This window comes from Mesoplodon densirostris, chromosome 16 (assembly GCF_025265405.1).
Source record: "Mesoplodon densirostris isolate mMesDen1 chromosome 16, mMesDen1 primary haplotype, whole genome shotgun sequence".
NCBI lineage: Eukaryota > Metazoa > Chordata > Mammalia > Artiodactyla > Ziphiidae > Mesoplodon > Mesoplodon densirostris.
Window position 1 is genome coordinate 48,576,507 of NC_082676.1, and position 122,575 is coordinate 48,699,081.

Genomic DNA, 122,575 nt, shown 5'->3' on the forward strand with positions numbered 1-122,575 from the left:
CAACAGCTGAAGGACATTGGGTTGTTTTCAGTTTTGGTTAATGTGAACAGATCTTCTATAAACATTTGTATACAGGTTTTTGTGTGAATATAAGATTTCATTTCTCTTGGGTAAATATATAGGAGTGGGATTTCTGGGTCCTATGGTAAGTATATGTTTAACTTTATAAGAACAGCCAAACTGTTTTCCAAAGTGGCTCCACCATTTTGCATTTCAATGTATGACAATTCCAGTTGCTCCACATCCTTGCCAATACTCACCATTGTCTGTATTTTTAATTTCAAGTGGTCCAATAGGTGTACCTCAGTAGTATCTCATTTGCATAAATCATATATTTGATCATGTTCCTCCCCTGCTTAAAACTGTCTTCAACTCCCCATTGCTTTTGGATGAAGCCCTAATTTGTTAGCATGACTTGGAAGAGCTAGTTGCAGGGTCCCTGCTGACTTCTGAGCCCAGCTGTTGCCATCCTGTTGCCCTCTTTGCATTTCATGCTCTAGCCACGTTGCACTATTTTCCATAACCTCGATGCTCCTCACTTTTGCATCTCTCTGTATGCAATCATCTCTTCCTAGAACATTCCCCCCTCTTCTTTTATGTGGTCAATTTCTACTTATTCTCCTGTCTTTAACTTAGAGGTTACTCCAGATGTCACTGACCAGTTCTCTCCACTCCTAATCTCAGTCCTAACTTCATTTCCCCCTCCTACTCAGTTTCACCACCTGCAACCTGATGCACCCCATTCTAGCTGTTTCCAACTGTGGTAGATTTCAAAATCAGCCACCATACTTTGCAGCCATCAAGGGATGGAGTTTTTCTCAGATCCCTTGAATACTTACATATAAGGTAAGTATACTATGCCCGTTTTATAAGGAAACTGAGCACAAGATCACATAGTTTGTAAATAATATAGCTGTGCTCAAACCCAGGAGTTCTGGCTCTAGATCCTGAAGTTCTTACCACCATGCTGGGGAATCTGGCTGCCATGGACATGCCCATCTGTAGCTTTGCTTGCCCTGGACTCCTTTCTCACTGGCAACATCACCTTCCTTCTTTAGGGGAACTCCTCCTACTTCCATTCCAACAATATGGTCTTTAATGGGCATTGCCAACCGTGACCTGCCCTGTTCCTTTGGCTACAGACCTGAGCCAGGAAAATCAGAACCCTCCTTGCAGTTTTCTGAATTAAAACTATGGGAAGTGGAGTGAAGCTGAGGAGATATGAACTTGGCAACCACTGATTGCCACGCTTTCAGCTTCATGGAGAAAACAAGTATGAAAAAGAGAAAGTACCACGCACCCAACAGGGAGGTGTGTGTGTGTGGTGGGGATGTGAGGGTCAGTGGGCAGATTGTGTGCTACACAGGAGCAGGGAGTATCTGAGTTCCCAGTTTTATTGTCAGTGAAGGCAGCTGCTTCCTCATCTTCCCAAGATTTAGTTACCTTGGTCAATAAATTCCCCACTTTGCCTCAGTTAGTTGAAACTAGGTCACATGAAACAATTTAAAGAACCCTCACAACACACAAGCCTTGGAGGAATTAATAGAGGAGAAGGATTAAGGCATTAGGTAAAACCAGCCCCTTTGAGCTCAGGGGTAGAGTTGAGGGAGGGTCTGTTGATGACACAGGTGAGGGTGTAGCCTTGGGCCCCCATCTAAAATGAAAGTCCTCAGTCAAAACCTCAACTGGATTACAAAGGCATTTAGGACTTGGGGGAGAAATGAAAATGTATTCTTCTATATCAGAGGGAAAAAAAGTGTCTAAGAGGTTGTGAATAATTCAGATTTAATTACTAGGAAAATGCCTTCTTTTTTTTTTTTTTTTTTTTTTAATTCCTTCTCCTGTCTGATGCTTAGGCAGCAGGTTTAGGAGGTATTTTTGTTCCAGAAATTCTCCTTGAGAACTAGTGAGCCAAGTCCTCAGCTTTCTTCTTGTTGTGTGTGAAAGCCGGGGTGTTTGGATGTGGGCAGGAAGGAGCTGCAGGTATCCTGTAGCTCTTCTTACTGAATGCTGCCTGGCATGGTACCCACTCTGGGGGTCCCACTCCAATGCCTGGGACCTCTGAGCTTGTGGCTTATAAACTAGACGGTACAGGTGTGAAATTCTCCCAGCCGTGCACATGGGTGCCGTTACGATTCTGTGGTATTTCATCTCAGACACAGCCTCATCACTGCTCAGCAATCCTATTACACACCTACTGCCGTCAATTTCAAACCTCACTGCTCACTTGGAGCCCTCAATACTCTCTATTCCACGCCCACTCTCCCCTCCTCTCCAGAAGATGAATTTTAAAAATAACAGCTTTATTGAGATTTAATTCATATGCCATAAAATTCACCCCTTTAGAGTTTACAATTCAATGATTTTTAGTATATTCACAAAGTTGTACAACCATCACCACTATCTAATTTTAGAATATTTTTATAACTCCAAAAAGAAGCCCCATACCCATTAACAATTACTCCCCATTGCCCTCCTCCCCACAACCCCTGGCAACCACTAATCTACCTTCTATATCTACTGTCGCAATAGGATTGCCTAATCTGGACATTTCATGTAAATGGAATCATTTAATATGTGGTCTTTGTGTGTAGCTTCTTTCACTAGCCTGATGTTTTCAAGGTTCATTCGTGCTGTAGCTTGTATCAGTACTTCATTCCTTCTCATGAGTGAATAATATTCCTTTGTATGAATACATATTTGGCTTTTCCATTCATCAGTTGATGGACATTTGGGTTGTTTCCAATTTGGGGCTATTATGAATAATGCTGCTATGCATATTTGTGTACAAGTTTTTGTGTGGACATACTTCCAACTCTTCTGGGTGTATTTCTAAGAGTACCCTTGCTAAGTTGTATGGTAACTCAAAGTGGTAACTTCGCTAAATCATATGATAACTTTTGAGAAACTACCAGACTATTTTCCAAAGTGGCTTCACCATTTTACAATCCTATCAGCAATGTATAAGGGTTCCAGTTTCTCCACATTGTTGCTAACATTTGTGATTGTCTGTCTTTTATATTTTAGTCATCCTAGCACGTGTGAAGTGGTATCTCACTGTGGGTTTGATTTGCAAAACCTAATGATTAATCTTTTCCTATCGAACTTACACACTTTGTCCATTGTAAAATTAGGTTTTTAAAAATTATTATTAAATTGTAATAATTCTTTATATAATCTGGATACAAGTCCCTTATTATATATATGATTTCCAAATATTTTCTCCCAGTCTGAGGGTTGTCTTTTTGTTTTTTGTCCTTTGAAGCACAAAATTTTAAACTTTGATGATGTCCAATTTATTTATTTTTTTCTTATCACTTTTGCTTTTAGTGTCATATATCTAAGAAACCACTGCCTAATCCAAGGTCTTGAAGATTTACTCCAGTGTTTTCTTTTGGAGGTTTTATAGTTTTATCTCTTATATTTAGGTATGATTCATCTTGAGTTTATTTTTGTATGTGGTGTGAGGTAGGGTCCAACTTTGTTCTTTTGCATGTGGAAATCCAGTTGTCCCAATATCATTTGTTGAAAGACTTCTTTCCTCATTGAATTGTCTTGGCAACCTTGTTGAAAATCAGTTGACTACAAATGTAAGGGTTTATCTCTAGTCTCTCAATTCTATTCCATTCATCTGTTCACCCTCTTGATAGCACCACACTGTCTTCATAGTGTAACTGTAGTAGGTTTGAAATCAGGAGGTACAAATCTTCCAACTTTGTTCTTCTTTTTCAAGATTGTTTTGGCTATTCTGAGTTCCTTGAATTTCTATATGAATTTTAAGGTCAGCCTGTCAATTTCTGCAAAAAGGTTGCTGAGATTTTATAGGGATTGTGCTGAATCTATAGATCAGTTTGGGGACTATTGCCATCTTAACAATATTAAGTCTTCTGATCCATGAATGTAGGATGTCTTTCCTTTTCTTTAGGTCTTCTTTAATTCTTTCAACAACGTTCTGCAATGTACAAGTCTTGTACTTCTTTTGTTGAATTTATTTCTAAGTACTTTATTCTTGTTGAGGCTATTATAAGGAGAATGACTTCTTAATTTCATTTTGTATTGTTCATTACTACTGTATAGAAATACAATTAATTTTTGTATATTACTCTTATATTGTACAATGTTGATGTATCTGTTTGTTAGTTCTAGTAGTTTTTGTTTGTGTGTGTGTGTATGTGTGTGTGTATTCCTACGAATTTTCTATGTTTTCTGCAAATAAAAATAGTTGCACTTCCTTTCCAGTCTGGGTTCCTTTTATTTTTCTCTTGTCTAATTGCCTTAGCAGAAGAGTTTTGGAATGATTGAATATAGTTCTAGTGTGGTTCATGGACTTTGAAATCAGTCAGATATGGTTATGAATTCTAGCTCCACCACTCCACTCACTTTCTGTGTGATTGTAGGCTGGTATCTTGACTTCTTTGAACCTTGATATATTTTTTAAAATTTTTATTAGAGCATAGTTGGTTTACAATGTTGTGTTAGTTTCAGGTGTACAGGAAAGTGAATCAGTTATACATATATCATATATCCACTCTTTTTTAGATTCTTTTCCCATATAGTCCATTACAGAGTATTGAGTAGAGTTCCCTGTGCTATAAGGTAGGTCCTTATTAGTTATCTATTTTATATATAGCAGAGTGTATATGTTAATCCCAATCTCCCAATTTATCCCTCCCCCACCTCCCCTCACCCTCAGTAGCCATAAGTGTGTTTTCTACATCTGTAACTCTATTTCTATTTTGTAGGTAAGTTCGTTGTACCCTTTTCTAGATTCCACATATGAGTGATATCATATGATATTTGTCTTTGTCTGACTTACTTCACTCAGTATAACAATCTCTATGTCCATCCATGTTGCTGAAAATGACATTATTTTGTTCTTTTTTATGGCTAAGTAAAGAGCCTTGATATTTTACCTGTAAACCCAACTTGCAAGGTTTTTAAAAATGTATTTTTTTTTTTTTTTTTTTTTTTTTGCGGTACGCGGGCCTCTCACTGTTGTGGCCTCTCCCGTTGCGGAGCACAGGCTCTGGACGCGTAGGCTCAGCAGCCATGGCCCATGGGCCCAGCCGCTCCGCAGCATGTGGGATCCTCCCGGACCGGGGCATGAACCCGTGTCCCCTGCATCGGCAGGCGGACTCTCCACCACTGCGCCACCAGGGAAGCCCCTAAAAATGTATTTTTTAAAAAAATTATTTATTTATTTGGCTGTGTCAAGTCTTAGTTGCAGCATGTGAGATCTTCGTTTTGGCTCACGGGCTCTCTAGTTGTGGTGTGCATGCTCTAGAGTGTGCAGGCTCAGTAGTTGTGGTGCACGGTTTAGTTGTCTGGCAGCATGTGAGATCTTAGCCCCCCGACCAGGGATCGAACCTGTGTCCCCGGCATTGGAAGGCAGATTCTTAACCACTGGACCACCTGGGAAGTTCCTAAAAATATATTTTTTAATTAAAACATTATATATATATGTGTGTATATATAATAAAATGTACAGGTCTTAACTGTTCAGTTTGATGAATTTTGACTATTATATACATTTGTGTAACAACATCTGAAAATAAGAAATGAAGCATTTCCATCACCCCAGAAAGCTCACTTGTACCCCCTTCTAGTCAATCTATTTCTTCCATCATCATAGATTCGTTTAGCCTGTTTCATGTAAGTACAACCATATAGTATGTTCTTTTTTGTGACTACCTTCTTTTACTCAGCATAATGTTTCTGAGATTCATCCATGCTGTTATGGGTATCAATGGTTTACTTCTTTATATTGTTGAGTAATATTCCATCGTGTGGACATACTACAATTTGTAATACATCCTCCACTTGATGGACATTTGGAATTGTTCCCAGTTTGGGACACTATTATGAATCAGGTTGCTATGAACAACTGTGTGCATGCCTTTTAATAGATATATGTTTTCATTTGTCTTGGGTAAATACCTAGGCACGGAATTGCTAGGTCATACAGTAGATGTATCTTTAACTTTATAAGACGCTTCCAAATAATTCAAAATGGTTGTACCACTCTGCATTCTCACAGCAATGTATGAGAATTCCAGTTGCTCCATATTCTTGTTGACATCTGATTTTAACCATTCTAATAGGTTTGAAGTGGTATCTTGCCGTGGTTTTCATTGGCATTGCCCTCATGGCTAAAGATGCTGAGCAACATTTCACGTGCTTGTTGGTTAATGTATATTTCCTTTTGTGAATTTTGTTCATGGCTTTTGCTCACTTAAAAAAAATTTAGTTGTTTGATTTTTATTGTTAATTCATAGGTGTTTAAAATATATTTTGGATACTCTTCCCGTGATATATGCACTATGGTTTTCCCCAGTCTGTGTATGTAGGTTCGTTTTGAGATTCAAATGAGGAATGATATGTTAAGGACAGTGATTGGCACATAGTAATTATTCAAAATAAAAAGAACAGAGGCTACCAGGGTATGATCTCCCTCAATTTTCTGACCATCTACCCTGAAACTCAGCTGCATCTCTACCCATCCTTAGCATTTTCTCCCTTGTTTTAGAGGAAGAGAAGAATTTCTCAACCTAATCCACCTCAGCAGAGATCTTGCTATATGAATTATGCCCTCCTATAACTTTTACATCTTTATCCTGTACTCATACATATTCAAAAATCTAAAGTTTCTTCCTTTAAAAATAAAAACAGGTGGGAGGAAGATAAGGAACAATGATCTTACGTGACCTTTTTCTTCTTTCTGGAAATTTTTAGGATTTTCTCTTTATTCTTGATGTTTTGCATCCACGTATGAGACTTTCAAAATTCATCTAACTTCTCAGTGTTCTTACCTGGTTAGCTTCTCACAGGCCTGGCGTCGTTGTTCTATCTCCCCAGTTAATCACCTTGACAAGTACTCCTGGGCCTGTCCTTCCTTCCTGTATCCCTTGACTCTGAGCTTGGAGCCCCTCTCCATACATTCCTACCTTCTCTGGAGATTCTCCTGCAAATTTTGGGGTGATGGTTCCTTCTAGTTTTGTTTATCTGTAGTGTGTATGTTGTCTGCTTCCCAGCTTCAGCTTTGACTTAAAATTTCTGACCATCTGATGACACTTTATTGCTTTCCCATGCCTTTGTGAGTTTGTTTCATGGGTTTGGGGGTAACAGAGATATAGGGGCTTATATTCAGTTCGTCATAATAGCCAATCTCCAAAGGAAATTTCTAACATGCTACTTATATGTTGAGTACGGAGCATGGTATTGGCTTATTGTAGGCAGTCAGCAAGTTATTTGCAGAATGAATCAAGGGACAGGTGTGTGGGAGAGAAGCTTCCAGACACTGTAAAGCCCACTAGCCTCCCACTCCTGACCTCCATATATAGTGTTCAGGAATATGTACTGTAGAAATAGATGGACTAGTTAGGGGACTCTGAGCAAGTTATTTTGCCTCTCTAGGCCTCTCATTCCTCATTCATAAAATGGAGATGGTAATAATTCCTACCCTGTGGGATTGCCATGAGGATTAATGCAGCAATGCACATAAAGTGCTTAGAATGGCATCTGGTGCATATTAATCAATAAGGATTGAGTTTCTTTTAAATTAACAATGAAATATTTCAGGTTCGAAAACATTTCTGAGTCACGTGGTCTATGTTACTTGCACTTTTACCAGCAGCCTCCCTTCCCCGAATCTGTGTCCTCATTCACCTTCACCTTCCTCTGCTTTACACCCATCCCACGCCCCCAGCATCTATGTGCAGTCTCTCCTTTCCAAGCAACCCAGAAGCTTGTCACACAGTCTTCCCTTTAATGGCCCTTAGTAAAAACCCTTAACCAAGCCTGTCATCACTGTCAGTGGGAGGTGAGTAAACCATTAGCATTCCTTACTTAATGGACCAGTATTTCTTTTGGGGGTGCCAGTACCAATAAAGAGATGGAAATAAAATTTTAATCTTGTTTCCTGATGGACATAGTACAATGTGTGGTAAAACACCTTCTCTTCAAGGCACCACACAGGTGAGTTTGAGAACACCTTTGTCTGGGGTGTCATCAGAGCAGTGACATAGAGGTAATCATCTTAGAAGTCAGACTTTAGAAATACAAATGCTTCCTGGGCTCAAAGAGTGGCCATATGGATCCATCTGGGCTAGGTTGAAAGGCATGAAGGTATGATTCTAGAGAAAGTGTTGGATAAAAAGGAACACAGGGGATGCATCTCTGACAATTAAGACAGCACCACATACCAAGAGATGCTTAGAAATATAGAGGATGTATTTCTGGTTGGATAAAAAAAAAGCTCTCATTCATTTGGTGACTGTTTATTGAGCACCTACTACATGCCAGTCACTCTTCTAAATGCCAGGGTTACAACAGGAAAGAAAACAGACCCAAATCTCTTCCCTCACGTTACTTACATTCCTGTTTAAGTGTAACGGGGGACCACGAGGCCAGAGGTAAAGGAAAGTTTGGTTGGCAGATTGGAGACTTTTTGAGATGATTGATGAGCGTGATTAGAATTCTTTGAGGTAGAAATGCAGGGACAGATGAAAGACCTTGGACCTCTGATCTTGTGGGAAGAGGAGTTTAGAAATTCCGCGAGCTCATTCTCAGGGAACATGTGGGGAGGGGCCTGGGCAGGTCTGTGGAGGGCTGAGAGACAGCAAGAGGACTTGTTAGCTGGTTTGGTGATTGGAAGTGGTTCTGGAAGGAGACACGATAAAGCGTTGGTGGGAGGGCGTGATGTGAACTCACAAGCAAACTTGCCTTGCTGGGGTGCTGATGGTGAGAGGAATCCAGGGCTTTGGGAATGAGAAAGACATGGAATAATGTATTGGTTATGGGCATGTGCCTTGAGTCGGGGTCTGCCACCTGCTGTGTACATGACCTTGGAAAGTTTTCTACTTTCTCCTTCAGTGAAGACCTTAGTTTCTTCATCTTTAATGGGAATAATGCTGTAGTTTGTTGTGTGGATTTAGCAGGCTAATGCGTATATATATATGTATATTAATATATGCCTGGCATTATTATCCTCTTTGTAAAGTTGTGTTTCCACGGGCTGATTCATAGCCACGTCTGGAGGGTGACTGGAGGAAACATGTCTCTTTTTCCTGAGACCACCACAACCATCGTGCAGGGGTGAGGGGCTCAGCCATCTAGGGTTACTCTCTCTGGGTCTACTCCAGCCGGGAAGGGGCTCCTGGCTGCCTCTCAGCATCCTTGCACTTTGAGGCTTCTTTTCACTTTGTTTTAAAATATTTCCCGAAGCTCTAATTGCTACACTTCCTCAAATGTTTTTAATACAGGCAATCAGCAACTACTGCAATTAGGAGGACCTAATTACCATCGGCATTCTTTCTCTTCCCTCAGAAACCACCATTGGAACAGTCACAAATAAACCTTAATGAAGACCAAAGATCTTTCTTCAGTCTAAAGCCATTTGTAATCATGATCTGTTATTGTCAGAGCCAGCAGGCAGAGGAGTCCTTAGAAGGACTGTTGCATATTCAGCAGTGGCAGCAGCCAACGGCAGCAGCAGAGAGAGATGTGCTGGGGCCTGGGAGGAGGTGAGCAGGCAGGCGTGGGGCTGGGGGTCTGTGGTCCAGGCCTGAATGGGTTGGCACTCAGTCTATTGCTGTGCTTTCACTGAACCTTAAGAATAAGGTTTGAGGGACTTCCCTGGTGGTCCAGTGGTTAGGACTTCGCCTTCCAATGCAGGAGGTGCAGGTTCGATCCCTGGTCAGGGAGCTAAGATCCCACATGCCTCGCAGCCAGACTACCAAAACATAAAACAGAAGCGATATTGTAACAAATTCAATAAAGACTTGAAAACGGTCCACATCCAAAAAATCTTTAAAAAGAATAAGGTTTAACTATACTCCAATTAAAAAAAAAAGGGAAAAAAAAAGAATAAGGTTTGATTAATTTAAAAAATATATACATATAGTCCCTGTGTAATCACGTCCCAGCTCAAGATATAGAACATTTCCAACATCCTGGAAGGCTCCCTCCTGCCCTTCTGTGGTGTGTCCATCAGGGTAAAATCAGAAAAGCAGAACCATGATGAATGTTAGGTTATCAGGGATTAAAAGAAGTTGACCGTACCCAACTGTGGGAGGAACTGGGAAATTAAAAGTTAAAAAAAAAGGGCAGGCCTCCCTGGTGGCGCAAGTGGTTGAGAGTCCGCCTGCCGATGCAGGGGATACGGGTTCGTGCCCCGGTCTGGGAGGATCCCATATGCCACGGAGCGGCTGGGCCCGTGAGCCATGGCCGCTGAGCCTGCGCGTCCGGAGCCTGCGCGTCCGGAGCCTGTGCTCCGCAACGGGGGAGGCCACAACAGTGAGAGGCCCGCATACCGCAAAAAAAAAAAAAAAAAAAAAAAAAGGGCATAGAGGGATCAGAAAAGGTGCTCACTTGAAGAAAGGACACAGGTGAATGAGTCAGAGATTGTCAGGAAGCCTGGCAGCGGGCTATGTCCAGCTGTAAGAGTGAGACCACAGAGGAGCTGGTGTAGAAACCCACGGGAAGCTGTTGGTTCTTTAGCTGCTGCGTCTGTGCATTTGCAGTGAAGCATCCCGTGGTGATTGTGTCACTGTGGGTCAGCAGAGCCAGCATTCAGCAGAAGGGCTGAAGACGGCGTGCAGAGAGCAGAGCCAGGGCAAACTGGAACCTAGTAGCCTCTGTTTCTCACCGCCGTGAACATTCAATGGGGGCTGCTTCACTCTGGGCAGCTCTAACCTGGAACCACTCAGGGAAGGTGATTCTGGGAAGCATGGACCCCTGTACAACCAGGCTAATAGAATAATCTGGCACAATGGAGAAATGTTCACATCCACTAAGTGGCTGGTGAGGTTGTGTCCTCCAGCTGTGAGGTTGCAGGGCTTTTGAGGGAGAGTCTGTATATTCCAGCTGCATGACACCAAGAACGGTACCTTCCCCAGAGCTGGTGAGGGGAGGAGGTCTCTGGCCCTCTTCCTTCCTGTCCCCATCTCTCTCCAACAGAAGGCAATGCTGATGGAGTGGGGTCAGATTCTTGGACAGTGGTCAAGGTCACTGTGCTTTAATGTGTGGGTGTGGCCTATGTCTGTAGGGTTAAGAATAGTGGTTCTCAACCTTGGCTGCCCAGTGGAATCATCTGGGGAGCTTTACAAAATGCTGATGCCTGGGCCACCCCCAGAGAGTCTGGAGTGCAGCCTGGGCCACCCCCAGAGAGTCTGGAGTGCAGCCTGGGCATTGGGATTTTTCAAAGCTCCCCAGATGATTCCACTGGGCAGCCAAGGTTGGGAATCACTGGAGAGGCAAGACCTGCAGCTTGGTAGGCTGGTTCTTCTCTTTTCAGTGCCTTTCTTCTTTCCCATGCAACAGAAAGGTTAAATGCCTCTGAGGCTGGCTTCCTGGGGGTAGGTCTCCTTTGCCTTCATTGCTTTGCCTAAATGATTAGATTTGAAACACAGTGGAGTGAGACACTCTCCTTAGGCATTAAGGCCAAGTCGCCGACTTTAGTCCAGTAGACCAGATTCCTGCATGGGCCAAAATGCTCCCCCCTTCTCCCTACGATTGTAAGGGTTCTCCACAGGGTCAGAGAAAATCTATCTGAGTGTAGGTCCACTTATCTGGGTCAGAATTCTCAAAGCAGGCTGTGTATAAAATGCTCTGGTGTAATGTACAACATGTCACTATGGTTAACAATACTGTATTGTCTATTTGAAAGTTGCTAAGAGAAAAGATCTTAAAAGTTCTTAAACACATACACACGTTACCGAGTCCAAATACGTACTGCTCGCTGTGTGACAGGCCAATAAATTGAGAGTCGAGTTGTTGGGACAAGGAATAGCAACTTTATTCAGAAAGCCATCAGGCTGAGAAGGTGGTGGACTAGTGTCCCAAAGAACCATATTGCCTGAGTTAGAATTCAGGCTTCTTTTATACTAAAAGGGGAGGGAGTAAAGTCAAACTTTTCCTGGTTCGAGTCACCTTCCAGATGGGATGTGCTAATTTCTTCCTTCCTGTAGTTGTTCACAGGTGGGCCTGGTCAGGATGTTTCCTGTGAGGTAAACAAAGGTATTTTAGCATAATGCTCATTATCTGGGATGCAGGGTTCCCAGAGATGGGCCACTATGTAAATTGCCCATAGCTTGTGGGCAACAAGTTAGTGATTAACTTGTAATAGTATACAAAGGTTATTCCCTATTACACAGTTGTAACTGTATGAGGTGTTGGTGAAAAATTAATCTGTCGATCTAAGAAAGAAATGGAAAATTTTATTCAAGCCAAATTGAGGATAATAACCTGGGAACAGCATTGCAGAAAGCTCTGTTCTGCCTGTTAGAGGTCAAAGCACGGTTATATAAGTTTTTTGAGACAGAGGGCTGTACATTAAATGACGTATTATTGACAATTTACACAATCCAGATCTAAGTGTCTTGTGACCCCTTACAAGATTGAGAAGGAACGTTATCTTTTTTTTTAAATTAGTTTCTGCTTTATAACAAACTGAATCAGTCATACATATACATCTGTTCCCACATCCCTTCCCTCTTGCATCTCCCTCCCTCCCACCCTCCCTATCCCACCCCTCCAGGCGGTCACAAAGCACCGAGCTGATCTCCCTGTGCTATGCGGCTGCTTCCCACTAGCTATCTACCTTACGTTTGGTAGTGTATATATGTCCATGCCTCTCTTTCGCTTTGTCACAGCTTACCCAGGAACGTTATCTTTTAAGGAGTTATCTTGTTGGTGCTAGGAGAATGCTGGTCTTTATTGTTGAGCAGGTATTTCTGCTGGTGGGAAGGTCTGATTAATGCATAATGCAGATACACAATGCTCAGTAAGGGGGAGAGAGGAGGCCAAAGGGCAGAGAACATTTTTTATGTTTAAATTTTTCTTGTCTTGCCATAAAATATGAATTTTATTTCACAAGGTGATGGATGTGTTAATTAACCTTATTGTGGTAATCATTTTGCAACATATACATATATCAAATCATTACATTGTAAGCCTTAAACTTATACAATATATATGTCAATTATATCCCAATAAAGCTGGGAAAATGATCCCTATGAGACTCTTAAAACACCCCCTTGTCTGGGCCCCCCTCAAAGCCAATTGAATCAGACTCTCAGGGAAGGAGGGTCCTGGCTTAGGTAGTTTGTATTTTATAAAGTTTTGCTTATTTTATAAAAATTTGTACTGAGCTATAGTATATTACAGGAGATTACACATATCTTAAGATTTCAGGAGAATGAAATTTTACATAAGTCTATACCCATGTACCAACATCCTGATGAAGCTATAGAACTTTCCAGCCCCTCCAGAAAACTCCTTCATGTCTCTCCGAGGCAGTAACTCCTCCCATCTCCCCATGATAGGGTACTTCTGTCACTTGAGATTCATTTTGCCTGTTCTTGAACTTCACAGATAGAAATGGGGCCAGGCAGCATGTGGTCTTTTGGATCTTAGCTTCTTTCCCTAAGCACAGTGTCCGTGAGATTCATCCACGTTATGGGAGTCAGCAGTTATTCATTCCACCAGCTGAATGTGCCACAATGTATGCATCCATTCTATTTCTGATAGAAATGTGGTTGTTTTCAATTTTTGGCTATCATAACGAACCTCCTATAAACCTTTTTTATGTGTCTTTTGGTGTACACACACTTGTCAGTGCACTCATCTTTCTTAGGCATATAATTAGAAGTGGAATTGTTGGGATATAGGGCAAATGTATGTTTAGAGTTTCTATATAGGGAATAGGATTTTTTCTTTTTTTCTTTTTTAAGCTCCTAAGGTAGTTCTAATGTTTAGCCAGCATTGAGAATAACCGATCTGGAGGGTAAGTAGAGGCACAAGTAGAGGCACTTTCCATAAACGTGTGGCTTCACTGTAATAAAACCCAAGTCAAAAGAGGGATTGCTGTGCCTTTAACATAATAAGGCCTGATTTGTTATTTCTCAAGGGATAAGGTCAAGGTCAATTCTTTTCTTAAAATTAATTAATTAATTAATTAATTAATTTTTGGCGGCATTGGGTCTTCGTTGCTGCACGTGGGCTTTCTTTAATTGCGGCCAGTGGGGGCTACTCTTCATTGTGGTGCACGGGCTTCTCATGGCGGTGGCTTCTCTTGTCATGGAGCACAGGCTCTAGGCATGCGGGCTCCAGTACTTGTGGCACATGGGCTCATTAGTTGTGGTTCCTGGGCTCTAGAGCGCAGGCTCAGTAGTTGTGGCACATGGGCTTAGTTGCTCCGCGTCATGTGGGATCTTCTGGACCAGGGCTTGAACCCTTGTCCCCTGCATTAGCAGGCGGATTCTTAATCACTGCACCACTAGGGAAGTCCAAGGTCAATTCTTAAGAGACAAACACATTTTTCAGGTAGCCTAAATAGGAGTGGTTTACAAAAGGGAAATTAACCTCACATCTGATTTCAATTACCTTAGGAGATAGCAAGCCATTGCCTAGGGTGGAAATACCTGCTGCCCCCATCTTTCCCTGCACCCCTCATCCATGGGACCAGGACTCTTACTTCTCACCACCTGGAAAAACTAGAAGAAAGTATCAAAGCTCACTCTTTCCACCAGCATACGGAGCCGGGGAGAAATCTCTTCATATTCAGGAGGCACTTGAGATGGCACATTTTGTAACACATGAGACCAGCCTGGGTCTCATGGGGCTTTATTATTATGGGGTGGGGGTAAGCTATGCTTGAAGAAGGGGCATGTGGTATATTGGACAGACTCCAGGAGGAGAAGGAAAATAATACTATATAATATTATAGCTAATAACTAATATAATTACAATTAATATAAATATAATTAGTATATAATAATACATAATATAATGATAAAATAAAGGGAGTATTAGTGGACAAAGGAGAGGAATGCTTTCTTGAGACTTAAGCATTTGTGCTTGGACTGAGAAAACATACATCTGTTCTCCCCTCCCAGTCTGGTTTCCACATTAGTTGTTTATCTCCCACTGGCAAGTGAAAGACTTGGTTTCTATCCTGTTGGAAGGGCACAGAGAGGGTGAAACCTATGGAGTAAATTCCCTGCCAGGCAACTGAAATCCTAACACACCCAAGGCTGTCTCTGAAGAGAACTCAGCTTTGGTGTATGTGGCAGATACCATGCCAGAAATTAGGGTCATTTTCTCTGCCCTAGTGGGAGAGGAAACAGAAGGTCATGCTATCACTCTTGGGCCTTTGTATTGTGATGCTCTGGGCCCCTCTGGAGGAAATCAAGTTCTATTCTCTGGGAAGTGGAAGTAATCACAGTCTTTAAGGAGAAGCTTCCAGGTGACTGGGGACCTTCTAGGAATAATCCAGGTACCTTTAAAGGGTGAATTGCCCCATTTTCCTGGAAGAGTGAAAGAGGAGCTCTTAAGGGCTCAAAGGAGGTAAACAACTCTTGGGTAAATCCCTGGGATGGATAAAAACACAGAACTTCCTGGGTGCCTGGTAACTTGGGGGATGGATTGAGGGGACTCTAAGTGGAAGATCTCCCTTGGAACTGTCACTGCTCGAAGGGCTGCCTTGACTTTGAATTGTGACAGCTGAGGTCGGTAATGGACAGCAATGTGGGCTGTCAAGGAAGGGTGTCAACAATGGGTAGGTGGTACACCAGGACATGGATGTTGTCTGTCCCCTAATCTTCTCCTATTTTCCCTCCCACTCTGAAGCCTGCTAATGTCACCAAATGTCCTTTCCTTAAAATTTGCTATCCCTCTGTTAGGGAACCATTCATTGACTGAAACTACCTGGCCCTGGCCAGGCAGGATAATAACCACTTGCATGAGTTGTCTCACAACAGGAGGTCCCAATAAGGAACATGGAACTGACAAGCTACTGTCAGCCAAAAGAATTCGGGGGGAGGGTCCAAAAGGAGGGAGGGAGATGCCAGGCCATAATATGTCCTGCCCACCTCCCAGAAACCCTCGCACTGGAAACTTGACTGACTGAGAGAGCCACGTGCCATCAGGAAAGGCCTTAAATCGGACCAAATATGGGTGCAGGTGATGCTGAAACTTGGCCTCTGTGCACCAGTGCTGAATCAAATCTCAGAGACAGAGTTTTGGGTGAAGTAGAAAACAATAGCTTTATTGCTTTGCCAGGCAAAGGGGGACACAGCTTTATTGCTTTGCCAGGCAAAGGGGGACACAGCTAATACCCTCAAAACTGTATGGCCCAAACCAGGGGGATTTGGTGAGGAGTTTTATAGCAGTGGTTCAAGGGCAGGGCTGCTGATAAGGATCTGGGTGTGTGCAGGGCCTACAATCCTTTAATCCGGCCTCAGGTGGTCTCCTGATGAGCTTCTGTTGTTCTCAGGGTTATCGAAATGTGACCTTCTCTCTGGGATGAAGAATGCTTCATTAGGTAGTTAAATCTTCCATTTGTTGGGGGATTTATTTATTTATTTATTTATTTATTTATTTATTTACTAGTTATTGGCTGCACTGCACAACATGTGGGATCTTAGTTCCCAGACCAGGGACTGAACCCATGCCCCCTGCATTGGAAGTACAGAGTCCTAAGCACTGGACTGCCTGAGAAGTCCCTGTTGGGGATTTTAATTCTGCAGAAGAGCTCAAAGATACTGTTATATATGTTCCTTGAGGGGGAACCAGGACCCTGCCCCAAGGCTGCACTATTGTTTCCTGACTGTTCCTCCCTTGTCTCTACATCTCCACCCTTCCCTGATTAGCAACTGTTTGAAACTGCCCTTTGGAACTCAGGGAAGGTCATGGAGGCTGAAGCCTATTTCCTACAAACAAGAAATGGGGGGGCTTCCCTGGTGGTGCAGTGGTTGGGAGTCTGCCTGCCAATGCAGGGGACATAGGTTCGAGCCCTGGTCTGGGAAGATCCCACATGCCGCGGAGCAGCTAGCCCCATGAGCCACAATTACTGAGCCTGCGCGTCTGGAGCCTGTGCTCTGCAACAAGAGAGGCCGCGATAATGAGAGGCCCGCGCACCGCGATGAGGAGTGGCCCCCACTTGCCGCAACTAGAGAAAGCCCTCGCACAGAAACAAAGACCCAACACAGCCATAAATAAATAAAAATAAATAAATAAATAAAGTAAAAGAAAAAGAAAAAAAGAAAAAGAAATGGGGGACACAGAAAGACTTCCATGCCCAGGAGCCCCATAGGGTCCTGCTCAGTTTCACAGGTAAGATGATTGTCCAGAGACAACCTAGAAAGCTAGCCCCACCACCATAAACCCTGAGACTACAAGCCACATGGCAGAGAGGTTCTCCTGGGTTCCTGTATCCTACTGCTCTCTGCCCGGGGAACCCCATCCTAATAAAGTCTTTTGCTTTGTCAGTACATATGTTTCCTCTGACAATTCATTTCCAAGTGTTAGACAAGAGCCCACTCTCAGGCCCTGGAAGGGGTCCACCTTCTGGTAACACCTCTACTGTCCTCTGCTCTCTTCTGCTGATGGGAGGGATGAGCTCTGATCTCCATTTCTCCTGGTTTCTCCACATGGAGAGAAAAAAGAGTGCTGGTCCCATGGAGGAAGGGTGCAAGGGTAGAGGGGATATTTTCCAATTCCACTGTGCCTTTGAAACGGAGCAGGACCCTGTGGTGCCCTCCTGGGTATATATCCTTTCAGTGTTCCCCCATTTCTTGTTTGTAGGAAATAGGCTTCATTCAGCTTCCTTGACCTTCCCTGAGTTCCAAAAGGGCAGATTCAAACAGTTGCTTATCCGGGAAGGGAGGGAATGCAGAAACTAAGGAGGAGAAGTCAAGAACAGTAGTGCAGGGGCTTCCCTGGTGGTCCAGTGGTTAAGAGTCTGTGCTTCCACTGCAGGGGATATGGGTTTGATCCCTGGTCAGAGAACTAAGATTCCTGCATCCCACATGGCAAGGCCAAAAATAAAATCAAAAAAAAAAAAAAAATGTAGGGTCATGGTTCCTCCTCAAAGAATATACATAACAAAATACCTTTGAGTTCTGCAGGAACTAAGCCCCCACCTAGGTGGAGGATGGTGACTTCAGGCTGAGCACAAGATTCCTGGAACACCACCCTGTTACCTCGTCACCAACCAATCAGAAGAAAGTCTGTACACAGTGAAGGATGTTGAAGACTGTCCCACTCCCCAAATGATTCTCCTTTTAAAAGCTTTCATGGGCTTCCCTGGTGGCGCAGTGGCTGAGAGTCTGCCTGCCGATGCAGGGGACACGGGTTCGTGCCCCGGTCCAGGAGGATCCCACATGCCACGGAGCGGCTAGGCCCGTGAGCCATGGGAGCTGAGCCTGCACGTCTGGAGCCTGTGCTCCGCAACGGGAGAGGCCACAACAGTGAGAGGCCTGTGTACCACAAAAAAAAAAAAGCTTTCATGGTTGAGCAGAATCTTTGGAAATGGTTTTTGGACACAAGTCTACCTTCTCCCTAGGTTGCCATCCTCCTGAAAAAAGCAACTTTCCTTTCCAACCAACACTCAATACTCAAGTATTGGCTTTTGAACGGTGCCCTGAGTTCAGTAACACTTTGCTTTCTCCTCCTAAAGTAACTGAAATCAGAGAATGGATTCCTAGCGAAGATCCCCTCCCTCCCATTTAGTAGCCCTCACAAGACTATATAGGGGAAACCTACAAAAAAAGAAGAGAGGTATGGGCTCATGCCAGTTTTGAGTTATTTTGTAGAAATATAAGACTGATGACTGTACTGACTCCTGCCCAATTTTGTGAAATATTTAAAATCTAATAGAGTGAATACCAACATCATTACTGGGGAATATGAAAGTGTTAAAGTATCGGAGCCCTGATGCTACACAGGCCTAATATTAATCATGAGGAAGCTTAATATTTGAACAGAATTGGAATGGACTGGGCTGCTTTAGAAGCCTTCCTTTGTGTTCAAAGAGGACATTATCTTCTGAGGGATGGAATGGCCTCCATTTGCATAATGTCTTTCCCTTTGTTCCTTCTGTTGTCCCAACTAATTGCTTTAGAATATCCGACCTCTGCTATTTCCCCTATCTTTCTTACCAATAATGATTTCCTCTTCCCTCTTGATATGTAAAATGTAGGTAAGCTGGGACACTTCAAAGCACAAGACTTCTTGTGAATCTCCTACAGCTGGGATGGCAATATGGACACATTGACCACGGGGTGCCTGAGGGTGGCTCAGGCTTGGGAACTAGAAGCCAGCTCCCTGGGGCTCCCTGCTAAAAGGAAGTGTCTTGGGAATTCCCTCGTGGTCCAGCGGTTAAGACTCAGGCTTAACTGAGTTCAGTCCCTGGTTGCGGAACTAAGATCCCACAAGCCGCGCGGTGTGGCCAAAAAGTTAAAAAAATTAAAAAAAAATAATAGAAGGAAGTGTCTCGTTACGTGATGGGAGAGGGTAGGTTTGAAGAAAACATTATCAGATTTATGTTGTAGAAGTTCCCCTTCTTGAGAGGTATTTGGAGTGGAGATTGCCAGTGTGAAATAAAATTCATATTTTAGGGCAAGACAAGAAAAATTTAAACATGAGAAGTTTTCTCTGCCCTTTGGCCTCCTCTCTCCCCCTACTGTGTGTTGTGTACCTACATTATGCACTGAGCAAACCTCCCCCATTGGCAGAAACACCTGCTCGACCCTAAGGAGCCACATTCTCATAGCACCAACAAGACAAGTCCTTAAAAGATAACATTCCTTGTGGATTTTATAAGGAGCCATAATGATGCTTACATCTGGATTGTGTAAACTGTCAATAATATGTCATTTAATGTACAGCATTTTGTCTCAAAAAACTTACATAACTGTGCCTTGACTTTCAATGGGCAGAACAGTTCTTGGAGATTTCTAGGATGCTCTTCCCAGGTTATAATCCTCAATTTGGCGTGAATAAAATTTTCCATTTCTTTCTTAGATCAACTGATTAATCTTTTGTCGATACCAGCTTCCTTGTGGTTAATAAAATTGGTTAAGTTTCTGTGACTCAGCTGTTTTCCCTTCTCAAAATTGTCCTGGGACCTTAAGAGGCAAAGATACCAGGACTGGGGATGGAGGTGCGGAGGGCTAATGATGAAATAAAATTCATGTTTTATGGCAAGATGAGAAAAATTTAAACATAAAATGTTTCTTTGCCCATTTGGGCTTCCTCCCTCCTGTTTGGTGTGTATTGTGCATCTGCATTAACCAGACCTCCTTAGCAGATCACATTCCTTCTTAATTTCATCAAGGGTCACAACTCCTTAGGAGATAACCTTTCTTAGCCTTGTAAGGGGCCATGATGACCCAAGACCCACTACTTGCTTTGTATTATACGTGTAGAACTAGATTGCATAAACCGTCAATAATACATCATTTAATGTACAGCGATCCCTTTGTCTCAAAAAATTATATGACTGAGCTTGGATCCTCAGTTTGGCTGGAATACAATGTTCCATTTCTTTCTAGATTGACTGATTGATTTTTCATCAACAGTAGTATTGGTAATTATCTAACAAGTTCTCACTTATTAAGCACTGACTATGAGCTGGTCATGTGTTAAGTGCTACACAAGCATTTGCCTGTTTAGTCCTTACTGTAGCCAGTAAGGTGGATTCTATTGTGATTCACATTTTGCAGTATAGGGGAGGAAAATACTTTTCCTCTACCCTATTCGATTGAGTGGATGGGGCTATGCAAATTAAACCGACAAAATACAGGTAACAGAAGAAGAGGCTGTCAAGGAGGAATACATTTTTCTCTTCCCTTCTAGGTTCTTCTGGCTGGTCTAAGAATTAAACTGACATGAGACAGATTAATAGGAGAAAACCAAACAAAGGGACAGACCCAGGAAAACTGAGTAATTTACTCAAATGACTGAAACCCTCACCTTAAATACAATCTTCAGTTTAAGACAGAAGAGGATGTTAGGGGTGGGGATCTTGGCCTTCAAAGGTAAGGAAGCCAATTCACATGGAGATGGAGAAGCAAAAGTTTGGTAAATAAATGTTTGCTGGTCCAGGCAGAGGCAGTGGGACACAGATGAATTTTAACAGATGTTGTTATGTTCCTCCCTGTCTACACACCTAAGGTCTTACTATACTTATCTATGGTGATAGCTCCCTTCCTAGAACAGGTCCTCTATCTACATTCTTTAGGCAGCTAAGGGGTAGGTCAAAGCTTCTTCCTGAGTCTTCTGTTTCGTACAAATAATCAACCTAGGGAATTCCCCTGCAATCCAGTGGTCAGGACTCTGAGCTTTCACTGTTGAGGGCCTGAGCACAATCCCTGGTTGGGGAACTAAGATCCCACAAGCTGCATGGTGCAACAAAAAAACCAAAAAACAAAAAACTAATAATTAATCATTAATCCTCATGCTGAAGAGACACATTTTGGGGTGGCAAATTTTGCTCCCTACAAGACATACAAATTTTATTTGATGTTAATATTTTATTTTTTTTACATGTACAAGGGAATCTCGCAGAAAGGAAGTAAAAACTCAAAGAGGTAGTTCGGTCTGAGAGTTTATATACCATTTTAACAAAGTGCAATACATTTGTAGAGAGGCGACAAGACAAAGGAAAAAGGTTTGGGCTTCTAGGGGCAGTAGATCGTGGGAAGGTAAATATATGGGGGGAAACAATGAAAGATAAGGGTTATTTCAGTTCATTTTCTTTATGCAAATTCAAGTTGGTGCCATCACCAGTGACAAGAGTTGGTTCCTCTTCCTGGTACAGGATCTAGGAGGGGGAAAGGGAATTTCCCTTTCCTCCCTCTTACCTTCACAAAGGGAAATTTATGCCTTGCCTTTAGGCAGAAAGGGGGAGGATAAAGAGCTTTCCCTGCATCTGCTGTTTCTTGATTGCCTTCAGCTCAAAATAATCCTTATGCCAAAGTGGCATATTTCGAGATGGTACATCCTGATTCCCTTCAGCAGCTGAGTAAACTGAAGCATGGAAAGCAACTTGCCTAAAGTCACAGAGCTTGAACTTGAACTGGGTCTGCTTTAAAGATAGGGAAGGCGGGGCCAGGGTAGCAGACAGAACTCCACCTGGCAAGGTGGTCATGGTCATTGTCAGGGAGGGGGAAATTTATCCCTCTCCCCTTCTTGAGTTCTTGTGGCTGGACTAAAAAAATGGACACAAAGATGAACAGGAGAAAAAGAAACAAATTTTAATTTATGTGCACAAATTAAAGAGGCCTGGTAGAAATGGGATCTAAGAAGTGGCCAAAGCAAGCAGCTTTTATACTTTGTAGACAAAGAAATGATAAACGTATGAGGAATTGACAGAACAAAGAAAATTAGGCTTTGGGTTCTTAATTAGTGAAGAATCTAAACAGAGTTTGAGCTTGGGGTAGCAAATTAAAGAAGTAACAATGTTTGTTTAGACAGTTTTCTTGCCCCAATTCCCTTTCTCTGATGTAAGGGTGTCCTTTTATCTCCAGATGCAGGGAGTGAATTTTCACATGGGAAATTTAATGATTGATTGATTTGCTTTGACTTGGGGATTCTCTGCTCTCTTCTTTCTTTTTTTAAAAAGTTTTTATTTCTTTATTTTTATTGAAGTATAGTTGATTTACAACGTTGTGTTAGTTTCAGGTGTACAGCAAAGTGATTCAGCTATACATACATATATATCTTTTTTTTTTCAGATTCTTTTCCCTTTTAGGTTATTACAAAATATTGAGTATAGTTCCCTGAGCTATACAGTAGTAGGTCCTTGTTGGTCATCTATTTTATATATAGTAATGTGTATCACATGGGAAATTTATTTTCTGCTTCCAGAGAGACACAGAGGAGGGTCAAACTGTCCTTACATCAGCTGTTTCTTAACTTTAATTCAAAAAAAATCAATATACGATTGAGGCCTATTTGGGGAGACAGCCTGCCCTGGGCCCCAACATCATGTGGTTCAAAATTTGTGCTCTTTAGCCTTCAAGACACCCACCACAGGGGAAGAAACTGCTAGACCTCTAAGGAGGTAAGTGGTAGCAGGAGACAGAAAGAACCAGGGAGTTGAGGACAAACCCAGAAACTTCCACCAGGGAGGCTGGGGAGTCAGGACAAAGGGGTCAGAGACCAGAAATGAGTCATCACAGAAGTGGGGAATAAACCCTAACACTAATGTCTTTTAACAAGGTGGTGGAAGAGGAGGGGAGGCAGGAGTGGGAAAATACTGAGGGGAAGACTGTAAAGAGATGGCAAGGCATTGGTTTATGTGATTGTGGGGCAGGCTGGGCAAATCTAAGCTCTGTAGCACACGCTGTTAGGAAGGGCGGCTTGGAAACTGTTGGGCAGGAAGTGGTGCTACTGCCCACAGGCAGAATTTCTTCTTCTTTTTTTTTGGCTACGCCATGTGGCTTGTGGGATCTTAGTTCCCCAATCAGGGATTGAACCCCGTGAACCTGGGCCCTGGCAGTGAAAGCGCTGAGTCCTAACCACTGAACCGCCAGGGAATTCCCCAGAATTTCTTCTTTAGGGAAGCAGAACCATTCTACTCTTAAGGCCTTTCAACTGATTGCATCAGGTCACCCAGATTATTGAGAACAATTCCTTTTACTTAACGTCTACTGTAGATGTTAATCACATATGCAAAATTCCTTCACAGCAACACCTAGATGAGTGTTTGACGGGACTACTAGGATATTGTTACTGAAAGCTCAGATCTCTGTGCACCAGTGCTGAATCGAATCTCAGAGACAGAGTTTTGGGTGAAGTAGAAAAGGATAGTTTTATTACGTTGCCAGCCTTGAAAGACTGTGTGTCCCAACTCCAGAGGCTTTGATGAAGGGTTTTATAACAATGGTTCAAGGGTGGGGTTGCTGACCAGATTAGGGTGTGTGCAGGGTCTCAGGTGGTCTCTCCTAATCTTGATGAGCTTCTCTGGTCCCTTTAATCTTGCCTCAGGCGGTTTCTTGGCTGCTTCTCCCTTGATTAGCAACTGTTGGAATCTGCCCTTTGGAACTCAGGGCAGGTCATGGAGGCTGGAGTCTTGCCTACAAGAAATGGAAGACAAAAAAGGCCTTCTATGCCCGGGAGCCCCACAGGGCCTCGGTTTCAATATTCACATAAAACTGACCATCACAGTGCTCAATAAACACTGGCTGAATTAATCAGTAATAATAAGCCAATATTTATCGAGTAGTTAATAGATGCCAGACACTGTTCTGAGAACTTTGTATGTATTAATTTGTTTACTCTTCCCAATAAATTTACAAGGTCAGTGTCCAGCATTAGTGCTGTTTAGCAATCAATATTTCCTCTTCTCCTTTCTCTGGGCACGTGATAGGTTTTCACTTTGCCATCCCCTTTAAATTCAGTATAGCCACGTGACTTGTTTTGATCAATGAATTATGAGCAGGAATGATTTCTATCATTTCCAGGTAGAAATGTTTATGAGCCAGTTTATTGCTTCTTTCTTTTCTCCTTGTCATGTTGACCAGGAATGTCCAGATGGTGGGCCCTCTACCAGCTTGGGCCCCCCAAAGTGGGCAACATGAGTGAAATCCTAGCTGACCACATTGGACACATAGCATGTATTTTAAGCCACTGATATTTGGGGGTTATTTGTTTCCACCTTATAACCCAATTTATCCTGATTATCTCCCTTTACAGATGAGGAAACTGAGGCATGGAGAGATTAAGTAACTTGTCCAAAGTCACACAAATAAAAATGGTGGAGCCAGGATTCAAACTCAACCATCTATTAGTCCTTGCTGTCTAGAACCCTACAACATCTCAGACTGATGCCAAAAACTCAGCCTCTGTGCACTGGTGCCAAATCGAATCTTAGAGACACAGTTTTGGGTGAAGTAGAAAAGAATAGCTTTATTTCTTTGCCAGGCAAAGGGGGACACAGTAGGCTCATGCCCTGAAAAACTGTGTGTCCCAACCCAGGAGGATCTGGTGAGGAGTTTTATAGCAATGGTTCAAGGGTGGGGTTGCTGATAAGGATTAGGGTGTGTGGGGGGCCTGCACTCCTTTAATCTGGCCTCGGGTGGTCTTGTCTGGAATGAAGAATGCTAACATCTTCCATTTGTTGGGGGTTTTAGTTCTGTAAAGACCTCAAAGATATTGTTATGTGTATCCCTTAAGGGGGAACCAGGACCCTGCCCCAAGGCTGCACTATTGTTTCTTGGCTGCTCCTCCCTTGTCTCTGCATCCCCTCCCTTCCCTGATTAGCAGCTATTCGAATCTGCCCTTTGGAACTGAGGGAAGGTCATGGAGATTGGAGTCTGTTCCCTACAAACAAGGAACGGGGGACACAGAAAGGCTTGGTCATGCTAGGTTTCAAGACTGCCATCTTTTCTAAGGCTTAGTTCTTCAGCTTTCCATTGAGAGTGGCTTTTAATCCCTCCTTCCCCCACCCCAAACCTTTGGTAATGTCTGGAGACATTTTTGGTTGTCACAACTTGGGGGGGGGCAGGGCAGTTGTGCTACTGGCATCTGGTGGGTAGAAGCCAGGGCTGCTGCTAAACATCCTACCATGCACAGGACAGCTCCACAGCAAAGAGTTATCCAACCCCCAATGTCAGTCACACCGCTGTTGAGAAGCTCTGACTTACACGAAATTCCTCTGGTAACCAAAGTTAGCTTCTTTTGCTTGTCACTGGAGACCTGGTTGGGTTGTTATGAGTTAGTTAATTAATTAATTGAAAACAGCAGGGTGTCAGTGCTGGGCCTGGTCTTCGTTGACATTTGCCTGACTGATCTGGAGGAGTAACTGGTGAGAGCGCCGCATGTGCCCATGACACTTAGCTATGCCAGGGAGTGAAATGCCAAGCCGCTGGCGATACATCGCAGGAAGAGCTCACCAGGCTGCGTGAGTGGGCAGAGCAGTTGCCAAGGACAAGCTTCAGTGTGGGCATCTGCAAGGTGCTGTGTTTGGCAAAAAATAATCCAGGCTATACTTAGAGGTTGGAAGAGGATGGAACAGGATAGAAGATGAATAGAAATGGAAAGAATTCCAGAGAGTGGTTCCCAAGCCTGATTTTAAGACCTACCTGAGCTCCAGCTAACGACACTGATGCCGAGGCCCTTGCCCTGGATGTACTTGATGAGAGGTCTGGGCACTACTATCGGATCAACTTTTTATCTTCTGCAGGAATATAGACCCTGTTTCCCCAGATTTTCTGATTTTCAAGAGAAGCCCAAAATCCTGGCTTTTATATGTAAGTTCCCATCCCGTCCCCCCTTTCTGGTAACTTTTTTGATATAACGTCAAGCCTATAGAAAAAATGTCAAGAATGAAAAAAGAGCTCCTTCCCATACCCTTTATCCAGATTCACCAGTTGCTATCTCTTTGTCCCATTTGCTTTATCACTCTAAGTTCCCAATTTTTATAAACAACCTATGTATCAAGCTAAACAATAATGTGAATGGACTTTTTGTTCCTTAAACTGTCATTGGTGACTTCTGAAGCTCAGGCTCCCTTCTGACGAATTAAGTAAGAATCTCTGCTGGGGCATCTGGACATTTATATTTAATAAAATCTCCTCCAGATGGTGCTAATGTGCATCCAGGGCTGAGAACCACTGGTCTGGGTCCCTCATGGTAATTTTATTCCCCTTATTGGTGACTGGCTTAATGGTAGACATGGAGCCTAATTCTGGCCAAAGAGCATAAGGGGAAAATCTAATGGAGTAACTTCTAAGAAAGGTTTCTTCCCTCTTACATACACACAAGAGGGACTTCCTTGGTGGTCCAGTGGTAAAGAATCCACCTTCCAATGCAGGGGATGTGGGTTTGATCCCTGGTTGGGGAACTAAGATCCCACATGCCGTGGGGCAACTAAGCCTACGTGCGCCAAAACTACTGAGCTTGCGTGGCTCAATGAGAGAGCCCGCATGCTGCAAACTACAGAGCCCACGTACTCTGGAGCCTGCGAACCACAACTACAGAGCCCATGTGCCCTGGCACCGGGCGCCACAACTAGAGAGAGAAAATCCACACGCCACAACTAGAGAGAAGCCTGAGCACCACAATGAAGAGCCCACACACCACAACAAAAAAGATCCTGCATGCCTCAACGAAGATCCTGTGTGCCGCAACTAAGACCCAACGCAGCCAAGAAAATAAATTAAAAAAAAAAAAAAAGACACACAGGAAAGAGGCAGCTTTTGTGCTGGATATTGCATCTGGATATGATGGGATATTTAATCTTGGTATGATGGATACTGGCCCAAGGATGGAAGTGTGGAAGTATGGAAAGACTTTGGGTCCTTGGATTTATCTTTGAGCTGCTGAATTAACTAACCTGTGAGCCCCTTTATCTTGAGATTTCTTTTTACAGAGGAAACATTTTTTCATACTTAAATTGAATGGCAGAGATGACTAGTCACTTGCCAAATATCAATGAATATCTCATATTATGTAGAGATATTACTAGGAAGCAACTCTTCAGCCATGGATGATGTTTTCAGCATCACTTCCCCTGGAATCTAGATGGAACCATGTGACTGCTCTTACTAATGGAATGAATGGGTTACTTCTGGGTCAAGGTAATTAAGTTTAGGTGCATGATCCTTCCCTTCCTCATCACCACCCCTCACCTGTCCTCCTACCCCCATCTACCAAGGTGGATGATAGCAGGACCACCCTGAAACCACAGGATGGCAGAACTACAAGATAGAAGCAGCTTGGTTCCCTGAGTTACAGCTTGGAGCAGAGCCATCCAGGAGTGTTACTCAGCCAGAAACACCTACATTGGACTCTGTGTGAGCAAGAAATAAAGGTTTATTCGGTTAAGCCCCAGAAATTGGGGGGTTTGCTATGATAGCTTAATTTACCTGATAAATACAATCTAGTTAAGTTAGAATTGGGTGTTACTTTCAGACAAAAGGTTCTTACTTAAAGCGGGAAAGAAGGACCCATGAAATCCAGACCACCATCTTAAAACTGTTTTTTGTTTCTTTGGGATTTTTTATATTTACAAAGAGGGAATCAGCGTTCCACAAATTTAATCTAACCTCCAGGAGTTGCTTGCTTTCAGCCTAGTAGCTTGGCCTTGCCATTGCCTTTATGGTAGCTTCCATTCTAGGCTGATGATTTACTAGCCCTCAGACACTGCCACTTGGTTTCTGGTCCCTGGTTCTTTCTCAGTCTTGGCTCTTTCTGAACTGAACTGGCTTTGAGGTTCTGATCTCCCTTCTGTAAACATCCTGACTAAATACCATTCTGGTCCAGCTGTCCTGCTGTCCCTAAGAGGGACTCTCAGCTGCTCCCATATGGCTGGGCGTTCCCCAGTTCTGGAAGCTTCAGAGGTTCTAGTCAATGTTCATTTGGTAACTAGGAACAGAGACTCACTCAGGCTTGCTCAAGGCAAGGGGAGATTGTTGAAGGAATTCGGAAAAAGTCTCCCAGAGATCTGAGGACTACACCTGCAATACAGCTGGGCCTGGAGGAAATGGGACAGGGAAGCTATTAGAACCGAAGGAAACCACTCTCTTCCTCTCTTTGTGATATTTGCTTTCTCCTAAATAGTACTTAATGCATTCTCCTTCTCTCTTTCCTTCCTTTGGATAGCTGAGCACTTACCAGATGAGTAGCTAGAACGAGACAGTCAAGTACACCGCTCTCACAGAACTTATCTCCTAGTAAGTAAACAAACAAGCAAAAGATAAAATATTACACCCTTCCGAGCTATCAAGAGAATAAGTATGGACTATACTAAAGAATAACAGGGGATTTGCTTTTGAGAGTTGGTAAATGAAGAGGTGACTTGTCAGCTCAGACCCGAAGAATGAGAAGGGGACAGCCACATAAAGAGAAGAGAATTCAGGCAGTGGGAACAGCAGGTGCAAAGGCCCTGAGGCAGAAATGTGTTTGGCTGGATCAAGGAACTGAAAAGGGAGGACATGTGACTGAAGTGTAGGCCACGAGATAAAAGGTGGCATGAAACAAAGATAGATAGGTTAGTATGGTTTTTTTTTAATTTAATTTTTTGGCCTAGCCACATGGCATATGGGATCTCAGTTCCCTGACCAGGGATTGAACCCATGCCCTTGGCAGTGAAAGTGCAGTGTCCTAACCACTGGACTGCCAGGGAATTCCCATTAGTATAGTCTTTATAATGCAAGACACTGGAGACCAGGGCAAAATTTGCATTTTATTTAAGTATAATGGGAAGGCTTTGCAGGGTTGTCTTCTCATGACTAAACAGTTTTTTATTTTTTTTAAATAACTTCAACTTTCATTTGGCCTATTGTTGCTGCCCGAGTCCCAAGGCTTCCTTATATCTTTTCTGTTTTGCTCCCTCTAGCCAACTAGCAACCTATTTCTGTGTCTCTTAGTTAAAATTCCCAGCAGAGATCATCTGATTGTCTCAGTTTACCTTTTTTTTCTCAGTTTACCCCTTTAAGTCAAGTTGCAAGTCCCAGGCCACTGGCCACACTATGAATGGGTTGGCTAGCCTTAGATGAGGTGCAATCTATGATCTAATCAGCTGTGCCTAGGGACAAGGTCATGTCCAATTCATGATCATGTCCACCTACCAGAGACTGTGGATAAAGCAGGCAATGTGCAAGCTCTTAAAGAAGTACTTCTAAAGATAATATTTATGAAACTAGTATTTCACTGGGTGCCTAACATATAAAATTTCTGAAAATACATATTAGATTGTCTCTAATGTATCCCTAATTAAAACTCTTAAATGGCTTCTGAATGTACTTAGGATCAAAATTCAAGATCTTTAACATGCCTGTAATTTGACATCCTCTGGATCCAGCTTTTCTTTTAGTCTCATCTGATGCTACTCTTCCTGTATGTGCTCCAGCTTTACTGACTTTTTTGGAGGAGGGGTCTTTCCAGTCTCAGGGCCTTTGCACACGCTGGGGTTTTTTCTCCCTCCATGTGTCCATCTTTTATTTGGATAATGTTACCTCTACCTTTAGGTATAACTGTAAATGCCAACTCCTGTTCCTTGACTCTCCATCAAAATTAGAGCCCTCTGTTTACATGCCTGTGTACTTTTTACTCTCTACCTTCCCTTTATGACACAGATCACAATTGTAAATGATGTTGATTTGTGTGTTTACTTGTTTAGGACTTTAGTACTTGTTTAGTACTGGACTGGGACTTCCATGAGGGCAGTGGTCATATCTGTGGGGATTATGGTTGTTTCTGACACATAGTAGGTACTCAGTAATAAGTGCTAGATGAATGAATGAATGAATGAGTGAGTGAGTGAATGAATGAATGCCACGAAGTGAGAGATTATGTGGCCCGAGAAATCACTACAGACTTCATGGAAGGGATGAGGCTTAATCTTGGCCTTGAAGAATGGAGAATTTGGAGAATTTGGAGAGGACAAGGGAAAACATTGCAGGCAGGGATAATACTCATTGACAAAGCTAGAGAATTGGGAATAAGTATGTGGACACTGGCTTGATTAGAGCAGGAGAGTGTCAACACAATCTGGAAAACAAGGGGGAAAGGGCCCAGGAGGAAAAACGTGAATCTGTGAACAGTATTAAATAATAATAGCTAACATTTATATGGTGATTATTGTGTTTCAAGTACAGTTCCAAATGCTTTATGAAAATAAGCTCATTGAATCCTCACCACAAACCTATGGAGTGAGGACTATTTTTGTGTCGATTTTACAGCTGGGGAAGTTGAGGCACAGGGAGATTATCTTGTGAAAGTTCTCATGGCTGATAAATGCAGAGTTGGGATTCAAATCTGGGCAATGCAGCTGCAGAGTTTACTTGCTTGAATGTTATGCCCTCTAGAAAGGTAGAGAAGAACTTGGCAAAAGATCAGCTCTTGGGGCTGCAGAATAGAGAAGTATAAAAGAGAAACCCCAAGGTTCTGGTCTTGAGATTGGCCGTAGGATGCTGCTGGTCCAGAAATGAGTGGGCTGGGAAAGGGAGCTGCATTGTGGGGAGAAAGAGGTTGGGAACTCGGCGATGGAGCAAGAGATTTGAGAAGTGTGACCAGAGATGATTAGTGAGTGGCTATTGCGTAGGCTTTGGAATTAGGTTGGAGTACCTGCTTTGCTTTCTCTTTGCAAGTTTCAACATCTATCCAATGGGTTAACAATAGTACCTACCTCGAATTTTAGGATTAATGAGACAAAATAAGAGAAGTTCCTGGCACATTGCTTGGCACACACAGTGGGAGCCTAGTGAATGTGAATACTCTTCACAGGGGTTTGAATGGCCAGGATTGCCCGGGGTCCTGGCTGTGAACCACGAGTGTTGATATGAATATTTATTTGATGTCAGCCAGCTGGGTCCAGCTGATCAGTCTTCAAGCAAAGGCACTCTGACAGCCCATGCACCAAAACCTTGCAGGGAGCAGACCTAGAGGTACGGGGGTCCTTCCAGGCGTCGGGTGCCTGCTTTCCTCCTCCTGCTCTCTGGCCTTTGCAGAAGGCTCCATACTGGGTCTCCAGAGCAGACACCCAGCTAGTTAAGCCCCTGGGGCCTTTCTCCCCATCCCCGATCATCTCCCCAGATGCCTTGTTTTTGACAAACTCATAGTTCCCAGAGCTGCAGGTCGCTGCTTCAGAGTATTCATCACCTATTTACTCCATCTCCCAGATCCTTCCCTCTCCAAGGGTGCCTGGAGCCACTTTTCCCAAAGTGTGGGGTGAGATAACTTGATGTGACACACAGCTGCAATATTAGAGAGAAGTATTAGTGAGAAGGTTTTCCCCTTTCTGGTTCTCCTGATTAAGCCAAAGCAAGCATCTTCTCTGGTGCCAGAGTATCTTAACTAATCTTTCTAACATTTTGGTTATATCCTTTTTACAAAGAGCAGGCAGCTGGCCTTCGTCTTAGAACAGGCAGCAGCTAGAGTATGGTGTGATTGTGTTGTTTTTACTGTATTTATTTTCCCAGTTACCATTTGCTTACGGCAAGCAATTCCAGTTTTCTTTTTTTACAGTAGTGGTATAAAGTTCACTTTCAAGATGTATTTATTGAAGTAAAAAATGAGTCAATTTAAAGAGAAACATCAAATAAATAATGGTTAATGTGGTATGTGGATGTGAAACACTTCACAACGGTTGAACTCAGATGACTGAGATTTGGGAAATGCTGGCAGAGGGAGGAAATCAGTCAAATTAGGAAGCAGAGGCTTGCCTCTAAACGCTGGCTCTGTTCATCAGCCCCTAAGATACTCTTCTTGAGCCTCTATTTCCTCACCTGCCAAAATGCGGATGATAATTCCTACTACATGTGGGGTTGTCTTAAGGATTCAATGAGGTAATTTGATGTATGGGTGTAATTTGCATACAATGACTCTCAAGTGTCAAACAAAACAAATTGTTACTAGTCTGCGCTTCACGAGGGTGTGAGGGTAGGCACGTGACTGGCTTCCCAGGACTTCGAGGTTGTAGCAGGGATGAAGTGTGGGCAATCACATACCCTCTCTGGCCTCAGTTTCCTCCTTGGTAAAATGGGGATATTTCTAGAGGATTAAATGGTACAATATGTGTAAGGTTGTAGAACACAACCAGGTACCAACAGTGTCAGGTAAGCATGAGCTCCTATGACCATAACTCTGCCCCCTTGAGTGACTGAACCCAGAAGTGGGAAGCTCCTTGGAGATGTGACAAGCTGGCATGTGCCACAAGCACCCCAGGAGTCACTGTGGGCAGAGGTGACATCCATTTCTCATGCTTTTATTTATTTATTTATTCATTCATTCATTCATTTTTGGCTGTGTTGGGTCTTCGTTGCTGTGCGCGGGCTTTCTCTATTTGCAACGAGCAGGGGCTAGTCTTTGTTGCAGTGCGCGGGCTTCTCATTGTCATGGCTTCTCTTGTTGTGGAGCACGGGCTCTAGGCACGCAGGCTTCAGTAGTTGTGGCTTGCGGGCTCTGGAGCTCAGGCTCAGTAGTTGTGGTACATGGGCTTAGTTGCTCTGCAGCATGTGGGATCTTCCCAGTCCAGGGCACAAACCTGTGTCCCTTGCATTGGCAGGCAGATTCTTAACCACTGTGCCACCAGGGAAGCCCTTCTCATACTTTCTGATATCAATTTTTCAAAATATTCCAATGTCCTTACACTTTCTACCCCCCTGCCCCCATGCCTCTCAGAGCCTGTGCAAAGTACACCCTTCCCCCCAGAAAAGAATAGCTCCCATTTGGCTTCTATCTTCCTGCTATCATGCTTGCTGGGGACTGAATGGGGTCCCTCCCCACCATCCAAATTCACTTATCGAAGCCCTAACCCTTGATGTGGCGATATTTGGAGATGGGCCCTTTGGGAGGTAATTAGGTTAGATGAGGTCATGAGGGTGGGGCCCTCGTGATGGAGTTAGCGGCTCTGCCAAGTGAGGACACAGTGAGAAGGCAGCTGTCTGCAAGCCAGGAAGAGAGCCCTTGCCAAGAACCAAATCTGCTGGCACCCTGATCTTAAACTTCCCAGCCTCCAGAACTGTGAGAAATAAATGTCTATTGTTTAAGCCACCCTGATCTATAGTATTTGTTATGGCAGCCCAAACTCAGATAATGCTCACTCTACCCAGAATTCATCCAAAAATTAAAAAATATACATACTGATTATTTGCAGTGTGCTTATCATTTTACACATGAAGTTTTATTTAAGCCTCACAACTCTGTGGAGGAGAATACTGTACCATGCTCCATTTTACAGATGAGGAGACTGAGGTTTGAAGGTCAGGTGGGTTTTCCCAAGGTCCTAGAGCTTCTGGGTCCCAGAGCCAGATTTTTGAACACATGCTTGCCCCCAGTAGCTTACCGGGATTTAGGTGAGAGACACACAGGCTCTGACATTGGTAGGAACACCTTGCTGGCCTCAAGAGGTAAAGGAGGATCCTTCCTAGTGGCTAGAGTGTGGATGAGCAAAGCTCAGCTTCCAACACATACATGAGGCAGTTTGAGGGCAGGGCAAATGAATTTGTAAATTTGTGCAGGAATTACCCAGAAGAAACAAAGCACCCCAGCTCGGTTGGTTCCGACAAGGCAAAACCTTTAATATGTGAGTGCTTATTACAGTAGCTGCTTCAGGGCTCTGACATCTTTGATTTCTGGCCATGTTTTTCTAACACAGAAAGGTGAATGCCTCCCTCAGGGCCACCTGGGCTGTTGGTGTCCTGAGGATTTGGAGTGGACAATGGGGACAACTATGCACAAGTCTGGGGATTCGGAGATCCCCCCCACCCCCACCCCCCAGCCACCACCTGTGACTTTGAGTAAAGTCCTCTTCCAAGGAGGGAAGAATGTGGAGGTCCTTCCAGTAAAGAAGGAAGAAAGGAAAACATCTGGCACAGATACACAGAGAGAGACGTCATGGGATTGGCTTGAAAAGTCGGGGAGGGACAGAGGGTTAGGACCTGGAGGGAGAGGGGTGAACTGGGGGAGAGGGCTGAGTCCATTTGGTTTCAGTCTTTGTAAAAAGTAATACCATCACGAGGACCATGCCATGCAACCTCAGAGACACCTCTGTCCACTTCCCACCGGGCTGTGCTGGCGTGGAGGGCAGAGGGCAGAAGTCAGTTCAGACGGGCGTGGTGCGCCTGTTGGCCGGATTATTATGCAACGACTCCTTGAACTCTTTGGGCGTGGAATTGTGGAACTGTAGAAAAGCATGGTCCCGGTCGGAGTTGAGGAGGGTCCCCATGGTGATCTTTGAGGGGTCCCGGGAGAGGGTGAACATTGAGATGTCAGTGGAAGGGATGGTGTGGAAGCCTTTGCTGATGGGGGACAGGTCTCGGGATCTGGGCTCTGTGGAGCGGGAACTTGACCGCCTCCGGAATCTATACCTGTAGGGTGGAAGGCGAGCAAAGGTAGATTTCTTCAGGAGCTCCGAGTGGGATTTGGCACGTAACTGCTGATGTTTTTCTATATAGATGTGCACAGCGACTACTCCTACAATTTCCGCGATGATGAAAGAGAAGGCTCCGAAATAAAAGGACCAGCCATAGGAGTAACTCTTTTTGGAGTCACGCTGCCCGGGGTCTCCAGCATTGGCTGATATATAAACTATGATGCCGATGATGTTGCTTAACCCTAAGAGAAGGGGAAAGAAAAATACATCCTTTATAAACTGCAGAGGTAACTGTCACTTTTAGGCTGGAAATATCTATTTTAAAAAATGTGGAGTCAACAGGGAGAGAGGAGAATGGATTTATGGCCAGGAAATCCAGCTGCTGAGCTCTTCTTGCAGGGTCTGTCTCTTGGGAAATGAAGAATTCTGCCGCTCCATTCTGGGTGGGAAGCGTTCAGCTAAAGAATTCACCTTACTCTTTCCGCAAGTGCAGTAGAATTCAGAATGCACGTACTTTCCCTTAGAAGCAGTTCATTCCCTCAAAGCTTTATCTTCAGCAATAAGTCCTGATGACGGTAAAATGAACCAGATGCAGATCCCTGCCCTTGAGATCCTTACCATTAGCAGAAGAAACTGACATGAAAATGCAACTATAGCAGAATATAGTAAGGGTTCTTCCAGAGACACATATGAAATTGTTCAGGAGCAAAGAGAGAAAGAGAGAATGAGAGAATGATTAAACCCCCTTGTTCTGAAGACAAGGTGACATTTAAGCTGGGTCCTGAACATCAGGAGATGAAAGGTGATTGACAACGGAGTTGAGAGTGACTTATTAGTAGGGTTGTAGCTTGGATGAAGGGGAGGTTGATGGTATCTTGAGCTAAAATAAGAGGCAGCAGAGAGAATAGGCTTAGAGAAGAGGAGGTGGGTTGGAAGTGCTTACTGAGAGTCGGAATGTGGTTGCTGAGTGGACATATATGGGTCTGGAGCTGCAGTTTGGGGAACGAATGGGGAAGGTGCAGTAGCTAAGTCTTTTTTTTTTTTTTTTTTTTGCGGTACGTGGGCCTCTCACTGTTGTGGCCCTTCCCGTTGTGGAGCACAGGCTCTGGACGCGCAGGCTCAGCAGCCATGGCTCACGGGCCCAGGCGCTCCACGGCATGTGGGATCTTCCCGGACCGGGGCACGAACCCGCGTCCCCTGCATCAGCAGGCGGACTCTCAACCACTGCGCCACCAGGGGAGCCCATAAGTCTTTTTATCTGCACAGGATATGATAATGCTTTAGATTATCTGTTGTTCAAGCATCAAGAATTGGGCAACATGAAGCTGTTGTCCCCAGTAGACAAGGTCTGCCGACTGAGTCCCCATGTGCCAACAGAATAGCCCTGGAAAGAGCTGACTAGTCACTTGGAGAGAAATTGATTCTCCAGGGAGTAGTAAGAAGAAACAATAGAAACTGAGGGCCTGGGGGGTTGCCTTCAGTGACTACTTCTCTCACATTATTGCTCCAAAGGTAGAATGTCTCTTTGTGTCCTTTGCTTTAAGGGTCTCATCCAGGCCTTGTTACCAATAATGACTCAGGGAGGTTGGTACATCACCTGAAGTCTCCTTGCCTCCAAATCCGGGCCACCTGTAGGGTGGTTCTGAATGGAAGCTGTTCCTCATTATAGTTCCCAGTACCAGTTGGTAAATAACCATTTCCAATGGCCTCCTGAGTATCCTCTCCATTCCTTGAATGCCCCATACTCTTCCTGGGGGTCCCCAAGATCTCCCTGGAGTCCAGCAACCAAAGGGTTAATGCTTGGCATAGCAAGGGCCACCCCCACTCTGCTCCAGTGCTATCGTTCTGATTGGCTGGTGTTCATGCATTAAGGGGAATTCATATTTTGAATACTATCTCTGGCCATATTCCATCTAGGACTTACCCCTTAGAGGGCAGGGCCAAGGTCTGTTTCTTCCCTGTCTCCTCTTGGCCTTCCCCAGCGCAGGCCCTCAGCAGGTAGGTAGCGAGTTCTAATCACTGAGCTATTTCTTAATATGGGGGTTGACGCAGCCAGCCCTGTGTTAGGCTGCAGGAAACCACAGGATGAAAAACGGCTCCTCTTTCTAGAGTGTCAATTTGGCTTGAAGATGAGTAGGGAAGACACATTCTTTTATATTAAAATGAACATGAATATAATGAGGAGAGAGCAGAATTCACATGAATTTTTAAGTATAAATGGGAGACAGTCTTCAAAGACATTTCAGCTCATGGAAGGTGGCTTCTGGTGATGCCCCCTGACTTCCCAGGGCCCCATTTTCGCTCTCCTCTGCCCACAGGTAAATTTTGGTGGCAAAGTTTGAGAAGCCCTGAAAGGAAGTCTTGCTGGGAAAAAACAAAAGAAGCTCAAGGAGAGGCTCGGATGTCAGCCCAGGTTAAAGGAAGCGGCAAGCCAAGTGAGTTGCCACTTATTTCTAGGGCACTGGTGATGTGCCAGGCACTGTGCAAAGTCTTTATATGCATGATCTCAATTAATCATTGCAACAGGCCTGCTTAAAAAAAAAAACACCCCTCTTTTACAGATGAGGAAACTGGGACACAGAGAAAATAAATAACTTTCCAAGTCAACACAGCTGGGAAATGGCAGAGGTGGGATTTGAACCCAGGACTGTCTCTTGGCCATGGTTGGATTTAGATTTCAGTAAAAAAGCTTGGGAAGAACTAGATGTAAGTGGGTAATCACTTTCTCCCAACCATTAGACGGTAAGCTCCCTAAGGGCAGACCTAGGCTAGGTTTGTTCATTACTATGGCCTCCTCTCCTTGCCCAGAGCCTGACCCAAACAAGAGCACTGTACATATTTGTTGAATTGCATCAGCATGAGAATTAAATGGCACAATGTGTATAGTAGCAGTTATTATGCATCCAGCAGTTACTGCGGGCTAGATGCAGTTCTAGGCTCTTTCCATATACCCTCTATTTAATTCTCTGAACAGCCTTAAATGGTAGAGCCATTATTATCCCCATTTTTCAGATGAGGAAACTGGGGCACAGAGTGGTTAAGAGACTTGCCCGAGGTTACCCAGCTGGGAAGTGGTGGAGCCATGATTTGCACCAGGCAGCCTGGCTTCAGAGCCCATGGTCTTGAGCATAATGCCCAGTGCCTGGCACATAGTAGGTACTCAATAAAGGGTTGTTGACTGCTTGCCTGAAACCACAGAACCTTAGAATAACTGAGCAAAAAAGAGACTTAGGGAGTGCTGAATCCTCCCAAATTTTCACTTTGTAGATGGAGAAACTGAGGCTCTTCAGGGTCCTCAGGGAGACCAGTGGCGGGGGATAGCTAGGATGAGACCCGCAGCTTCTGGCTTCCCCTCAGGGCTTTGCTGCTGCTTCCCCTCATGTTCCCCGGTTCCCATGTGTCTAATCTACCTGCCATCTCTCACAACACCCCTTGTGAGAAGAAGGTTGCTGGTGACACACTCTCCCTCAACAATCCCCTTGGGGGACAAAATAACGATCTTCTGTTTAGGAAACCCTCATATCAGCACAACCCAGCATCCTCTGGGTCAGTCAGAGCCCAGGAGGTCTGGAGGGGGCCACCAGCAACTAGAACGTGTCTCAAAGCACCACAGGTCCCTGGGTTTACCAGCTGTTACCATCTGTCCACACAGAGCATCACCTTTGGGCTAATCTTATTCTCCTGACAAAATGGCGGCTTTCCCCCTGGTCTGTTGCTTGAGTTGGTTCCCAGAGACTATTTTATAGGGTTGTTGGAAGGAGGTTGAACATAAAAATCACAATATTATTTTCTAGCATTGGAAAAGCAACACAGTATAGTTCTGAAGTTGGAAGCCCAGCATCCCGGCCTCCTCCGAGATCTTGCTCAAGTTTCCTCCCTACTGTTTTCCCTTCTGTGGAATGGGAAAGGTAGATGGCATCCAGCTCTACAGTGAGACGCCCACGTACCACAAAAAAAAAAAAAAAAAAAAAAAAAAAAATCACACTGAACCCATCTCTCAGGTCACACATTATACACACCATATATGCCCCCTGCCCACTATGTGCAGACATATACATGCACACTCTTTTTTTTTTTTTTTTTTTTTGCGGTATGCGGGCCTCTCACTGTTGTGGCCTCTCCCGTTGCGGAGCACAGGCTCCGGACGCGCAGGCTCAGCGGCCATGGCTCACGGGCCTAGCTGCTCCACGGCATGTGGGACCTTCCCGGACCAGGGCACAAACCCGTGTCCCCTGCATCGGCAGGCGGACTCTCAACCACTGCGCCACCAGGGAAGCCCATGCACACTCTTATTAGTCATTCTCTGCCTCTCTAAGCTGACCTTCTCATCATCTCCCCTCTGTGCATTCTCAGCTAGAATGTCAGCATCTTTGGTTCTAATTAAAGTCTTTGGTTCTCATTCTTTTTTTTTTTTTTTTTTTTTGGTTCTCATTCTTAACACACAAGTTGAACATTTTCTTGTTCCTTCCCTGGAGGGAACCCTGAATAGCATTGCTTTGTCCTGGTGGCCCTGCCTTGGGTTTGGTGTCTGTGATGCTCTCAGGGCTGAGACCAGATGCTCACCTGCAGAGACAAAAAAGATGCCCGCGCTGAGGATGACATTGTGTCTGCTGCGGTGGAACTCGCTGGCTGCCACGCAGAGTCCGCCAAAGAAGAGCAGCGTGACACTGAGGATGGGGAAGACGCTGGACGCCCTCACAGCCCCTGTGGAGAGAAAGAGAGAGGGTTCTCCCTGCACCCAGTCAGCCCCGGGATCCCCCCCTCCACGGGCATGGGGGTGCCTGGTTGGAGGACAGCCCCTGAGCAGGAGGACAGAGCCTGCATCTAACATGGGTGCGAGACCAGTTCGGTCGCTCAGGGCCCTGTGCTTGAGGTTAATGCTCTTTAGTCACCATCCTGAAATTCTTAATAGCCTTATCTTGAATGTGTGTTTTATAAGTAAGTGTGATGGGTCAATGGAGCATGTGCCCTGGGCTTGGAGCCTCTACTCATGTGGCATCCCACTCCCCATCACCTCCACACCTCCCGTTCTTCTTGGGATGAGTCCTCAGCTGCTCACTCCCCTGCCCCAACCAGAGACCACTGCCACCCTTGGCTTGTGGTGGGGGCCTGGGCATGGACGCTGGGAGAACCAGGGTTCTCTGAAAGCCCTAGGCACCTGCGAGGGTAGGCACTCACCCCTTGAGTGTTCCCGTGCCGGAGGGAGTGTGACATTTCATAGCAAATAAAAGACACCATGACAGATGGAGAGATGGCAGAAGAAAGGAGATAGCTTTTTTTGCCTGCGTTTTGAACCAGGAGCCCAGGATTTTCATTTTGCACTGGCCCCTGCAAATCATATAGCCGACAGGGCATCCTGGGACTCCCATTAGATCACAAGCTGTTCACCGACACGCAGAGTCTGCCCCAGTACACACCTACATTTGCATAGTACTGAGTCTGGTAATGCCCATTTGATACCCATTTAGTCACTGAATAAACAAATGAAGTTAGTTATTCATTCAACCATATTTTCGGGCACCTACCGAATGCCAGGCACTGTGCTGTGTCCTGGGGTACTGGTGGAAATGTTTAACCACCCCAAGGGTCAAATGCTGCCCTTCTAAGGGGAGGAAGGGGACGCTGGCTGAGGGCTGGAGCAGCAGCGTCCTAGAGACCCATGTGTTAACTCTTCAGCTGCTGGATCACAGAGAGGCCCTAAGGCTCTGGGGTGGAGGGACCTTCAGGTGGGGATCCCAGTATTTACCCAGCCAGTATAAGAGTATTTCCTGGAACACCTGGGCCAGAATATCAGTTGGATAAATTCCGTGTCCATTGAGGTACGAAAGAGCTAAGGTCCTGCCCTTATGGAGCTTACATTCTAATAGAGATGACGAGCAGGACCCGCTACCTAATTTGCAGGGCCCTGTGCAGAATGAAAATGCAAGGCCTCTTATTCCAAAAGTATTAAGAATTTCAAGATGGCATGGTAACTAGACTTATCATGGTGATCATTTTGAAATGTAGAGAGGTGCCAAATCACTATGTTGTGTAATGGAAACCAACATAGTGTTGTACATCAGATATACATCAAAAACAAACAAACAGACTCATAGAAAAAGAGATCAGATTTGTGGTTACCAGAGGTGGGGCTGGGGGGAGGGGGAATTAGAGGAAGGTGGTCAAAAGGCACCAACTTCCAGTTCTAAGATGAATAAGTACTAGGGATATAATGTACAACATGATAAATATAATTAACACAGCTGGATGTTATATATGAAAATTAAGAGAGTAAATCCTGAGTCCTCATCACAAGGAAACACATTTTTTTCTATATCTTTAATTTTGTATCTATGTGAGGTGATGGATGTTCACTAAACTTACTGTGGTATCATTTCATGATGTATGGACGTCAAACCATTATGCTGTACACCTTAAACTTATACAGTGCTGTATGTCACTTATATATCAATAAAACTGGAAGAAAAAATAAAATAAAGGGTGACCGTCAAAAGCAAATTAAAAAAAGAAGAAGAAGAAGAATTTTAAGCTAGTGAGAGCAGAGCATGGAGCCAGGTGTGGGGCTCTTGAAGGATGGTAAGAACCCAGGCCTGAGCTGACTGTGCCTTGGACTGGGGTGGCAGACAGGTGGGGAGAGGTGTCGGACTCAGGATAGATCCTGAAGGTAAAGCCAACAGAATTGGGGGTGGGATGTGAGAGAAAGCGTTGTTGAGCACCATGCCTGGTGCTTAGCCGCTGAGCCGGCAGTGGCATCTTTAAAGTCCCGGCACGCGTGCAGGAGGAGCAGTGGGGCAGCAGGCAGGTGGTTGGTTCATCTTTGGCGTGGAAGTTCAAAGCTCAGTGTGCAGAACTTTATGTCCCTGCATTTATTGTGTGTTTTCCTGTGGGTTCAGCCGCAGCCCTTCCTATTGCTACTGCGTGGCGGTGCTCACGCTCTGAATGCAGAGGACTGGGTTTTCACAGCACCAGGACTGTTTCTGTTTGTTTGTTTGTTTTTCATTTTTATTTATTTATTTATATATATATATTTTTGGCTGCATTGGGTCTTCGTTGCTGTGCGCGGGGTTTCTCTGGTTATGGTGAGCGGGGGCTACTCTTCCTCGCGGTGCGTGGGCTTCTCACTGCAGTGGCTTCTCTTGTTGTGGAGCACAGGCTCTAGGCACGCGGGCTCAGTAGTTGTGGCACGTGGGCTCAGTAGTTGTGGCGCACGGGCTTAGTTGCTCTGCGGCATGTAGGATCTTCCCGGACCAGGGCTCGAACCCGTGTCCTCTGCATTGGCAGGTGGATTCTTAACCACTGCGCCACCAGGGAAGTTCTGTTTGTTTTTATGGGAAAAGTTTTCTGCAAGTTTGGTAGCTGACTTAGCCTATGGGGATTGCCTGGGAGGGCCAATGGAGAACGGGGGTGAGGGGTCGATGAAAGCAGACAGGGGTGAGGTTCTCTTCATGAGGAGAAGAAAATGAAAGAGTTCTAGCTTTTGCTTAAGGATGGCCACCCCAAGTCCCCCACTATTGGGGCTGGGCAGACCAGGGCCCCAGTAACTGTCCCTGCTGCAATGGGGAAGTTTTGGAAGGGGCTTCAAACTGCCTAGAAACCTTGATGGGAGAAGTGAGGCGTAGGGGGAGGGATTCTGGCTGCCCTGACCCCTGGGAGCATGACTAAATCAGTCCCCATCCTAGCTTCAGGCCAGTCAGTCACAGTCCTGGCCCAGGCCCGGCTTGCTCTGTGCTTCCCTGCTCCCACACAGACTTGTAGGAGGGAGAGCTGGCCCCCTGGTTCATTTAGCCCCCAGGTCAAGGGGGGGATCCCTGGGAAGTAGGCACTGGGATCTTGGGTGGCCATAGCTTATTTATAACTTCTAAATATTTACACATATGACTTACGGGTTTCCATGTGAACCTTGGCCCTGGGACCCACAAATATTAGGGGTGGGCCTGTCCCCAGTGATGTCAAGCGTGCGCAAATCTTTAAAGCGATCATTTGCATTGTGTACTTGATAGGAATTTCTCGAATATTCAATGTGATGAGTTCAATTGATTAAAGGAGAGCCCCTTTAAAAATTTTTTTTAGTTTCAAAGTATGATTAAAGTATGATTATGCCCGAAGGAGATGATTGGAACATTGGAAGCTACTGAACTGTGTTGGTTGTGTATATTTGAAATGTGTGGCTATGAGATATGGGAATGTGATTGTTTCCCATGTGGTGCAGGAACCACTTGGCAACCAACTGGTGGCCAATCCCACCTCTACCCCACAAGTGAGATAAGAGCAGTTTCTATAAACTGAGGCTACAGGTGTCGGTCTTACACAGGACATGCTCTGCTGCCATTTTCTCCTAACTCAGTTTACCCTGGATTGGTTCTTTTTTTTTTTCCGGCTGTGCCACGGGGCTTGTGGGATCTTAGTTCCCCGACCAGGGATCGAACCCGGGCCCCCTGCAGTGGGACAACCAGGAAAGTCCCTGATTAAACCTTCTGCTGTAGGTTTAAGCTGCAGCCTCCCTAACCACACATGAGAAGGAGGAAATAGCAGAATAATCAATGTGCAGAATCCCACCCCACCAGGGTGTGGTCGCAACAGGAACTGGCAGCACCTGTGCTGGATGGGCCCGGAGACCCATGCAGGAACGTGACCCTGGCGCCACGTGACTGGCTCGGGGATTCCAAAGTTCCCGGCAGGAAATTCGTGTGCTCAGGAAGGTCCCGCCTTAATTTGGTTCTGTGGCTGATGGTGAGGACCTCCACCTTCCCAGAGGGGAGAAATATATTTTGTCGGAAAAGCGATGGATCTCTTGGAAGAAATTAAAATCAGTTTTGTAAGTTGTGAAATAGAGGTCACAGTTCTGTTTAGTCCCCAACAGGGCAAACATCAAAATAGGAAAGAAAAACAAAAACTACAGTCACTCTGGTAAAACCCCACTGGAGATGACTTTAAAATAATCTTCAAAAGGAGGTCCAAGTAATCTACCCCAAACTTTGGTCAAGCTACCTCTCTAAATGTGGCCTCTATTCCCACATCAAATCCTTTTAAGCTGCTCATATACGTTCTAGTTGGCATTTGGGTAAATCCTAGTAGATGGATATGGACTGAAAAAAGAGAAATAATATGTTTATGTTTTAAAAATTAGCTTAGTAATGACTTTCTTTCAAATTGACCCCTCGCACCACTTCCATTGTTATGCGATTAAAGGCTCATATATAGACCCACTGCCCATCTGTAGACTAGCAAGCATAAGTAGAGCTAACAATGATTTTCATTGTAAAAACACTCTTCTTGAGCTACGAGTTACAAGCATAACCCGAATAGCAAAATTTCTTGAAGTTTTTATGTATAACAGCAGTTTTTAAAAATGTTACATTTAACACTAATAGTAAATTAGTCAATGCCTTAGAACTTTTCTTTTGAGTGAACTTGACACACCTCCCTGTTGAAGAAATTCTATCTAAATGACATTAAATCCCCAATCCTCTCTGTGCCTGGATGAATGTCAGGCCTCTGGCTGCCACTGGGCCTTGACCATTGCTCATCCCATGCCCCAGAAAAGAGCCAACACGTATGGTTTCGTGAGTACATGTTGGCCCCAGGCGGAGCGTAATGTGCATCAGCTTATTTAATTTTCATGACCCTGTCAGATGGATGACATTATCATCTTTATTGCCGACTATGAAGAAAGGGGAGAGATGAGAGGTAAAGCAGCTTGGCCCAGGTCCAGCCCAGCTAGTAGGGCGTCACCGGAGTAAAAGCCCGAGTCAACCGGGATCCAGAGCCCTTGCTCTAAGCCAGCACACTGTTGCCTCCTACGTGCTACGTTTGTGACAGTAACATGTCATATCCGGGTTACTGACCTTGGGACAATCTAGGGGGAGACACTAGTCCTGCCCCAATGAGATTGAAACTGAAGACGGGTGAACCTTGGTTTGCTTTTATTCTCCCAGGCCTTGCCTCTTAGGACCTCGCCCATTAGCACCTCACCCATTAGCACTTAGCCCATTAGCACCTCAAATCAGCCCTCTGGGGAAGGTGAAAACTTGTATTCAAGTTGAAGAAAATCCTTAGATTTCCTCCTAAGCAGACTAAAAAGAACTTTTCAGTTTTGACACAGCTCCCGTTTTTTTTTTTTTTCCCCTATTTCTATTTCATTGAAATGAAAGAGATTCAGATGTCAGAACCACCTGAATGTCTCTGTCTAGTAGCAAAGATTTTCCTGAAGCTTCTTTGCACGTATCCATTTCTGGGGCTGGGTATTGGGGAGCCTCAAACTCAGAGGCAGCTGGACAACCTCAGGGCAGCCCTCCTCGCCCACCCCTCCCCGGGAGGACCCACGAAGGGGGAACTTACGCAGGAGATACTCAGCCGTGTCCTGTTCGTAGTCAGCATCTTCGGGGAAGTGATCAATTTTCTTGCACACGCCTCGGAAAGCCCCTGCGGAAACAAACGTGGCCCTGAGCTGGCGGGGGAGGGGTGGAAAGAGCCCCTGGGGCCCAGCCTGCATCCTCACCCCCACAGTGAAGATGCTTTATGGTTGTTGCAGGCTCTGCCTCGGTTGGCCCCTCAGCATCTTTCTTAGGGCACAAAAAGGAGATCGGTAGAGGAAAAAAATAAAGATAAAGCCGAAGATGGAAACTTTCTGCTTCCTAGATTTTGCATGATGTTGGGATCTATTTAGAAGGGCAAAGAGCTATGAAGCATAAGGATTCATCAAGAGAACTATCTTGTCTTACCTTTTTCTTTTTTTCCCAATTAGTGAGGGGAAAGAGGAAAAGGAAGCAGAATATATATATACACACATATATTCATATATACTTATATATATATATATATATATATATATATATATATAAATTTATCTTCCCGTTTTGCAGATGAGGAAGCTTGAGGCAGCTGGCCATAAGAATTTTGCTTGAAGTCATACGGGTAAATAGTAGAGCCAAAATTCCAATCAAGGTCTGCTGACTCCTCGGTGTGGATTCCAGGTATGGATTCTGGAGTAACCCACTCTCCCTGATTGGATAACGCTCATATCTGACACAGGACCGCCCCCTTCCTCACTCCCCTCGCCCAGGACCACAGCTTGCTGTGCTCTGTGCCTTCAGGGGGCACAGAATTGTGCAGGTGCACCCTGGGGAAACTGTCAGCATTTTCTTTCCTTTTCTTTCTTTGACATCAACCTGACTTAACTTGTTGTGGGTGTTTGATAATCGCTGTGGTGTTTGTTAACTAGCCAATTAACCAATCTCTGGGGCAGCTAATGGCTCTGCCAGTTCTCATAAATGAGAAACAATTTCAGAACCTCTCACCACAACGCAGCATGAAATTATGCCTCATTGTTCTTGTCTCTGCCGGCAGAGCCGGCCTGGAGGTGAGGGGCAAGGTGGTGTCGTGGACAGTGGACAAGGTTTATGTTCACACATAGCTGGGCTTATATTTCAGAGCAGTTACTGTAAGAATTAAATAAGGCCATATATGAAGATGAGATAATTTTCACAAAGCTCTAGGCACTTCATGATAATGGCCAGCACTTTTTAAGTGCTTCTAGTGGGCTAGGCACAGAGCTGAAACCTACATTCTTCTCTCATTTACTCTCATCCACTGCCTTAGGAGGTAGGGACTATTCACACTGATATTTGATGATAAGACAACACAGGATCACAGAGGAAAGAGAGTTGTCATAGCTGGTGAAGGGAAGAATCAATATTTGAATGGGCTTTACCATTACAATATGAAGGTAGCCGTTATTATTATGCCTATTATTAACTCATAATAATGAGTACCATGTATTTTTTAAAATTTATTTTATTGAAGCATAGTTGATTTACAATGTTGTGTTAGTTTCTGCTGTACAGCAACATGATTCAGTTATACATATATATACATAATTTTTCATATTCTTTTCTATTATGGTTTATTACAGGATATTGAATATAGTTCCCTGTGCTATACACTAGGACCTTGTTGTTTATTCATTCTGTATATAATAGTTTGCATCTGCTAATCCCAAACTCCCATTCCATCCCTCCCATACTGCCACCCCCCCACCCTTGGCAACCACAAGTCTGTTCTGTGAGTCTGTTTCTGTTTTGTGGAAGTTCACTTATGTCATATTTTAGATTCCATATATAAGTGATATTATATGGTGTTTGTCTTTCTCTTTCTGACTTACTTCGCTTAGTATGATAATCTCTAGGTTCATCCATGTTGCTGAAAATGGCATTATTTCATTCTTTTTTATGGCTGAGTAATATTCCATTGTGTGTGTGTGTGTGTGTGTGTGTGTGTGTGTGTGTGTGTATCACGTCCTCTTCATCCATTCATCTGTCAGTGGACATTTAGGTTGCTTCCATGTCTTAAAGAGTGCCATGTATTTAACACATACTATAAATAGCCTCCAAACCAGAGGCATTTCACAATAAATGCAATGTGATATGAGCCCATCCTCTTGGTTCTGATTCTCTGCTTACCAGGCAAAGAATGGACTCAGAACCAAGAGGGCGGGGTCTTGGAGAGAAGGCTTGAAGACTCAAGGAAATTCTTGGAAGAAAAACAAACTCAGAATTCCTTCCCTGATATTGAAAGAAGGCCTTCATTTTTCTTGTTTGGATTTTAGACTTTCATTCACAGATTCCTGTTTGCTTTTAAGCCCCATTGCCTTCCAGCTGGCTGGGTAACAAATCAGAATAAGTCACACACATGAAGCACTTACCATCTACCACGTGCCATTCTAAACACTTTACATGTTTTATCCTCTCTAGCTCTCAAGACAGCCTGGGGAGGTACCTGGTATTATGAGCCCTATTTTACAGATGAGGAAATCTGAAGTAAGTGATTTCCGCAAGGACACAGCTATAAGTGGCACACTCAAGGGTAAATCTTCCAGACTCCAAAGCCAAGTTCATAGCCACTACTGTGAATTGCACTCTCTTCAACACATTTTAGAGTTGTAAGCAAAATCCTTTGCCAGATGGCTTTATGATAATTTCACGGTCCATCCACTGCTATGAATGGGACCAGTTGGTTTTTCCATCCACTGTGCTTTTTCCATGATGTGCATCAGGGGCCACAGAGCAGGACAAGGATGGTGGTTGTGGGACCACCTATCATTAGCTGTTTTACATTCTCCACAAAAGATTTCATAGGAAGGAAATGTTTAGCTAAAGATTAAATGTGAAAGCTACTGAAACAGACCAGTCAGAACCACGTGGGGATAAGGAACTACACACATGCTCACATCTGCTTGTGAAATGGGCCTTACCTAAGGTGGCTTAAGGCAGCCTGAAACTAGGATGTGGAGCCAGCAAACACCAGTAGCTCCTGGAGAAACAGTCACGTATTTTAAATGGTCTAAAGTGTCCCACCACCTCTTTTATATAACCCACAAGCTAAGGCTGGTTTTTGCCTATGCAGATGATTAGAAAAAAATCAAAAGAAGAATACTGTTTCATGACAAGTAAAAAAATAGATGAAATTCAACTTTCAGTGTCTATAAATAAAATTGTATTGAAACACAACCATGCCCATTTGTTTATGGTTTTCATGCCAAATGGCAGAGCTGAGTAGTTGTGGCAGAGACGGCAAAGCCAAAAATATTGACTCTCTGGCTAAGGAAAATTTTGCTGATCACTGTCCTGGAGATTTCTGTCCTGGGAAGTAGCACACACTCTGGGAGTGCAAAAGTGGAAAGCAAACAGGAATTTGGGCCTTTTGGGACTGGAGGACGTACTCCAAGCTGGTGATTCTAAAGCAGATAATGCTCATCTATGGCAAATCTGGACTGCAGAATGGTTTGTTTGGTGTATTTGTTTGTTTTGTTCTGTTTTTTTACTTGTAGTATTTTATTGTATTTTAAAAAAATGAAATATGCTGCTGCAATTTAAAATTCAGGATATGTCACATGAATGCTGATTTGCAGCTTCTCTTGAAAAATGGGGCTCTCTGTCCCACATTTCCATGGGAAAACAATCCCTAGCAGCTGGGCATCAGCAACACCCCCTTTGGACTGGGTGCCAGCTCTCTAGTTGGCCAAAGTTCCCCCCACCTCCCCAGGCCCTATGTCACTTGAGGAACCTATGGCAAATTACCTCTCCAAACCTCAGTTTCTTCTTCTCCAGGATAAAGATAATAACAATAATAACTTCATGTGGTTGTCATCATAATTAATTGAAGCTGTAATAGTAGTTACAGCACCTGGTGCTGTACTCAGCATTTTCCACAGAACTCTGTTAAAATCAGGTAATGACGTAAGGCACTTAGTACAGTTCCTGGCATGTGGTAAGAACTCAATAAATTATAGCTATTCCTACCATTGGTTTTGGTAGGTATTTTAGGACCAGAAGAGACACATTGGTGCCATGGTGAGATTTTAAAAAGCAATATAAAAGGAAAGGGAGGGCTTCCCTGGTGGCACAGTGGTTGAGAGTCCGCCTGCCGATGCAGGGGACACGGGTTCGTGCCCCGGTCCGGGAAGATCCCACATGCCGCAGAGCGGCTGGGCCCGTGAGCCGTGGCCGCTGAGCCTGCGTGTCCGGAGCCTGTGCTCCACAACGGGAGAGGCCACAACAGTGAGGGGCCCGCATACCGCAAAAAAAAAAAAACCCCCAAAAAAAGGAAAGGGAATCAAGAAGTTCCCTGAGGAAGACTCCACACTGAAAATGAAGCTGCTGGCACAAGTCATACACTCATCAAAAAGTGAACTTGGCCATTCATATAAGTAGCATATTGCCAGCTCCCAGAAATAACCAGTATTTAGCATTTCTGTATGTTTCCTTCCAGGCTCCCCTCACACCCCCTACTGCTCCCCCTACCCCCAGGCTTTCACACACAAATTGTTTTATAAAATCAGGATCTTGCTGGTCTTCTTTTCACTTACATTTTCTCATCAATATTTCCCCACATCAGTAAATCTAAGAAAAAAAGGATGGGATTGGACTTGCCCATGAACTGCAGAGGCTGGAGCCAAAAGAGATGCTGAAAACAGGTACCCTGCAAGGATGAAGTCAGGATACAAAGATAAGCACTGTCCTAGCAGAGTTTAGGCTAAGGCACTGGGACAGAGAGAGGCAGAAACCAGGAACGTGGTAAACCAGGAGAAGGATCAGTGGTGGTTGGTCTGGGGGACAGATCCAGTGGTGACAGGTGAGAGGTGATGGGAACCCAGAGGAGAGCATGTAGAAGAGCTAGGCTGTGAGAATCCACAGACTCCAGGATCCCAGGAAGAGGTTTGGAACGGCAGATAGAGCCAGGAGAGATTTCCCGAAGTGTTGAAGTGTAATTACAGAGACTGGCTATGGGGTGACAACAAGCCTCATCCTGGGCAGAGAAGATTGTGCTAATGGTTCTTCTCTGGCTCAGACAATAGAAGGATACTTCCTTCCTATGAGGAAGGCGCCTCCTTTAAACCAAAAATCCTTCTCAAAGGTCAAACCCTAGAAATAGTCCCATTACAATCAAGAATGAGATATGAATGCCCACAATTGCCTCTATTATGTACCATGATTCTATAAGCTCCAGTGCAAGAAGAAATAAAACGGAATTAAGAGTTATATGCAATAGAAAAAAAATAGGGTAAAATTATCATTTTTCCAGGTGATAGAATAGTCTATTTGGGAAGCTGGAGGCAATTTGCTAGGAAAAAAATAGTAGAATGAATGAAAGAACTCAAGAAGTTGGCTTCTTCTAAGACATTAAACCATACAATAAAGCTGTAATAATTAAGTCATTGTGGCACTGACATTTAAAAGGAACATATATTAGGACATTTTTTCAAAGAAGAGAAATATTACAAAGAAAATAAGAAGCAGTCCATTATCCCGTATTCAGAGAATCCCTGTTAAATTAAAAGAATATATGTATGTAGTTAGAAAATTCAAACAGTATATACAGAATGGCACAAGATTAAAGTAAAAGTACTTCCCTCATCACCAAAAATTCTCTCACTTGATAACTTTGTAGAGTGATTTTTGTTAACTGAATGTTGAATGAAATCATGTCTAAGCTGAGATCTGAAGGTTAATTAAAAGTTAATCAGAGTAAGGGAGGTGTGTGCCTTCAGGCAGAGTGGAATAGTGTGTGAGGTGATGAGGGAGTGAGTGAGGTGATGGGAGTGAGTGAGTCCCCATCTGGGGGGTGGGGGTAATAGTTCAGGGCTTTCAGAGGATCCGTGGTGGTTGGTCTGGGGGACAGATCCGGTGGTCACTGGTGACAGGTGATAATGTGATGGGTACCTGGGGTAGGGCAGATATGAGAACTGGGCTGTGAAGATCGATTGATTCAAACTTTTTCTCCTCCTTCCTTCCTTCCTCCCTCCCCTCCCCTCCCCCCTCCCCTCCCCTCCCCTTCCTTCCTTCCTTCCTTCCTTCCTTCCTTCCAGCCTTACCCCAAATTTGTCAAACACCCACAGTGTACCAGAGTTGTTTTAAGTCCTAGGAATTTGACTAGTGGCCAAGATAGAGAAGATTCAGGTCCTCAGAATTTACATTCTCACTGGAAAAGAGAGTCTATAAAGTCAATAAAAGAACAAGATAACTGTGCTCTGAAGGAAGCCCACAAGATGATGTGATGGTGACTGTGCATTGGGTGGGGGAGATGGTGGGCAATTTGGGGCAGGGTGGTTCGAGGGGACAGGTGAGCTCAGACATGATAAAAAGAGTCAGTTGTGTGAAGAGCCAGGGAAAGAGCTTTGTAGGCCAAGGGCACTGCAAGCACACAGGCTCTGGAGTTGGGAATGAGCTTGGTTAGTTTGGGGGACAGAAGAGAGGCCAGTGGGTGGAAGAGGGCCTATGATGGCGGCGTTACCGGGTCCCTCAGCTGCACTTCTAGCTGTCCCTTCAGGACTGAGGTCTCTGGAATGTCTAGGAGGTTGGGTTGCACAAGGACCAATGTCAACTCCATCTCTTCCTTAGGATCAGTGTAACCTAAAGGACTTATGTGGTCCTGAGTGGCTTCCAGACATGCAAGGGAGGCAGCCAGGGTGGGGAGGGAGCCCCTAAAATGGGACATTTTTGTTTTTAACTGTTAAGGCCCTTGTCCCATATCTCCAGGGAAAGTGGTGCTTCCACATCCCTGGGCTCAGTCTCCATCCTGAGTATTTCCTTTCAGATCCGAGTACTGCAGGCACCCAGCCTGATCCTGGGAAATGGCCATCAATGGTCACGAAGTAGGGATTAGGCTGTTTTGCTGTGAATTTTTACAAACAAGTCAGATTCTTGCAATCTGGAGAAACAGAGCCTGCCCCCTCTTCAGCATGTACATATTTGACCTGGAGAGAGGTCGTGTGGTGCAGTGTAGGAGCAAAGCTTGGAGCCCTCAGGCCTGAGTTCGAATCTCTATTCCACCACTTACTAACTCACTAATTGGGCGACCCTGGGTGAGTTATTTATTCCCTTGAGTCTTTGTCTCCTCATCTGTTAAAATATCAATAATCTGCAGATGTTAGGATTTCTCAAAGAAGTAAGTACATTATCTGCACTTTGTTTAGATGTACTCTGGGCCAGGCATTGGGTTAAGGGATCTCTGGGTACTGCTTACCACCCCATGGAGCAGGCACTCTTACTGGTCATAGGCTGGGGTGAGGCGTATGGATTCTGGAGCCAGACTGCCTGCATGTGAGTGCCAGCTGTGCCAGGTATTAGCTACAAGTTACTTAACTTATGTGGGTCTCAGTTTCCTCATCTGTAAACGGAGAATACTAACGGTATCTAGCTCGTGGGTTTTTTTGTTTGTTTGTTTGTTTGTTTGCTGTACGCGGGCCTCTCACTGTTGTGGCCTCTCCCGTTGTGGAGCACAGGCTCCGGACGCGCAGGCTCAGCGGCCATGGCTCACGGGCCCAGCCGCTCCGCGGCACGTGGGATCTTCCCGGACCGGGGCACGAACCCGCGTCCCCTGCATCGGCAGGCGGACTCTCAACCACTGCGCCACCTGGGAAACCCTGTGGGGTTTAATGAGGATTAGAAGAGTTAATATTTGTCAAGTGCTTTAGAGAGATGGTAAGTATTGTGCGTGTGTGCTAATTCAGTCAATCCATTTCTAGATGGGGAAACTGAGGCCTAAAACCAAGGTCTGTCTAACTAAGCTCAGAGCCTGAGATCTTAGCAAAATCCCCTAAGTGGCACTAACACAGTGCTGGGCACCAAGAAGAGGGTTAACAAGGGACAGCTCTTAATGTTATTTGCGAACTCTGTTTCGAGCGTGGGGGGAGAGGAAGCCAGGGGGAAGCGGCAGATCGTGTCTCCTCCCTGCCACCCTCACATGGACATATCTACACATGGGTAGACCTGTGTGTGTGTGCGTGCGTGTGTGTGCGCGCGCGCGTGTGTGCATGCGCGCGCATGTGTGTGTGTGTGCGCATGCGTGTGTGTGTGCGTGTGCACCCATACAGGGCTGGGCCAGGCAGGCAGCCTGAGGAGCTGGCCCACCCCAGCAGGACTAGGCCTAGACCACCTGCTGTACCAAGTTTGGGCAAGGGCCAGACAGAGCTTTTCTGGGTCAGCTAAAGACAGCTCTGCCTTTAGGAGTTTGGGCCTCAAGTCAGGAAATACTAGACCCAGAGCAGAAAGACCTGGGGAAATGAGAGAGTCATCCACAGCCCAACCTTTTCAAGTTTGCGGTCCTGAAGGGAGACCCTGAATGGGGAGCAGCTGTCCCCAGGATGTCCCTCCTCGGATGGGAGGCGGTCCCATTGGCAGAGCCTCTCAGTGGTCTTCAGGAGGAGCCCCATCCGCCTCCCATGGACAGTGAGAAGCCCACATTGATGGTCCTGGGCACAATTGGGTGGCTGTGGTACCACCCAACCTGACAAAGGGTTACTTCTGAGCAGACTCTGGACCGTTACCACGTGCTCAGAATGAGGGTGGATCCTCCTAGCCAGCCCACCGAGCCCAGCGTCAGTGCCCAGAACCTGGTCCAGCCCAGAAACACAGCTAAACCAGTGCCCAGAGCTTGGCCGCATCTCAGCCACGAGTCCAGCTGAAATGCCAGGCCCCTGAAATCCAGCTCAGAATCAAAACAAAGGCTCACTGGAGACCAGGGCTCTGGGTCCAGCGATACAGGTCGTTTAAGTCCCCATTGTGATGAATCCGCCTTGAGAAATCAGGAAAGAAGAACAAACATCAAGTTTGTCTGTGCCCCGGACGTACTTGTGTTAAGAAAGCAAAAGTCACCACCTGACTGTAAGAATGTTTGGTTTCCTGGTGTTAAAGCAGTGTTAAATATCCTCTTTATTACAGAGCATAAGTTACCTTAAAACGGTGGTTCTCAACATGGGCTGCAAATGGGAATTACGCGGGCTGGGGACACAGTAAGAAAATACCGATGCTCTGTTCTATCCCTGGAGATTCTTACTAATTAGTCAGGGCATCTGGAGTTTGCAGAGCTCCCCAGATGAATCTAACTGTTCAGCTAAGGTTGAGACCCACAGCCTTTAGGGGAGTTCACTCATAAATAGGGACCATTATTTCACAGGAAATAATAAAGTTCAAAGATGTACTTCCAGCTTTATCTTGAAAATGAAAAGATCATTTATGAGAATATGTTTATTTTGTCTTATCTTTTCTTACTATGCACTAGGGTGAACGAAAAAGTAAGTTATGTGGATTTTTGGTGGGAAGGGGCATCCTTTGTCTGATAAAATCACATGAGGGTCCAGTATGAAATCTTTCACTTTCCCAGCTGGATTATAAAGTCTGACTTTCAGAGCAGGATCATAAAGTGGGTCATTTCTGCAAAAAATATTTGAGCATGTCATCATTTTCTCAAGGGCTTCTCTTAATCCTTTAACATTCAAATCACTGGATGCGCCTATCACGTCATCCCTCTTGTCGGTTTGCTCTTCTCCCACTGTTAACCAGTGCCCCTCTGCCAAGCTCTCGGCCGCCCACGGCTGGCATGTCACACCACGCCAGCAGATCTTCAGTGCCCCTCACATCCATCTCATGAAGTCCTGTGTATTTTGCGAGATACGCAATCTCACCTTGCAATCATTTTTGCCTCCTGTTTGCATTGCATGGTCACATGCTGACAAGAGCTGGCAATCAGAGAGAGGCTGCCCGGCAAAGACTGTGAATTGTAGGGTATTAAACGGGGGTGGGGTGGGGTTGGAGGTGTGTTTGGGTAGAGACTGGCTTTATAAATGGTCAGGTGATGAATCACATATGCACATTAAGATGGAGTTTGCTGGCTTGTCTGTGCAGCCGCGCACGTGCAGGGATTTGGATAATGAATTCACGGATAATGAGGACCCTGAACTACACTTGGTCTCTCTGAGCAAGATGAAGCACTTGGGGGTACAGCAATTACGGCCCACGGCTCCTAATAAGAGCACCACTGGAGTGAGTGAGCTAAGGAGAAATAAACATCCTCTTCTGAGGTGCCTGAACTGCTGTCAGTGCACATCCTGAATTCAGTCTTGTTCCACAGATGTCTACTGAGGTACCTGCTTTGCATTAAGCAGTGTCCTGGGCACGTCGGATTCATCAGTGAATGAAACAGTGTAGGTTCCGGATCTCAAGGCTATTACATGCTAGTGGGGGAGAGTCCGAGAGTGAACAAATAAATGAACAAAACAAAGGTTTCTGTAAAAAGGAAGAGGTAATTGCAAATAGTGATAAATGCCATGAAAATAATAAACCCCAGAGAGAGAGAGTGACCTGGGGGCAGTGGGGGAAAATTGTGAGGTTGGGTGGACAGGGAAGGCCTCTCTGAGAAGGTGACCCGAGTGACAAGATGAAGCCACTCAAGGGAAGATTTGAGGGAAGAACTTTCTAGGAAGAGGGCATCACAAGTGCAAAGGCCCCAGGGAAAGATAATACTTAGTGTGTTTCTGGAACCAAGGGGAGTGCAGGGAGCAGAGTGAGTGAGGGGGAGGCAGGATAAGACCAGTTCCACGAAGGAGCCAGATGATGGAGTCCCTTCCAGGCCAGGGCTGGAAGCTGGAGAGGCGTGTGGTCCATGCTTTTGGAGGGCTTTACACATGTGAGAAACACAATCTGATTTATAGCTTTAGAAGATCTCTTAGAAGATGGCAGGGGCTTGCAGAGGAGCAGGAAGGGAAGAGCATCTTCAGAGGAATCACTGAAAGCCATCCTGAACCTTCTGAAGAAGTAACTGCGGAGGAATGGCGGTCCAGCCAGAGTCCAGCCACATCCACCCAGAGAGAGCTGCTCCGTCGAGAGAGTGTCCTGCCTTAGAACCAAGCGCAGGAAGTGGAGCTCAGAGCAGGGCACTGTGGGTGCTACCTGTCCTTCTCTGCACCCAGTTCTAGGCCTGATTTATTTCTGAAGAGCCTGGTGTTGGGCATTTTGCTTCATCAGCCCCTCTGCTTGGTTTGGGGTAAAATCTTTCCCTGGTCCTTAATTATTTGGTTGATTGCAGGCCCAACTGGAACACCAGCCTAGCCCAAAACCTAGGTCCTAGCCGGTCCTGGATCACAGAGCCGAGAGCCCGGCCCATCCTAGCCGAGACGGCAGTTCTATCCAGTTCTGTGTTCTAGATCCCCTTTGCAGCCTGGCACCCAGCCTGGCACCTGGAACTTCACAGGCGCTGCTGTAGGATTAACCAGCTACGCAGAATAAGCCACATGTTTGGGGTACCAGGAAAGCAGGGGTACAGAGAGAGAGAGAAAAAAAATGAGAATTGGAAATTAATTGATATTTGACTTTTACAAAAGAGCATTAAAATAGCACAGAAAAAACTCCAGAAGTGTGTTGATCTTTCTTATTTAATAGCTTAGTATTATTATTTTAGTATCGGATTATCTATGAGGGTGGGGTGGCCACCATAATCATTTTAGTGCTTCTAAAAATCATCTTAATCCTGCCTCGGCAAGCATTGGCAGGAATCGAGAGCCCATCCATTTCCAGACCACACAGGTAGCTGTGGCCATGGCAGAGGCTCTGGGGAGAAGGCTGAGGCCCCTTCATCTCTGCTGCTTGTAAGTGGTGACATTTTTCCTCCAGAGGTGCCTGGAAATGTTGGACCCACCTGCATAAGAATCACCTGGGCTCTTAGGGAAAAAAGCACATTTCTCGGCCCCCTAGGTGACTTAGTGATTTAGGGAGAGTCTGAGAAACTGCTTTTTAGCAAGCTCCTCCAGGATTCTGATGAGCACCGGAGTTTGAGAGCCACATTCTGCAGCCAGATGGATGCGTGGTCATTGTCACACACACGGATGACTCGGCCTCTGTGGGTATGTGAGACCTTGGCTGGGGAACAGGTCCAGACAGGGTTTTGGAGGGTTTGTGGAGAGCGATTCCCTCTTAGAAGATTGAGGTTGAGGCCATACAAGACTTTTTCTCAACGAATGAGCATCACACAGTCCTGAGTCCCTGCCCCCGGCTGTGAGCTCAGAGCAGCCCATTCTTTGGACTTGGCCTTCACATTCCCAGGCGCTAGAAGTTCCCAAAGGCAGCGCCACACATGGTCACAGAGACACACTGACAGACCTGAGGGACATTCATTGTGTGACTTGGAATCTACTCCTCATTACTGGACCCCTTCATTTGTTCTTTAACTGCTGTAAGCAGCATGTAAATGGCACACTTACAGTATAACAGGTGGAGGCATGGGGTTCAAAAGGTTATTGTTGTTTTTTTTTTTTTAATTTTTTGCGGTACGCGGGCCTCTCACTGTTGTGGCCTCTCCCGTTGCGGAGCACAGGCTCTGGACATGCAGGCTCAGCGGCCATGGCTCACGGGCCCAGCCACTCCGCGGCATGTGGGATCTTCCCGGACCGGGGCATGAACCCATGTCCCCTGCATCGGCAGGCGGACTCTCAACCACTGCGCCACCAGGGAAGCCCTTATTGTTATTTTTTAATAGACTTGACTTTTAAGAGCAGTTTTAGGTTCACAGCAAAATTGAGGGGATGGTCCAGAGATTTCCCATATCCTCCTCCCCTAACACATGCATAGCCTCCCCCGTTATCTGCCTCCCCACCAGAGTGGTACCTTTGTTACAACTGATGAACTTACATTGATACATGGTTATCACTCAGATCCATAGTTTACATTACGGTTCATTCTTGGTGTTGTATATTCCATGGGTTTGGACAAACGTGTAACAATATGTATCCATCATGATAGTATCACACAGAGTAGTTTCACTGCCTTAAAAAAATCCTCTGTGCTTCACCTATTCATCCATCCCTCCACTGAACCCCTGGCAATCACTGTTCCTTCTACTGTCTCCGTAGTTTTGCCTTTCCCAGAATGTCATATAGTTGGAATCACACAGTATGTGGCCTTTTGAGATTAGCTTCTTTCACTTAGTAAAACGCATTTAGGATTCCTCCATGTCTTTTCATGGCTTCATAGCTCATTTTTTTAGCACTGAATAATATTCCATTGGATGTGCTACAGTTTATTTATCCACTCACCTACTGAAGGACATCTTGGCTGCTTCCAGATCTTGGCAATTGTGAATATAGTTGCTATAAATATCCATGTGTAGGCTGTTGTGTAGATATAAATACCAAGGAGTATTTGGGTAAATACCAAGGTGTGTGATCCAGAGTACAGTGAGAGGGAGGGGTGTGAGTAGGACAAGGTGGGACGGGAGAGGTGAGAGGAGGTCAGATGGGCTTTACTTTGAGGGCCTGGTTTTATTCCAAGTACAGCACAGGTACACATATACCAAAGCATCCTCCAAAGTGGCTGTTCCATTTTGCATTCCCACCAGAAATGCATGAGAGTTCCTGCTGCTTCACATCCTCGCCAGCATTTGGTGTTGTCAGCATTCTGGATTTTGGCCATTCTAATAGGTACTTGTAGTATCTCATCGTTTTAATTTGAATTTGCCTGAAGACATGTGATGTGGAGCATATTTTCATATGCTTATTTGCCATCCATATATCTTCTTTGATGACATGTCTGTTTTGGTCTTTGGCCCATTTTAAAATCAGGTTCTTTGTTTTCTTATTGTTGGTTTTTAAGAGTTCTTTATATATTTTGGGTAACAGCCCTTTATCACATGTATCTTTGGCAGATATTTTCTCCCAGCCTGTGGCTTATCTTCTCATTTTCTTGACATCGTCTTTAAAAAGGTGGTTTTTTCAACCCTACTTTGGCACTTTCTTCATTAAAAAAATAATCCAGAAAAGTTTTGTTTTTTGTAAAGTGGCATCTTTTAAATCGTGAGGGACCTGGGCTCAGTTTCCGCCCCCCTGCAATCTCTGTGAACGTGTTGCAGGATCAAACCCACAAACCTGGAGTCTATGTTGAAACTGTCCATATAGAAAGCCACACTTTCGACATTTTGTGCCATTCTGACTCCACTAACCTGAGAAGGGGGAGAGAGAGTCTCCTGCATCTGTTTCCAGCTCCCTTGGACTGCTCATTTCAACCTTCACTGGGCAGCTCTGCCCAGCACAAACAGATTTGCTCCCAAGCAAATCCATCCTGGGCCCTGACATTTATCCAGCATCTTTAACTCTTTTCTATTCATTAAGCATGGGTGGTGGCCATGGCAACCATTAACTGCACCTGACATCCAGGAATAGTTCTGGCGTTTCGAGCAAACACCATCCTGGGATTTAGTTCTGCAAGGTACAGAGCCTGACTGCCTCCCTGTAACCTGTGCGGACGTCATAGTTTCTCCCCTGAATCTAAGGTGCCCTCCAGACCTCTTGCCTGTCTGGGCAGGAGAAAGAATGTGGGGCCTCTTCCTCCAAATCCCCCATTCTCACTGCCCACTCACGCACTAGAGTCCTTTTGAGCTGCAGTATGATGGGGGTGAGGCAGGGGGCATCTCTAGGTGGGATGAGTCTAAGGGCAGGTGTGTGTGTGTGTGTGTGTCTGTGTGTGTGTGAGAGAGAGAGAGAGAGAGAGAGAGAGATGGGGTAGGGATGCCCCCACCTACCCCCAGGGGAGCATCTGGAGTTATCAGAGGTGGATACAAATATATTTTAGGAAAGCAGAGAAGGTAAATGGGCCTGGTGCCCAAGTGTGGATATGACTGTTTGCCTGTGTGCTGGCGAGTGTGTGTGTTTTGGGGTGTGGTATATGTGTACCTGTGCTGTACTTGGAATAAAACCAGGCCCTTAGAGTAAAACCCATCTGACCTCCTCTCATCTCTCCCGTCCCACCTTGTCCTACTCACACCCCTCCCTCTCACTATACTCTGGATCAGCTATTCTCAAACTTTAATATGGGAACCTTGTAAAAATGTGGATTTGAAACCCGCAGGTCTGGGAAAGGGGCTGAGATTCTGCCTCTTCTGGGATTTCTAACCAGCTCCTAGGTGGTGCAGATGCTGCTGGTCTGTGAACCACACTTTGAGTAGCCAGGTCTGGCCCAGGGGCTCTCATTCCTGGCTGACCCCAGATCACCCAGAAGCTCTTAAATAGTACTGGTGCCTACATTGACAGACGAATGGATAAAGAAGATGTGGCACATATATACAATGGAATATTACTTAGCCATAAAAAGGAATGAAATTGAGTTATTTGCAGTGAGGTGAATGAACCTAGAGTCTGTCATACAAAGTGAAGTAAGTCAGAAAGAGAAAACCAAATACTGTATGCTAATGCACATATATGGAATCTAAAAAAATGGTACTGATGAACCTAGTGGTAGGTCAGGAATAAAGACGCAGATGTAGAGAACGGACTTGAGGACACGGTGTGGGGGGGTGCGGGGGGGAAGGGAAGCTGGGATGAAGTGAGAGAGTAGCACTGACATATATACACTACCAAGTGTAAAACGGATGGCTAGTGGGAAGCAGCCGCATAGCACAGGGAGATCAGCTCGGTGCTTTGTGACCACCTAGAGGTGTGGGATAGGGAGTGTGGGAGAGAAATGCAAGAGGGAGGGGATATGGGGATATATGTATACTTATAGCTGATTCACTTTGTTATACAGCAGAAACTAACATAACCTTGTAAAGCAATTATACTCCAATAAAGATATTTTAAAAAATAGTACTGGTGCCTAGACCCCAATGCAGACCAGCGGAATCAGAATTTCTGGATGTGAGGCTCAGTCTTTTTAGCTCCCCCAGGTGATTCTACTGTGCAGGAGATTGAGGAACACAGCTTTTTGCCTGGACCACTCTCTCCCGGCCCTTCACGGAGCTGTCTTGTCCTTAGCGTTTAGACCTCCACCTGCCTTGAACACTTTCAGTCACTTCCTTCACAAAGCTTATGATTATATGTGAGTGTGCTTGTTATCTTGTTTATATTTATTGCCTTGTTTAATTTCTGACTTCTTCACTAGAATATAAGCACCACTGTGTCTCAAGCATCTTCTACAAGGCCTGGTACGTAGTAGGTGATTCATAAGTATTTATCGAATGTCTGTTTGTCGTGTGTTGTATCTGAGGGAATTTTAGACAAGGTGGCTTTCTGTTGGATAAGGACAAAAGTCCTATGCAGTCCTCTGTGATCTGGACCTTGCCCATTGCCAGATTCTTCTCCCCACACTCCTCTTGCACTGGCTTTGTTTTTCTCACCTGCCTCAGGACATTTGAATCTATACTCTCTCTGCCTCATACATGCTTCTCTATCCATTCCCCATTTGATTAATTCCTACTTTTCCTTAAGATCTTACCATCCACACATCCTCAGGCTGATGCCATCTAATTATTTGCTCTCACAGCACCCCATGCTTTTCTTTTGGGGGACATATTATAAATAATTAATTATGGGTTTAATTATATGTCTGTTTATTCTATGCTACTATAAATTCCAAGAATGCATCTCCTTCTTTTTATTTATTTATTTATTTATTTGTTTGTTTATTACTTTTGGCTACATTGGGTCTTCGTTGCCGCAGGCAGGCTTTCTCTAGCTGCAGCGAGCCGGGGCTGCTCTTCATTGTGGTGCGTGGGCTTCTCATTGCAGTGGCTTCTCTTGTTGTGGAACATGGGCTCTAGGTGCGTGGGCTTCAGTAGTTGTGGTGCACGGACTCAGTAGTTGTGGCTCGCGGGCTCTAGAGCGCAAGCTTAGTAGTTGTGGTGCACGGGCTTAGCTGCTCCGCGGCATGTGGGATCTTCCCGAACCAGGGTTCGAACCCATGTCCCCTGCATTGGCAGGCAGATTCTTAATCACTGCGCAACCGGGGAAGCCCCATCCACCTCCTTGTTTACTGCTGTCTTCCCAGTGCCTGGCGCACAGTAGGTCATTAAATAAACAAATAAGTAAATGAAGGGATGAGTATTAAGTATCTCCTCCAAGTCTGAAGTCTTCTCTAAGCTTCTTGTGTTAGCATCTCTTCACTGCCTGAGACCCTCTTATCCCAGAGCCTTTCGGAACCTGAGCCCTTGAATTGCCCACTTTCCTTTTCCCTCTTCCTAAGTCTGTGGCTTTTTCTCTTTTAGGTCCTCAAGCCAAGCCCACTCCTTAAATACATGCATCTCTCTCCAAGGGGGATGCTGAAGCTCACAGCACATCCACTGCACCCCCTTCAGCTGACAGTGCTGTCCCCTGGTTGTGGCCAGCCAGCCTCAGGCCTGGAGCCTACAGTCAGCTGTCACTAGCTAGGCTGGTTCAGGATCCATGGCAGCGGGGAGAGATCATGGTGTGTCTCTCTGGTGATCAGGGAGGCTGAGGTCACTGATCAGTCCCAGCACTCTGGAGGGGACATCTGTTCTACCTGCCTGAGGTTTGTCCATTTTCCTATCTTCTGATATCAGCACCCTGATTCCATTGTAGGAACTCATTTCTCCCTCTCTTCAGTCCATCTATCGGGGTTGCGGGGGGAGAAGGGTGATGCCATTATTAGCTTAGAGGCGGACATGTGATGACCAATCAAAATTCTAAATTGGCCTGGCTGTTGTGGTTGGCTAAAGGGGGAGCCCATGACCTAGATGTGACCAGTCAACACATTCCACCTCCCTGATCAGAGTGATTGGCTCAGGGAAGGGCAAGTGACCAAGCTGGTCTATTGAGGATAGTCCTGGAGCCTTGGCTAAAACTGTTAAGGAAGGAAAATGTTCCTTCCCACTGTGTTGCTAAGGTAGTAAGCTGGAACTGGAGCTTGGCAAGGACCCCTCTTGGAGAGGGCAAGCCTGAGGGTGAAACTGAGATGAAAACCTATTGCTGAGAGGGGTTGACGGTCTGAATCTTGATGACATCATTTGAACCCCTGGATCCAACCATGCCTGAATTAGGTAAACCCTTGGGTGTTTCAGTTACATAAGCCAGTAGCTCCTCAGTCTGCTTATGATTATTGGAGATGGGTTTCTGTCATTTGCAATCAAGAGTGTTCACAAATATAAGATCACCTTCTTGGAACAGTAGTCTCTACTATACATTAATATATTTAAAATCCTGTTATTTGTCAATCCCAGTTCTAAGCACTTTTGGGTTTTTTTGTTTTGGGGGCTTTTTTTTTTTGCAGTACGTGGGCCCCTCACTGTTGTGGCCTCTCCTGTTGCAGAGCACAGGCTCCGGACACGCAGGCTCAGCGGCCATGGCTCACGGGCCCAGCCGCTCCGCGGCATGTGGGATATTCCCGGACCGGGGCACGAACCCGTGTCCCCTGCATCGGCAGGCGGACTCTCAACCACTGCGCCACCAGGGAAGCCCAATGATGGTGCCTTTAATGAAGCAGTTAGGTCAGGAGGTGGGAGAAGCTTTTGGCTGATTCTGTATTTTGAAGGCAGAGCTGACAAGATTTGGATGTTGGATGTCGGGGGAGAAAAGAGGCATCAAGGTGTCTAAGTTTTTGGCCTGTCCGAACAGGGTAAGTCGTGGTGCCAGGAAACGAGATGGGAAAACTGGACAAGGAGCAGGTTTCAGAAGGAAATTAAGAAACTAAATTCACTCTCAGAAAAATACAGTTGTATTCATGCAGACTTGGGTTTGTGGGCTGAGATCTGTATTCATTAGAAATACAAGCAAAGAAGTTGGAAGAAGTTGTGTTGGAATCGAGCTCCCCCACTTCCTGTGTGACCTTGGGCCTGAACTTCATTTTTCTATAAGTGAGGACACTAGTATGTTTCTAAAAGGCTTTACTGTTGTTGTTTGTCTTGGGGGGAATTCAGTAAAATAATGTATATAAAGCATCCAGCAAGGTGCCGGACACATACTGGGTGCTAAATAAAAGTCGGTTTTAGCTTTCTTCCCTTTGCCTTTCTAGGTAGAGGTCAGGTCTCTGTTTGTGGGTTGATATTTATCAATAACAACCTTGTGGAGGTGACGATCTTGACCCACACTCAGTATCAACTGCTTTACATAAACATGGAGTCAGAGTGACCTGGGATGGCATCCTGACTCTGCCACTTCCTAGCTGTTCATCCTTGGGCAAGTTATCCCACCTCTCTGAGCTTTAGTTTCCATAGTTTAAAGTGGGTATAATAATGTCCTCCTCAGAGGGCTGCTATGAATATTAAAGGGACTATGTAAGAGCCAAAAAGTTTGGAAATATCTTAGATGACTCTCAAGATGGGAAGGGTTGGATTCATTGAGGTGTAGTCATACTATGGACAACCAGGCAGCCTTTGCTCTGACTATATGGGTTGATCAGGAAAGATGTCCATAACGGATGCATTTTTTTAAAGTAGCAGTTTAATATGGAAGGTGTCATCTCATTTTTGTAAGGCAAAAAATAAGTGTAAGTGGATTATAAGGCAGTTTATCTGAAGAGTGGCTCTAGGAGTTGAGCAGTGCACCACCTGAGCAACTGTATATAGGTTATTTTGTGGATTGATAGCTAAATATGTACCTACTGATTTAGACATAGAATAGTCATGGATATAGACCTGGACATAGATTGTCTCACTAAGGATAGTAAAAGACTGAGAAGGTTACTTTCAACAGCGGTTACGTCTGTGGGGTAGGGAGGGACAGAATTTGAGTGGCAGAATGGGGGGACAACTTTTGCTTCTTACTCTATTTCTTAAAGTGGATTGAGTTTTACATTTTTGGTTCCATTTCCCTATATTTTTCAGATTAAACACACTCCAAAAAACAGAGGTTGTATGTAAGAAAATGTTTAGCTGATCACTGTCTGGGGCTTGTGTGTTCAATAAAAATGGCAACCAAAGGGGAAAAAGAGGCAATCGAGAGTGTGTTTGATGAGGAGGGGCAGGTCTGAAAGCTAAAAGAAACTGTGGCCATGAAGCTCACAGCTTGTCTTGGCAGTTTCTGGCAGATACCCAAGAGTGACCAGGGCTCCTTCGAGGTGCTAATGAGGTCATAGAGCTGTTCTCAGGAGCTGGCTGGGCTTGTTTTTCCGGGGATTTGGAGACAGTGGCTCCTTTTTCTCACCTAGCTAAGGAGTGATGCTGATGTGAGAGCTTAAGTCCTAGTAGGAGAGTGGGAGCCATCAGCAGGGCATGGGGTGACTGTGGGGGTGGATACATCTGAGTTCCAGGCCATTCTGCCCTCCTCCTCCAGCCAGTCTGGCTTCCAGTTCAGGTCCCACCATCACACTAGCTGTGTAACTTTGGCAAGTGAATTAACCACTTGAGGCCTCAGTTTCCTTATCTGGAAAATGGATATAATCATAGTCCTTAACTCTGAGGGTTGTCATGAGGATTAAATGAGATCACATAGGGGAAAGTATGTCACATGGTGAAATACTCATGAACCCCCAGCTAGAATTCGCATGAGTATTATTTCCAAGGTTTGCAATCTGTTTTCCAAAATTCTGAAATCCAAAAAGCTCCGAAAAAAAAAAAGAAAAGTTCCTTGTTATTTATTTGGGAACAAAGCTGTGAGGTCATGACATGGATTCAGCTGATGGCAAAACCTGACCTGAGCTGACTTGAGAAGGTATCCATGGTCTTTATGGATCTCGCCTGTTGGAACTATTTTGAAGTTTTGCTGCAGAGTGATTAATGCATCTGATAGCAGGGTGCTGCCCAGAGGCGTTAAGCCACCTACGGTAAATGTACCCTAGTCCCTTTCTAAAATCCTAAACATTCTGATTCCTAAAATGCATCTGAGTACAGGTCTGTGGGTACAGCTACAGCAAAACACGTGTTCCCCAGCCTTCATGCCTTTCTCTGTATATTTATACCAGCTTTTAGTATTTGTCTGATAGGTCTCTTTAAATCAACTCGCTTTTTAAAAACCCAAATTTATTTAAAAGGAGACTTTATAACTTGACTGTAAATGAAAGCTAGTATCACTGGCCATAAATAGAAGGCCACTTAGAAAATAAACACAATAAAAACAGAGTGATGTTGGGGCTTCCCAGGTGGCGCAGTGGTTGTGAGTCTGCCTGCCGATGCAGGGGACACGGGTCCGTGCCCCGGTCTGGGAAGGTCCCACATGCCGCGGAGCGCCTAGGCCCATGAGCCATGGCCGCTGAACCTGTGCTCCGCAACGGGAGAGGCCGCAACAGTGAGAGGCCTGCGTACCGCAAACAAACAAACAAAAAACAACAAACAAACAGAGTGATGTTATTAAATTCCAGCTAGACACTGTGAATTGAAAAGTAAATAGCTTTCTCCACATGTGGTGAGATGTTATTTAATACCATATCGGGATTCCAGGCATTAGCCATGGTAGGTGCCCCCTGAGGCATGGGGGCATGGGAGCTTCTGCTATGGGAGCTTCTGCTGGTGTGCTATAATGTAGCCCCCAGGTAGAAGGAAGGGGCTAGGTAACCTCCCTTCCATCTGGGTTGGGTGGCACTGATTTTCAATGCTTCAAGGAACAGCATTAACAGGGGCCCTTCATGTGATTACAGCAGCCAAAATTTGCCCAAAGCCACCCTACCCCACCTGTAATAGGCAATTTCCTCCTGATCTATAAGGCCTGTGTTGCTGAGACTTTGTGTTGAAGGGGCCACCGTATAATAACCAGTGGGTAGCAAGCCTAGAAGCTGGTGCCAGGCAGGTAGCTGGTGGTATTCATTCATTTGTCCATAAAAGGATCTACGGAGGGCCTACTATGTGCTAAGCACCACACCTGGCTCCAGGGAGGCAGAGGAACATTAGATTATCAAAATCTCTGCCCCTGTGGATGTGGGAGAGAGAGAGAGAAGGAAAAAGCTCGTTACTGCGGGTGTTGGCGGGGGCGTGCTGTGAAGGAAATCATCCAGGTGCCGGGACAGCCAGTCACAGTGGGAGGAGAGGGAAGCCTCCGGAAGGGGCATCTGAGCTGAGGCTGGATGCTGAACATGGACCAGCCACACCCAGAGCAAGAGGAGAGAATCCTCCCTTGGGGCGACCAGCAAGTGCAAAGGCCCAGAGGCTGGAACCCTTGAGGGCAGCGCTTCCCAAACTTCAGGGGTGCAGAATCCCCTGCAGGGCTTGTTAAAATGCAGATTCCCTAGAAATCCTGATTCAGCAAGTCTGGGGTGGGTCCAAGGTTCTGCATTTCTAACAAGCTCCCAGGAGATGCTGATGCTGCTAGTGTGGGGTCTTTCTATTCTGCATGCCCCACCCCGTCCCCACTTACAGTGCCCTTTGAGGGAAGCTCCTCACCTTCTTACAGCCACTGGTTTCATCTACAAGCACAGATCCCCCTGCCCAGGGTGGTGGGGTGTGCGGGCTCTCCAGGCATCCAAATCTGGACTGCAGACCAGGCTGTGTGCTCTCCAGCCCTCATTTTGCCAGGAGCCAGCCCTTGGCCCGAGTGGAAACAATGAGACTCGTTTTCTCCAGAACTGTGGCTCCGGGCTCCACGGTAGCCCTGCCTGGGCCCCAGGGTTCACGCATCCCTGTGAGCAGTGGCTCTTCCAAGTTCTCCCTGGGGCCCCTGGAGCAGGCTGAGAAACACACCCATCCCCTCCACTCTGTCCACCTCACCTCCCACCATCGGTTTCTGCTACGATGCATTGGTGGAATCTAACAGCCTCAGTGACAGCCAGCCTGGCAGCATAACTCAGTGGTTAAGAGCTCAGACTCAGGCATAGCCAAGCCCAAGTTGAAACCTGTCCCTGCCCCTTCTTGCCCGTGCAGCCTTGTTCAAATTTCTCAGCACCTCCAAGCTGCAGTTTCCTTAACTGGAAAGTTGTAATGGCCAATTAAATGAGATAATATAAATAAAGCATGTAGCATGTCCCTGGGACATAGGCTATGTGGGCAATTAAGAGGATGATGGTTACTCTGCAGCTGGAGGGGTCACTTGTGGGATCCTTTCATTCTTGTTCCTTCATTCATTCCCTAGTTTCAGAAGCTGGTCCTACTTGTTGTGTGATGTCTGTGTCCTAGGTACTATACAAGGCATTTCCCCTGTTATGTTACTACTATGTTATTACTTGTGCATTTTTATCCATATTTCACTGGTGAGAACACGACAGGTCAGGGAAGATAAGGAATGCCTGATGAGCCAGCCAAGTAGCCAAGCTGGAATTTGAACCCAGGTCTGTTTCCACTCCCCATGGGGCTACCATACCAGAACCTTGTGGGGGGATGCCAAACTGTCCCTCACCCACAGGAGCCAAAGGCAGACTAAGCACAGCCTGGAGCGAGTTGGGGGGGCTACAGGACTGCTGGGGGTGGGGTGAAGTCTTGGGTATCTCAGCCGGGCTGCTGGGAGGAGGTCTAGGAAGATGGCCAGAGCAGAACAAAACCACAGATGGGTCAATCCGTTGTCACCGCAGCGAGCAACATGGCTGCCTGCTCTGTGCTGGCTCTGTGGGGATGCAGGGAAGCAGGCCAGGACCTTCCCACAGGAGCTGTGTCTCACTGGGGCACAAGAGCACAGACTCGCAAAGAGGGAATCCAGCTGGAATGAGTGCTCGGTGTTCAGAGGAGCTCCCAGAGTGCTGGGCATTCGGGCAGGGGCTTGAAGAAAGGCCGAGACTGGGCCTCAGCTGGGGTGCTGATGGGGGAAGCCTGGGGCATGTGTCGGGGGGAGCACAGCCCAGACAAACAGGAGGGGCTCCTGCCAGGGATTGGAAAGGAAGACGGCGACTGCTCTTGATGCCATGCAGGGTCGATAAAATCCAAAGGGTCCCTGAGATCCTCCAAGGTATTGCTCTAGCCTGGCTCCTGGGCTGTGTGGCTTTGGGCGAGTTACACTCTCTGAACCTCCGTTTCCTCCTCTGTAAGACAGGGATAATAACCATACAACCTCCCTAGGATTAGATGAGACACTCCTGTGAGGCACATAGCACGCTGTCTGGGTCATAGTAGTTGCTCAATAAATGTTGTCGATCCGATGATACTGCTGATGGTGAGGGTGGTGATCAGAAGAGGAAGAAGTGAAGTGGCGGGTGTGTTCTGACAGCTGAAGAACCACACCTGAGAAGCCCACATGTCCCTTCCTTGGATTCGAAGACCTTTCTCTTGGGATGGCTGGGAAAGATACAAAGGTGGGTGAATCTTGGCCAAAGATACAAAGCGAGTTGGCAGTCTGACAATGTGGCCTGGCCCTAGATAAGCATTCAATGAATACCTGTTGAATAATAGAGTTCCAAAAATAATTCTGTGAGGTGTGGAGGAGAGGCCGGGGATGCTGAGTGAGGGAAGCACCAGCATGAGCAGGGCAGGGGTGGGGGGCTGTTTTAGAAGCTCCCAGATGGAGCCATCTCCTTAGGATCTTTAGGTGGGCAAGGCCACTCCCATGTTCTGGGAGCTTCCCTAAGAAAGCCGGCAGAGAATAAAAATAGCCCGCTCAAACCCACAGCTTCCTTATACAGCCTTGCAAATCTCTGATTTCTCGATCATTTAATGCTCAGACCACACGGCTCCTATTTTCCACTCCATTCCTACCTGGATTTCCTGATTGTGGGGGGCTTCTGGATGGCGTGAAGATGAGGGAGGTTGGGTGGGGGGATGCAGGAGGGGAAGGAAAAGGAGGAGGGGGAGAGAAGGGGAGGGGAAGTCCTTGGAAAATTTGCCGGTTTTCAGAATGAAGCTGCCACAGGGTGCTGGGGAGTCAGTGGGAACACAGAGACATATATAAATGTCCATACTGTGAGGACCGGGGCGGCCTGTACAGGCACAACATTTTTTTTTTTTCCTGCGGTACGCGGGCCTCTCACTGCTGTGGCCTCTGCCGTTGCGGAGCACAGGCTCCGGACGTGCAGGCTCAGCGGCCATGGCTCACGGGCCCAGCCGCTCCGTGGCATGTGGGATCTTCCCGGACCGGGGCACGAACCCGTGTCCCCTGCATCGGCAGGCGGACTCTCAACCACTGTGCCACTAGGGAAGCCCCAGGCAGAATATTTTGATGGCTAATAAATCCTGAGAAAAGAACTGGGCTTTGGCTCACACCAAGGAAGAGTCTGTTCTCTAGATTCATCCATGAGGGCAGGGCTTCCTACCTTTTCCACATCATGGTGCCCTGGGGCAAAAGGTCAAGGCCACTCACAGCCCTGAGGCATCAAGGTTCAGCCAGGGCCACTGGGCTGCCCTGAGGGCCGAGGGGATCCAGGCCAGGGCCAGCTTCAGGAGTGGAGGAATGGAACGGTCTCACAGTGTCCCATGCTCAGAAGAGTCCTATGCTTGGTTGAATGCTCTGCTCTTACTGTCTTGAAATTCTTAACATTTTTGGAAAAATGAAAAAAATTTTCATTTTGCACTGGTTCCATTAAATTAAGGATCTACTCCTGTTCTACACACCGGTAACCCAAGGCACATCTGGAGAGGAGCTCTGTTTTAAGGCATTGAGACATGCTAGATATACCTTTTTGGCCAGTTTCATCTTTTTTAAACTAATCCTGAAAGGTGTAGAAAAATGAAAGTTTTTTAAAAAATAGATGTGCTAGAGAACAAAAGGAAACAAAAAACCCTCTTAGTGTGGTATTATGAGCTTTGACTCTGGAGCCAGAGTGCCTGGGTTCAAAGCCAGATCCTGACAGTTCAAGCTGTGTAACCTTGGGCAAGGTTGCTTAACTTCTCTGAGTCTCATTTTTCTCATCTATAAATTAGAGATAATAACAGGATTTATCTCAAAAGGGAACCCTCCTACATTGTTGGTAGGAATGTAAGTTGGTACAGCCACTATGGAAAACAGTATGGAGGTTCCTCAGAAAACTAAAAATAGAATTACCATATGATCCAGCAATCCCACTCCTGGGCATCTATCCAGACAAAAATCAAATTCAAAAAGATACGTGCACCCCTATGTCCATAGCAGCACTATTCACAATAGCCAAGACATGGAAGCAACCTAAATGTCCATCAACAGATGAATGGATAAAGAAGAGGTGGATACACAATGGAATACTACTCAGCCATAAAAAGAATGAAATAATGCCATTTACAGCAACATGGATGCAACCAGAGATTATCATACTAAGTGAAGTAAGTCAGAAAGAGAAAGACAAATACCATATTATATCACTTATATGTGGAATCTAAAATATGACACAACTTAACGTATCTACAAAACAGAGACAGAGTCATAGACATAGAAAACAGATTTGTGGTTGCCAAGGGGGAGGGGGTGTGGGGGAGGGATGGAGTGGGAGGTTGGGATTTGCAGATGTAAGCTATTATATACAGAATGGATAAACAACAAAGTCCTTCTGTATATCACAGATGACTATATTCAATATCTAATGATAGGGACTTCCCTGGTGGTCCAGTGGTTAAGAATCTGCCTTCCAATGCAAGGGACACAGGTTCGATCCCTGGACGGGGAACTAAGATCCCACATGCTGCAGGACAACTAAGCCCGCACGCTGCGACTACTGAGCCTGCACGCTCTGGAGCCTGCATGCCACAACTAGAGAGAAGCCCGTGTGCCACAACGAAGAGCCCATGCACCACAATGAAAGATCCCTCATGCCACAATTAAGACCCAATGCAGCCAAATAAATAAATAAATATTTTTTAAAAAATCCAATGATAAACCATAACAGAAAAGAATATTAAAAAAGAATGGATGAATATGTATAACTGAATCACTTTGCTGTACATCAGAAATTAACACAACATTGTAAATCAACTGTATTTCAATTAAAAAATAGGATTTATCTCAGAGGGTAATGATGAGAAATAAATGAGTTCATATAAAGTTCTTAGAATAGCCAATGTTTTAGCTACTATTATTTTTAAAAAGACAAAACGTTATACACACTGTGATTGCTATTTATTCAGGGCTTACTGGGTGCTAGAAGCATACTTTCATTCAATCCTCACTACAACACCGTAAGATACATATTATTATTATCACCCAAGTTTTTACAGATGAGAAAACTGAGGCACAGAGAAGGTAAGTGACTTGTGCAAGGAAACATTGCTAACAAGTGGCAGAGCTGGGCTTTGAACCAGTCTAGCTCTGGACTTGTACGCTGTACTCTTTGTTACACAACTCACCTAAGCTGGGGCAGCACATAGATTGTTTTGATGGGAGGGAAGAGACACTGAGCTGGGTTCACACTCCGATCCGTCTTAGACCTGCAGCCTCCCAGCCAGGGGGTTGTGTTTCATCGTGTAAACCATATTTTCCTACTGCCTAATACAGTCCAGCCCAGCCATCAATGTTTATCTCCCTATTCCTTCTTGTTGACTTTGATTTCATATTTAGAGCAGATTGGTTGAAGGCTGACTTTAACATTTTTCCAAATCAACCCCCAAATATGTCAGTCCAGGGACAGACATGATGAGTGATCATCTTGGTCTGTGGACGATGGTCTTGGCTTAGAGAAGCATCACTTCTCCCCAGTGTGCCCTCACCCACTACCATTTTATTTCTTTAGCACACACTTAAAAAGCTCTTAGAATGTGCCAAGCACTTTTTAATAGCAATTTATATATATTAACTCATTATAACTTCATGGGATACTAACATTGTCCCCATTTTACAGATGGGAAAATTGAGACACAGAGAAGTCAACTAATGTGCCTTGAGTCTCTGTGTAGAGCTTTTGCTCTTAACTTTTGCTCCGTATTGTGGCTAAAGGAGACAACCCAAGTGTCCTGTGGCTGGCTTCCTGCTTCCCAACATAGAAAAGGGAAACAGCCTGAAAATGCCCTAAGGACTGGGTCCCTTGTGTTTATGCTGGAGAGCTGGTCAGGAAGCAGAACCTGTGGACTCTCTGGTTTTGTGCCTTGCCAGGACATCACCTGGAGTATATCTGGGAGGAGTGTCTGCTTCCATTTGAACTCTAACAGCCCCAGGAGAACAGCTATTCATCTGTACGTACTGACAGCTCACAGCAGGACGTAGAGAGTTCAGAAAGTCCCCTGCTTTGTGAACATTCTTCTTTGAGGAGAAGAATACATGGTGAAATGTCAGTGCATGGACTCTGGAGCCAGACAGCCCAGGTTCAAATCCCAGCACTCCCATCTACTAGCTTTGTGACCTTAGCAAATCGCTTAAACTCTCTGTACCTCAGTTTCCCCCATCTGTAAATGGGGATAACATTACCTACCTCCTAGGGTTGTTGTGAAGCTGAAATGAGGTATTACTATATGGTAAGAGATTAGAACAGCACAGAGTAAACACCATCTAAGTGACAGCTATTTTCATTGTTGGGTCTTCCCTATCTCAATAGTTGACTTCTCGATATCTTCCCCTCACTCTCAAATGTCCAGTTTGTTAACAGTGTCTGTCAACTCAATGTCCAAAGCATGTTATTGTTCGGAACGCTTCTTCCTCACACTGGTCCAAGCCACCATCTCCTCTCACCTGGATGTCTCCTCCTAATGGTCTCCCTGCTTCCAGTCTCATTTACTTCTTTCCCACAGAGATATTTGACAAAGAAAACCATTTCATGTGACCCCTCTGCTTTAAAACCCTCCAATAGTTTCGCACCACATTTAGAACTACATCTGAAGTCCCCACCCCTTATGCCCTCCATGATCTTGTCTCTGTCTACCTCCCAGCCCTCATCTCCTACCATGCTACTCCACTGGTCACTGTGCTCCGGTCACACCAGCTACAAACACACTGAGATCTTTGCTGCCCCAGGGCCTTAGCACACCATTAGCATGCCATTCCCTTTGCCTGGAATACATCTCCCCTGTATTTTTTTTAATATTTATATATATATTTTTTAAATTTATTTTTGGCTGCATTGGGTCTTCGTTGCTGCGTGCGGGCTTTCTCTAGTTGTGGCGAGCGGGGGCTACTCTTTGTTGCAGTATCTGGGCTTCTCATTGCAGTGGCTTCACTTGTTGGCGGAGCATGGGCTCTAGGCACGCGGGCTTCAGTAGTTGTGGCACGTGGGCTCAGTAGTTGTGGCTCGCGGGCTCTAGAGCACAGGCTCAGTAGTTGTGGCACATGGGCTTAGTTGCTCTGTGGCATGTGGGATCTTCCCGGACCAGGGCTCGAACCCGTGTCCACTGCACTGGCAGGTGGATTCTTAACCACTGCGCCACCAGGGAAGCCCTACCCTGTATTCTTACATGGCTGGCTTCCTCTTCAGCTGAGACTCAGGTCTCAGCTCAAATGTCACCTCCTCAGAGAGGCTCTCCCTGCCATCTTGTGGTGGGAATGATCTGATTTACTCTTTAAGAAGATCATTCTCGCTGCTTTGTGGAGAAATCATTACTTATGCAGCATGTCCTTCCACTGTTTCTACCAAGCCCCATCAGGCACCAGGCACCCCTGTATGAAAGTATGTGAACTATAATTCATCTGCTCATTCAACAGGCATTTTGCTAGGAACTGTGTGCAAAACCAAGACAAATGAGTAATATTCATGCCCACCAGGAGGTCACGGCCCGAGCTAGAAGCTCATCTGGTGGTTTTTGCATGCTGAAAACATTGTTTCTATAAAGAGTGAAGTTGCTCTAACAGGTGTCAGGAGGCCTGGGTTTGAATGCAGACTGACGCTTGCTGGGATGACCTTGGGCAAGTTACTTAAACTTTCTGAGCCTCTCCTAGCTCACTGTGCTGAGGTTCGGAGAAAAAGACAAAGTATGAGAAAGTACCTAGCACTAAATAGCATTTGTTTGCTGACTTCTTTTTTTTTTTTTTTTACCCTACCTATCATTAGTCCTTTTTTCTTTGTCCAAATGCCCTAACTTTGTGCGCATTGCAGAGATATAAAGTGGTGCTTAAGCGCTTGCACTCAGAGGCTGATTCCACTGCTTGATTAGCTGTGTGGCCTCAGACAGGTTGCTTGACATCTCTGTGCATTAGTTTCTGCATCTGCAACATGAGAACAACTCATAGAGCTGTTGTGAAGTTTAAACGAGCTCATTCAGGAAAGGCAGTTAGGCCAGTGGCACCTAGTAAATGCTTCAAAACTGTTGGCTTTTTACCACTGATAATATTAATCGATTAAGTGCTTACAGTGAGTTCAGGCCTGGACAAGAAGATGCGGGAATCCAGACGCAGGTAAAACACAGGCCAGCTGCAAGGACAGCTGGTAGAGATGATGGATGGAGTGGAAGATACAAGGGCCCAGCCAGCGAAGTCGTACAGGCCGTTCAGATTCTCAAGTGCAAAGGAAGGAAGTGGGCGTACCGCCTCTGCCCTGGCCGCTGCAGACACTGGCAGAGCAGATGGCTTCAGGAACAGCCACACCCAGGCACGAAGCAATGAGGCGTGGATCTGTGCCTGCTCCTGAGGGGCGGGGACTGTGATAAGCGATGGTACGAGGACTGCATTGGGGCGATCCACCATCTACCCCCCAGCCTGTGAGGTCATTCCACCTTGATCGGCCTTCCTCCTGGGTCCCTGGCTCATCTGTTCATTCAGGCAAAGTTTTCTGAGTGTCCACAAAGTCAAAGGCCCTGTCCGATACCCAGGAGTTTCAGGTGCAAATAAGGCCAACTGGAGAGTTCAGCATGCAGCGGGGGAGGCAGATGCAGCAGCAAGATGCAGATCAGAGAAGACAGGTCTCACACGCCTGGACCGACAAAAGGAGATCCTTCTGTTGCAGGCCCGGGGCTGCTGGAGGGATCATGACCTCTCCACCCAACCCCTATTTAGGGAGATGCCACCAACTGCCCGAAGTAGAGCCATGAGTCAGAAAGGCAAACAATGCAGTGAGTCCTCAGGGGTTGAGAGTCCCTTCCCATCACACACCAGACAGGATTTCTTCCCTGCTCACATGGTTCCCTACAACCATTTTGTTGAATGGGGGACCTCCAGTTCTTCTAAGGGGTGCATGGAGAAGAGGCCGGCTTGGGTGGTCTTCCTGGCTCTGTCTGCTGGGTACTGGGCTGGGGAGACTGAGGGTATAGTTTACAGAAGAGTTTGGAGTTTAGTGTGTGACCTGAAGTTGTCTTAGCTTGTATTCCTAGGACACAGATCCTAGAGGTGTGCACGCCAGAGGTTTATTGGGATGGGCTCTTGGGAACAATCCCCCGGTGGTAGGGGAATGAGGGAAGCAGGACTGGCCAGAGGGCGAATGGAACTGTGACGCGGTTGTTATGTGGCCTCAGCCCGCAGGGACTCTGGAGCTGAGATGGCATTTAGAGATGTCCTGAATGAAAGCAAGGCCTATGTACCTCTACCTTGAGCAGCCAGTGGATGTGGGATGCCCCTTGGGAAGGAAGTGAGCTCGGCTGAGGCAGCTCCTTATGCTGAGGGGAATTTCCAGGGGGGGGCTCAGCTCTGAACTGGCTGTGTCAGCAGGTGTAATCCAGCAGCTGGGAGATGACGGGACCCCAGCATCTGTCAGTCAGGTCAGACAGACTGGGGTGATAGTCTTGGCTCTTCCACTTACTAGCTGAGACACCTTGGGTAAGTCAACCTCCAGGAGCCTCATTTTTCCCATTTGTAAAATGGGGATGAGGCCATGAGGGGCTTCACAGAGCTGGGGTGAGGGTGAGGGTGAGGTTCTAGCACGGGACTTGGCACTGTTCTGAGAGGTGGTGTTATGCATGAGCTAGTGCAGGATATCACATCTCATGCAAATTGTGGAATTTGTGTGTGTGTTTTTTTGAGGGGGGAGGGGCAGGAGTTGGGAGTTGGGGGGGACTGTGTCCAGGAAAGCCTCTCACAGTTGAGGACATTGAATTTTTTTTTTTTTTTTTTGCGCTACGCGGGCCTCTCACTGTTGTGGCCTCTCCCGTTGCGGAGCACAGGCTCCGGACGCGCAAGCTCAGTAGTTTTGGCTCACGGGCCCAGTTGCTCCGCGGCATGTGGGATTCTCCCAGACCAGGGCTCGAACCCGTGTCCCCTGCATAGGCAGGCGGACTCTCAACCACTGCGCCACCAGGGAAGCCTGGGGACAATTGAATTTTGAAGGCACTGTGGTACCTGGCCATATAGGCAAAGGTGTGGAGTGGAGGAGGGGGGCAGCAAATGGCTAGAAGGAATAGTTAGTTACTGGGCGCAGTGGTGAGAAAGAGGCCACGGACTGCCGGTGGTTCCCGTCTTTTGGGGTCAGTGCCAGCGCCCTCCTGTCTTTGTCCCACACGCCTGCTGCACAGGAAACGGTGGCTTAGTACCTCTCTGCTTCTGAAACTACCATTCAACCTTTCTACCTTGCTCAGCATGGCTGCTTCACCAGCCAGAGGGAAAAAACGAAAAGCCCACAAGCAAGAAGAGGAGCCCCGAGCTTCCATGTGGCGAAATACAAGCCCTAGTCAAATGCAAAGAAACCCAAAGGGCAGTGACCACAGTGACTCCAAGAAAAGCCCACGGGTGTGATAATTCCCACTCCTGCTGAGGGGAAGTGGTGCAGTCACCACCGGGAGGGAGGTACCAAAGCAAACCCGCCTCGCTGATTCCATCAAAAGACTCACACCAACCGGACCTGGGAAATGTGCCATCGATTGCCTGGCGTCCAAAAGGTGATTGAGGTCAGATCTGAGCCTATCGCATTTTTTTCGTTGTTCAAATTAGACGGTTCACCCTCTGAGAGCCACCCTCTCTGGATGCCTCAGCAAGGGTGTGCATGGAGATGATAGGAGGAAGTAATTAATCAATGAACCGATTCGTTTGTTCAGCGAACACTGATTGATCGTCCAATATTTGCCAGGCACTGCTCTAGTCACGGGGCCACAGAGAGGACGATGTTGGATTACAACTTTCCAAAAACTCAGTCTATGCTGTTAGAAGTCAGGGCTGGCAGTGACCAGAAGGAGTATGAGAGAAGCTTCTAGAAGCAGATCAGGTGATAGTTACACAGCAGTGTTCAGTTTAAGAAATTTCATTGAGTTTAGGATGCATTTCTCTGTGTGCATGTTACACTTTAATTTTTCTAAGTTTAAAAATTTAAAAGCTCTAAGTACTAAAAAGATGATTGGTACCTTTTCCCACGTGCAAATTTTTTTAAACTACCTTAAAATATGTATAAGGAAGTACAGCAGATTCTAATTTTATTTCCATGATGACTAACTTTGGTCAGTTTTTGAAATATCAAATCTCATTTAAAAAAAGCTTTTCTCTCTCTCACATCCCCCCACCCAACCTGTTCTTGCCCAAAGCACATGCTTAGTTTACCATGAATCCAGCCCTGAGGGTAAATAAAACCTGCAAGGTCTCGGTCTTCCTGAAACTGAAATTCTAATGAACAAAAGCAGCCATTTCACAGGCAAATAAATATAGAAGCACATTAACTGCAGATGGCAATAAATGCTATGAAGGCAATCGAACAGGGCAGTTGGGTACGGATCCGGTGGGTGGTGGGACTAGCCAGGGAAAGGGACCTGAGACGTTGATGTTTAGGTAGAGTCCTAAACGGTAAGAGGAAGACGACCACAAGAAATGCTTTCTAGGCAGCAGAAACATGAGGGCTAGGGACTGGGGCATTTGTTAGAGAATGAAAAAAAAAAATATGAATGTGGGTGGGGGGTGTTGCAGGGATGAAGCTGGAGAGGCAAGGAAGGGTCAGAACAGGCAAAGCAGTTTTTTCACCTCCAGTTGTACCTTATAACCACCTGGGGAGCTTTTAAAAAATACCAGAGCCTGGAACCCACCAAAGTGAGGTGGGGCCCAGGCAGGGGTGTGTTTAAAAGCTCCCCAGGTGACTCAGTGTGCAGCCAGGGTTGAGAACCTCTAGTGTGGCACCTGGAAGCCCAGAGCTTCTTCAGCTTTGATGTGCAGCCCAGTCATCAGAGGATCTTGTGAAAATGCAGATTCTGGTTCAGTAGATTGGGTTCAGCAGCTGCATTTCTAACAAATTCTCGGATGATGCTGATGCTCCTGGTCCAAGGACCAAACTTTGAGTGGCAAGGTTTGGGGCTGTGATTAGGAGGCTTTTTTTTTTTTTTAATATTTATTTATTTGGTTGCACTGGGTCTTAGTTGCGGAAGGCGGGCTCCTTAGTTGTGGCATGCAAACTCTTAGTTGCGGCATGCATGTGGGATCTAGTTCCCTGACGAGGGAATGAACCTGGGCCCCCTGCATTGGGGGCACGGAGTCTTAGCCACTGTGCCACCAGGGAAGTCCCAGGAGGCTTATTTTTAAAGAATCATGGGAAGTTAGTGATGAATATTAAGCAGAAGGAGAGCTCGACTTTATGGGTGTTTTCAAAAGATTACTCAGGTGACAATAAAGAAAATAGATTGGAGAGAGAAAAGAGTGGAAGCCGGAAGATAAGAGATGAGGGAAAAACGGGGAAAGTTGGGTGCCTTCTCTTGCTTTCCATGTTGCTTGAATCCCTAGGGATTCTGGGCATTGGGAGAGCAGGAAAAAGATTCAAAATTGACAGTGTCCCATGCTTTAATCTAGAATCGCTCTCTATGTCATCTCGCTAAACACTCAGAACAATTCCATGAGGAATGACTCGCCCAAGTAATGACTTTCAAACCCAGATCTATGTCCCAAACACAGGGATCTCGGAGAGTAGAAAGGAGGTGCAGATTTAGGGAAGTACAGAGGACCAGAAAAACATGCAGTTGTTTGAAAATTTAAGAAAACGATCATGAGCATCTCCACTCTTTGTTGCTAACTAAACGGGTCCTCTTGGGTGAAAGAACATGGTCTGCCTGCCCAGATGAACAAAAGAAGTACGGTTTTCATTTGGAGGCTTAATCTTGCTGGATAGGTAATAATTCCCCCAGCCCCATTCCCTGCCTTGCGGGATGCTTTCAGACCAATCCCCACAGCCCTGAAAGAGTCATGAGTCAGAAAAGCAAAAGAAGCAATGAAGACCACAGGGGACAGGGCATACACCTTTGCAGGGCGAGCAGAGGTCCCTCCCAGCCCACACACTTGTTGTGACCATGGTGGGCATTGGGGTGCCACACTTCCTGCAACACGGCACGGAGAAGTTGACTTGGCTTGTCCTACCGCTGATGGTCTGCTACCTTCCAGTCTTAATCCCTCACCCTCCAGAGAATCTGGATTCTAACTTGTCTGGAAACTCATTGACCCAGGAAAGAAAGAAAAGTGAACATTTTTGCAAGACACAGTAACCCAGTGTAATTCAAGCTTTGTAGTATGTGGGACCCCTTTATAATATAAAAAGAGGGTCATGGATTCCCACATAACTGAGTTGTTATGGTTTTCCTATGAACAGGAGAGTCCAATACCAAAGTCCCAAACAGAGATCCTGAAGGTCATATTATGCCAGAGGACATATTTTGGTTGGTTCTGACAGCGTTTTGGAAAGATCACCAATCATAGCCAATATTTTAAAACTGCAGGGGTTCGCACAAAAATCTAGATTTCTGGCTTCTTCAGAAAAATCAGAGGACCTGATGACAATGGGTCCACATTTCTGCAACAGGCCATGAGCTTTCCAGTTTGCCAGTGCCCCTTCCCTCATGTGTAACCCACCTGGCTCTGTAGGCACCTGAGTTTTCGTGACCCTTTATACAGATTCCATAGTCCATTGTTTGCCCCATGAGGTCTCAGGTCCACAAGTTAGGAATAAAAGACTAACTCTTTATCTGGACTTAAAACCCACTTGGAAGCCACTTAGATCAAAAGATCTTGGTCATGGCTCAAAAAAAGCACTCTACAAAGCGAGAAATAAGCGTAGAAATAACCACAGCTTTCTACCTGGAGTGCTTCTCTGATGTTAGTGATCTCTGGTTCTCAAAGTAGGTGAGTTGTGCACACAAGTACTTTCAGATTTTGATCTCTTCAAGCAAAAAGGACTGCCAGTCCTTCACATAGCACAATAAATGTTATCTTAGCATGCGTCATTCTATACTGTGTGTGTGTGCAATCAACTTTATTAAAACCTGATTGGCAGTAAAGAGGTTCAGGGCATACTTCTCTAACTCCTGTCCTCTCCCCCAGCCCTCGAAAAAGAAGTTCATGGAAGGCAGTATGGCAATATAAATCAAAAGTCTTTAAAATATAGCTATCTTCAAAGGAAAAACACTAATTCCAAAGGATACATGCAGACCAATGTTCATTGCAACAGTATTTAAACTAGCCCAGATATGGAAGCAACCTAACTGTGCATCTACAGATGAATGAATAAAGAAGATGTGGTACATATATACAATGGAATATTACTCAGCCATAAAAAGAAATGAAATTGAGTTATCTGTAGTGAGGTGGATGGACCTAGAGTCTGTCATACAGACTGAAGTAAGTCAGAAAGAGAAAAACAAATACTGTATGCTAACACATATATATGGAATCTAAAAAAAAAAAATGGTCATGAAGAACCTAGGGGCAAGATGGGAATGAAGACGCAGACCTACTAGAGAATGGACTTGAGGATACGGGGAGGGGGAGGCGTAAGCTGGGACAAAGTGAGAGAGTGGCATGGACATATATACACTACCAAATGTAAAATAGATAGCTAGTGGGAAGCAGCCGCATAGCACAGGGAGATCAGCTCGGTGCTTTGTGACCACCTAGAGAGGTGGGATAGGGAGAGTAGGAGGGAGGGAGACGCAAGAGGGAAGAGATATGGGGATATATGTACATGTATAACTGATTCACTTTGTTATAAAGCAGAAACTAACACACCATTGTAAAGCAATTATACTCCAATAAAGATGTTAAAAAATAATAATAAAATAAAATTTTAAAAAAAGATGTGGTACTACTCAGACATAAAAAAATGAAATCTTGCTATTTGTACAACATGGGTGGATCTAGAGAGTATTATGCTAAGTGAAATGGGTCAGATAGAGAAAGAAATACTATATGATCTCACTTATATGTGGTATCTTAAAAACAAACAAACAAACAAATAAATAGAATAAAACAAAAAACAGACTCGTAGATACAGGTAACAAATGGGTATTTTCCAGAGGAGAAGGGGTGAGGGTGTGGGCAAAATAGGTGAAGGGGATACAAACCTCCAGTTATAAAATAAGCCACAGGGATGTAATATACAGCATAAAGGGTATGGTGAATAATATTGTACTAACTTTGTATGGGGACAGATGTACTAGACTGTGATTATTTCACAATGTATGCAGATGTCAAATCACTATGTAGTACACCTGAAATCAACATAATATTGTATGTCAACTATATTTCAATTAAAAAATATACATAGCTAATTTCAAAAAGGAAGAAGGCTAGAGCAAACCATGTCATACTGGATTAGAATTGGAGACATGATTATGAACTCATGTTTAGCTTAATATAGATAGATAGATAAATACAGAAATAGTTACAGATATGTCCATACACATGGCTTAATACATACACATACATTTCCAAGCTCTGTCTGCCAGGAGGGCCTAGAATAAACGGCAATGAGCATAACCAGCACCCAGTCTTGGTTTCTAATCCCATTCTCCAGTAAAAGGAATCAGGAATCCTTGGAAAAATGACTTCTTCTAGGTCAGGGAATATACAAGATGAGCCCGGAGGATCCTGTATGCCAGAAAATGCGGAAGTTCTCAGATACAAACGATGGGGGAACGTCAAAAGGACACAGGAGCCAAGTGAAAGAGCTCCCAGTGGCCAAAGCTGGGACAATTGGAGGAACAAAATAAATAATGGCATAATGGGTTATAATCCAAAGTATAAAATGTCTGTGAGTCCATATGGATATAAATGAATAAATGAATGAATGAATGGGGGAGAATGGACAGTTCTCCTCTACAGAAGGAGTCCAAACAATTTATGTAGATACTGTCCCCTCAAGGAAAGGGAGCATAACCCCTCACTCATTAAGTATGGGTTGTGCAGAGTAACCGCCTTTCAAATAGCACAGTACGGAAGGTGGGGGAACAACTCTACAGTGGAGAAACCTGATAAACACAACCTCAGCCTGGTGATCAAGGTCAACATCCAGTGATGTCATGTGGACAACATGTACCCTTGATGTGGGGTGACAAGAATGGCACTTTTTGTGGTTTTCCTCTCAAAACTCCATAATCCTTGATGTGATCATGAGAAAAACATCAGACAAAGCCAAATTGAGGGACATGCTACAGAATTAGTATGTCACAAAACTATCAAGATATCGAAAACAAGGAAAAACTGTCACAGCCTAGAGGAGCCTAAAGAGATGTGATGACTAAACATAATATGAATCCTGGATGGGATCCAGGAACAGAAAAGGGACACTAGGTAAAAACTAAGGAAAGCAGAATAAAGTATGGGATTTAGTTAATAATGTATCAATATTGGTTCATTAGTTGGAACAAGTATAGTAATGTGAGATCTTAACCACAGGGGAAACTGAATGTGGGGTATACAGGAAATCTCGGTCCTGTCTTTGCAGCTTTTCTGTAAATCTAAAACAATTCTAAGTAAAAAGTGTATTTAAAAATATGCTCGTCTCTTGACCCAGTAATTTCCGTTTTAGAAACTCTATCATAAGGAAATTATGATGAATGTGTGCAAGAATTTATTCACCACAATGTGTGTGTGTGTCTATTGCTTTTAATTGGAAGCAAACTAAATACCCAATAATAGGAGATTAACTAAATAAGTTATGGTACAACATACAATCAGATACTATCCAGTCATTAGATGATGCAGGAAAACATTTGTTGATATAGAAAAGGTGATCATGATGTTTTAGTGAATGAATAGTACATTACAAAAAATGTACAGTATAATCCCATTTGGGTTAAAAATAAGGGATAACTACATAGAGTAGAAAATGTAAATATATATTCAATGGGGGTTATATCTGGTATGAGAATATGGAGATAATTATTGTGACTTTCAAACTAATTTTTATTTTCTAAGTTTTCTGTAGTAAAAAAGAAAAGCCATTATATATATAATACAATTATATATATGTACATATATACATATATGTAATATGTATAATTATATATGTAAAAAACTACAGGCTTCCAGGCCCAGGCCGTGGACTCCCACTCAGCCCACGGTGTCAGGTGGCTATGGGGTCAGATCCAGTCTTTCCCTTTCTTAAGGTCACTAGAAAAACACAAGATCTTTTCAGTGCAAGAGTTTTGTGGCTGAACATGTCTGGGAAACAGAGCAAAATGGCCCAGGTGGGGTGGAGAGGCTCTAGAACCTTCCAAAGACCTTCCTACAGTCACTTCCTGTCCATCACTCTGGGCTCCTTTCTTGGGCGACTCTCAAGAGCCCTTAGACTCAGAGAGGTCTGCTCAGGCAGCCGAGTGCAGGGGACTCAGCAGCCTGCCCCGTGCATAGTGGGTCCTCAATATACACTTGTTGAGTAAACGGAAGACGTGTGCCTCCTCCCTCGATTACGGTTCGAATTGAGAGGATTGTCCTTTTGGCTTTTGGAGGACTTAACTCCCCTAGCACAGCAGTCCTCATCCCAGCTGCCCACTTCCATCCCCAGAGCAGCTTCCAAACAAGCAGGTGCTTGGGATTCTGGCTTAATCAGCTCTGGAGGAGTAGGCAGGCATCAGTACTTTCAAGCACTTCCCAGGTAATTGCCCGTGCATCCAGGACTGAGGATGCCACTGCTGGCTGTGCTCTCAGCTCCTGTCCCTGTCTGAAGTCTGAAGCCCATTTGCAGACCCCAAACGACGGGCAGCCTCTGGATGAAGGACATGAAGCCCTTTTTAGCCCAGGCATCACCTCCTCGGGACTTTTGTGACTCACATAGGCACAAAGCAGCCTCTCTCTCCTCCCCTAATTGTATTCACAGAATTCTGGTTTTATAGCACAGTAGTAGTTGTCATATACAGCAAGGAATGAGGAGGGTTAATGCTTTAATACCTTCACTTAAGTGGGGGGAGAGAGAGAGAAAGAGAAAGAGAGAGAGAGAGAGAGAGAGAGAGAGAGAGAGAGAGAGAGACGTTATGGGGGAAACTGTAGATCTCAAAACATTCACCAGGATGAGCACACATCCCCAGCAAACCCAGCCTCCATTTCCAGAGAATCGTCGAGGAGTGTCTTCAGAGATAACAGCAGTATCACCACAGTCCTCTGAGCTTCTCCTTTGCAGCTCTTATCTCAAAAGTGATTGACTAATTTTTTGTGCACAGCTGGGTGTCTGGTGAGGAAGAGGTTTAATTCTGTTTTCTGCAAGAGAAACAGTTGATCTGTAGTTCTGGAAGAGCTGCACGTTCAGAGGACAAATTCACAGAAGGAGACCAAGACGTGAAGTTGTGGAACCCTGTTCAGTGCAAACTAGCCCAGCTGATGGTGCAGGAGGGCAAGAGGACCCCTAGATGGAAGTGACCCCAGAGCGGGGTGGGGGCAGGGCAGGGGTGGCGGAGAGGAGACAGGACCAGGACTGAGGTCATCAAGTGGGAAAGAGAGTCAGGAATTGGTGGACATGGGGAGCACTCCTGACCTTGCCATCCTGAGGGCAGACTTGAACTTGAATCTAAGATCTGTATGTTTTATTTTGGTGTGATGCAAAATTCTCCCCCTTAGCTCCTCCAGTAGAGCTTGGTAGTTAGAGGTGATGGCTCTGGTTCGAATCCTGGCTCTGTCACTTAGAGCTGTGACCTAGGAGGGTTACTTAACCACTCCAAGCCTCAATTTCCTCCCCTGTAAAACGGGGATAATCCTTACTTCTCTCTTAGAGTTGTTTTAAGGATTCAAAGTGTTATTGTATGAAATATGCTCAGAATAATACCTAGTTCATAAACTGCTAAATCACTCAATAAAAGTCAGCTTTTTTTATGATTCACACCTTAAAGGACCACAGCAGCCTGGGTAGAAATTGCACCGTCTCTGGAGACTCTGATCTAGCTGCTGTCAGTGCCAGGAGTAGCAAGTTGAGACTCTATAGGGGATTTCCCCCTCCCAGCAGCAGGCTGGGTGGCTTGGCTGCAAGGAGGTCCATTTTGAAGCTGGCGTCTCAGGTGGCAGCTGTGAAACACCGTAGCCTCCAGGGAGCATATCTGGGCTCCATTTCAGGCTGCAAGTCTGGAGAAAGCTGAGTGAACATTTGGACCCCAGGAAGCGACCTGGAGACTTAGGAAGAGACCCAAGGAAAGAAATTGGACTTCCAGTTAACCTGGCAGGTGGAAGGCTAGGATTTGGCCTCTGGAGGGCGCTCCAGAAAAACCATTCCTCAGCTCAGACTGCAGTGGCACACCTGCCTTCCTCCACCTGCATGTGAGAGCAGGTACCACCTAGGGCCGCCCTATCCCCAGCCCCTGACGTCTAGCGAACACTCAGCATCCATCATTTGAATGAATGAAGAAGTGCAATATATTTCCCCAAGTCCTTTAATACTTACTATCTCATTTAATTCTCATAACGGCCCTAGCAAATAGGCAAGGCAAGAATCATTTATTAAATTTTGCCAGATAAACCGGCATAGGACCCATAACTGGCCAGATCCCAGGTCTCAGACCCCTCATTGTTCTCTCTACTAGAGCATGCTGCTTCTAAAATCTCTCTCACTTGTTTGTTTTGCCAGGAGTTAAGGACAATATGGTTTCATCACCATCATCCACCTAGACTTTGGGGGAGTGTATAAAGTCACTTAACCTCTTTGCCAAGCATCCCCTGGCTATAAAGACAATTATCTCCTCCAGTGCCCTGGAACCTGGACCTCCTGCCCGTCAGGGCAGACGGACTTGTCTTGCAGCCTGCGGGCAGCATTAATGAACAGCAGCTGGGAACCGCTTTGGCACAGGTGGCTGTGCTGCCAGCAGGGATGGTGTTATGTCCCTTCACACTGACTAATTCAGGGGATTGCTCACTCCCAAGCCAGGTAGATGCTGGCCCAGCTGCCTGGAGGGGAGATGTTTTGGTGTCTTCTTCCGACGTCCTTCCTCTCTGTTAAGAGTTTGCAGGTAAGCGGAAGGAAGCAATTTTACTACCTAGATTCGCCTTCTTGCTCCCGCATCTACCATCAGGTGCACAACACTAAGCTTGTGGGAAGAATACATCTTTTCAGAGGCAGCAAATTTTCTCAGAAGAGAGATAAGGCAAGCATAGTTTTCTATGAGAACACATTCCTGCAGCGGAAGATGAGGCTGTAGATCAGATGGATGGGAATAAGAAGCAGGAGGATTGGAAAGCTCTTGATTCAAGGGTTTTTGTTTTGCTTTGTTTTGTTTTTTGTTTTTTTCCTCCCACCCATAATATTTCCAGTACACACCCCAGAACCAGATGCAGGGCTTAGGAGTGAGAGAGGACTTCCCCTTTCTAGATCTCCCTTGGCACTTTGAGCAGGCACACAGAAACATCTGTTGGCTGATGCTGGGCAGATAGTTGTGCCTCTCTGGTCCTCAGCTTTCTCAAGCAGAAACTGAAATGGAACCAGATCAGAGAAGCCACCAAATCTCAGCTGCAGAATATTTCCCTGTCAACTGTAGAGGGTATCATGAGAATCTTATTACCAATAACAGTGTAAGTTCTGAAATGTGCAAGTGATGTACTTTTTACTTTTATAAATCAGAGCAGGTTCTGTTCTCACTCAGTTGCTTTCTGATATGCTCTGTTGAGTGGAGTCGGGAAAAAAAAGTGGAGTGAACAACCCTATTGTTATCCATTTTACAGATGAGGAAACTGAGGACTCAGAGTTCAGAGTAACTTGTACAGATTCACAGCTGCTAGGGATAAAGGCAAGATTCAAATGATGGCAGTGTGGTTCCAAAGACCACACTCTTAACTGGCTGTCAAGTGGAGTGACAAGGTCAAAGAGAACCAAAGACTGAAGGTGGCAGTTGGAGTACCCTTGAGGTCATCTAGTCTAATTCTATCTTGTTAAGAAGGAAATAGGCCCCCAAAGGGCATGGTTTATTCCATAGCACAGAGCTGAGGGACAGAGCTAAGACTAGAGCTAAGATTCTGACTTTTCCAACAGAGAAGACTTCAATATTTTCTTGACAGCTCCAGAATCTTTAAATCCAGTGGACAAGGACTTCTGGACATGGATGGGGTCCCACATCCAGAGTGGCCAAGATCTGAAAGTCAGGTCTACACAAGCAATCATCCAAACGTTTCCAAGAGCCGGATGTTTGACACAGGATGGACTTGACATCCAAATGATTGAATAGATGTTTTACCCTCTCCCTGCTGACTTTCAGGTCTTCTGGTCAAGCACCTTGGTTCGGTTGTCTCCAACACACCAGGGTGCCATCCTCTCTGTCCTTCCCCATTCCCCATCCTGTCTGGGGAGTTTAGGCTCTTTTCCCTAATCCATTTCATTTTTCAGGATTATTGTTGGGTTCATTCTGGCTTAGCTTGTACCCAAATTTCTTAGGACTGACTCAAAGGAAAAACCATTTTGTTAAAATAGATGCTTTGCTTTTAAACAATTTGTCCTCCTACTCACTTTTTCTTTTTGGGAGACAGAAACTGAATATAGATTTGTGGGAGAGAGATAAAGAGGGAACTGGAGAAGAGGGGTAGAAAGGAAGAAGGGGAGAGGGGAGAGGCGGGGGAGGGGATGGGATGGAGGAGGGGAGGGAAGGACGGGCCGGTGAGCTCCAGGGATGATGCCAGGAAGTGAGCCAGGACCCTTCCCCATTTCTGGTTGTGTACAAGCTTCGACCCAAGACCAGGCCTCTTTTATGTCAGAAAGGAATCCAGGGCTTCCCTGGTGGCGCAGTGGTTGAGAGTCCGCCTGCCGATGCAGGGGACGCGGGTTCGTGCCCCGGTCCGCGAAGATCCCACATGCTGCGGAGCGGCTGGGCCCGTGAGCCATGGCCGCTGAGCCTGCGCGTCCGGAGCCTGTGCTCCGCAACGGGAGAGGCCACAACAGTGAGAGGCCCGCGTACTGCAAAAAAAAAAAAAAAAAAAGGAATCCATGCCCAGCTCCCTGCTGATCCACTGTCCCTAAACGCCTAGTTTCATTGGACAAGGGGAAAGAAGGCCCCTCTCTGGTCTCCTAAAGGGGGCGGGAAGCCAGTGGCCTGAACCCAGGAGAAACCGGCACAGAAAGCCCTCCACACGGGGATTCCTGCTGACTCTGTTTCCCCATTCATGACTCCTCAAGAGGGCTGTTTGAAAAACCCAGCCGAAGGGCACCGCGGGAGGACAGTTCATGCATATTCAAATCCCTCCCTTCCAGCGCTAAACTTAGCAGCCACCTTGCTCATCCTGAATGCCTTCCACCTCCGCGCGCCCGATTATCTGCTCCACCTGTGCCCAGGAGCCCCGTCTGGTCTGTCGCCCCCATGTCCTTACCTCATCAATAGCCACACCTCGTTTACCCGAGTCTCTCTGGCTGTCGGCTCACCCTGAAAGTCCACTCTGCCTCTCTTCGGAAATACAACCTCCTTAACCCTTTCCTCCACTGCCATACCGTCTTCAGGTTCTCACCTTCCGCTCACTCCGCGACAAGAACGGCGAACACTTAGGCTGGTTTTACTGCGTGCCCCTGTTAAACGCATCTTCCGGGTACCAATTCGCTTAATCCTATCACAATCATGTGGGGCTGGTGCTCTTATTGTCCCTCCCCTTTTGTTTAACAGATGAGGAAACTGAGGCACAGAGGGGTTAAGTAACTTGTCCCAGGTCACACAGCCAGTAAGTGAGAGAAGCAGATCTTGAACCCAGAACAGTCTGACCCCTAAAGCCATGCTCCTAACCATGAAGCCATAATAACTCAACCCTGCGCAGCCGGCTTTCACCAACACGACTGGTCTAAGGAGGATACTGAAATGGCCTCTTATTCAGGCCCAGGGCCTTAGAGGGCACCTTGTCTTCTCCTAAAGGATCCTTCTACCCCCACTTGATTATTTAAGCCTGTGTGGTTTGTCCTCAGTTGACAAGATAAAAGAGCTGAACATTTGCCTGAAAAATGCAGTCCTCAAGTGCGTCATCACACAGAGCAGACTCCCCAGCAAGGGCAGCAGGATGTGCAGACCACCACCCACCTCCCGGGTATTCCAAGTGTCCCTCTGGATGAAGCCAGACCAGCAGAGATGAATCACAGTGCTGTCAACATCAGCAACAAACAACAACATGGCCACAGAATGCTACCTACATGCCCAAACTATTCCAAATACCTTATCAATTATCATCTCATTTAATTTCCATAACAACCCTATATAAGGGAGGCACTAGTGTTCTGCCCATTTACAGACGTAGAACCCGACTCCCAGGAAAGTGAAGTGATGGGCCCAAGGTCCCACCACCATTAGTGGCAGAGCTAGAACTTGAACTTGTACTTCAGTCGTGTTCCTCAGTGCCGTGCACTGTGGCTTTGGGGACTTTGCCATCTGCCCACGTTGAAGATACCATGTTAGGAAGGAAGATAGTCCTTTCTGATCTTGGTACCAAAGAGAGTGGTATATATCTATATATTCTGAAATTTATTTATTTTTGAAGAGTTACTAAGTGGCTGGCACTATGATAAACGCTTTACGTCTATTATTTCATTTTACCCTCAAAATAACCCCATGACTACTATTAGTATCCCATGACAGGTGAAGGAACTCCAACTCAGAGAGGTTAAGTAATTTGCTCAGAGACAAGCCTTGGAGCCTGTCTGGGAGCCCAGCTAGACCTGACCAGAGGTCTGCTTAGGGTTTGCCTGCATTCTGAGTGTGGCAGCTGCACACTTGACCAGGCTTCCCCTAGTCCAGGGGCTTCAAGGAAGCCTGCTTTGCAGGCAGCCTATGAACCTCCTCGGCAAGAACGTATTTCGTTATGAGATGCATTTTACTCTCATTCTTGGCTCGGTCCTGTCCCCATATTTTCTTTCTTAGTCCAGTTAAAAAATTGGACCTATCTTTTCTTATTTTGTGTACCTAGAAACTGCCTTAAATTCTTTCTGGAAGACGATGAGTATAAATCAACAAATATGTTAAATATTAATTTTGAATCCCCATAGAGCATCTGACACACAGTAGGTCTCGATTATATCTATGATGATGTTTGTCATAATCTCACTCCTGACTGGCTAGATTCTAAACTTCTCTAATCCCCCAGCATCAGGCTTCCCACTGTTCTTGCCCCGATCCCAGATTTTTCTTTGTGGTTGAGTTTTCTCTGCTACATAATAGCCAGCATGATTTAATGTTTCCCATGTACTTGGTACTGTTCTAAGGCGTTTTCAAGACATAATTCAGCCCCCACAGCAATCCCATGAGACAGATATTGTCCCCATTTTACAGATGAGGAAACTGAGGCACAGAGGAATCAAGCAACTTGAATAAGGTCCCACAGTTTATAGGTCATGGAATCAGTACTGCAAACCCAGGTGGTCTGGCTTCACAGCCTTAGTCCTTAACCACTATGTTGTGCTCCCAGTTGTTCCAAGGGCAGCGGGGAAGCCTTGGTGGACTGAGCTGAGAGAGCCCCTGAGAATGAGTTCTGCAGGAAGCTGGAAGGGAGGCAAGGACCCAGGCACAAAGGGCTCCCTGTGAGTGGGTGGCCACCCATTGTGTTGATGGCTCAGGCCCACAGGCTTCATCAAATCCCTCTGAAATGCAAGGCTCCCACTCTTGTCAAATTGAACGGGCTTTGCAGATTTCAGTTTCAATCCTGCCAACTTGAAAGTTTTAGCATTTCAGCTGTTTCAGAATTATAAAAGCCTACAAATGCTAAGGCGCTTTTTTTAGAGTTTAAAAAAAATGTGTCTTTTCCCCACCATCACATAACAATCTGAAGGGATTTTTTTTTCAGATTCTTGCCAAATGTGTATTTTTAAAGATTGCATTTGGCCAACGACCAGAAGTGGAGACTCTGGGAGGAATGTTGAGGAAGTTCTAAGATGCGTTCAGAAGGGAAGCTCTTTCCTCTCTGCAGAGCCCCGGTTCTGCTGGGGTGGATGCTGTTTGTTTCAGCTTTCTCACTCCCTTTGGTGACAGAGTGTTTCCCTAGGACACTGACACTTCAGCTAGTTGGGTGGCCCAGAGGACATTTGGACTGCAGCCCTGGTCAGGGAAGACCACCATGGCTGCATGAAAATCTTCCGGCTCAGCAACTGTCACCAGGAGCCAGATGGCCCTCAGTGGACAAAGTTACTGCACCAGGTACCAGCTCAATCCCCACTAATTAAGTGTCTCATGCCTGTGTGTGTGTGTGTGTGTGTGTGTGTGTGTCACAGACTCTCCCCTGGTGTGAATCAGCTCAATCATCATTTTGCAGTGTTTCAGCTTCAGATTGCAAACATCCAACAACAAATAGGAGCCTTGCTGTCTAACGAGCTGGAGACGTGTGGAAAATAGAATCACAGTAGTAAGGAGCCACAGATGTTCCAGGGAGGCAGCGGGCCGTGCCAAGCACAGATGGTACGTGTGGCCATGAGACAGGATGCAGAATCTTGTGATGAAAGTGATGCCCACACAACCCAGAAGATGAAGGGATGAAGACGGGTGGGATGGAATCTGGTTCCTTCTTCCAAAGGCCTGGCCTTCTGTACAGCAGCATGACACTACATTCGGAAATGGTCCAAGAAGCTGAATGTTTAAATCTGAATAACTTCACTACCAAAGGAAGGGCTTCTAAGGAATCTGAAAGACCTGGGTTCAAATCCCAGCACCCACACTTACTAGTTGGGCGCCCTTTAAAAGTCACTTAACTTTTGGGGGCCTCAGTTTTCTCATCTGTAGAAGGGGGATAATCAAAGGATCTACCTGCTGGGTTGCTGTTAGGATTAGATGAGAGTACCAACAAAGCTCTTGACATGGTACCTACTCACAGCCGATGCTCAATAAACAGTAGTTATCATCAGCATCACCACCACCGCCACCACCATTTCTAGCTCTGCCATCCTAGCAAGATGATCCTGACTCTGCCAAGTTCCATTTTTCTCCTTTATACAATGGGAATAATGATGCCTATTTCACAGAGTTGAGTTAGTGTTTATCAAGTTCCAAGACAGTGCTCAACACACAGGTCCTCAAAGTTGGATTCATTTTCCTTCTCCCATTATTAGCCTTCAGCCTTACTATAAAACATCATTGCATTTAATTATCGAGAATCAATATTTGCCGGGCATAATGCAGGTTCCCTCAGGACCTGTAAACCAAGAGGCATGGGCATTGACTGGACCCCAGTGAGATGATGCTCTAATAGGTAAGACAAGATGCTGAGTGGGGGCTTCCCTGGTGACATAGTGGTTAAGAATCCACCTGCCAATGCAGGGGACACGGGTTAAAGCCCTGATCTGGGAAGATCCCACATGCCACGGAGCAACTAAGCCCGTGCGCCACAACTACTGAGTCTGTGCTATAGAGCCCACGTGCCACAACTACTGAGTCTGCGTGCCATAACTACTGAAGCCCACGCACCTAGAGCCTGAGCTCCTCAACAAGAGAAGCCATTGCAATGAGAAGTCCGTGCACTGCAATGAAGAGTGGCCCCTGCTCGCCGCAACTAGAGAAAGCTGTGCGCAGCAACGAAGATTCAATGCAGCCAAAAATAAATAAATACATTTATATATATAAAAATAGTGCTGAGTGGGATGGTTCTGCTGCCCAGGAGACCAGGAGACTTCGAGAGTCTCATAAAATTTGCTCAAGGGTAGATAGCAGGTTGGTTTCCAACCCAGGTCATTCTGACTCCAGAGCCTATACTTTTAACCATGACTTATCTGTTGGCTATCGTGAGAGAATGGAGAGAGGTCAAAGTTTCCCAGTTTCTCTTAGTTGCTTCAGTTTTTCGTTTTGAGAAAGAAAAAGAAAGAGAGTGGGGAGGGGAGGGTAGAAGAGAGAAGAGAGAGAGGAGGAACAGAAAGCTGGCTTTGGAGTTGTGTGCAGGGCAAACAAACGTGTCCACCTAGTATTCTGGGAGCCCACTTGCTCACTCAGCTCCCTCTGAGTAGGAAGCCCTGCCTGGATGTCGGGCTCACTGCTGTGTTCCTCCTCCCCATCAGGAGGCAGGGCTTGGCCTGTTCAAGGCGAACGTCAAAGCTCACTTTGTTTGACGTTTGCTCACAAACGTCATTTTGGGGCTCTGATAAAACAGTCTCAGCAATGGCTTGAAAGAAATCCCACATGGTTGAGAGCACAGATCTTGGAGCCATGCAGAACTACAGTCAGATCCCAGCTACACCACCTACTAGATGCGTGACCTTGAGTCAGTGACTTCAACTTTCTAGGCCTCAGATTCCATTTCTGGAAATTGAGGATGGTAATGAACAGTGTCTCTCTCTTCCATGGCAGTGAGAGTGAAATGAAAGACGTCCACTTAAGGCAATGGCTGATTACATGGGAAATGCTCATTAAACGGCTTTGTTGTTGTTTTTACTGGTCTCAGAGCAGTGCCTCCTGAAGGCTGGCATGGAGATGGCAACAGCCAGAGCTACAGACAACTCAGGGCTATTCGTGTATCCAACCCAATCTAGAGAGTCTCCTTTCAAAGCAAAAGTCTTTGAATTTGTGTGTGTGGGTGGGCGGTCTTTTATTTTTAATAATTACCTGATAACCAACCCCCCTTGCTAAAATCTATCAAGATAATAATCTGTCAATATCTATTAAGATTATAAGACCATATCTCTATTGATCCTAGCAATCTCACTTTTGGTAATCTAAAGTAGAAATAAAAACACCAGTACGTAAGGACATATGCATAAGAGTGACCAAAACCAAACCAAAACAAAACTGGAAACAAGGTGAATGCCCATCAATGGGGAACTGGTTGAATACACTGAAATGATTCCATTCTGTGGAATATTATTTAGCTATTAAAAAGATTGAGTTAGATCTGTGTCTATCGACCTGGAATGATATCCATAATATATTGAGGGAGAAAAGCAAGTGGCAGCTAATATCTCCAGTGTGATTCAGTTTTTAAAATCAAACAATGTCCCCTCCCTTGTGCATGTACGTGTGTGTTTTGAGGGTGAGGAAGATATGGAGGAAACACAGCTAGCTGTTAACATTGGCTACTTTGGAGTGGGGTGGCGTGGGGACAGGGTGGGAACTGAGCAGGGTATATTACTTCTTTTTCTGCTTTTGGATAGTTTCACTGGTTACAGTAAACACATAACTCTTGTAATTTTTGAAGAGGGAACTTTATCTGTGTTTGCAGATGTAAGAAAAAAATGGTGTGAGGTAACCCTGTGAGATCACATAACTAAGAAAGTATTTTCTTCACAGCCTAAGTGCCTGAGGAAAGGGGCCACATCTTTTCAGCTTTGTACGTCTAAGACCAGCAAGGTGCCTTCCTTACCCAGAGAAAATACTCAGTGAGTGTGAAATATATGAGTGAGTAACATTTACTCAGCCAGCATTAGGGGCTCTGGCTTTTCAGTGAGCTCACTGAACTTGAAGTGAGTTTATACTCAGATGAATCTTCTGATGATGACTTTGCTGAGCTAATTCTTTACCACAGAGCTACGTTCTTGAACTTTTCCTTTTCAGTGGTTTTATCAATAACTCTGTGAGAATTGCAGTGGCAAGCTAGTCAATCACATTGGCAGGGAACTTAACTGGGAACTCTAGTGCCTTTGCTGGATGAGAGTTGGGATCCCCCAAAGGACTTCTTTGCATTAAAACCTGCCAACCTGAATAAGATGAAACTTTAAATCTGGGTTAAAAAGTCCCAAGAGCAAAAACATGTTGCTTGAAATGCATTTGGCTAGCTGCCTTCAAATAGCTTTTCCCAACTTCTTAAAAAATACATAAAAAACCAGAAAGAGATGAAAACTCAAAGCTTAAAAATTAAAGACTGAAAGACAACTCAATGGCACAATCTTGGAAGAAACAGCACCAGCTATAAATGCAGTTGGAGACAAAATGATAAAATAGAGAAGAAAAAAGATAGACTTGGAAGAACATAATCTTTGAGCAATCACACTGTTCAACTCTATACCAAAACATTTATACGTTCCTATGAAGTAAATGATTTTCGAGGAAACAAAAATGACTCCAGAAAAAGGCCTGTTATAGACAAATAATACATGAAAGAAGTTGTCAAATAAATATTTTCAAAAGGCCCCAGGCCCAGAGGGTTTTACACGAAAATTTCCATGTTACTGAATCTATTTCAGAGCAGAGAAAATCATTTTATTAAGCTACTACAACTCTGATATCAAAACAACACAAATAACATATCGAAGACAGACTACAGATAAATTTTATTGACAAAATATAGAGAAAAGTCCTAAATTACATAGTAGCAGACCTATATCAGCATTATATTATCAAAAATAAAATATAGCCCAAAAGGATTTATTACAAAAATGAAAGATACTTTGTACTATGAAAGGTATTAACACATCTTATCCTATTAACAAACTAAAGAAGAAAAAGAGTGCAATCTCGGTAGATATCCAAAAATGTAAACCTCCATACCCACTTAAGAGTCTTAGTTAGCTAGACATTGATAGAAACCTTCCTAGTATGATAAAGAAAACCTTTCTAAACCAATAGCAAATACCATGCTTCTTGGTGAAATCCTGAAGAGCAGGATTAGGGGAGCAGGAATCACCCTAGGAGTTTGCTAAAATGCAGATTACTGGGACTTCCCTGGTGGTCCAGTGGCTAAGACTCCACACTCTCAATGCAGGGGGTCTGGGTTTGATCCCTGGTCAGGGAACTAGATCCCGCATGCCACAACGAAGTTCCCACATGCCGCAACTAAGACTTGGTGCAGCCAAATAAATAAATATATTTTCTTAAATGCAGATTACTGGGTTTGCATAAGTTCTGGGATTTATACCTAGGTCTGTAACCACACTTTGAGAAACACTGTCCATAGACATCACAATTATAGTGAGGAACAAGGCAAAGGTGGTTTTTAAGCACCACCACTGTTGACCACCATTCTCTAAGGCTCAGTCAAAGAAAAGAGAGTAGGAAGGAAATAAGTTCTATCTATTATTTGCAGATGATATGATTGTTTACCTGGGAAACCAAATGAAATTAATTACCATGCAACTGGCACCAATAAGAAAGTTCAAGCAGCTTATAAATAGATAACTACAGATCGATAGCTTCCTCACATACCAGTAATATGAAATATATAGAAAATATCCTGGAAAACATACCCATTAACATTAGCAACCAGGAATATAACAGCTACCTAAAAATAATATACCCAACCAATGCACAGGCTTGAATGAGGAAAATGGCACAACTTTTCTAAAAGACATAAAAGGAAATATTAATACACGGGAGATTTATTATATTTTTAAATGAGGAAGATTCAATATTCTGAAGATGTCTATTGTGCCCAAATAACTCTATTAGTTAAACTTTTATTAATATTCCATGTCTCTGGCAAGTTGACAGAATGGTCAGAAAATTCACTAGGAAAATCAAAAGAACTAAGAACATGTTGGTAAAGAAGCATATTAAGGAAGCACATAGTAAGGAAGCACTTCTGGTATTAAGAATCTTAAAGCCTATGGTATTAATTCAAACAAGTATGATAGAACCTCAGAAATAGAAGTATAGACTAAAGAATAGAAAGTCAGATACAGATCTATTATGTGTGTGTGTGAATTTAATCAAAGAAAAAGGTCATAATTCAATCCAATGTGGATGAACTATTTCATAAATAGCTTAATTTGTGGTTTAAATATTGAGGGCAACTTTGTGTCCAAGTTCTTGAGATTCTCATATCTGCCAACAATGAAAGACAGAAGGAAATTAACATGGTAGGGGTAAAGTACACAGGTCTAGCCTGCAATGGACTCAATACGAGTCTCCAGGCCCATGTGGCTTCTTAAACATTTAATAAATTCATAGGCTACATTATTACCAGGTCAGAAAGGATGGATGTAGGATTTTAGTCCCCATTCCATTATTTGCTTGATGTTTGACCTAGAGCAAATCACTCAATTAACCTGAACCTCAATTTTCTCATCAGAAAATGGGGATAATGCACACAGGTCCTGACTCATTCATAAAGCTGTGAGGGAAAATGAAATCATATAAGAAAGCCCTCTGTAACTGTGAAGTGCTGAGCAACAGTGGACATCTGGTAACCCTATTCTAATTTAGGCTGGTGTCACAGCACAGGGGTTAGGAGCCCAGGCTGTGGTGAGAAGCTGCCTGGGTTTGCTGCATTGTGGCGTCGTCATCTACCATCTGTGGGATTTGGAGAAGGTTCCTTCACCTTTCTGTACCTTGATTTTGTCATTTACCAGCTGTGGATCCTTGGGCAAATTACTTAACTTCACTGTATTTTGGCTTTCCTCATCATTAAAAGGGTAATAACAATAGTACCTACCCCAAAGTTTGTTCCAGGTAGCAAATGAAAAAGCATGTATACTGCTTAGACCAGTGGCTGACATGTAGTAACTGATGCTTGTTGTTTATCATCATAATTATCTCTGGGGATCTATGCTTCTTCTACTCCAAGGTTAGAGCACATAGGCCAGTCCGCCCTTTAGGACCCCTCATCTACAGTGATTGGTTCAGTAATAGACATAGACCTAATCAGAGCCAGTGAAATACTATGAGACTTATACTTGCTGGGAAAGAAACTTATATTCTTCTGTTGAATTCAAGCAGAGAAGCCTATAGCCCTGAGAGCTGCTGTTATGTATCTGTGTCTCTGAGCTTCTCATCCATTACTCTGAAATGGAGTCAACAAGAGAGGAAGCAGGGGAAAGGATGGTGAGAGAAATAGTGTATTTGTGAATTTGATACATCAAGTCATACCTTTACTGTCCAGGTTTGTGAGCCAATAGACTCAGTCTCTCTCTCTCTCTCACATCTATCTCTATCTCTCTATCTCTTTTTCTCTCTCATTCTTTAAGTCAGGTAGAATTGGGTTTTCTGTCACTTGCAATTGAATGAATTTTAGGTGATACAACAGTATTATTGTACTATTATGACATCAAACAAAATGTTCCCCAATTCTCCAGAACAGAACAGATTGGGTCTTGTTAACATAAACTCTGCACTTCATAAATTTTTCATCCTCAGTGTGTGGTCACACAATTATGAATGACAATCCTGTATCCAAATGATGGGCCTCTAAAAGATAAAAAACAACACTGCCCTTTTCCAATTCTGGTTGAGAGCACAGTGCTAGAGACAAGTCAAGAGCTTCAAGCTCATGACCTTCAAGCAGCAGCCCCAGGGCTGGAATGGAAATTAACCAGAAACCAGCATTTCAAATTTCAAAAGGTCACCATTTATGAAAATATTCTTTAATGTTCACCCCAAACCAGATGATAAGTCAGAGATGGAAGGAGGGGAGCTGAAACAATGGTTACACACAACTTGCTTTCCACGACCCAGTAAACTCTATTTGTGCCCAATTAGATTGGCAGTGACCTCCTGATGTTGCATTCAGACTTTTAAAATCAGTTAATCTGGCACACCAAACCTCATCTACTGACCTGTCACTGGGTGTCCCTATTAGAATTAACAGAGTTTGGAATGTACATGTTTGCTTTCTGATCAAAAAGCATAGCTACATATATGGGGAAGCAATTAGACAAGACATCTCTTACGAGTTCTGGATCAGTGTATCCAATGGCCCTCTTAACACCCTCACTTGAATATTAGATGAGAAGCTATAAATTCAACATGTTCAAAACCAAACTCCCCAACTCCCCCTACAAACTTTCCATCAGTAAGAGGCATCACTGCCCATCCAAAGGTGAAGCCAGAAACAAAAGAGTCCCCTGACTTTATTTTTCTTCACCCTTGACAAACAACAAACAGGAACTTCTCTGGATTCCAGCTTTTACACACCTCCCAAAGTGATGGCCAATGTCTCCATCAGCACGGCCACCTCCCTAACAAGGGAATCCATCATTGCTCCTGGATTATTGCATTAAAGCCTCTCAACTGGCCTTCAAATATTCTTCTTCTGTTCCCCCATCCACAGTCTACTCCATCTGCAATGAGCCTCAAAAATGAAAACTTTATCATGTCAGCTTTTTTAACTACCATTTTAAACTTTCTAAAGGATTCCTGTTGCCCCCCAGGATAAAGTCTGACCTAACACACTTTCCACGGATCTGCATGACTTGGACCCTGCCATTCTCTGCACTCACCCCACCTATGAATGTATACTTTTCTACAGCCATTACTGAGTGTTTTAGTTCCCCTATTATGCCATGCTCACTTCAGCCTCCAGACATCCATATGTGCTGTTCTCTCTCCCTGGAACACTACCTCATCCCTTCATTTCTCTAACTCACATTCATCCTTCAGTTCTTGTGAGAGTTGTCGTTTTTTTTGTTTTGTTTTTTTTGTTTTTTTTTTTGCGGTACGCGGGCCTCTCACTGTTGTGGCCTCTCCCGTTGCAGAGCACAGGCTCCGGACGTGCAGGCTCAGCGGCCATGGCTCACGGGCCCAGCCGCTCCGTGGCATGTGGGATCTTCCCGGACTGGGACACGAACCCGTGTCCCCTGCATCGGCAGGCGGACTCTCAACCACTGCGCCACCAGGGAAGCCCGAGAGTCGTAGCTTTTATTTTGGAAAATTCTTAGTCCAGGGATGCAGCATGGTGGTTAAGGAGATAGGCTATGTAGTCATATCATTTGAGTTCAAATTCTGTCTCACACATTAGCTAGCTGTGTGACCTTGGGCCAGTTACTTAACCTCTCTGTGCCTAAGTTTTCTTATCTGTAAAATGGTGAAGATAAGCATTGTTAAATAGGTTAAATGTGATCATGTAAATGATTTAGCATAGTGGCTGGTACATAAACTGTCAGAAAATGTTAGGTATTTTCATTATTTTACATGCCATACATGGATGCTTCCAAAGGCTCTGTTTTTGATTCCATTCTCTTCTTTTTCACAGCCTTATTGGAGGCTCTTATTCTCATTCTCTTATTCTCTACCCTTTGCCACTGATGATTTGCAAATGTGTATTTCCAAATCAAGCTTCTTTCCAAACTTCTAGAGTCTCTCACTGAGATTATTGCAGTAGCACTCACCACCCTCCTCTTGCGGCTTATCTCCCTGTTCCACTCTTACATCTCTAAAATCTGTTTCCACATGGCACCTGACTATAATTTTAAAAACGTCAGTTCAGATCACATCACTCCTCTGCTTAAAACCCTTCAATGGCTTCCCATTATCTTTTGACCATGGCTATCAACCCCGGCTCTGTTGACATGTGGGACTAGAAAATTCCGTTGTGGTGGCTTTCCTGTGCATTGCAGAATGTTTAGCAACATCCCTGATGCCCCTAGATGCCAGGAGTACTCCCCAATGCCCCTACCAAGTTGTGACCACCAAAAATGTTGCCAGACGTTGCCAAATGTCCCATGGGGGGCAAAATTATCCCATACTGAGAACCACTGCTTAGCCTGAATTCTTGATATCTTATGATAATTGTCCAGGTCATTCCTGCTCACCCTGAGGACCAGACTGGAGTCAGTTCCACTCAAACCACATGGACAGAGGATCGAGTGATAGGGTGACATAGTAACCCAAAAAGAAAATCAGAGTGCTGTTACCAGAAGAAGGGGGATGGATGTGGGGCTGACACAACAACACACAAACAGGAGCAGACATTCCTGGCAGCATCCCCAAGCCTCCCTTCGATTTCCCATTTCTCTCTGTTTCCCAGTGCCTAGCACTGGGACTGGGCATGAGAAATGTTGGTTCAGTGGCTGCCCCAATAGTCCCTTCCATTCCCTAAACTTTTCATCTTCACACTCAGTCTCTCTAACTGATCATTTGAGGTAGAAGGTATACAATTTGTAAATTTAAACCCCTATCCACCAAACTTGAGGACTCACAGCTCAGTTTCCCTACCATCTGCTTTGTCTCACATGTAAGGAATCTCACCACAAATCCAGAGTTTGACCTCTTTGTAGGGACATAACTAAGCTTTGTCGGTGTTTGTGAACAAAGACACAGGACATGGTGAATCCTTCAGGCCCTGTCAAACTTGATACCAGCAGGGTTGCATTTTAATCCAAGACACCTCTTTCAGCACCTGTCAAAATCTCACATTGCCTCTTACATTCCAGTGATGGGGGAACAATGGCTGAGCTTAGCTGCAACTAAAGAGAACTCAAAAACAGAGATGGGAACCCGCCAAGGGACCGTGTTTCAGCTCCCAATGGAGAAGAAAAGACAGAACTAGAAGGAAATCTTCCTACAGAAGTATGAAAATGGCTTCTTTAGTTTCTCTCCTCAACCTCTTGAAGTTTGTCAACAGAGTGAAAATTCAGCTGTAGAGAGATTCTCCAGTTTTGGGGTCTCAGGACTCCTTTACACTTGTGCAAATTATTGAGATGTTTCTATGGGTTAAATCTAACAATACTTACTGTGTTGGAAAACAAAACTCAAAAAAATTTAAAATATTTATTTTTAAATCATTTGAAAATAATGATAGACCCGATAGCATGTTAACATATGTAACGTATTTATACAAAAAATAGCTATATTCTCTAAAAAAAAAAAAAAGCAAGAAGAGTAGCATTTGGTTTTACATTTTTGCAAATCTCTGGCTTAATAAGAAGGCAGATAAATTCTCATATGTGCTTCTGCATTTGACCTGCTACCAAATGTTTTGTTGAGGTATATGAAGAAAACCTAGCCTCATACAAATATGTGGTTGACAAAGATAGATGAATCTGAATAGCCTTTGAAGATAGTTGTGGATAGTCTTCTTTGATATTACACCAAAACTCGACAAGCGGTAGTCTCTTAACAGCCAGTTGCAATGTGGAATTTGAAACCATATTCATTAACTTGTTATGCTCTAGTACATTAAAATCCCTTGCTCTTTCTAATTCTGCATCTTGAATTAATCTTTTACCCAGGGATCATTTTTAACGTCATGCATCGGTCATTTGGAAAATGTCAGCTGAGTTATACAGATCTTCCAAATCTGGCACATTACACAATAGAAAAAAATTACATTCACTCATGGGGGCAGATAGGAGCGAAATTGTAATTTTTACTTGAAACCTTGAATTTTTCCCTTGGCAATAAATACTGTCAGTTGTTTCGTTGAAGTGACAGGCTCACTTAGCTCATTTTCGAGAAAATGTCTGCCAAATACCCAAGCCTGAATAACCATAATTTGCCTGTCAGTCATCCTTTCAAGTAAATGTGGTGTTTCATGGGAAAAAAGCAGCTAGTTCAGCTCGCAACTCAGTTGCAAGAATGCCTTTGCTGGAGACCCACAGTGGCCTTTGGTTTACGACGGAAGTGCTTTACGTGTCTTTCCCATTTTGTTACATACAAGGTTCAGGATTTAATAAAATTAATACCTTTTTGCTGCTTCACCAGGGATGTTCCAAAGTGAAACTAGCACTTTCTTGCACTGTGAATGAGTGGTGGTGGTGATGAATATGATGAGAGCTAGAACCATTTGGTTCCATTGCTGTTATTCATGCTCAGGCTCCAGGAGTGTTACCCACCATTGTTTCTGTGCAAGTGTCAACAGAGTGAAAAAGGCAAATCACATCTTATTAACACTATGCAATAGTTTTGACTTTGCAGACCCCCATGAAATGGTGTTGGGAGGCTTCCCTTACTCCTGGGCTTAACAGAACACTGGGCTATGACATCAGCATTAAGGACATCAGTTTTCAGACTTAAAAGACCTGAGGTTGAATCTTCCCTCTACCACCACTCACTAGTTATGAGAATTTGGACAGTTACTTCTCTGAGTTCCATTTGCTCATCGGTACAATGGGTATAATACCCCATAGGACTCCTGAGAGGACCAAGTGAGATAATGCATACAAGCACTCAGTATGCTCTTGCTACAGTTATTTACTGAGTGCTAATTGTTCCCCAGTGTGGCTCAGCTGGGGGATATTCTAGAATACATATTCCCTAAGGTTTTGACCACCTTCATCAACAAGTATGAAAGGAATCGGGCCGAAGATGTATGACCAAAGATCATGAATCTTGTTTCCTGGTAAGGTCTCTATCAGCTATGTCATTGGCTTTGCTTCAGGGAAGCAAAGACCTGTGAAGATTCTCGGGGACTAACAGAACAGTGGTATCCATGGCCGGGATGAATCCTTGCTGTTGGCAGAACAATGCAGATGGGCAGATTCTGTCTGATCTGTTTATCACAGGAAGATGGTAAAAACCAACACCAAATTAGTTCTTACGTGTGGCAGGCACTGCTCTAAGTGCTGTACAAAGAATAACTCATTAAATCCCTATAATAACTGTATGAGTAAAAATCCCCTTTTTATAGATTAGGAAATTGAGACACAGAGAGATTAGGTAATGCATCCCAAATCACACAACTGTATGTGGTTGACCTGGGATTTGAGGCCAAGCAATCTGACTGTATAGGCTGAGTTCTTAACTACTACACTGCACTGAGGAAGCAGGAAAAAAAGGGAGGGAGGAGTGATTTTTCCAAAAGGCTCCTTTCCCCACCACAGGGCTTATGTATAAAAGGCCTAATTTTGCTCTAAATAACCTGTTCAAAAAACCCTTTGAATCAATCAGAAACACCAGGAAAAATGAAAACTGTACAAAGCAAATACATGGCATGATTTTGAACAACTAGTTAAGTGTTAGAAAGGAGACTCCATCTTTGAATGACTCAGAGATTTCAATGACATTGAAACCAGAAAGAAAAACATGTAATCCTAGAAAACAACTTAGCTTTGCATCAGACATTGTCTACATAATCATAATAATGTTCAGTGGTTTTCAAACTCCAGAATCAATCTATAGCTCCAGCATGGAAGACATTAGCATATTTATAGACTAGAATGCAAAAGGAGTGAATCTTGACCATGAAGAAGTAAAAATATAACCAACAGACATGGGTAGGTGTGTGTGGTGGGGGAGAGTATGTGGACATCCTTATTCTACAAAGTGGGAAGCCAAGACATTCTACCCAAGGTGGTTGGGAAAAGAAATGAAGATTAATGTTATTTTTAGAAATTAGAAAGGTAATCAATACAGAGGGTGGAGTGAGTTAGCTAAATCCTCACCTATTATGGCAGGAAGTCAATAGATTATAAATCAAGAAATAGAAGATAAACATATTCTTTAGAGATGTGGATGTAACCACCAGAGGAAATGAATCAGAAATGGTTCTAAAAAAAAAGAGCTTGCTCAGAGGAGTAGGATTTGGAGTGGGGAGGGGTGAACCCCCTTGAGGTAGATGCTTGTCATTAAAAGCCCTTCCATATGATTTGATTTTTTAAAATAGTGTGCATGATTAAATGTCTTAATAAATTGTAAGATACTTTTTTAAAGCTTTTGAGTAAGTTATGAGTAATTTGACCTGGAAGAGAAAAACATACCCTTTCTAATCTCCTTGACAGAGTAGAGCAGAAAAACAGGGAAATGACATATATTAGAGATTCACCAAACTGGGAGTAGCAGTAGTTCTGGGGGTTAGGGGATGAAAACTTGCCTTGTCTATTTTACTTTAAAAGTTGGTATTAAGAATATGTTTTTGTATTACTTTTATGTTAAAAGTGTTTTAATTAAGAAAATACAGTAGGAAAAACATGACAAAAATCAAATATCCAGGATTGTCTGTAAAAAACAAAAACAAAAACAAAAAAAAAAAACAGTTCAAAAACTTAAAAAAGAGAGAGAAATGTGTCATCACTCAGTTTGTCTCCATGGATCTCTAGAGGTAGGCTGTTTTCCTGTTCTCTTTCCCTTCTGCTTAAGGATAAGAGACCAGGGGGCTCTGAATTCATGTCCACTCCAGCCCCCAACACATGGGAGAGGTCAATTCTCCTCTGTGTGCCCTACACAAGCCCTCCTCGTGCATTCGGCAAATGTGTTTTGAGCACCTATTGTAGGCCAGGCACCTTGGGGACACAGAAGCCCTAAGAGAACATTTCTGTGGTGATTAGTCCCCCTGACTAATCCAGGACCCCCTGCCTTATGCACCAGGAGCATTCTGCACTGTTCGCCTGGGTGCACTCAGCTTCTTCCCTACATAATTGTGAACTTACCAAAGATGGGGCCGTGTCTACTTTATTCTCTGCTGAATCCTTGGCACCTAGCACAGTGTCTGGCACACAGTAGGTGCTAAATAAGCCCTCATAGAGCAGGAGGACCAGGTTGGAGCTCCCCTCAAGTGCAAACCACTTACTTCACAGCTCCTACTGCCTCTCCAGACTGAGAAGAGGGACCAGCATGGGAGAAGATGCCAGCTTGAGAGGGAGAAGGGAGTGAATCTGTGAGTCAGGAAGAGGTTGCTCTACAGGAATGATGACTCCAAGAGCTTTGTAAGATCTGGTAAGCATTAGAAACTTCCATGTCATTGTCATTTCGTTTAAACCCCGTTTCCCCATAATGAGAAATACACTACTGAAGACAGTAAGGGACCATGGCTTGTTTTCAGGGGAAGAAGGAAAGCAATGCTGAAGAGATGCTATTCCACTGTGCCCAGCCTTAGAGAAGCACGAGGGCGAGGTGAGGCAAAAGCTTTAACGATTAGAGCTGAAGTTCTTGCCTGGGGGAAGCAAGGAAGGTCACAGGACAAACTTCTCTTTCTATCAAGCAGCAAATAATTCAGATGAGGAGAAGACTGAGACATGGCAAATTCAAGAACACATCATTCCTGGGATTAAACTCTTTCAAAGGCTTCCAGTTCACTCTAAGTCCAAGTTCTTACAGCTTCCTTCTGGCCTCAACACCCTCACCTATTCTCTTTTCCTCCTCACTCATCCTGTTCAACCCCACTGGCTTCCTTGCTCCTTAAACACCCCAGGCACCTCCCCACCTCAGGGCCTTTGCACCTGCTGTTCCTTCTGCCTGGAAGGAATGCTCTTCCCACCTGGCTTGGTTCTTTACCGCTTTCAGGTTTGGGATTAAATATCACCTTCTCAGGGAAGCCAAACTTGACCACACTGTTTAAAATTTCATCCCCTTTCCCCTCCCTACTTTAAGAGAGTTTGGAGAAAGTCCATGGTCTTGGGCTAGGACTCTCCATTTCCTATGCTCAGCCCCAGGGACTCCAACTGGAAAATCATCGTTGGGGGTGGCCCAGATTGAATTTTCCTTGGTTCAGACCTTATTATCTCTTAGAATCCAACCCCTGCCATTTTCCCACTGCTCAGAGCTAAGCCATCACTCACCACAGAGTAAAAAAGCAGAAAAGAGCAATTATTATGCTGTGCAGCAGACCTTTGACTCAGATTAACATCATTGCCTCTTGATTTGATCTTTTTATTTTTCTCTAAACACTTAGGGCATTTTGACTGCAAGCCAGATTCATCTTTGGTGAAAAGTAGTATTTTGAAAAACCAGAACTTACTCGATAGTACATATTTTAAGACATTTTAAGCTGATAAACAGCTAATTGGTTCTGCTGTCCTGTGATTTGCAAAAGGTCAAAATGATTTGTTGTAAATGTGCATCTGTATTAACTGCTCAATGCCAAAATCAATTTCCACAGGTGACAGCAGAATTTTATAATAGATGGGGTGATGGAAGGCACCTCAACAGTTACCCGTGAGTTTTTTTTTTTTTTTTTTTTTTTGCGGTATGCGGGCCTCTCACTGTTGTGGCCTCCCCCGTTGCGGAGCACAGGCTCCGGACGCGCAGGCTCCGGACGCGCAGGCTCAGCGGCCATGGCTCACGGGCCCAGCCGCTCCGCGGCATATGGGATCCTCCCAGACCGGGGCACGAACCCGTATCCCCTGCATCGGCAGGCAGACTCTCAACCACTTGCGCCACCAGGGAGGCCCACCCGTGAGTTTTTGAATCACTTTAATTTAGCAGGTAGGCATTACTGTATTCCAAGGAAGCTATGCATGATGCTGAATAGCATATGCTGTAGAATATAGAGTGGTGGAAATTCCATTTCTTAAACATGCAGGTATCCAAATATATACAGAATCTGAAGCACAAAGAATAGAAACAGCGCCTGCCAGATCTGTGCACAATATATCCCACACAACATGTATTTTCTTTTTTCCTTCCCCAAGTTTGCACCCAGGGTATTGAAGGAATTTTTAAATGAGACTGTTAAACTACTCTGGATCATTTCTGAGGGGGAAAAAATGGAAAATAAGTGACGGACAAACAATGTTGAGATCTTCAAGTCAGACTTGCTCAAAATACAGGCTGCTGAATTGGCAGGGATTATAGGATATATTATTTTAAAAGTAGTTTGTAAGCACTTAATGGCAGAACAGTGATTGTTAGGGATTAGCATGGATTCACTAAGAGAAACTCAAGGTAATTAAATTACCTACTCACAAGCAATAAATTCAACGTATATTTATTAAGAATCGACTATGTGCCAGGCTCTTGTTCTAGATTAGTGGTTCAGGGAAATGTGGTGGATAAAGAGTATTTGGATGGCAAAACATATGTGATAATATTTCTTACAACATGCAGGTTAAAATATGGATAGATGGTGTTAAGTCATGCTGCCCCAAGCTCATCTCAGCTGCCCATTTCTAGCCTACTCAGCCCCAAGGTCACTAAGAACCAGACCTGGTGGTACACTCATCTATTCCATGTCTGGTGTGGGTTGGGTGCTCTTCCAAGATGTTTTTGGCCTTGGCTGCTGCATGAGAATCAGGCTGCCGAACCCTAAGTACGAGAATTATCCAACCCAGAAAACTTGACTCCTGCCTGACACAGAGTATAAAGCTCAAAGAAGTCAAATGAATGATGTGCCCAAGTCTAGTCCTCAAGAAGTGGGACAGCCATGAACATAATGGCACCCTCAAGTTTTCAAACACCCCAAAGCCAATGTAGAAGATGCAAGAAGCTCCAGTAGTCTGCTCACCTGCGTCTAGTCAGATCTGGAAAAGAAACACTGTTCTTCCAAATGATTGGTGTTGCCTTTTATTTTTTATTTACATTTGATCCAGAGGTGGTGTTTCTTCACAACCTACTGCTATAATGTCTAAATCTTGCTAGCTTTACCATATCTTTTCCTTGACCTTGCTTTCTGGATGTGGAATAAAAATTGACATAGGCTGGGTTAATTATTTTTCACAATAGTTCCAGTCGTTGAATGGTTCAGAGCCAGTGACTGACATCAAACTCGCCTGGATATAGGAGTGGGCAGGTCGGAAAAACCCAGCCCACCAGCCCTGGGCAGTGCAGTGTGTGGTGATTAAGGTGAAGCTTCTGGTTCACGTCCAGCCCTGCCACCACCTAGCAGGTGATCTTTAATTCTCTAAGCCTCAGTCTCCTTCTTGGTGGAACAGCCCTGCTAGTTGTACACTGGGCTATTATGAGAATCAGTTGTATCTGTTTATACTAGTGCTTATCCAAGCAAGTAGAGTACAGTAATGACAGACAGCATAGGGCAGGGTTGGAAACCCAGCTCTGCCTCCTACTAACCACATGCCCCCTGGGTCCCCATTCCTTCATTTGTAAAATGGGGATAATAATAATGTCTACCGTATGAAGAAGGCACAAGGATTAAATGACGTTTGTCAAGTGCTCACGTAGAACAGTGCTTGGCATACAGTATGTGTCTGTTAAATAAATAAATAAATGCTCAGGAGTTAGCCCAGAAATGAATGTGCAATCTGCCCCAGTAATTGTAGCATGGCACACAGAAGGTGTTCATTAAGTGTTAGCTAATTATTATTTTTCTATTTCCTTGGCACCTCTTTCTAGGGTTCTCATGACCCATTCTCTCTTTCTGCAGCTTCCTTAGAAACAGCCCCCAGGATCCATATTATCATCTCACCTGCTTACCGATCCCAGGAGGAAAGGCAGATCTACCCTGGAAGCAGGCCCTCTTGCGCAAACCCAGGAAGTAGCCCACAGATGATGTAAGGAACTTACTTGTAAGGAACTGTCTTAAGCCAGAGAGCTTCTAGTGCCAGACATTTCTGTTCATCTGTGTTATTTTAGAGCAAGCCTCAGTAGACCATCAAAATGGTATTTAAATCCTGAATTCTTTCTCCTCCTTCATCTCTGTTTTTGTTTCTAGTTTTCTTTTTTCTTTTTATTTTTTTCAGTTTTCACAGGTTCCTCTGTTCCTTGCCCCATAGTGTTAACGTTACTTAGGGTTCTGTCAGTTTCCCTCTTTGTAGTCATTGGGGTTTCTCTGGCACTTCTTGTGTACTTCCATGTCTTCAATTACCATCTATGCTTGGATGATCCTAAGTGTCAACCCAGGTTTCATCTCTGTCGTAAACTCTATATTAGTGATTCTTAACACTTATGGAGGATGAGACTCTTTCTATAAAAGTGCCCATTCACATCATATTTTTCATGAAGTTTCATAATCATACGAACCTCATCTGTGGAACTATATGGATGAGTACCTCTGAATAGACTCCCAATACCAGCCGCCTGTTGTGGACCTCAATTTCTTCACCCTCACCCACCCAGTAACCATGTCTGATAGAGTTTACCTTCAATCTGTCTCTAGGGTCTTTTTTTTTTTCATTGCCATCAGAACACAGGTTACCAAAGCTTTCTTCTCTTGCCTACCGCAACAGATATTGTTCCCTGCGTACCTGGCCAGGGGCTGACTTCCCTAGAGACCATCAGAGGGGAAGATCTCATTGACTTTCTTTCAACCTCTCCATGGCTCAGAAAGAGGACATGGACTGTCTGGGCAAAGAACTAAGTGAGAGTTCTTCAGGAAAGAAAAGAGAACCCAACAGAATACCTGATCTGAAGAGTCTATGATAAAGGCAAAAGGTGTAAGAAAAAAAGAAAGCAATTCAACATTCTTGGGAAAACAAAGGGTACTTCTAGAAATAAAATGTTATTATCGATTCCTGCAATGAGATATAGCAGGGATTGGCTAACTTTACTTTTTCTGTAAAGGGCCAGACAGTAAATATTTTAGGCTTTGCAGATCAAGTAGCAAAATCAAGGATACTATGTAGATATTAATACAACAGTAGAGAAAACAAATTTCCATAATTTTTAAATTGACAACATTCAGAATTATAGATGCTGAAATTTGAATTTCTTATCATTTTTATGTGTCATGAAATATTTTGAGATATTTAATTTTTTCTACCATTTGAAAATGTACAATATATTCTCAGCTTGTGGGTTGCACAAACATAGGCAATGGGCCAAATCTGGCCAATGGACTGTAGTTTGCCAACCCCTGAGATGTAATTATGTATCACAGTACACATACATCATTAAGTTTTCAACTTTTAGAATTTTAGAGACAAAGCATGATGACATATATCCATTTATTGATAAGTCTCAACTAAGTGATATATAAACGGGCACTTGTTTTCTTTTGGCTTTCAACTGTGTTATGTCCAATCCCTCATTTTCTTAATGATATTTTGGGCCGATTTCATAAACTTACAGTCACTTTTGGTTGTTAAAACTTCCAGTTGCATATCTGATTGCAAAGCTGTAGCCCCACTCCTCCCTCGTTTATTTTATTTTTCTCACTGTGTTTACTTATTTATTACTCCTCCCTCTTTTAGATGGGAACACCTTCAATATGCTGTGGCAGGGAACAAGAAGGAAACAAAGGACAGAAGTGCCACTTCACTTAGCTGGGTGAGGTTGCGAACCATTATTGTTCATTGCTACTGTTCCTCCAGCTGACGCTAATGGTCCGGTTCTCTGCACACAGGAGTCTATATGTTGACTTTCCGCTGGAGGCACATGCATTTTTTATTGGAGGGCCCTGTGGGGTCTTGCCACTGCAACTTCCTTCCTGATGTGAAGTGCTTGAGTCTGGTCAGTCTTTTCCATCCCACCTTGGCTCCCATCACTGGCAACCCACAGCCCCATGCTGCTGGGTCTGCAGTTGGCCCATACAGTACCCTGTGAACATTTTTACAGGCCCTCCTCCGTTTGGATGGACTCAGTTCTGGACCAACATGCACGGTTTGGGAAGTGGAGCATGAGCTGATTCTCAGCCCCTGCTTGACCCCTAGGCCAGTTAGGTCTGTGCAAGACAACACCTTCATGAACATCATGTAGCCCTGTCTAGGGTCTTCTTGCCTAACAGCCTGCTCTCTTGGGTGGGCTATTGACAAAATGGCTCAGGCTCTCAAGTATCCACCATAGATCCACTCAACTCAGAGACCTCTCTATTCTAAACAGGCAGACCTGCTGCCATTTCCCTCTCTCAGCCCTGGTCTTGCCTCCCAGCTTCCTTGCTAAAATATGCACATGAGCAGATGAGCAGTTGTGCTGCCTAAGCTAATACCCAATCCAGGAATGAGATGCCAGTCTCTCTTTTTTCCAGCCACCCTCAATCTTTATGAATGATTCTTCTTGGAGCCACAGGTAAACTCATTGAGGAACTAAAAGTATTGGAAGAAAGGGTAGTGGTATAAGAAAGTGAACTTATCATTTGTCTTAGCAAATGGATCTTGTCTAAAATGCATGAATCAAGGACTACTGGTCAACATATTATTTAGAGGTATGAAGGAATGAAGGAACCACAAGACACAACTAATAACTAAGGCAGAAACAGATGAAAGTGCTTGCTACTTTTGCTTCCTCGTTGTATAGGTATGGAAACTCATGCTCAGAGGTTTAGCAACTTCCAAAGTCTTGTAGATAGTAAATGGCAGATTCAGGTAAGAACCCAGTTCCACCTGACCTCAAAGCCCCTCCTACTATCTGATATCCTTTGTGGCCACACATAAATTGTTAAAGGCCCATTTGCTCCTACATTGAAAAAGTAGACTCTGGCAGGGTCATGGGATGAAGGAAAAGAAAAACAACCTTGGAGTTTTTTAGGCTTCTTTTTAACCTCAGAAACATTGGTTTTCATTGCAGATAATTCCACATGTCGGAGTTATAATGTTCAAATCGTTAAAACCATAATTCTCCTAAAATACACAGTGAGCTTATGTCAAGTTTTATTCATCAGTGAGGGAACCAGCAGAATGACAAAGCTGGCTCAAAGGAAGATGTTATGTACTCTTTTTTCAAAGAAAAAAAATCTGAGGGTCTTCCCTGGTGAGTCAGTGATTAAGAATCTGCCTGCCAACGCAGGGGACACGGGTTCGAGCCCTGGTCCGGGAAGATCCTACATGCCGCAGAGCAACTAAGCCCATGCGCCACAACTAATGAGCCTGCGCTCTAGAGCCTGCAAACCACAACTGCTGAGCCCGCGTGCCACAACTACTGAAGCCCGCGCTCCTAGAGCCCATGCTCCGCAACAAGAGAAGCCTGAGAAGACTGTGCACCGCAACGAAGGGTAGCCCCCACTCACCACAGCTAGAGAAAGCCCACGCAACAAAGGCCTAACGTAGCCAAAAATAAATAAAATTAAATCTTTTTTTAAAAATCTGAAATAATATCGTTACGTTATATATAAAACTGATTAATGTACTAGAGGGTGAGCAATAGTCCACAACATTTGAGGTTATCTCCTCTAATGAACAGAAATCATTTGTACCTCTACTGAACTAAAAAATATATGTGCATCTTCCCAAGTTTTCGACAAGTAAACATCTAACTATACAACTGGGCCTGAATCTGTAATAAAAGCTAAGTCAAACAAAGGTACATTCCCCCGGAGAATTAGATGACCACTTAAGTAAGCTTGTTAGATACTGCTCTATGACATTAAACATTAAAAGGACACACTCATCTTTTTGCCTGATTTCTTGTTTTATTTTTTTCTTGATGTGTGCTGGTTACCCACACCAATCATCCATGCTAATAGCTTACATTAGTCACCCAACCTTGGATGGCCCGTCATTTGCCTTTATTCCAATCCAGAGATAACATCTCAAATAATTAAGCAAAAAAAAAAAAAAGTATTTTCAAGCCATCTACTTTCTAAGATGGGTAGAATCCTAGGGTCAGAAGGCTGGGTTTGAGGTAGAAAAAAGAGGAGTGCTTTCCATCAAGGATGATGCAGCTAAGAGTAAGATTCAAAACTATTTAACCACAAATAGGACACAAGACGAGCCAATTAGAATGGATGCTTCCATAGGGCTGGAACATGATCGTGATGGCCCTGCTGGGCCAGGTTTTAACCTCTTACTTGGTGGATCTAGTGGATGTTTGAGAGGTTCCATGAAGGGCTTAGGGCTAGTGGTGGGGGTTTGGTGAGGGACTTGGACCAGTTGTTGTTTATCAACAGGGAGGGAAGTATTTCAACATTTTAACGAACAGTATGGCTATACAAACATGTTCTGGCTGAATATTAGTCATGCTCACACCTCAACCTCTGCCACCTTCCCCATCCTGACCTGCCCCCAAACACAGTCATGGTCAGTCTCCCCCATCCTGTCTTAAGACTCCGGCCAATTTCTCTCTTCTATCTGCCTCATGGGCTTTAGGGTCAAGGAGAGTGGAGAGAAAGGAATAAGGAGAGAGTCAGGAGTAGGGAAGAGAGTAAGAGTGTTCTAATGCATTCTGCACCCATGTCCAAGGGAAGGTGCAGCATTAAATCTAGGACAGGGGGAGCAGAAGTGACTACTTGGTACTGTTTCTAAGCTCTAGGGATATAGTAGTGCCCCAAACAGACAAGAATCCCTGTACTTATGGAGTTTATATTCTGCTGGGGGCAGATAGGAGATGTGAAAATTATGAGTTAATATATGTGAAAGCACCTAGCATGGGCTTGGCACATAGAAAATACTCATGTCCTTCTCCCAGCCTTGTCCTCAACCGCGCCTTTGAAGCTTCCCCGAAGGCTTCTGAACACATAAATAAAGCTGGAACCCCATCTGGCTGAAAAAGTCAACCATCTGGAGATTTGGAAATATGGGGGAATTTCTAATGACTGGCTAATTTTTTTTTCAGTTTTTCAGCCAGATGTTTGATGTCATCCAGGCCCATTGTAGCAGAAATAGCAGTTTATTGAATCTCTTTTTCATAATTTTAAGTTCCCTGTCCTAAAATCCTAAGTGGGCTTTCTTTTCTTAGTAGGCAATATTTTAATGAATTGAATAAGTGATTATTGACTAATAAAGAGCAATTCGGGAATCAAAAACGAAAATATCAGAAATTTGGATTTAAAGGGGCTTTTAGATAATTTCCAGGACTCAAAAGGAAGCCCATGGGTCAAATTCAGCCGTAAAGTGAGTTTGGCTTGGCTGGCACTGCATGTTTAAAAAGTTAAACTAGTTGCCCACATTTTTAAAATCAGGAGATTTAACATCTAGCTTTTTAAAATTTGGAATATTGGGCCAAGTTTGCTATACATTTCCCCAGAGTAAAGATCGACTCAAGCCATGTAGTAATTGTTTCCAATGTGCCACAGTCCGCACCACTCTCTGTTGCCCACACACTGAGACCAGGTTTCAGTTACCTTATATCTTCTCAAACACACTCTTACTCCTTCCCCCACCCCAATATAACTGAGGTAAGAGGACTGTGAGATGTTTGTTTCACACTTTACATTACCTGCCGAGTCCACAGGGACCTTTGGATTTGTTACTTCCTAATCTTATCTGAAGCTCTCATTTTAGAACTGGGTAAACTGAGGTCCAAAGGAGGAAATAGCGTACACAATTCACATAACTATCAGTGACAGAAATGTGATTAGCACCCAGGGTTCCTTGCTACTAGGCCAGTGGTCTTTCCATGATCTAAACACATCACTTTGATTATAACTAGGACTTCAAGAGGTTTCTTAATGAGAGAATCACATAAACATGTTCTCATTCAAATTCACACACCGCCATTGAAATCACGCAGCAGGTAGGGGCACTGCTTTGTGAATGCCTTGCATGTTTTCCAGCTAATGAGTCAGGCATTCATTCTGGCTTCTCAGTGTAGATGTCTCTACATAGGTCGATTGTTTTTTCATTCAAAGAGTGTCCTTTGCTGCCTCTGAGTTTTTGCCTGTCTGGTGGCTCCTGCCCCCATGCAGAGGCTGCATAGACATGCTGAGTGTTCTGGGATCTGGGGCTTCTGAATGGAAAAATCCATGTGTCAGGGCATTCTCACAAGCTAATATTTGTACCAGTAGCAACCTATCCACTAGAGCATGAATTAATGCTCCCTAGCAAGTGCTCAGTGAAGCAACATGGCTTAGGTGAAGCAGTATCTGCTGAGTTTAGGTATGTGACCTTGGGCAAGTTATATAACTTCTCCTGGCCTCAGTTTTCTCATCTGTAAAATGAGGCTAATACTTTTACCTGCATCATTGAATGCATTTGAAGATGAAAGTTATTTTTTCAAAATTCTTAGCACAATCCTAGCACATAATAAGTGCTAAATATAAATGACTTTCTGGTGAGTTATAGAAATGAAAACTGGAAACATCTCTTCTCTCACTTGAGAGACGTGATCCTTCCTAACACACATGGTCATTCCCAGACCCATTGTAAACACTCAGCATGTGTTGGCTTTAATATCGTAATTGCTTGGAGGAGTTTTAGAAAATTAAGATTCCAAGTGATCCACCACAGACCCATGGAGGCAAAGAACCTAGTTGTGGGGGCCTGATAATCTATTTTTTAAATCTCCCCATATGATTCTGTTGACTAGTTAAGACTGGAAACAACTGATGTAGTTTTCTTATACTTGAATATCTTTGGTGATAGACAACTCATAACTTCTGAAAGCTCCCCATGCCATATTAGATAGTTACTTATATTGAGGTAAAACCTGTTTTCTTCTAGCTCCTACTTTTAACCCCTTGAGGCCACATAGGACATTTCGAATCTTTTTTCCATATGACAGCCCTTCAGATATTTGCAGACAGCTGTCATGTCCCTCTGGAGCATTCTCTTCTTTTGTATGAAATAGCCACATTTTCTCATGACTCTTGAAAAAGTATGGATGCCCGCCCCCCCACCCACCCCAGTTATCCTTTAACACTTAAAGGACCAGAAAAATGAGGATGCTAAGCCTTTGGGAGACAGGACATACTGAGCAGGAGATGGCTGTATACCTTCATTACAGCAGAGGATGGATGCTGCCTACTGCATGTGTCTTCCCATGCAGAAAGCAGAGGTTCCTGCAAATTCCTTGAACACTTGATATGTTCATTACATGAAGGAAAATCTTGGCTTCAGATTTCAGCCAGGCCTATCTAGGTGTTGAGTATATGGGTGTAGACATAGCTAAAATTTTATTGTGATTCATTAAAGTTTATGCATCTTACTGTATTAATACTTCGAAATGTAAAAAAAAAAAAAATAGCTGGGCCAAATTGCATGGAGACTGCAGGAAATTTTCTCAGAAGAATTCACCTGACCAAGAACATATCTTAGATTAATCTAATTTCTTCTTGATTCAAATTCTCACTTCTCCCACTAAGCCCACAGAATACCTGGGTGGGGTTCCAATTCCTTGTACAAACTGTGGGTGTAGGAGATGATGTTGGAGAAAAGAGAAACCATCAGTTGAGAAATTCTGAGTAAGGATTCAGGAATTTCAGGCCCTAAGGGGGGAGGTCAAAATTGGTGATTAGTTGTGAATTCCCAGGTTTAGGTCAAGGGGGCAGAAGAATTGGAAATAACTGAAACTTGGTCTACGTATGTGCCATTTCTGGATTGGGAGGCACCTCAGATTTTTTATGCCAACTCTGGAACCATGTAAGCATCAAAACATCCACCAAATCTCAACTTTATGAAAGATGACTCAATTCTTTATTGTTAACATAGGAAAGGGAATTATGATATTTCCTTAAGGTAAATGACTTCACCATATCTGATCACAAATAATCACAGATATTAGATTTTTGTCAATGTTTAGGAAAGAATTTCCATCAGTACCTTGTATACAATAAGAGCTTTGGATAGTGCTAATTCATGACCACCTATTCCAAATTAATTATTTACCAGATTAACATACTGAGGGTTGGATGGGTAAATGTCTCAGCCAAGGTCACACAGATAGTTTGCAGCATTACCCAGGTGTTCAGACATCAAATAAAGTAATCCTTGTTGCATTTAAAGTAGTCCTTTCCTACCTGGGTTTCCCACCAGTTGCAAATTTGCGATGGAAACAGAATCAACTCTAGTAGTGCTACAGTCAGGAGAGCAGTTGTTCAGAGTGTCAGAACATGGGAGGAAGGCCAGGCAATGATGCAACATTACACTAGCAAGTGATGTAATAGCATGATTTCCTAAGCAATTTACATAAATGCAACTTCTCAAGAAGCCCTGACAAATGCCAGCCAGTAGGAATGCAGTCATGGAGAACCAATGGCAGGCAGGGGCGGAGAGCACATAGGAAACACAGATTTCCTTGCTCATCACTATGACAAGCTTCACAGATTCCTCAGAAGCCTGAGAAAACTCCCTTCTGCCCCTCTAATCCAGTGCCTTCCCTCAGGCACATAGGCTCTAAAGAGCTTTGGTTTCCTTCTCTATTTTCCTGGTTACTCCTACTGACATCCAGGCATTGCCCAGTGATGCTGAGAGTGACTCCTGGTGTACTGAAAGCAAGTTTAGTAGTGAGACAGGCTACCTAAGAGCTTGACATTCTAAAGTTGGTCTGTCCTCTTCATTATAATTTAGAATGAATCCTCAGTTTTTTGAATGAGAAGTGGTATGCTGTGATTCTTGGAGAATCATTCTTATGCAAATGTCATAGAAATATATTTGTTGGGTTTGCAGATGCTTTAGGAAAGAAGACAGGTGGATACCAAATATCAAGACTTCAGTTTTGTTTTTTGATCTCAAATGGAGATGTATTAATAAGTTTTCTTAAAATGTGTGTGTGTGGGGTGTGTGTGTGTGTGTGTGTTTAGAGGTTCATATATGTTAGTCTGGAACTTGTTGGCAATGGAAGTTCATGAAAATATCTAGTTAGACCAAACTCAGAAGAAACTGATGAGACTATGTTGAGAAATAAGGAAACAGCGCAGAGTGTGCCAGGCTAGGTCAGAATCAATCTGTCTCTCTCTCTCTGTCTCTGTCTCTCTCCCCCTCCCTTTTCCCTCCTCTTCTCTTCCTTCACCTCTCCCCCACTGAAATGCAACTTAAGCAGAGCCAAAGACCCCATCTCAAGCCAGAGATCAAAGCAAAGCAGTTCACAATATACCTAGAGATTTTAGATTTGAAGACATTTTCTCAACTGCAGAAGCTGCCTAGAGTGCCACAAAATCTCATCTCATGAAGCTTATACCAAAAACAATCAACAAGACCCAACCCTTTTATCCCACACAGCATTAGTCTTGCTTGGAACAATCTGGACATCTGCACATTCTCGGCAATAATTTGAACTATCTCTCTTTCCCCATCACTGCCTCCATCTCCCCAACGACACATGGGAATAGCAGAATATCAGAAACTGGATTATTTAGGGCCATTGAGAGGAATTTGTAAATACCTTCTAGGCAGCAGGTCCTCCACAGCCCTGAATGGGTCATTACTTCTTCATTCTTCCTGCTGGTTTCATTATCACTTGTAGATTTAGTCCTGCACACACCTCTGGAATATAACCAGTAGTCCGTGCCCACTGCAATGGTCATTAAACTAAAAGCTGCAAAGGCTCCCACAGTAGTGATCAACATCTGGATTCCTCTGTCACACATCCTCATACTTCTTCATGGTACTCTAGATGGCTGGGGGTTGGAGAGGGAGGTTCAATGCCAGAGGGGAAAATCACTCTGCAGCTGGGTAACCTAGGACAGGCCCTTCCAAAAATTCAGGTCTCCTTTTGTCAGCATCCACAGGGACTTTGGGAAAGCTGGGATTTCCTGTCTGGAGCTCTCTCCAGTTCCCTGGGTCGCCTATGGCCCTCGGAAGGGTGCAGGCTCCAGGGGGTTGGTCCACATCACTGCTGCCTTCTGAGGGTCCCTGGGTTCCTTTCATTCCTCAGGAGCTTGGTGAGCATGAGGGTCCGTGCAGGGCATGGCTCTGGAGCCTGGAGCTGCCAGCTCGGTTTGAGATGCGCCTGTTTCTTCACAGCCCCGGGAGACTCAAGGCAAAGAAATCCAGAGAGGTCTGTGTGTGTGTGTGTGTGTGTGTGTGCGTGCGTGCGTGTGTGTGCGAGCGCGTGTGCTGGGGGTGAGGGCGGATGGCAAAAAATAGCGCTGCTGGGAGGCGAGTCTCTGAGAAGAGTGTTCATTGCTTCCCCAGCCTCCCAGGAAAGCTCTCCGCCAGCTCCCGACACCCCCGCTCAAACTGGAGAAAAGACAGTCCCGGGCGGGGGCCGAGAGGTTGCCTTGGAGGGCAAAGGTCTGCGGTGCTGAAGGGACAGCTCCCCGCCTGTTGCCCCGCCTCTGCCTTCTTAACGCCCAGTTTTAAGCCCGTGGTGCTGAAGGGACAGCTCCTCCGCTGCGGCTGCACCCCCCGCCTTTCCAGCGCCCGGGCCAGAGACCTGGGGTACTGAAGGGTCTGTCTTCCCCCCGCCCTTCCCAGGCCAGCCAGCCTGCTCGGCTCTGCCTAGTCAACCCATGCTCCGCGCAAAGTTTCGGGAGACCAGGGTAGTCAGCGCCCCGGCTCCGTAGCGCTGCAGCACGACCCTGATCCTCCTCTCCCGCTCCCGGAAGGGTTAAGGACATGGGAAAGGGAAAGGAGCCCGCAGCGCACTCTGGCGCTCTCGCCGCTCCCACCCGACGCGGCATTCCCCCCCAACCCCCAACCCCCAAGGAGCCAGGCAAGTTTGCCTTTTGCTGCGGGCGCCGCTGAAGCCCATCGGGGAAGACCGAGTCTTCTTAAAGGGGCCGGCGATTCCGGGCGACGGTTCTATGGCTCACTTGGGCGGGCAAAAAGTGTTGTCATAGGCACATCTGTGGATAGTCTGTCTCAATTTGGTTCCCCAGAAAACAAACCAATATGTCTACCCTCCTTTCTCTGGAGCTCTGGTTTACACTGGAGACAACGTGCTCAGACCAGACCCGGAGCTGTTCATATACATATGGTCATGTATTACTAAAAGACAGAAGGAGCTAGAAGTATGTAGACTCTCTTATATACACATTAGGAATTTGGGCTGAGGGGGTGTGAGATTGTGGTCTCTGAAAACACATATATTTTAACAACCCTACATTTGGGGGTTGGCAGTGGTGATGGATTCAAGGTGGCAGAGTCACTGAAAATGTCAGATTCTCTTCAAAGGTCCCTGGGATGTTCATTTGTTAACATCCTTGTCTAAGTTAGACTAGGAGGCAGGTGAAGTTGGGTTTGCTTTCCTTGTTAGTCCAAAGTGCAAATGTCAGTTCATACCTGAAAGCTAGTGAGATGCTTCCTTAGAAATAGCCAATGCTGCAAAGGATCAGCATTTAATTTAACTAGCTTTTTGTTACTATGTATTCTGAGCACACCGAATACACTAAGGACAGTCCACAGAATGCCCTCATTATTTTCTTTCCTTTAGCATGATGGTACAGATACCCAGAGGTCAGGTGTTTGGAATTGAGGCTGCGTGGGTTGTTTCTGCCGTCCCTGAGATGTGTTCATAACCAACTGTCATATTTGAATGTTACTTAACTGGACAAAAAAAGATAATGTGCCATCTCTGGCTCTCCATCTGAGAGCGTCTATCTAGGTGAATGAGTTAGCAGCAATGCATGGAAGAGTTCTCAAATGCAGCTCACAACTGCTTGGTGACTCTGCTACTTTTTACTTTTTTTTTTTTTTTTTTTGGTTTGTTTTTGGTCTCAAGTTCACTTAAAGGCTTGGTTCTTGGTGTTAGATACACCTGCGCATGCATGTGTATGTTTGAATATATAGTCATCATGTGACTGTTTGAATGTTTACCTGTGCCGTGTTCAATTTAGTTATGAGTTCTGAATGACTGGGAATTTGTTGTACAAGTAAAGCAGGTGTGTAAAGATATGTCTGTACCTGCAGCAAACTGCAGTAAGCCTGTTTGCTGCAAATGCATAGCTGTGTGCATTTGTGGGTGTACATGCTTAAGTATAGGTATAGTGTAGGTTTATGCACCTACATGCACTTACTTGCATATGCATGTGTCGTGGATCACAAACACTGATTTGTGGGCAGGAAATAGAAATACTGAAATTTTGCCACATAACCAAAATAGAACAGATAAACTTGGGGCCAAGACCACAGCTAGTCATATCCCAGAAGAATGATAGGAGGTAATGGGGAAAGATGTACAAGGCCTTCTATAAGTTACTTATTGTTTTTTCTTTCCTGAAAAGAAAAATTGCTTCTCAGTAAATGTCCTTTTTTTTTTTTTTAAAGGAAAAAGCCATATGTAACATGGAGGTGAAGTTGGTCTTTCCTGAGAAGTGTTACTAAATTAGTGAAATTTTCTTTCCCCATCTCTGAAACTTAAATAATATGAAGTAATTAATAATGACCAAAGCAGCTGTTCCAGGATCTGTTTGTTTCTTCTCTTCTTCTGATAGGAGTGAGAAAGGTCTTTTCCCAAAACAGGATCATGTGATTGGAAAGTCAATGGGCTTTGGGCTTTGGAAGAGTGTGCTCCAATCACTCCATTCACCAGACGCACAGTAAGACAAAAGCAACTCCTGCTCTATCTCCTTGGTCTGTAATATAAGCCCAATAGACAAGGTATGGTTCCCAGAAGGTCCAGAAGAAAGGAATCAGGTATCCAGGGAGACAGTGTGGGGTTGGGGAGATGGGTCAGGAACTCAGGCAGATGAAGGCGACAATCATGGGTCAGGATGTGGACAATTTTTCTGAAGGAGAGAAAGGGCTCAACATAACAAGAATGAAACTTTATACTGAGCCTCTGGCTTGGTTTGGCAGGATTATCCTTTACAGCCCCTGCCTAGGGCCAAAGCTGATCACAGAGAATGGGAAGACCTGAACCTGCATCTGGAGAGAGTCAGAACACCTGACTGGAGTGGGAGTGCAGAGACAGGGAAGCCGTCAGTTAGTTCCTGATGATGCCTCCCCACTTACTAGGGGGTGACCTCATCCTTTCATTCAATTGAATGTGTGGGTCTGTGTACATGTGTGCGTAGAATAGGCATCTAAGCCTAGATGTAATTGCTCATTTTCACCACTAGAGGGCTCTTTCACCAGATCCATAAGGGACCCAAGAGATTGAAAGCACATCTTTCCTTATAATGATGGAGCCAGGCTCTTTCTCTGTGTTTGCAGATGACCTTCTTTGATCCTACTAATGTGACAGGAGACTGGGAGGCACTTAAGCAGTTTGAAACTGATGTTTGATTCTCTTATTAAGGCTACTTTCCACCCCTCCTCCATTGGATTCTTAGGTAGTAGAGTAGCTGGCAAGGTAGATTTGTGCCTTTTTCTGTTCATCCTCTCATAGTTCAGAACTACCCTCACGTCAGAAGGGGTCAGTGCCCCTGAAAGTGGCTGTGTCATTTAGGAATGAGTACCGGCAGCTGATTCAATTCAATAAATGCTTTGTGTGAGTGCCTACTATGTACAAAGC

The 122,575-nt window shown here is 44.7% G+C and overlaps 1 protein-coding gene across 1 annotated transcript; it reads right to left on the minus strand.

Moving 5' to 3' along the window:
- Positions 1-34,333: 34,333 nt before the first annotated feature.
- On the minus strand, positions 34,334-118,772 carry CACNG3 (calcium voltage-gated channel auxiliary subunit gamma 3). The gene is made up of 4 exons (XM_060078406.1): positions 118,562-118,772; positions 44,942-45,025; positions 39,167-39,307; positions 34,334-34,845 (listed from the first exon to the last, which is right to left on the minus strand). Exons 1-4 carry the CDS (start codon positions 118,770-118,772, stop codon positions 34,334-34,336), a joined length of 948 nt encoding a protein of 315 aa, XP_059934389.1.
- Between the last annotated feature and the right edge of the window lie 3,803 nt (positions 118,773-122,575).

Coding starts and splice junctions, on each gene's coding strand:
- CACNG3 (XM_060078406.1), bottom strand. CDS start 118,772: ATGAGGATGTGTGACAGAGGAATCCAGATGTTGATCACTACTGTGGGA. Junction 39,308..44,941: donor CACGGCTGAGTATCTCCTGC/GTAAGTTCCCCC, acceptor TTCTCTCCACAG/GGGCTGTGAGGGCGTCCAGC. Junction 34,846..39,166: donor CATCTTTTTTGTCTCTGCAG/GTGAGCATCTGG, acceptor CCCTTCTCTTAG/GGTTAAGCAACATCATCGGC.